Here is a 144,179-nt window from a genome sequence, read left to right on the forward strand (position 1 = left end):
AGTGTCTGCTAAATGACTAATTAATAATAATAATAATAATAATAATAATAATAATAATAATAATAATAATAATAATAATAATAATAATAATTACGTAATAGAACACACTTGCTAGAGTTACTTGTGACTTGGGTGGGCTGAAAAAACAAGAACTCTGTATGTGTGATAGATACACTGGCTGTAATTGTGAGTAAAACTAAATCTGTTACTTCTCACAATTCAAATTCAAATACATTCAAAATGTATCCAGAATTCTACAGCTAAGGCCAAAAGTTTTGCACCATCTAGAATTTTAGGATAGAGACATTGTGTAATCAAAGAAACTACAAAATGATATTGCAAGTCTAACGGAAGCTATAATAGTAGTACAGTATTTCATGTTAGATTTCGAAATGTCACATTTTTCAATTTTTGTCAGTTTTTCATTAAGTATATGGAAAACTACAAAGCGGTAGTTAATTCAGTATATTAACATAGCTTTATTCAGCAGGTTTAATTTGACTTTATGAGCAAAATTAGTTAATTCTATAGGGTGATGCTAAACCTTTGGCTATAGCTGTATATAGTTATGAAAATGAAATGAATAAGTAAACCACTTTCACAATACAATGTTAAGGTAAAGTAAGAATCTCCCAGTAAACCCCAGTACTGAAAATCACTGTGCTGAGCGTCTAAAAAATCCTCAATCGCCAATTCTAATTTCCATGCAGTTTCCGAGTTTGAATACAGGGTTAATTTCTTTAAACTGGATTTTTACTCTGTTATTTAAAGCATTCTGCACAATCATTTTACAGTTCTTTAAAAATAAAAAATAACAATGATTATAACAGTGCTGTGTTGGCCAATCACAGCAGCTTTCTACTGTATGTGGATGAAGGTTAAATAAAAAATACCTTTTCTTTATTGATAAGATGAAGGTGTTGGAAAGAAAATGCATTTAACTGTGACTAAGTAAGATCTCTATATTTGTGAATGGGGCACAGGATTTGATTATGGCAGATTTAGCGGGTTTAAAGTCTAAGACATGTCCACTTCTTTAAAACAACTTACTAGTGTAACTCACACCACAGTGCTGTGGAATTAACCTTGTGTTAAGATCTGTAGCCCCCCTAACAATTGCACGTCATACTTCTGCATTTATGACCGGAAAAGCAGCACAGCTCAATCTTTCCATCTTTTTTATTTTCACCAGTGAGTTCAAATTTATCATCAAATATTATAATGGACCTCTTATATACGAGATGTCTTCAAGACCTTCTGACGTTAACAATAAACGACATGCACAGGATTGCAAAAGCCTCATGCAAAGCTCCATCAAGCAAGTTAGAAAAGGGGTTCAAATTGTCTCCAGCTCCCTCTGTGACTATGAAGGGGAGTCATTACATTTTTGTTGACGGGGGTGCTGGAACTAGGGGTGCTGGGGGTGCGGCAGCACCCCTTGGCTTTGCATGGCTTCCATCATATACAGGGGTTACAGTTTTGTTCAATGGCTTTCAGCACCTCCACTTTAAAAAATGTTCCAGTGCCACTGTTTGTTGATGTATTTATTTTAATATTTTTTTTCTTTGAATTTTTTTTGTTTAATTCAACAATATCCAATAATCAAACAATAATCGTGACACTGCACTGCAGAAGTACAGTCCATGAAACCATATAATATTTCAGAAATAGCAAAACACAAAGAAAAACACAAAGAAAAACAGAATTACATATAGTTCACCTTTAACACAGCGCTATACATCCATTCTTTTTTTTCTTTTTAAATGCAGTTTTTCAATTTTGAAACGCCCCCCGAGTAAGCTCCTCGGAATGTTAGCTTACATTACGAAGCGCTCTTGGTGTGCCGGTCATTCAATAGAAAGTACCACGTAACACTCTGGAGTGCTCTGTCTATTGAACGCACCCCTGATTCCAGTCAAACAGAACTGGAACAGTGCCTTGAAGCAGCCTCAGAAGGCCTCCTGGTGTTGGTTCAGTCAGGTTCAATTAGGTCTTTCTTAACAAAATGCCGATTTGGTGTGTTTAGTGACTGTGAATTTCTCTCTTCAAATATTTGTAAGCCACATTTTTCTTCAGGCACGGGAAATGCATGAAAACTTACTGATGTATTGTATCGTGCTGAAGCGGAGCATAGGGGTACACGGCAGTGATCACTACCGTTTCCTTCTCATTGCTGATAATTAAAGGTTTTCACAGTTGTACCTGAGAAGTACAGCTCATCCTCTTTCTCTCAGGAAATGAAAATCAGGTGATACATCTGTGTAAATCATTCAATACAACAACAGACAAAATGTAAACAACAGGATTTCAGATACGCCGCTTAATCGCCGGAGTCTGAGATACTGGTATAGCTGAAACGTGACGTCATGAGAATACGCTTTCTGATGTAAAAATAATCGTGGGGGTGGGGATGGGTGTGTGTGTGTGTGAGCAGAAACAAGAGATCCATCAAAACAAGAACACTGACTACACTAACAAATATAACTGAACATGTAACACATTTACTGAGAACTGAGCATGGAGTAACTGTGATTACAGATACTGCAGTACTATAAATGTACAATTTGACAGGACGTATGATAACGTTTCAACAAGAATTGTATTCTTCAAACAACCAGGGGTTCTGCTCGTGTTGGCTGCTCCTACGTCATATGCTGGAATAATGAGATAATTGTAGCTTGTTTTAAGCCAAAAAAACATTTGGAACTTTTTATAATTTGTGATGGCAAGTCATATTGGAAATGGGTGCGTTCAGCTAGTGACACATTCTCCAGTGCAATTTTTTTTGTTCTACATTGTGAACTACATGTTATCCTTTACGTGTAATTCAGGGGGCGGGAGCTAGGGCTCTTCTAATTTTCACCTCCTGTCAGTCATCATATAATTCCTATTTAAAGTCTATTCACACCTATCTCCCTTGTCAAGTGTTTTGTTTTTCATACACCATGACCCTGTTCTCCGTTGAGCTAAACCTAGCCAGCATGAACAACCTGTCTGACTCAGACCAGGAAATCTCTATGCAGGATTCACCATTTGCTCAGATGAAATAGTAGGACCTTCTACAGTTCAAGCCAAACTCTACCCTGCAATTAGACCTCTTGCACAAGGAACACGGAACTCAAAGTGCCCCCACCAGCAGACCCAGCCCCCGGACCAGCAGTTTTTATAAAGATTGATCACTTGCCAAACTCCTGAAAATCTTGCATGAAAACAACATAAACATTCTGTCAGGAAGCGATCGTCTGACTCTTTTCATTATGTACTGTACTCACATTTCTGCTACACCAGTGCTCCCTCCTCCTCTCCATAGCCACCCCTCCTCCCCAACTCAGCTCACAGCCTCTGCTCTCGCAGCAGCAGCACAGCCATCGCCGTCAACAAACCCAATTTCAGCCATCAACACTCGGCTTGACGACATGGATAAGAGAGTCGCTTCTAATTCTGCTGCAATCGCTATTCCTCCTGGCCTCGCAACAGCGACTTTTGTCTCGGCAGCCACCCCTTCCGTTCCAGCACTTTCCCAGAGCCGATGTTCCCACCTACAACCTGGCATTTGCTGTTCTCAATAGTTCCTACGAAGCTCCAGTCATCAGAAATCATACTCTGGCTCCTCATCTCCAAATTATTGAAGGTAAAGACACTAATCTTGTTTCAATTTTAATTACCAACTCTGAATATCTTGATCACAGAACAGTAGACTGTGGGGATCTCACCATTAAATAATAACTTTAGCATAACAGAGACAAAAGTGTTAAAGGGACTAGGAGCTCTTAAAATAAACAAATCCCCTGGGCCAGATGAGATCCTCCCAATAGTACTCAAAGAAATGAAAGAAGTTATTTACAAACCACTAACCAAGATCATGCAACAGTCTCTTGACAAAGGGGTTGTACCGACAGACTGGAAAATTGCAAACGTAATACCGATCCACAAAAAGGGAGACAAAACCGAACCAGGTAACTACAGACCAATAAGCCTGACTTCTATTATATGTAAACTTATGGAAACTATAATAAGATCTAAAATGGAAAATTACCTATATGGTAACAATATCCTGGGAGACAGTCAGCATGGTTTTAGGAAAGGGAGATCATGTCTAACTAACCTACTTGACTTTTTTGAGGATGCAACATTGACAATGGATAATTGCAAAGCATATGACATGGTTTATTTAGATTTCCAGAAAGCTTTTGACAAAGTCCCGCATAAAAGATTAATTCTCAAACCGAACGCAGTAGGGATTCAAGGAAATGCATGCACATGGATTAGGGAGTGGTTAACATGTAGAAAACAGAAACTACTGATTAGAGGAGAAACCTCAAAATGGAGCGAGGTAACCAGTGGAGTACCACAGGGATCAGTATTATGTCCTCTGCTATTCCTAATCTACATTAATGATTTAGATTCTGGTATAGTAAGCAAATTTGTTAAATTTGCAGACAACACAAAAATAGGAGGAGTGGCAAACGCTGTTGCAGCAACAAAGGTCATTCAAAATGATCTAGACAGCATTCAGAACTGGGCAGACACATGGGAAATGACATTTAATAGAGAAAAGTGTAAAGTATTGCATGCAGGCAATACAAATGTGCATTATAAATATCATATGGGAGATACTGACATTGAAGAAGGGAACTATGAAAAAGACCTAGGAGTTTATGTTGACTCAGAAATGTCTTCATCTAGAAAATGTGGGGAAGCTATAAAAAAGGCCAACAAGATGCTTGGATATATTGTGAGAAGTGTTGAATTTAAATCAAGGGAAGTAATGTTAAAACTTTACAATGCATTAGTAAGACCTCACCTAGAATATTGTGTTCAGTTCTGGTCACCTTGTTACAAAAAGGATATTGCTGCTCTAGAAAGAGTGCAAAGAAGAGCAACCAGAATTATCCCAGGTATAAAAGGCATGTCATATGCAGACAGGCTAAAAGAATTGAATCTATTCAGTCTTGAACAAAGAAGACTACGCGGTGATCTGATTCAAACATTCAAAATCCTAAAAGGTATAGACAATGTCGACCCAGGGGACTTTTTTGACCTGAAAAAAGAAACAAGGACACAAATGGAGATTAGATAAAGGAGCATTCAGAACAGAAAATAGGAAGCACTTTTTTACACAGAGAATTGTGAGGGTCTGGAACCAACTCCCCAGTGATGTTGTTGAAGCTGACACCCTGGGGTCCGTCAAGAAGCTGCTTGATGAGATTCTGGGATCAATAAGCTACTAACAACCAAACGAGCAAGATGGGCTGAATGGCCTCCTCTCGTTTGTAAACTTTCTTATGTTCTTAAAATCCAGCAACCCCCATTTGTTAAGAAATCTCACCCTGGGAAAATTTGTGCTTGCATTTTCTGTTTATCGAGATATATTATACACAGTTTATCCACGTCGTCGCTTGGAATTGGATCATTATCTATTCCATGTCACAGAATTATCAGTCAGGTACGGAGGCACAATGTTCTATGAGTATCACAAAACCTTTGCAGCCAAACCAGCTTCAATTCTAGACAACATAGTAATCAACTGGGCTGCCTATAATCCTGATCTATTCATCAGGGTTTTTAGAGGGCTAAGAGCAAATGTCTGCACAGTGTGTGCTTCTACAGCTCACTCTACATCCTTGTGTCCAAAGACTGCCATAGCATCCGCCTCTAACAGAGCATCTGTTTCCACTCCACCTCGCTTCAGGTACAGATTATTGGCTCCATTTTCGGCTTGTTATTCATCCCACGCATCAGCTGCACCTTCTTCCTCTAGGAATACAGATAAATATGCCCACAACATCACATTTGCTGGATCCGCAACCACGGACCCTCAATCAGTCCGCACTCTTATTCAATCGGAGACGGACAAAGGGTTCTTGACAGGACCATTCTCAGCCCCCCCTTCCCGTCTTTCAGAATTAACCCCATTGGCATCGCCACCCGGAGTATATCAGGAAAATGCTGGAGTCGTTTTATCCTGGTTCAAGTCTTGTTTTTCTGATAAAAAAGATCTTTCTGGTCTCAATTTGTTTTAATTGGGAATGAAATATCTGCATTATCTGAATTAGTTTGTGGTGTTCCACAGGGCTCTATTTTAGGTCCTTTATTATTTTCCATTCAAAATCTATCTCCACATCTCAAGGCTGCAACACTGCTAGAGTTATACACTATCATAGCATCAGCCCACCTCTGGGGCCACCAATCCTATTTTTCAGCAATAATCTCCATGTGCTTAGAGCTCAATGTCTGAACTAACCTTTCTATTTGTTACCTCCTTTCAGATCCTTAAGGGAGACTTTCTGCTTCTAACTTATTCTGTCCCTTATTTCAGGTTAGCATCCGCTACCTATTCCACCCTTGAAGGATTCAGGTTTGCATCCACTATCTACTCCTTCTTGGAGGGACGCTGCGCCAAGCTCCTTTTCATTGAACAAGGCAACCCCTTTTATATGTCTTCTTTACTAACAATTATTCTCATAGCCCAGGCTCCTGCCCCGTGAAATGACTACATGTGTGTGCTGTAAAACACACAAATCCAAAATCAAACATAGGAGTGTCAAATCCAGCTATGTTGGTTTTGGTATGGTCTTAAATACTTTCTGTACTGCAATATGTTGAAAATGGAAACTTTACTTTATAAGCCAATTGCAATGTATGAAACCATTTTTATTATTATCGGCATCAGAACATATTAATAACAAAAAATAAAGAAAACGGCTGCGAAAAAATTGTAAACATTTTATTTCAAAAGTAGGTACAACACTAGAAAGTACGGGGTGTATACATGATGGGTTGGGTGGAGTGTTATTCAAAATACTTTTTTTACTGGAACAAGGAATATAACAAAACTCTTCTAGAAATTTAAAATGGTGTATAATACATCACGCTTTACCCATGTATTCAAAGGCATCTTTATACAAAAAATTACGTTTAATAAAAAGACATTGAAAGAACAAGAATTAAGTCCATATCCAACTGTCCCCATCCACGGAGGAAGGAGGAAGTTGATGCGATATTCCTTTATGCCATGGTTTCTTTCCTCAATACCCTTTTAGGGTGGCACATTAAAATGCTTGCAAATCCTGTAATTCTGGACCTTTTTTTATAGTTGCGTGACACTTAAGTGAGATGCCAAGCTCCTCCATTACAGCACTAAAAGAAATACACTGTCAAAAAGAACAGAATGGCGTAAATGAGTATAGATGTTAAGGAACGTGGTGCTTTAGTTTATATACTTTAGTGTGTGATTATATAAAAACACATTTATTAAACGATTTTGAGAATTTCATATCACCAGTAGATGCGTAGGTGCAATAATGAATTTTGTCATGTATGACTTATGAAAGCTTTCTCAATACTGAAATATATTAAGGAGTTGATGTACTAACATTTAGCCCCAAAAATAATGCAGTGTTGGAGCTAATCATGGGTTTTCAGTAGCAATGCTGAGATTGAAAGCAGAGATTTAAGTTAAAAATGTGTCTTTCCTAATGCAGAGTGCTGGCTTGGCTAGCTGGCCATGGAATGGATGCTACTAAAAGTTACTAAGATGTCTTTTGAATTTCCTTTACTTATTTACCTTTGAAACATTTTATTCAAATTACAATGCTTCTGTATATTGTGCACAATCAATTCAAATTGGCACACCGTGCTTAGGCTATGCCCCACACTATATAGTACACAAAGTCTAATCAAAATGATTACAATTTCCAAAACTAGTCAAGTGACAGAGTTCCCATCTGAAAATATCAGCTTCAAGCCCAAGTAAATTCATATGACGATGCACAGGGAAATTTGTGACAACTGTAAAAATGCCCAATTATGTAAATAAGACAACATTTTAATAAGTCTACTTTCAAATGTTAATGTTAACCTCCTAAAGAGGATTTGGTTTTGACCAGTGTCAATAATGTTAGCACATCAAACCCAAAGTGGCATCAATTATAGTACAATTCTTACCCTTAGCCAGATCAGTTTACCGCATTTGGTCTTTTGCGTGTATGACTGTAGCAAACTTCTTGACAACTGTAATTTTTAATAGCCTGTTGCTTTTCAAATGCATATAGTGCAATCCGTCAGTATGTAAGTGTTACCATTGAAGGGATACGGCTTCCTGCAGTTTGTCTTCCTTTGAGTGCAAGATGCATGCAATTAAAATACCTGCTTACTTGGAAGAGAGTTTAGACTATGATACCATTTAATCAATATGTAATTGTATGATATAGTCATATCACCACATATTTTTAAGTGTAAAAATGTTTTATTCTGTTTGTGAATGAGGATGATTAATAAGTACATTTTTTTTTAATCCTTTAACTGTTTCAAATGTTTACTTATTTTCATCTTTAAGTTTATTTTGTTGTGGAACACCAGAGAATTCATTTTTTTTGTAAATAGGGTTATTATATAATTATTTTGTGTCCTTTTTAAAACATATTTTCTTTGTGTTTCCTGTACCTTGTGGCTTGGCACCATAACATGTTGATGAATAATGACAGCTCATACTGTACAGTATCAATGTTCTTTGAGAATATGAACATTCTGAAACTGTTACAATGCAATAGGTTATATAGGTTATAGCTAAGGGTTGAAAAGGGTGGGAGCTATTTTATCTCCAGCAATACAAACATGAGCCACTGGTGTTGCTGGATTACAACAGAGCTTAGAGGGTTAATTTCTGTAGTGTAAGTTAGTATTGTATCTGGAATTTCAAACCTGGTTTCCACTCTGTTTATTCAAGTTTTTTAGTTGCATTTTCTCCTGCAATCAATTTCTTTATGCCTGCAAAATTAACGGCCTTGTAGTCTTAGTTTGAATCTTACACTGTTGCAAAAGGGGGTAAACCAACATCTAAATTGCTAGAAACCTGACTCAAAACAATATTACGAAAGTAGTGTCTCAGTAATATAGATATCCACCATCATGAACTGCAGTTGCATGAAAAAGAAGATCACCATGACCTACTTCCTCAGTAAATAAAATGTACAGTCAGGTGCTTCTAAGTCTGATACTTACAATAAGTTAAGTTTAAAATACATATCTAGTCCGTAGGGGACAATTATTGGTAGTCTCTTTTTCTTTATGGAAGATGATTGCCATACTGTTGTAGACTGTTGTAAAGACTAAAACTTTCCCAAAGACCTTTGTGAAGCAGCAGGGAAGTGCTTTTTATATTTTTGCATTATATATAATGTTTGCTGCACAAAATGCCTCTGTGAATATTGAAGTATATACATAAAGGCAAGTTAGCCGAGTAAGAAAAGACAGATCAACACACTGTTGAGAGTAACCCTTTAAATGAAGTATATTTTAAAAACACAGATGAATAAAAAATATAATGCAGTTCCCTTTCAATTCGAAGACGTCCAACAACGACACTATGTATGGGATATGCCTCAATGCAGGGTGACGGAAACACATCTCAAGCGGGCATATGCAGCGGAGGCGCAGGCAACTCGCCTGTCAAACACGGCGAGCGTGCTCATGGCTTATATGGATGGTTTATGTCTCCTGTCCAGCACGTTGCTGCAGATCTCCAGTCTCCAAGGGCAAGCTCTTGGCCGGAGCCTGACTAGCTTGATTGTGGCTCGTAGACAGCTGTGGCCAGTGGCGACATGTAGGGGGGGCACACCTGGTCATGCGCCCCACCACCCCCCCAGATTTCTGCCGGGCAGTAGCTTAGCCACTGTGTTGGGATCGTTCACACTGAAACATGTAAGAAATAAAGTATTTGAAATATTGTTATATTTTTTCGCTTCTCATTTTAGTCTATCTGTGTGTTCACAAAGGACGCGGCACGGGCGGCGCCAGTTTTTCTTTTTATTTGCCGCACTCACTCAAACCTACACAGATATGCATGTAACATATAGGCTATGATTACTTTATAGGCTATGTAACCTAGCTACTACACACACAGACGGGGTAGAATGCACTCGCCTCACGACATATCTTATTGCCAGCTGACCTCTCCAGCGGCCAGCCTACTAATAAGATTATATTTTTTCACGGATTGTGCAGCCAGCTTCATCAAAGGATGGTAACCAAGTCCATTCAGGTCTTGGAGATGGAGCGGTAAATGTACAAGCTATTATTAAATAAATAACTAAAGAAATAATCAGAATGAAAACAGGTTTTGCTGCCGAGAGAGAAACGGCAAAACTGTTTCAATTCCTGAGTTCGGTTACCTATTAGTTTTTCAATCAGCTCAACAAAGCCTGATAGGCTAGCGAATGTCAGTGCAGTGTGATACCATAAAAGTGAGTGGTTGGATTTGCTGTCAATCATCCTCCCTTTTTTGTTGGATCAGCTGTTTGTATATAAAAAAGGCGCTGTAGTTATACAATGTAGTTAATGCAACTGTGTGCATGACTTCCTCCTCCCCCGAACCTCCGATGCGGACTGTCACCAGGACAGTTCCAATTCCCACGGCTCTGCTGGGTGACCTAAGGCATCTCCTACAGGGCACACCAGCAGCAAACAACCGAGCCCACCTGGCAGACAGGGGGAACGCAGGACATGGCCAGTCCACACACCAGCATCCCAGGAGGCGTTTCCAGGTCCAACACCACAGACAGCCACCCCAAACTGCCCTGCCGCAACCTTAGCAGCCCGAGCAGGGCCCCTGAAGGCTGGCGGCCTCAGATCCCCCTTTTCGGCACAACAGCTGCAGTACTGGTGCGCTTGCACCTTGGACACCTGGGTGCTCGCCACCGTGCAAAACGGTTACACACTTCAGTTCTGCTTGGGACCTCCTCCCTTTCGAGGTGTCACAAATACTTCAGTACTTCAGAAGGAAGTGGCCGCCTTGCTGTCCACTCAGCGTAGACACCCTAGCGCACGAATGGCCCAAAGCATTTTTGTACGCTTTCCCGCTTATACTGCTCTTGAAAAAGGTCCGGTTAGATGAAGCGTCAATTCTCCTAGTGGCCCCCAGGTGGCCCAGGAGAATCTGGTTCTCGACCCTGTGCCAGTTACACGGCCAGCCCTGGGATTCCACTGCACATGGACCTCCTCAGTCAGACGAGAGGCACCCTTTGGCACCCGGAACTGGGCAGGTTCCGGCTATGGGTCTGGCGCCTGAAAGAGACCACTGGTTAGCCCTAGGGCTATCAGATGCCGTTGTGGGTACTTTGCAGAATGCTAGGGCAGACTCCACTAGGTCTTTTTACACCTACAAGTGGAGCTATTTCCAAACTTGGTGTCTGGCTGGAAGCCATGACCCAATCTCTTGCAATATGCCAGTTATCTTACAGTTTCTGCAAGAACTGCTTGATGCTGGTAGGTCATCTTCCACTTTGAAGGTGTATTTAAAAGCTATTTCTGCATGCCATGCCTCCATAGACTCTTTGTCTCCGGGTGCGCATTTCTTGGCTACCCGATTTTTTAAAGGCACTCGGCGATTACACCCTCCCAGGAGGACTGTTCTCCCCGAATGGAGCCTTAATATTGTACTGGAGGCTCTCTCGAAGGCCCCGTTTGAGCCCATACACTCCACAGAGTTGAAGTACCTGTCATAAGAACATAAGAAAGTTTACAAACGAGAGGAGGCCATTCGGCCCATCTTGCTCGTTTGGTTGTTACTAGCTTATTTATCCCAGAATCTCAGCAGCTTCTTGAAGGATCCCAGGGTGTCAGTTTCAACAACATTACTGGGGAGTTGTTGAAGCCTTCCTCGTGGTTATCACCTATGCTAAGCAGGTCAGTGAACTGCAGGTGCTGTCTGTGCACAGCTCCTGCATGCGTATTTTGGGAGGATGGCAGCAGGGTGTCTCTGCGCACCAACCCTTCTTTCCTCCCCAAGGCGATCACAGACTTCCACATTAATCAGTCTGTGGAACTGAAGTCCTTCCATCCACCCCAGTTTGCTTCAACGGAGGATGAGAGATTGAATTTCCTCTGCCCAGTCCAGGCATTGAGATGCTACATGGTTAGGATAAGAGCTCTGTGTCAGGCTGACCAGCTCTTTCTCTGTCACAGGACACGGTTCCTAGGACAGCCCCTCTCAAAGCAGCATCTGTCACATTGGACTGTGGACACAGTCTTGACTGCGTATGATGGTGCTGGCTTGCCCCCACCTTGGAGGGTAGCCGCACACCCCACTAGAGGGTTGGCTACATCTTGGGCCCTCTTCAGAGGGGCCTCAATGTCTGATATTTGTACTGCGGCTAGCTGGGCTACGCTGCCTACTTTCTCCAGGTTCTACTGCCTTAATATGGTAGATCCTGCTCTGCCTTCATTAGGCACGAGTGTCCTTGAGGGTGTAAGCTCACACCGTAACCCCTGGGTTATGCGGTTCTGATGCACCCCTCATATACTGCCGTTCCTTCTCCCTTGCGACGGCTCTGGTATACATTATCCGATACGTGTCGTTGGTGGTTGTCTTTGAATTGAAAGGGAACGTTAGGTTACTTACCGTAACCCTGGTTCCCTGAAAGAGAAGACGACCACCAACCACAAGGTCGCATCGGTCACCCTCACGGGTTCAATGGGAAAAAGAGAAATGGCTTCCTCAGGATGACTGTTTTAATCCCCTCGGTGGGCGGGACCGAGTGCATCATGCCAGGAAGGGGCCTATCGGCAGCTCTGGTATAGAAAGCTCAGCAATTAACTAACCCATGGGCGGGGATATCCCATACATAATGTCGTTGGTGGTCGTCTTCTCTTTCAGGGAACCAGGGTTATGGTAAGTAACCTAACCCTTTCACCAGTTAAGTAACCGATGTAATGTTACCTATATATTTGGAGCCATTAGCATTAGAACGGATTTAGAATATAATACAAATCAGCTTGATATACAAAATGGATTACATAGGGCAGCCTGACCACAGCCTAGCATCATTTGTAACATTAAGCCAGAATCAAAAAATATTGTAGTAGTGAATTTTGGTCCTAAGTGATGCTTGCATTTTTATTGTAATATCAACTACATATCATCTAATGTGCAGGTCCCTAACCCTTGTCTTGATATAATGTGTAACCAATCTGCAGGGTGTAGACAGACTTTTATGACTACATAGTGTGAATTGAGTGCTGTGTTCGCATCCTCAGTTCTTCCTGGATTAGCTTCCCACACTCTAACTCCGTGGATAAGGTGGTTCCAGAGGTGGAATTGGAGGGATGTGTTTGCTTGCATTGCAATCCATAAAAGAAACAAAAGGCCTTGCATGCAGAATAAACAACAGAAAAGGAGTCTCAGCAAAATAAAGAAAGAGAAACATGCATCATGTGTCACATATAAAAAGTAAACTAAAAGATTAACAGAAAAAAAATGCATTTCCAACATGGATATTCATGATATTACAAAGCAATAAGCTTACAAGCAAATGCCTTCAAAAAACATCAAGGTAAAAGCTTTGTTTTAACTCAAGTGTAGGCGCAAATGCAGCATTTTGAGCAATCAGCAAAAATAAGCAAGTTCAACCAAGGCTTGTTTAGAGTCACAGAACAAATGCCTAAAACCCTGTTTGTATTTCTGTTATTCCTAACAAAGTGTTCTTGAACTTTTTCCTAAGCCACTATATTAGGGGTGTGCTGAAAATGTTGATATGACTGTGAAACACAAAATAAGAATCCTCTCACAATATCTAAGCACCAGTTGGTGCCAAGTGCCAAATAAAAACTTTATAAGAAAAGGCAATCAATAGTTCTATAAAAAGACTGATTTTAGCCACTGTACACAGGTTTTCTGCACATCCTTAATATATATTACTCACCACTTTACTGTGTTGAATTTACAACACAGTTAAATGCACTGAAATGTACATTTCATTTTAAGAGCTTGGAAATGTGAAAAACAGCATGGCTCCCAAAGAAAACCGTGGTTTGTGGCACAATAGATATAAATCCAGAGAAGCATGAATCACAGAAATAGCTTTTATAGCTTTTAAACTACTTCAGGACTTAATATGTTTGTTTAGTTGGCCATTGCATTTCTGGTGATGCCATTTTTCACCTTTTTAAATAAATAAATATATTGTTATAAAACAATATGGGCAGGATTTTCAAAAAAACAGTGTTATTGTATCAGACTCAAGGTATAGTAACGACAGCTTTAGTAAAAAGTGATTTTCAAACTAAATTTGATAATAAAATGAATCCATTAATGCTTTGAAATTGAGTGGATAAGGTCGTTCTTGAACGCATTTCTCGTTAAAAAGCTTAATTGTCGCAGGTCATGTATATCACTTCCTGTCTCATCAACTAGATAAGGGGAACTTGTTAATCAAAATGCATGTTAACGAGATCAAAAAAATGAATGGAAGCAGAATTCACTGTTATGGAAGCTATTGGCGTACAGGGAAACAGCTCTCCCACCTGCGAGCAGCAGCCAAATGGAAATAAAAAATAATGGGAATAATTTGTAAACTTAATTTAAAATTGTGCATTTTGTCATCCAGAATATACATTTATTTAGAACACTACACATATAAAATGCTGTTTGTGGGTATAACTCAAATGGCATGGATTTAAAAATAAAAATAAAATTAATTCATAATGAAATCCCACTAGTCATTTACTCTCATTCAGAGGAAAGCGTATTATATATAACTCTTAACCCTTAGCTGTCCATTTATTCAGCACCTGTCAGGCGCATTCAGTCCAACTTATTTTCACAAGAACTATTTATTTTACAAGTACTGTTTTAAAAGTAATTTTATTCACAGTAGAACAGGTTTAAAAGCATATCAACAGGACATTCAGTACTGCATCTCCAGCCCTTCCCCACTCCTTGTTCACTGTATTTATTGCTTCATAGTAGTGCATACTGATAAATCATCTCCTGATCACTCGTTTTATCACCAAACTCCTCAATAATGCGATCCAAGTCATTATTTTATTACTATAACATCTCAAACAGCTTGGCAAATGACCATGATATTTCTGTGGTGAAGGGACTATATTTTGCTCAGATCCGGCCCCTGTGTCTCATTTATGTTATTTTGTATTTGTTTTGTTGTATTATTATTATTATTATTATTATTATTATTATTATTATTTATTTATAAATGTGACGATGAAAAGCTGTAGGTTTTGTGTGGCAGCTATGATGGGAAGTCCTATCCACAATTTAAAAACCTTGTGTAGAAGGTGGCCATCTCCCGAATTAATTAAGTGATTCATTTGTTGCCAAAGCGGGAGATGGTCACCTGCATATAGGCCTACATTTCTCCCTGCTCTGGGTGGGTTGTTCAGAGGAGAGAATGGAGCGAGAGACAGAGAGGAGAAAGAAACAAGAAAGAAACTATATAAAATGAAACAAAGTAAAGTAAAAATAACAGTGAAGGCGATTTTACCCTGACCTGCGAGGCAGCTGCACAAAGGGAACAGAATACCCTGGACTAAATGGCACGACAGTTTATTCCTAGGGTTAGGTGGAAGTCGGCCATCTAGAAAAGGGGCAAAGCTACGGCATGCGAAATCAGTGGCCTGGACGGGAAACAGCGTGGCATCCACAGATTGGAGGAGCAGATGCACTCGTTGACCAAGGGGTCATGGGTGACGTTATAAAAAGGGGACGTAGTGATGTGATCTGTTCCTTTGTGAATGGTTATGTTAAATGACCAGAAGGAGAATCTGTGCTGTGAAACGTGAGTGATTTGTTTGTCGTTAATACTATTTGTAATTATTTGAACGACTAACACGATCCGGAGCTGTCGCCAAAGGCCAGCACTAAACCCGGATCAACAACACTGCACTTTGTTTGCACTAAAGAACTGTATTCACCACGAGCACTAGAGCACGCACTGTATAATAGCAACCCCTCACTTCTAAATATAGCACTACACCCCTGCCTGCAGGTTTAGTGAATGGAACCCCTTCCTGTTCACATATGTAGGGCAGCAGTGTGGAGTAGTGGTTAGGGCACTGGACTCTTGACCGGAGGGTTGTGGGTTCAATCCCCAGTGGAGGACACTGCTGTTGTACCCTTGAGCAAGGTACTTTACCTAGATCGCTTCAGTAAAAACCCAACTGTATAAATGGGCAATTGTATGTAAAAATAATGTGATAACTGTATAATGTGAAATAATGTATAATGTGATATCTTGTAACAATTGTAAGTCGCCCTGGATAAGGGCGTCTGCTAAGAAATGAATAATAATAATAATAATAATAATAATAATAATAATAATAATAATAATTTGCATGGTGCTGCAGGGATTTGAGTTTAACATGTGTGCAATCGATGGCTCCCATCACTCTGGGAAATCCAGCAATATCATAAAATTATCTTTTAATATTTTGTAGCTGCTCCTGATTAAGTGGGATACTGATATAATCATTAATCCTCTTTATCAAGTCACCTGTGACCCTGTGAAATGACCCAGAGACATAGAAGGACAATGCTGCCAAGCCAACACCTTCATGTGCAGGGGTACGGCACGGCCCCTTTTCATAGGCAATTCAAGGTCCTCCCGCAGAGTCTGATAGGGGTCAACAAAATGCCCTATCCAGACACAATCGAGTTTTTAGATCATCATCTGGTAAATCTAAGGAATTAACCCCGGTCCTGTAAACCCTCTCTCTGTATCATTGGCGCCGCAGCCGGGGTCTGTCACTCAGGCTCGCACTCAAGCTCTAAAATTACATTTGCTGCTACTGCTGCTGCAACTGCTGCCATGCCCAGCAAATCCATACTGTAGTTTGTTCATTTTATTTTTTTAACACCAAAGAACTTAAATACTGTTTCAAGGAGATTTATATACTTTTTCGTTAATTGAAACCCTCCTTTTCCAAGTGCAAATTAACACGTGATAAATTATGACAATTAACAGATTTCCTTTTAAATTCCCTCGCAAGAAGCACTGCTAGTTAAGATATTAATATTATTTCACAAATCAACAATTCTGGAAAGCACATTAGCACGATTATTTAATAATGAAATAGGACCATTTGAGAATGTCAAAATCAATGCTACATACTGATGTATTGATTAACACTGGAGTTATCATTTACAACCTTTCGAAAATCCTGCCCTATGTGTTTAATGGATGCAATCAATCAGACACCAATTTTTGCATGACAAATGAAACTTCCATATAATGTATATTGTGTTGCTGGCCTGATGACATGGTCTTTCTTTTAACACATATCCACTGAAATTTGTCTGTACTGTTACATACAATATTGTATGCATATTGTGTAAATATTTTTACTGTTTTTATAGAAATAGGTTATTAATGTGATTTCATAAAGCCAGTGCAATTGCATTTTAGTATCTGTTGTGCCATGCACACTGGCCCACACTCACCTGTTCTATGTCATTATTTTTCCTGGATTTATATATAAACTCTCCAATGGCTACAAAGACAGAAAGCACAAGTCCTGCTGCAAGTACAATAAAAATCCCTCCAATGTTTTCCACTCCCAAAGCACTTGCTTCTTTGCTGTCTTCTTCAGGGCATCCATTACCACGCCACCATTTCTCCTTCATCATATGCAATTTGCCTTCCTCTTGTAACTTTAGGATTGCAATAGTGACTTTATCCCTGTAAGGGGAACCTTATGAAGAAAGAAGAAACACATTTGAGATATTTAGTACTCATGTTTTCATCTCAGGTCTTGCCACTCCACACCAACTTAAATTTGATTTAAAGTTTTTATTTATTTATTTTTTTTCTAAATATTCTTTAGAATTCTTGCCACTCCACACCAACTTAAATTTGATTTAAAGTTTTTATTTATTTATTTATTTATTTTCTAAATACATCTTTACAGAATTGTTGCCCCATTTTGTCCCTGGCCAAATCTTGTGTCACAGGATACAGGTTTTCAATGTCATTCTCTTTTTATATTCCCACACTGTCACATTTGTTAGGAAGAGTATTACCGAATATAAAAATAAATTTAGGTATCGCCTCACAGACCTAACTTCTACCAGAGTTTATCATTACAACAGGTCCATACAGTGCTATACAAAAAGACCCTCTCACAGAAGTACCCAAATGCTGTGCCTATCACTTGTCCAAACACAAGTAATTCTGAGGGTTAACCCATCACTTGGCCCGTCACATTGGACTCTGTCTTAATGGTGTTAATTAACCAGATGGTTTTAAACTACAGCATCCCCCTAACATCCCCACCAAAGATATAAATACAAAATTAGAGCTGTCAGTATTATAAACATGTAGATGTGTTTTCCTCCACAATATGTACAGTAACATGTAACTGTGACATGGACCAGTGCTAACTTATACCCACAGATTACGCTCAAACTAAATTCTAAGGTAAAACTAAGAAACTAAGTCAAGTAACTAAGTCAGTTTATTGTTGTGCTTCTCTAGTGTCATACAGTACATACAGTACATGCACCTCAGATATATCCTAGGCACCTGGGATATGCAAATGCTACTACATGTCAGTTACTTTTGTGATTGTAAAAACTACACAGGTTCTTACTGCTATTATTTACAGATTAGGATAAGATTCCTTACCAATGGGTGTCCCCACTCCATAACCCTTTGAGTCAATGAGCCCTCCAATCTGGGTAAGGTTGCAGTTTCTCTGAGTGACAAACTCGAGGCTGGTAGACTCCATCAGCAGCGCATAGTCAGTAGTCAGTACTCGCTGAATTCCTTCATCATTATTCTTTACCAAGGCCGTCTGTTGTCTGCTACTCATAAAGGCCCACATTTTTTCAAACGTAGAAATTTTCGATTTCTATAAGAAAAGAATAATGTTGGAACAATTTGGATGACTTTAAATGTCCAATCTGTGTAATAATGCCTAAAATGGATCTGCAATCAAGCACACATTGGGGAAAAGAGTGAAAAGTCAATGATTATATTTATGTATAGGCAGGGCCTGTACACTTAAGGTATGGGATTATCCTCCTATCAGTGAGATAGAAATTCAGTGGCACGACGGGCAGTCTCAGTGTCATTGACATGGTGTGTATGTATGTAGTGAAACAAGTAAGGAAACAGCTGCTTGGATTTGTGAAGAACAGCAATCCACACAAATCCAAAGCACTGTCACTTCAGTTATTTCACTTGGAATGGTAAATTAGGCCAATCAACACCAACGCTCACCTGTGGAGAGATCAGCACTTGCTGTTTGTGCACTATATTTTAAAACTTGAATTTTTAAAAAAACATTTTACATTCTAAAATGTAACATCTATTTTATTAAATAGCCACTGTAACTGCACTTTTGTCCATCTGAAACGACACACTTATACTTCACACACACACACACACAATTACTCCACACACAATTACTGATTGTAGGCCAGTGTGCATAGCACACTACATACTGAAACTATTTTAAGCAAATAACTTGCAATATTGCACAAAATAAGGTGTGTAACCATCCATCTGATATCGCACACTTCACAATCACATCACTTGAGGTTGACTGTCACTTTTGTATTCAACTAATCGGCTAGTTGACTATTTGATGCTTCCCCTGTTACCTAGTCTCCAACTGTAATTTGTTTTAAATGAAACTATAACAATAAAATAGACCATGCAAAGAGGGAACATTGATTAATGATTATTTAAAAAAAAAAAATTGGAATGGTAAATTGGCACAATCAACACGAATGACGCTCATCTGTGGAGAGATCAATCCGAATAATCGAATAGTCTAGTACATTTTCAGTATTAATGAAAATGTATAATTTGGTTGCTGTCAGATTTACTCTATAATGTATTGTACTGTTAGCAAGTATATCTTACTCTGAATACATAAATATGGTTTACTATTCTGTAACAAATAATTGATCACAGATTGACTTTGAACAATATTAGCATGAAACGCTAACAGCAGGATCTACAGCCTTATTTAACTTAAGCTACCAGTATAGCCTAATCATGAAGACAAAAAAGTCAAAAACTGATAAGAAAATTACAAAGGCTACAATAAAAAATAAAAGATTTAAAAATACTGTCGTATATGCATAAGTAAGTGCCTATTTAAATAATTAAGGTTTGTAGTTTGTTTAATAGTTCGATATTAAGACTAATCACCTAAAGTTTACAAACGAGAGGAGGCAATTCGGCCCATCTTTCTCGTTTGGTTGTTAGTAGCTTATTGATCCCAGAATCTCATCAAGCAGCTTCTTGAAGGATCCCAGGGTGTCATGAATAAACCATGTCGTATGCTTTGCAATTATCCATTGTCGATGTTGCATCCTCAAAAAAATCAAGCAGGTTAGTTAGACACGATCTCCCTTTCCTAAAACCATGCTGACTGTCTCCCAGGATACTGTTACCATATAGGTAATTTTCCATTTTGGATCTTATTATAGTTTCCATAAGTTTACATATAATAGAAGTCAGGCTTTTTGGTCTGTAGTTACGTGGTTCGGTTTTGTCTCCTTTTTTGTGGATCGGTATTACATTTGCAATTCTCCAGTATGTCAGTACAACCCCTGTGTCAAGAGACTGTTGCATGGTCTTTGAATTAAAGCTGCAACATGCTCAATTGTATACAAAACAATATTGCCATTCCAATTTGTGTTTCCCTGAGTGACAAGCTCAATAAATTACACTAAAGACATACAAGCGTCTTTTTAACACAGTCATTCAAATTAAATAAGTAAAATCAGGAGCTTATGAATATCATCTGCAAGCTGTGTTGTGAAAAGTTCATTGTGAATGTGACAGAAAAACAATGAGTTCTGGTGATAAATCTTCCTCCCGACCTGTGAGGGCGCTAAAGAACGGGAGGAGAAGTATCTGGAAGGGCTGGCCTGACAGTTTGTTTCCGGTACCGGGAAGTGGGTCAGCCTGGAAAGAAGCGAGACTCTGTTGTAAGACCGTATTGATTTGACAGGTAAACGAGGGGCAGCTGCAAGTAATAAGGCAGCTGCAACCGTTTACCTAGATATCATGCGGGATTACATATAGGGGCCAGGGTAACGCTGTTCTTTTCCTTCGTTTGGGTTAGCGTTTGGAGAGAGAAGGATCGAGAGAGGAGCTCTCGTTGTTAAAATAAGGAAAATAATTACGTGTTGTGTTTTGTTGTGTTTGTCTGTGTAATTGTCTGTGTTTTTCACCACCAGACAGTTAAAGCACTACTCCGGAGCTGTCGCCAAGGGTCAGCACGGTCCGGAGCACCAGTGCACACCGCACTATCTGTGTTTACACTAAACCACCATCACGACTGGACTCATCCAGGACTGGTGACCGTCTGTTTGTTTTGTTTGGGACTGTGCCCTGTTTATTGTTATCCCCATGTGTTACACATTGTTGTGTATCGCCGGGGATTTGTTTATTTTTCGGTCACCAGACCTGGAAAAGAAATAAAGCACTTTTTTCACTGGAATACCGTTGTCTGCCTGTCACTCCTGCACCGCATCATCGCTACACCTGTTCCCCTTACCAGCCACTTTGCCACAGTGAAGTAATAAAAAATTAAATAAAAAGGAGAATCTTTTTTCCACATGCCACTTGTTTTATATACACAAATTATCATGGGACATAACATTTCATTCAAAGACATGTAGTCACACTCTGCCAACTTGACCAACTCAGCGAGTCACACCTGGGTGGGATGGTATGCCTGTTGCTGTAAGACAATGGATCAATGAGAAACCTGAAGGACTTTGAAGTCATCAGCTGGGCGAGTGGGGGAAGGGGATTTGTAAACGTTTATGCTATATGTATTCTGTAAGTGATCAATGACCTTTTACCGACTTTCAAAAACCGACGTACGCATTAGCCAGGGCACTTCTATATATTATTTTGCATTAGCCTGTATTTATCAAACCTAGACACACCTACTGTGGTTTCACTAAAACATAAGCTTGATTGGTTTGTGTATTTTTTCTCAATATAGCAAATGTTGTAGACACATTATTTTATATCATATGCATTGTGTAAATAGGTGAATTCCACTTAAACTTTAATTGACAGTTAATATTAGCTTAAGTCAAGTCATGATGAAAGAGAATACAATGGACATTATACAAAGCTACATAGTGAACGTCTACTTGACATAATTCCATCAAAAATATCTCCTTCGCCAATAGTTTGAAACATAGCTGCACTTCAGTGGTTCAAACAATACTGCCACCAAAACATGTTTTGTAACAACTTTAAAATGCTGTTGTTTTGATTTGGACCCTGGTTTCCTTGAGAATTAGTTTAGTCAAGAAATGTCAGTTACAGATCTACCTGCATCTGACTTATTTAAAAAGACGGTTGCGTGTGTGTGTCTCGTTCCAGTGGTGTACTGTTGAAAGTGAAATGAATCTGCCTCGAAGCACAGTCTGTTGAAAATGAAAGTAAAGACCCGACAGGTAAAATAATCGCTGAATTAGTTGATTTAATATAATAAAAAACAGTAAATTGTATTGCTATTCATTTTTATAATATACTTGTGGTATAAGAATACTGAATGATCATGGTATACGGTTTTTATTCACCTTAGGAGGATGTCCTTACATAAACCTTTACTGGGACATCCTCCTGCAGCGAATAAAAACGTATACCATGAACGATCATTCAGTATCGTCCGTTTCCAATCTCTGTCACAGCAAAACTGCGCTGTTGCCAGAGATCAGAGAATTAGTTACACTTTGACAAACCTGAATACGCGTCACTTACTCCAACCCACATATCTTCCAAACCCTACCATGTAATTTTTGAGAGTTAAGAATTTGGTTTTATTTTCGAAATACCGGACCAAAAAATGTAAACATTTTTTTTTTCCTAATGTTTCGACTGTCAGAATAACACAAAACAAGGATTCAGAAAGATTAAAGGGTATTAAGCTTATTTTAAAGCAGTTTGTATGGGTAGTATAATTAAGTCAGTGCGGTTTTGTTGAAAATAGGTAAACCGCAACCAAAACTCTGGGTGCCACAGACATGGTGCCGTGGCTAAGTCTGGAAATTCAATGGCAGCTTGTCTTAAAAACAAACTTATACAACAAAATCCGCTTAGAAAAATATACATTTTATTTTGTGCTGAATGTAATCTAGGTGGATTGTACAATCCAAATAATGATATTTTGTGAGATGTATATAATATTTAGATAAATTATTATTACGATTAATCCTTTAGGACAGGGATTTTGTTAACACAATCATACTGAAGTGGGCTTCAGGGACACTATACAATTACAGTACAGGCTTGAAACACATCTCATTGGATAGAGGAGGGACTGGCGATCACTTCCTGTAGGTTTTTTTTCATGTGATGTCTCTGAGCGGGGCATTTAGTGTCTAAAGGATGGAGAAAGTTTTGGCAGCGCAGAGAGAAAATATATCACAGCCTGCTTCAGAGAAACTTGTAAAAGGTAAAAAAAGACACGGAAAAATGCTTTAAATCCGATGTATTTGACAGTCATATTGGAACGTTTATTCTGTATTGTGTGTTTTACAGTACGTATATATATATATATATATATATATATATATATATATATATATATATATATATATATATATATATATACACAGCTCTGGAAAAAATTAAGAGACCACTGCAAAATTATCAGTTTCTCTGGTTTTACTATTTATAGGTATGTGTTTGGGTAAAATGAACATTTTTGTTTTATTCTATAAACTACTGACAACATTTCTCCCAAATTCCAAATAAAAATATTGTCATTTAGAGCATTTATTTGCAGAAAATGACAACTGGTCAAAATAACAAAAAAGATGCAGTGTTGTCAGACCTCGAATAATGCAAAGAAAATAAGTTCATATTCATTTTTAAACAACACAATACTAATGTTGTAACTTAGGAAGAGTTCAGAAATCAATATTTGGTGGAATAACCCTGATTTTCAAGCACAGCTTTCATGCGTCTTGGCATGCTCTCCACCAGTCTTTCACATTGATGTTGGGTGACTTTATGCCACTCCTGGCGCAAAAATTCAAGCAGCTCGGCTTTGTTTGATGGCTTGTGACCATCCATCTTCCTCTTGATCACATTCCAGAGGTTTTCAATGGGGTTCAGGTCTGGAGGTTGGGCTGGCCATGACAGGGTCTTGATCTGGTGGTCCTCCATCCACACCTTGATTGACCTGGCTGTGTGGCATGGAGCATTGTCCTGCTGGAAAAACCAATCCTCAGAGTTGGGGAACATTGTCAGAGCAGAAGGAAGCAAGTTTTCTTCCAGGACAACCCTTGTCATGCACTTTCAATTTTTCATTCTTATGGAAAGACTCGGCTAAACTAAGCCACCGCTAACACGATGGCAGCATGGGATACTGCTGCTGATAAAGAGGCACAGTTGTTTGAGTAAGATTAAGTGGATATTATGGCATTTCCCCCTAGGATAACTTTCATTCAATTAATTAAAGTATATTTTATATTTTAGTTTTAATAGTTTATTGTATCTTATTGTAATATTGTTTTTGTCTTGATATTATGTTGTATTTCTGTATTGTTGTGATATTTTTTATATATTATCTATATTGCCTCCCCCATTTCCCTCTTCCCAAGGGAAAAAAGAAAGGAATTAATAAAAATTGTTCACAAAAAAAGGATAGGGGCGATGCCTTGCCCTGAGAGCTTGTACCCTACAAATTCGATCTCTGGAACCCCAAGCAGACATTTCTCTGTATTGAAAGTCACATGATGGGCAGATAGCTGACAGAAAACTTGTAGTAGACGCGAATCGTGTTGAGACTGCGTAGATCCATGCACCACAATGCAATCCAAGTAAATCGAAATGCCTGGTATGCCGGCCAGGGTAAGAAACATTCTTTTTTTAAAGCAGCTGGGGGCGAAGCTGAGGCCAAATGGCATGCGTTTGTATCTGAAAACCACCTTTTGTGTGACAAAGGCTGTGAGGTCTCTGCTAACAGGTGCCAGTGGCACTTGTAAATACCCATGTGTGACAGAAATACAATAATTCCTGATTATAAATCTTCCTCCTGACCTGTGAAGGCGCTAAGTAGCAAGAACAGAGTTCCGTGGACAGGCTGGCCTGAAGAAAAATGATGTGGCAGGCGCAGATTGGAGAGGCGGTTGCACTCGTTTACCAAGGGGTCATGTGTGACGCAATCTGTTCCTTCGTTTTGGTTTGTGTTTGAACCTAGAAGGACTGTGAGAGACCCCAGTGAAACTAACAGTATCGTGAGTGTTTTGTTTATTTGTCTGTTCATAATTTGTCTTGTTTGTGAATTGCTAGACGGCTAACACATTTCTGGAGCTGTCGTCGTGGGCCAGCACAAAGCCGGAACACTTTACCACTGTCGCAATATAAACTTGTATCATCCACCACAAGCACTACTGTATGCACCCAGGACTGGTGACCATGTATGTATTATTTGGGCCAGATATTATTGTTTACTATTTGGGACTGCAATCCCGTTGTTATTTACCCCGTGCAGTACACACTGCTGTGTATTGCCGGGGGGGTTTTGTTTGGTCGCCAAACCAAATTACAAATAAAAACCTTTGAAAACCTGATTACAATTATCTCTGTCTGCTTCATTCACGCACTGCATCACTCCTGCATCTGTATCCATTTTGTCATACCATGTCACAGATCCAGTTTGCTGAATACGGTGGAGCCATGGAAATGTGTGGTAAGTTCTTTAGCCATTGGCAAAGGATATTTATCTGGTACGATGACTTTGTTGACAGCATGAATGAATGGATTCAATGATGTCAGTGTCCAAAAGGCGCTGCAGTTCTGCAGAGACTTGGTCACGGAGAGAAAGAGGCACCGCCGCAAGGGCTGGATGACAGGTGGTGTAGCAGGGTCAACTGTTGGTTGGTGTACAAAGTCAATAATGTGAGCCAAGCCTTCAAACAATGCAGGTAACATATGGTGCCAAGTGGCTGTGACATGTAGGACATCAGTACCACAGGAATCAGACAGATTGATGAAGTTAAAGCTGTGAAATAAGTCCAGTCCCATCAGGTTGGCACCAGCAACGATGATGTAAAATATTGATGGGTCACTAGTGTGGGCTTTGTACTGTACTGGAAGGCAGACAGTGCCCAGAACTGTAATTTGGTTGTGACCGTAAGGGAGACTGATGTATATTGCAGGGGAATGTGTGAAAAACAATTGTTGTATGTTGACTTATTTAGGAGCGAGTCTACTATGAAACAAAAGGGGAAGGGTACTGCCTTGTAAATGTACAGCGCAGGCATGCTTTTAATGAACACCAGCCTTTCAGGGACCTGTGGAAATGCAATATGTGTGCGTTTTTTTTGTGAATTTATAGTAAATATCACACATACACTTGTACTACGGTGGAAAAGGCCCAGAAAAAAAAAGCTTTGTCTAAACAAGGATAAAGAACAATACTGTACCTTAAAAAATGTCATGGTTGATCCGTCTCTGACAGCCCCATATTCAATTTTAGTTTGTTTGGCTAGATCGTCTGCAGAATCAATTGGTGAATCCATTCTCTCAACAGTCAAGAAGGCAGCCAGGTTAGCAGTGTAGGATGATATGATTATTAAAGTAAAAAACCACCAGATTCCACCAACTATTCTGGTGGAAAGTGCTTTGGGCATCAGTTCCGATCCTGTTACAACAACAGCAGCAACAACAACCGGTTAGAGAATTACTGTACTGTGACATTTTTAACAAAAGGACAGTGGTGAAAATGTACATTAAAACACACTAGTCTAAGCCATGTATGTTCACAGAGTAAAAATGAAATATGTTTGACACATATTGTATGAAAGAATACAAAATGAATGCAGATGTAAATGACCAAATTTGGCTATAACACAATATTAGGTCTCAAATAATTGGTATTAAAAAAGCGACCTAAAATTGGACTGCAGTTTATTTATTTATTTTTTATTATTTTTTGGGAGTACTTTTATTACTTTAGCCGAGTTATTAGATCACATTCAATCAAAAAATTCTAAATATAAGTTAATAAAAACCTCCTTAGTCCAATAGGCAAGCATTTCAGCTTTCTGTCTTCATCAGTGTACTACAGTATTGGGCAGATAGCCTTTTAAAACATTTGTCTTCTGGAGAAAAAGTTTCTCTTCCTGAATCAAATTCATTGTAGAAATCCTTAAACACGATCTTCCGGATCAGAAGATTTCATACGAGACAAATCATCTTCTCTCAATAGGAAATCTTTTGAGCTGATTCGTGTTGTTTAGAGGAGTTCTTGTTATCAACATGCTAGATTGAAAACAGAGTCCTGCAGTACAGTTTAAAAAATGTACCTTCACAACTAGATCATAAAAAGTTTGATCCAGTATCGTTATAAAAGTAAACCAAATGTAAGTTTTGGATGAGACCAATCCTACAAAATTTGCTGCTGTTTATATAATATGAGAATAATGGCTTTGGTGTGTTCAGAGAATGTATCTCGATTATTTTAATATAACAGTATGTTTTTTCAATGATATAATAGTACATCAAACTTTTTAAAGTTAATCTTTAGTCTCCTTGTGAAGTTTTACAGAATGGTATTGTTATGATGGTTAGGTATGATTTTGATATATATATATTGGAGATAGATCATGTACAGGATATTAAATACAACTATATTAATAACCCCTACATGTTATTTTAATGTTCATTTTCACAGCTGTTATTCTTATAATTATTTACAAATCAGGAAATGTAAGCTGTGGCTGTATTGAATGAGCATTAGTATTGTCTAATAGGGATGTGCAGAGGATCCATTAATAACTGGAGACGTCATACTAGTAAGGGTACTCAGATCATACTTGAAGTGGGCTGAACTAAAACCAAAAGTGATGAGATATTGTTTTAGCGGCTATTTAACAAGGTTTTTGTTCATGAAGACCTAATGTGCATTTTATTTTCATCTTTATTGTGGTCTATCTATTAAGTATTAGTCCATCCTCCTCCTTGTATGAATTCAGTCAACAATCCCCAGTTGTGATCTAAAGTTGATTTAACACATTTGTGACAAATAAATTGTGGTCCATTAAAGGCTTTATACTTCTGAAAAATTCCCATAATCGTAATATCTACCAGTATTATCCAAGTACTCGGCACACCCCTAATGTTAAATGGCTCTGGATTTAAATAATCATCTTTAATATTTGGTTTAACAGTTACAGCAGAATTTCTTGATTTAAAAAGCTCACAACATAAAAATGATAAAATATGGTATGTATGTATTCCTGTAATAGTAATACTGAAATGAAGCACGAAATGAGAGCTCCTACTGTTTTTGCTTCTTTTTAAAACTTGCTGATCTTAATTTTGTCACACTTTAGATAAAGTGTGAAGAATGGTACATACTGAAAAAGACTAAATCAGAGACAATACTGATGCCAACGATGTTATAAACCCCAAATATAGCATTCAGTACAACAATGTATAACTAGACAAAATCTGGGTCAGAGACAGTACTTGCTGACGTCTCATTAGTCTCACAGCTACAGTTGAATGGGTTAACATTAATTAGCTAATCCTTTCCTAAATTAGTTTCTAAAGAGATAAAACAGTGCACTTATGTTCACAAATACCGTGACTTTGTACAAATAAACATTTGTCTGCTCACAAATGTGTATTGTGCTGTGCAAAGACAAGCAGAATCTGGTTGGGGCTGACTGTCATGTACCCAAGGTAGTGGTAACTAGCAGACACTGCATCCCGCAGCTTGCTGTGGATGGCGGTAAACTCCAGTCGGCAGGACATTTACCAGGAGCTATGGTCACAATCAGCTCTCGGAGCATTCACACATGAGTCAGCCACACAAACACACACCTGGCTGATACTGTAAAACCTGATACAGCTGAATAGACTGACTACGACTGGATTTTAGTGGGTGCTTGTTTATAATGCGAACTACAGCACACATTATAACAATGCAATTAATGTGATAACTTGCAACAGTGGTGATTTCCTTTGCATATGCACATACAAGTACGTTTAATAACATTCTTTGACAGAAATCAGTGAACTCTTGCAGGAGCGGAGATTGGCAATATTGGCTACAACTGTTCTTAGAGTCTCTACACATTTTGGAAGACAATAATTGCTGAGGATTACAAGTAATTGGAAACACATGGTATACCAAGTCATGCTTTTTCACTTCTAAAATGCCAACCTGGCTACAAAAAAAAAAACAAAAAAAAACATAGCTGCAGTTCACATACTGTACTTGTGTTCCTGTGGATGTAATAACCATTGTTACACTGTTCCATGTAACTCACGATTAGGAGCTTTCAGCTACATGTACATTTTGTGTTGACAGCACGCAACTAATGGTCTAAAGGAAAGAAGCTTCATATATTTGTGTATTCACCTTATCAACCCTTCTAAATCAAAATGTGATTTAAGTGATAAATGGAATAAAACATTAAATGGCAATATTATAATTGTGCAAATACATTAATTAATTCAAATTTGGGTCTCAAAACACACTGGTCGAATTACCACATGCTGATACAGTTAATTTACAAAGGAAGCACTGGTCAGGTTTGACAGTATATTTAGTGAAGATGGAGTTTACCAGCACAGAAGATCTCAGCAGACTGTGGGATGTGTGCAATATTGACATGTGACCTGTGTACCTTGCTGCATGAGAGCTCCAACTCCAAACCAGAAACTATTTAGTAAAGTAAAATTGCTTTCCACCACGTCCGAGTCAGGGTTGCATGGGTGGGGGTTATACCACTCATAAGGTGTAAACCTGTGATAATTAACAAAAACAAAACTGTAAACATCATGTTAAAGCACAGTGAAAGTAGGAGTACAATGCAACAAAATAGGTCTATAGGTATACTGAATATGCTTTTCAAATCTTTTATTCCTTAGCTGTGCTAAAATCAGGGTTTATTTTTAGACAGCTGACTAACAGATAGATAACAGATACTTGGCCATATAAATCAGTCTTTCAGTTAATGTTTCAACCAAACCAGAAACTACATTTACTTATGTCAGGCACAATACTTTAATAGGCAAGTTTAACCATTTAATTATATCTACATTTTAAATTTGCAATACCATTTCAAGTTCCATTAATGGTAGGTATTAATGTAATGCTTTTTATAGTATAAATGTTCCAGGTCTCATAAGTGACTGAACTTAACCCAATGTAGTAGCGGAGACAGACCCTATAACTAAATCCTCCATTCCTGATACGTTTAAAGCTTTGTGGCTCTACTGTAGCTATATTAGGTTAGACATAATTTGTAGAACACAGAAGGGCAATGCTTCCCTGTGAACACCTGAGTTAGTAAACAGTTGCCACTTTTTACATTTATAAAACTTTTGAATTCCCAGGCACTGATATTAATTACAGTCAGATTAAACTTTATGGTGTCGTTACAGGGATGGTGTGTGGGGACTTCAGGCCAGCACCAGGAACAAAAACAAAGACAAGTACTGCAGTGCAAAAAATGCGTGGTGTGCGCCATTTATTTCAATAACAAAAATCAATAAGAGGTTTAAAACACAAAACACAAAACACAATGCTCACAGAGCAAAATAAATATTTAAATAAAACAAATGTCGCACACAAATAATAACTATCTTTCAGGTCAGACTGGGCATCTCACCTTCACTGTTCCTACATTTCAAATAAGTTTCTCTCTCTGCTCTCGTTCTCGCTCCTAACACCCACACCAAACTGGGAGTGCTGGAGGTTTTTATACAGGTGACCATCTCCCGATTAGCAACAATTTAAGCAATTAACTAACTCAGGAGATGGCCACCTTCTGCACACGGTTTTTAATTACTCATGGCAGAGGATGAGTGCTAATCTCCCCTCTGCCAGAACACGTTTTTAAATAAAACAAACAAAACACATGGCTTCGTCGTCACACATAAATACAATAACACGGCATTCCGCCATCATCTATATACATAAATAAATCATAAAACACAAATACAATAATAATAATAATAATAATAATAATAATAATAATAATAATAATAATAATAATAAAATACCAAATAATACATTTCACAGGGGCGGAGGGGTACCCCGTTCTACAAATAAATAAATGTACAGGGCTTTCTACCACCCTGCTATATATCCCACCCCCGCCCCCCCTTGTGCAACCTCCCCCCTCAGTCTCAAAGTGCCGGAAGAGGGGGAAGCAAGGTGTTTCTGCGGGCGGCCATGGTGGAATGTACCACTCCCCACTTCTTCGTAGCTAGCAGCTCCCTCTTCCGGGTCGCCGGCCACTGTTTCTCCTGCCGCGAAAGTGCGGCTGGGGGAGCTGGTCTCCTGACCTCCCCCCCCTTCTTCGTGGCCGGCAGCTCCCCTCCATGGTTCTCTGGCCACAGTGTTTCCTGCCATGAAAGTGTGGCTGGGGGAGCTGATCTCCTGACCTCCTCCCCCCCCTTCTTCATGGACGGCAGCTCCCCTTTGCGGGGCTCCAGCCACAGTACTTCCTGCTGCATGGCAGGATTGGCAGCGACCCCAGGCGAAGCAGAGCCGGCAGCGACCCCAGGCGAAGCAGAGCCGGCAGCGACCCCAGGCGAAGCAGAGCCAGCAGCGACCCCAGGCGAAGCAGGACCCTCAGCGACCCCAGGAGAAGCAGGACCCTCAGCGACCCCAGGCGAAGAAGGACCCTCAGCGACCCCAGGCGAAGAAGGACCCTCAGCGACCCCAGGCGAAGCATGGTAGGTGGCAACCCAGGAGAAGCAGAAGACTCAGCAACCCCAGGCGAAGCGGGACCTTCAGCAACCCCAGCTGACGCAAAGCAGCAGGCATCCCCAGGCGAGGCGGAGCAGCAGCCATCCCCAGGCGAGGCAGAGCAGCAGCCATCCCCAGGCGAGGCAGAGCAGCAGCCATCCCCAGGCGAGGCAGAGCAGCAGCCATCCCCAGGCGAGGCAGAGCAGCAGCCATCCCCAGGCGAGGCAGAGCAGCAGCCATCCCCAGGCGAGGCAGAGCAGCAGCCATCCCCAGGCGAGGCAGAGCAGCAGCCATCCCCAGGCAATCCAGACATGGCATCCCTGCGCGGAGTGTGCGTGGCATCCCTGGGCGGAGTGTGCGTGGCATCCCCGGGCAGTGCGAGGCAGGCATCCCTGGGCGATGGACGACAGGGCAGCAGCGGACCCTCGGGAGGCGACGACGGCAGTGGACCCTCGGGAGGCGACGACGGCAGTGGACCCTCGGGAGGCGACGGCGGCAGCGCCCCCTCGGGAGGCGACGGCGGCAGCGCCCCCTCGGGAGGCGACGACGGGAGGGGAGCCAGGACCAGTGGCGGTGCTGGGGTTGGCCCTCTTCTCAGCTGCTACGACACAGTGGTTTTCCCCCTTGCTCTGCTCAGCAGCCTATGCAAGGGCGAACTGGGAGCGCTGCAGGTTTTTATACAGGGGACCATCTCCTGATTAACAATTTAAACAATTAATTAACTCGGGAGATGGCCATTTTCTGCACAAGGTTTTTAATTACTCCTGGCAGAGGATGAGTGCTAATCTCGCCTCTGCCAGAACATGTTTTAAATAAAACACAATACAATAACACAGCGTTTCGCCGTCATCTATATACATAAATAAATCATAATACACAAATACAATAATAACAATAATAATAATAATAATAATAATAATAATAATAATAATACAAAACAAATACCGCCCTGCTACAGTGTCATATCAGTGTCTAAATATTACTTAAAAAACAAATTGAATATAGCTGGCAACAGCAATAACTAAATCACCTTTCATGTGAAGCTTTGATACCACCAGTAGATTATAATAGAGTATATATGCAGTCAACCTTTACACTGTCATCCCGGCTGCTATTTTGTTTTCATTTGAAAACTTTGTGATTTAAGCAGCCACAATAGATATGTATACAATATTTCTGGAATAACCATTTTGTATGAATTGAGTGATGAACATCTAAATATAATATAGTGATGTACACACAATATTTTTAAATAGTATAGAGTTTCTGGACCACGTTCCACACACCACAATACATATACAGTCTTTAAAGTCTTGTTGTATCTAGAGTAGCATACATGCCCACACACCAGTCACTGAGATTTTTAACAAATGTTCAATTTCTGCCACCCAGTTGTATTTAGCTACAGTTATTGCTATATGAAATTATATACAGTACTGTGCAAAAGTTTTAGGCAGGTGTGAAAAAATGCTGTAAAGTAAGAAAGCTTTCAAAAATAGACATGTTAATAGTTTATATTTATCAATTAACAAAATGCAAAGTGAGTGAACAGAAGAAAAATCTACATCAAATCAATATTTGGTGTGACCACCCTTTGCCTTCAAAACAGCATCAATTCTTCTAGGTACACTTGCACACAGTTTTTGAAGGAACTCGGCAGGTAGGTTGGCCCAAACATCTTGGAGAACTAACCACAATTCTTCTGTGGATTTAGGCAGCCTCATTTGCTTCTCTCTCTTCATGTAATCCCAGACAGACTCGATGATATTGAGATCAGGGCTCTGTGGGGGCCATACCATCACTTCCAGGACTCCTTGTTCTTCTTTATGCTGAAGATATTTCTTAATGACTTTCGCTGTATGTTTGGGGTCGTTGTCATGCTGCAGAATAAATTTGGGGCCAATCAGATGCCTCCCTGATGGTATTGCATGATGGATAAGTATATGCCTGTACTTCTCAGCATTGAGGAGACCATTAATTCTGACCAAATCCCCAACTCCATTTGTAGAAATGCAGCCCCAAACTTGCAAGGAACCTCCACCATGCTTCACTGTTGCCTGCAGACACTCATTCGTGTACCGCTCTCCAGCCCTTCCGTGAACAAACTGCCTTCTGCTACAGCCAAATATTTCAAATTTTGACTCATCAGTCCAGAGCACCTGCTGCCATTTTTCTGCACCCCAGTTCCTGTGTTTTCATGCATAGTTGAGTCGCTTGGCCTTGTTTCCACGTCGGAGGTATGGCTTTTTGGCCGCAAGTCTTCCATGAAGGCCACTTCTGACCAGACTTCTCCGGACAGTAGATGGGTGTACCAGGGTCCCACTGTTTTCTGCCAATTCTGGACATCTTCCGATTGCGAAGGGAAGTAAGCATGATGTGTCTTTCATCTGCTGCAGTAAGTTTCCTTGGCCGACCACTGCGTCTACGGTCCTCAGCGATGCCTGTTTCTTTGTGCTTCTTCAAAAGAGCTTGGACAGCACATCTGGAAACCCCTGTCTGCCTTGAAATTTCTGCCTGGGAGAGACCTTGCTGATGCAGTATAACTACCTTGTGTCTTGTTGCTGTGCTCAGTCTTGCCATGGTGTATGACTTTTGACAGTAAACTGTCTTCAGCAACCTCACCTTGTTAGCCGAGTTTGGCTGTTCCTCACCCAGTTTTATTCCTCCTACACAGCTGTTTCTGTTTCAGTTAATGATTGTGTTTCAACCTACATATTGAATTGATGATCATTAGCACCTGTTTGGTATAATTGTTTAATCATACACCTGACTATATGCCTACAAAATCCCTGACTATGTGCAAGTGTACCTAGAAGAACTGATGCTGTTTTGAAGGCAAAGGGTGGTCACACCAAATATGGATTTGATTTAGATTTTTCTAAGTCTAAGTCTGCAAAATAAATAAAATAAAATATATATATATATATATATATATATATATATATATATATATATATATATATATAATTAAGCCAAAAGCTAATAATCAGTTAAACATATCTTTATTACTTCTCTTTATTCATGTTCTGTCTTTAAAATCATACTTTTTTTTTTAACATTTCCATCTAAATAAATGTTTCAAGGGCCTAATTTGCTAATCATCAGCGGCAGAGCAAGTGGTGCTCTGGGCCACGTTCCCTCCCTCATGAGCTGGCTGAACTGTGTAATGATTATGACAGCTATTGTCAGCGGCAGCTTGATTAGCCACAGTTTATAGGTAACAAGCTCAGGTGTGTCTTACTAAACTCATAATAAAACCAGGAATGGATCAAACAGCTATGCAATGGGAGTCTTATTTCCATCCCTGCAATCCACCAAAAGTCATCTGTTTGAAAAATATTAATAGTATAATTATATATTTAGTATTAATAATATATATATATATATATATATATATATATATATATATATATATATATATATAGGATATTTCAATAGTAAAGAATTATAACTCACTCATATTCCGATTGCAAAACTTAAAATGCCTGGCAATGCAATAGTCATAGGCCACTGTAGTTTACTTATGTTTATAGTACAATGGAAACTTGTCAAAAAGTGTAATAGCAAGCATACTCTTTCCTACAGCACTTTAATAGTGCCTTACCTTGCTATGACAAACAGCACACAGCTGACACCAAGGCAGGCCAGTAGAACATACATCCAGATATCAGGAGAGAGGGGATTTAAGAAGGAGAATACACCAGGGTTTGTGCCATTTGGTTTGCGGTACAAAATACTGATCCCCAGGGTCAAGAAAGGCTTGGAAAAGTCAATCATCTTCTCCCTCACATAGGTGATGGTTAAAGGAGCCACAGCCAGGTCAGCTTTCTGTTAATTTAAGAGAATAAATTACTTATAAATCCAAAATACTTCTTTACCTCTGAACTGTAAATATTTCAAATCAGAAAATGTTATACTTTTCAATGTTAATATATCCTTATATCCTCATTTTCTGTTATTATTGTTATTATTCCCTGTTATTTAAAGACTTTCCTACAGTACAAAAACAACCTTTGGTATGAGACTACAGTTAAATAGCTCCCCTTTGAAATCAGAATCCATATTTACCTGTCCATAACATGCAAAATGGAGGACAACAACAACAACAACATATTAGTGAAAGTAACGATTTCCATTACACGAGAGTAGATGTTAAAACTTCATGCTGATTTGAACTCGGCTCTCACCAAGATAAGCACCAACAAAGACGTAGCTTTACAGTAAACTAATGTGATCCATCTGTGTCTCTATCCATTTGCGTTTCCTTCCATATGATGATGTAGATATCTTTCTGCCTGGTGTTGATGGCTGAAGTGTAATGCTGGCTCCAGGGATCATCTTATTTTGCCTCCCTAGCGCATCAGCACACACAATGGCTGCGATGCTGGCTCCGGGGATCAACCACAGTGCTGTCTCCCCAGCGCATCAGCATGACAACCATCTGGATTGAGCTAAGTAGGGTACATCTCTGGGGTCTTCAAGTGGGCACCTTCCATCCTCGGTGTTTTGTCGACTAGCCCACGACACCTCAAGAGGGCTCGACGGTAATTCTGGCATCCCAGCATCACCCCCCTCCGGCCCCCACTCAACTCAGCCCAGCTTACTTACCCGTAAATCAGCGTTTTTCTTTCTTTCTATTGTGTTCCCCAACCAGAGTTCCACAACCAGAATCTTTCCGTCTCAACCACAGCCAGTTTCTGCTCCTCTCTGCTGCTTCACTGTGGACGCAACTCTTGGCCACTGAATCCAACGTCTCTGAGAAACCGGGTTGTAGAGTGTGTCATAAAACCTCGACAACCCACAACCTGGGTAAACCCGGATTCTCCATCCTCGCTGTTCTTCTTTAGTGGCTAGTTGAGCATACTGCAGTTTCTTCCTCTCATATGCCTCATCTACAGCATCCTCCCATGGCACTGTTAACTCTACCAGGTGAACAAGGCGTGCTGATCCAGACGAAAATCTGGTCGAAAGTCTATTACACTGCACACGAGGGAAATAGCTTCATTTTTATTTAGAAATAACTAGGGGTGTGCCAATAGTTATATTTTCCAAAATATTCCCTTTAAGAAAGTTTAAGTTGTTGGGTATTAATTTAATTCAATAAAACATGTTAATTACTTTACACAAAACCAAATATTTCCTGGATTGCTCTTGTTTACACAATCATTGAGTACCAATCAATAACAATTTGGCAGTGTGATTTATTATAAACCCTGTTGTGACTAAGCTGAAATAAAAACTAAAGCCACTTATAATTTGTGACTATTTGTCTTACTATTTTCCTTTATCCTTTTGATATGAAATCAATGACACAAATGTTTTCTTAGAAATGCGTGTCATATCTGCAGTTAACTGATGTAATCTTTGATTAAAGTCTAAGGAAAGGTCACATGTACTGTATGTGACGAATCAGTTGCATTTGCTAGTTTTTAAACATTTTCATTGTCAGTTTACAACATCAGTATGGCAGTAAATGTGTCTGTGCCCCAGGTGAAAGAAACATTTTCTTTCAAATCGTCTTTTAAATAACAGAAGATAATTGCCATTAATTGGTACTCAATTGTAAACATTAGGGAAAGGCAGATTTCAATGTTTCCTTCATTCATTTGTTTAAATTCTTAATTGCTTAAATTCTTTCAAGGCTTATGATTTATGCCTGTTTTTGAGGTACTGCAGTGACTGTTTGGCCTGTCCTGTTCTAGTATACGATAACCACGGCTACTGCTGTTTGGAGAGATTACTGCTAAGTTATTCTGTCTATTTGAATAACGAAAGGGTTTCTCTGAGTTACTTAGCCAAACATGTACAATGTCCATTTACACTTCATGGGCAATATACTATTTCTTCAGTAGACCACCCCCCCCCCCCCCATAGTAGTTGTATGATTTTAGCAGTACACTGTTGGACAGAGAAATACAGTGGGATGCCCCACCAGTATATATCATCATTATAAAACACATATATACAATGAGTAGGGAGCTTACTTACATGATCTATAAGTTCTCTGACCATTCCATTCCATTCACCCTTGTCATTCTGGGCTCCATATTTACCATCTGATACAAGTTTCACCTCATAAGTAAAACCAAGAATGTTTGACAGTTCCTTCAGCAAATCCAGACAGTATCCCTCAAATCGGTCATTTCCATACAATGGTTTGTCTGATTTCTTATACATTACATATGGGTCTTCCTGTAAACACATTATAATAGATTATATGAACAACAAGTTAACAATCAAAAAAGCACATTTTATTAATACTTCTTATAGTAAATATTACATTTTCTGCCACACTTACCAGAATAGTAGTTACAATAAGTGTTCTATTTGCCATTGAGTCTGTAATATTAGTTGTTTTCTCTTTGTTGCTATCAGTCAGGTTAAGGCCACCATTTGAATTCCAAATTCCAATCTAAAAGAAAATACAATTTTATATTAAAAAAGGAATTTAAAACTAATACAAAGAAAATGCTCTCAATAAAAAGTGATACAGGGTTCTATTTTGCTCAAGTCTATTAATTACTTTTTTCTAATTTTACTAAAAGCAAACAATTACATGCAGTGTCATTCTCTTCAGCACAAAATGTGTTTACTGATGTTACCGGTGCCTCCACTTTAGCCCCCTGGAAATAATAACACTAGCAATGAAAAGGGATGCACTTTTGCAATTTATTTTCTCTGAATGGCATATAAACATAATTATTTAATCTTTTGAGTATAAGAGACAAGGCAATTTCTCTTTATTCTTTCATGTTTTATTTGTGTCATTCATTACCTGCTGCTAAGGTTCTCTCTTTATGAAGATACCTTTAATAAAATCACCACCAGGTGGTTTCAAACAAGGACTCGCACTCATGCACAACTGTACGTTAACAGGGACTCACAATCGCTTTAATTGAGTCTGATCCCCTGGTAAATGAGTCCCTGGCGAGCATGTTTCAAAGGAGACCTTTGGGAAATGTAAGTAACAAAAGTCTGCTTTCCGACAAAGAATAGTGCACAGAAGGTAAAATGAACGGATGTTATATGGAAAGTTATACGTGTATGTAATCAGGAGTCATTGTTGTTTTAGAAATAACATTTAAGAGCAAGATCTTCTCAAGATAGCCACAGTGCCTTGGAGTGAAACCGACAAGACATTTTGTACATACAAAAGATGATGTTCTTGTACACTAAGTACAAAGAAAGATGTATGCAAGAAACAGTAACATTGTACAACACATTTAGAGAGACAACAACTGTCAGTGGTCTTTTAGGGTAGTACATGTAAGAGGAACACTGAGGGATAAGATGCCTTACTAACATAGGACTGACACTGATGAAAACACAAAACACAACAGGGTTTGGCGACCGATTTTGTTGTGCTACAAACCTTTTTCCATACTTTTAGACGGTGAGTGGGATTACCAGCAAGCTTGTGAAACAGAAATAAAATACATATAAATAGAACAAAAGGACGAAAAGAAGCACGTGTATGAAGCACACGTTTTAAAAAATCTTATTGTGTAATGCTGTCACTTTCTACTATTATAGTAAATTCCCGAAGTACATCACCATAACAAACCTTTTATTCATGTATTATTAAGTTGCAGGCGGAATACCACCCCCCAAAATCCCTTTGCAAATGAGATATGACATCTCGAGCATATCCTGCTGAACAGAAAATACAATTAAGCATTGAATTCGTGTTCACCTTTTTCATCCCTTCCTCATTAAGACTGATTATATCCAAATCAAAATCTTTCCTCAGACCATCCGATTTATTAATTGTGATATGTCCTGTCAATCCATGCCACTGTGCCTGAGAGAGAAAAATAAAAAAATGTATCTAAGACAGTAGTAAGATAATAAACATGCTATGACAGAACAATAATATAAATCTTAAATGCAACAGCTGACAATCAGAATTATGCATTTTCCTACAGATCATATGCTGTACATGTACAATTATTGTAGGGGCTTGAAAGTGCTTGAAGTTGTTCCCTTTTAGTTTTCAAATTGTAATTGTTTTGCATTATTTGTTGTAAATTGATTTAAGTAATTGTTTAACTGCTGGTGAGCTCCGCCGGGGACGATTGACTGTCTGTGTGGAGCAGCAGCTGAAAGCAATGAGCTGTTCCAGCAGGCAGGTGGGCGTGTCTCGGCAGAGCGTTAGTATAAAAACATAGAGATCACTGTGATCGGGGCTGCTGCAAGGCCAGCTGTTTTCACGGCACCTTTGATTTATAGTTTGTTGTATTGTGTTTTATTTTGAGTGTTTGTACAGTCATGTATCGTCCTCTGTGCGCTACCATCGCTGGTAGCGTCACATGACATTATTGTTTACTTTTTGTTTATGTTTATTGATTAAATCCTGTGCGCCTGTGTCGGTGTATCAACGTCAATCTCTCTACCTCAGTCTCTTGTGTGTTCTCCTCGGCCGCCTGAGGCAAGTATACCAGGACTCTATCACATGCATTTAATTGGTTCAATTGATTACCATACTAAATTGTAATAGCTGTTAACTGTGCTTTAACACTTAAAATATTTTATTAAAAGGGAAATAAATGAATGCACAAAAAAAGTAAGATTTACAGCAATTTCTTACTTAATTTGTTGTACTTTTGTAACTGCAGTTTCCAAGTTACAGTTGTTCTTATAGTCACTAAGGAGGGTTGAATAAAACAATTTTAATAGAGAGCTGGTTAAAACAATGAAAGATCCTGAGAGAGCAACACGTTCAAATGCATAATCTATACGCTATGCTGTATGAACCCAAAATAAATCCTGCTTTCCTACTGACTTCTATTTTTGCTTGAATAAATGTTTGAACTTCAATACATCACTTGTCTCTTTAAACATGTTCATGAATCTTGGTTTGAAATGCCAAATGTTAAAAGGACTTGTTAATGACAGGTATGAAAATATTTTCAAACCCTTTTTTATTAAATCGGCAATAGGAGATGTTTTTTTGGGGGGAGCTACACCAAAGTAGTGCCCTTTTTCCACTATTTGCCTATTCTCACGTACATCTCTCTTTTATTAGGTGTTTTTCAATAACCACATCAAACTTTGTGCAGAGGAGTATGGGATACAAAGAGAACCCTGGTGCTATTTTATTTATTTATATTAGAGTTGTTTTGGTTTATGTTTATTTTCTCTCTATTGAAAACGTATGTAAAGTCTGTTTCACATTATATCTCAATTGTGGGTGCTTGTGACGGGGTACACCCCGCTCCTGTGTTTATATGTATTATTTTGTATTTGTGTTAAGTGTTGTTATTATTTAAAATGTATGTATTTGGGCACTGTTTTAGGTCGGCAGAGAAGGGTTAATTACCGTCCTTGACAAATCACTTTACTTGCAGAATGTCCCTGGGCTCAATTGAATTATTACAAGCAAGTTGAGCCCCGGCACAGCTGTATAAAAGAGCGGATCATCAGGGGCTGGGTGTTCAGAGGAGGAACGCAAGAGAGAGATCTATAAAAAGTAAGAATACAAACAAATCCTAACTTGTGCTGGCTATAAAACCAGCATGTTACTTGTTTAAATTTACTGTCTGTTTATTTTGGCCAATGTGCCGTTTTTGTTTTGTGAAAGTGTTTTTTTTTTTTTTTTGTTTAATTATTTTATTTAATAAATCCACGCCCAAGCGCTTCACCCACAGTCTTGTTGTCATTCTCTTCCTGGTCTGACGTCACCACAAGCCATCCAGGTCACAGTGTTCCAAAGCCAATTTTACCTTTGCAACTGATGTTGCAAACAATAGACAGCTGAATGGAGTTTCTCCTGGGCAAAACATTTCATCTCGCTGGCTAGTATTCATTTGTTATTCTAATCAATAGTCATTTTGATGGCGCCAGCATCAGCAAAGCAGTTGCAATGGATTTCTTATCAGGCTATCTAATACAGTGCTCACCCTTTATAATGCTATAGTGGGGAGCCATAGTTACAAGACTGTGCTATTTGTGTTCCGCCTTATAACTAATATAAAAGGGCTACTGTAATGGCATTATGCAACAAATGGTAGCCTTGACCCTACCGTGTTATAACCGATTCTGCACTATAATGAGGCGTGTTATAACAGGTTAGCACTGTATTTATATGTGACACAGTCAAATGCACAATGTTATGTTTTATGAACCCAAAATAAATCCTATTTTCCTATTGACTTCTATTTTTGCTTGAATAAATGTTTGAGCTTCACAAAAATACATTACTTGCCTCTTTAAATAGGTTCATGAATCTTGGTCCGAAGCGCCAAGGTTTGTGTCTATGACACTGTAAAGAGCTGACTGTCATTTGGGAGGAACGCTGTGAAGCCACAGCTACCATGTACACAGCGTCATACATTAGGGCAGCTTCTGTCTGAAAAGCAAAGTGGACAAAATACAAATTCAAATGAAACCCATAGCTCTTATAACTACTCAAAGTTTGTATATGGGTAACTATGAAAAAAGGTTAGCAAGAATTTTCCAAGTTTTGGGTGTTTAAAAACTTTCAATCACCACACAATAATTGGTTCAAACAGGACAAACAACTAAAGTTCAACGATTTAAATCAGCAGTACGTTTTTAGATTCCATTATATAATACTTCATCATAAAACAATCATACACTATATGAACACAGCCACTGGTACCCACTGTGGTTCAATGGCTTGGCAGAGGGGAGAGGCCAAGGTCTCATACCATCAAATTATAATAGATCTAGCACTCTGATCTTCACTTATTTGGACTCAGAGATTAGTATTTCTTGTGTCAAGTAAATTCTTGAAATTGTAAATAGGTGCCTTTTTTCCCTATGATATTTTGCCAATTCTTACTGTCATAATCCCATCTAATAAGCCAGTTTCAGGTTTGGGAGGTGCCTGGAGACGTTCCATCGACCATTTCTCTACAACTGAAGCCACATGCGCATTGTCGATGTTGAGGAGTCGAAATCCAGTAATGTTTACTCCACTGTAACGGTAGGGCTCAAGATCCAAAGCAAACAGGTCCTGTATAATAAAAACACAGTATAAATAAACATGGTCTAAATGCCTGTTTGCAATACAATCTTACTGTAGAACAAAAAACTAATGACGCAAAATTGTAAACTATTGTGAAAGCTATTTGACGTGTTTCTTGACAGTGGCTTTTTAAAAGCTAAATTCCTTGTGCTCCAATTACTTTCTAAAGAACTCATTTGAAAGGGGTTATGCAACAGTGCATGCCATTTCAGTTTTTTTTTTTTCACATTGACCACAATGCTATAGCAACTCTTCTGTACAATAGAGTCAACAAACTATCATAAATTCATTACAAAAAGGTGTTAAATTTTATGGTTTAAGCTTAGCCACAAAATCCAGGAAATGCCATAAAAACATGACAATTAAATTAACTTCAATGGTGCAGCCTGAAGTCACAAAAATCAAGAAATGCTATACCATCCATTACTCAGCTGCATCCAGGTTAGGCTTTCAGCATAGATACTGAGATGTGATGGGCAGTGAAAATGGCAGGAGGTATAGAAACTTTTTAAAAAACCTGAGAAACAATACCTTTGACAAGGAAAAGGGCCATTAAACAATGATAAGGGGAGCACTGAAAATCTATATTCAATTACATTTTCACTTTGGCAACAGGGAAACACAGGGATTGCTGTATGTTTGTTTTAACTACAGTATACCTTGAGAATCGCTCATTCAGCTGTAATGAAACTTGGTATGGGCATTTATTAGAACAAGAGCTTGGGGCTATCCAAAGCTTTGTCATTGGGACTTACTTTTGCATGAGTTTTGGCCTCCGATTAGCTGGGTTAATTAAGGCTTCAGAACCATTTGCCCAAATTTGAAAATAGCTTTGAAATAGACTTTAAAGTTATAAGTGTAAAAAGTTGTCAGGATGTTAATGAAAAGAAAAAAAAATACAGGTACATTATTTAAACAGTTGTAGCAAATGTGGGGGTGTATAACACTATATTTTTAAAAACCCTGCTAATTATTCTTTAATTTTAGTTCAAATTAATAACACGGAACAACATTGTCTTTGTTAAATAACCCATTACATGGTGGTTTGCACTTACTAAAAACGTGGTGATTACTAAAATAACATATTTTGAAGTATTTCTAAGCTGTAAAAAAACTGTAAACACTGCAATTAACAAAATATTAAAGTGGTGGCTCTTAACACAGGGTGTTGTGTGGCAGAAACTACAGGTAGTGGACAAAAAAATGGAAACACCAATTTAAAGTCACTTAATAGGGCATTGGGCCACTATGGCATCCCACTCTGTGGAGTTCTCGACGGACCGTTTTTGATGAAACGGTCTGCTTGTGCCCCAGGTTGAAATTTGCAGTCAATTGATCTGCAGTTGCTTGCCTGTTTTGCCTTGCAATTCGAATTAATGCACGGATATCATGATCCTGGAGTATGTTCTTCCGCCCACTGTTGCCCTTTGCTGATGATGTCTTTCCCTCGGAGTTCCATGCCGACATCACCTAAGACACCGTTGCTCGTGAAACATCAGCAAGTTGAGCTGTCTTGGTCACTGAAGCTCCTGCCAAACGCGTCCCAACAATCACCCCTCTTTCGAAGTCACTGAGGTCTCCTCTTGCAGCCATGCTAGCCATAATTATAGGCAACCAGACCTGTCTACAATTTTTTTTTCCTACATGCTCAACACCGGTAAATAATGAGCTATACACAGGTTTAGTTTCAAAATAACCCTTGTTTGCAACATTTTGTTTTTCAAAATTTAAAAAGTAATAATTAACAGGAGTGTAAAATCAAGTTATACATCCCACATCACATCTGTATTAACCTACCGCTATTTTATTTTGGCTTATCAAGTACCCAAACAAGTTCAAAAACATATCTTCTTTGCTTTCCTGAACATTTCATTACAAAACCATACTGAGACGATAGTTCCCGCTGCATTGGCTTTTAATTTTTTGTATTAATTTGTTGTACTAATAAGTATGAAACAGTGCTGCTTGCATCAATTAAAGCAAAAAAAACAATAAACTAAACAGTGCACCATTTAATAACTATTAAATAAAACATTTTAGTGTTGCATACGGTGCAGTACAATTGCATCACATTTCCAGCTGTACAAATATATTCATTTTGTTTTGTTAATCAGAACCATACACATACTTTACAAGTGTACCACTGCGTTGCTCGTTTTTCTTTTGCCATTCTAAGTTTGTCTTCGTTTCGTCTCCAGTCACGTACTGTTTTTTCGGCATTGCGATTAACAAATTCAACAACGTGCAATTTCAAGAATCAAACCTGTTTGTAGCATTTTCTTTTTTTTCTCAAATTCACCTGATTATTATAGCATTGCAGTTACAACGAATGGAAGACTTGAAAAGTTTACTACTCGGCTTTCTAAGTAACAGCTGTTTGGTACGGATTCCAGGGGCGGGTTCAGTTTGAATGTTGACAAATCAATGGCTTGGGAGGATGAGAATAAGGAAATTCATAGAGACTTGACAGCTATTGTGTTGTGAAGCAGTATAGCTGTGACGTTTGAGAGGTCAGTCAAGAGTCTGAAAGCTTGTGTTTAAAGTTCAAAATGACTAAGGGTATTGAGAGTAACAAATAAAAACATTTAATTAGAACAGTGGTTTTGTGTTTCTACCTAGCAACATGACCTGAATGCTGTAGATACTGAAAAAATAAATTGGGATGTCAAAAGTTAAGTTTGTGCGAGCCATAACTGTGACTGTAGTAACCCCATTGTGGCGCTGGTACAGTAGTTTAATATTAGATACACCGGCACATACGTCACACCGGTGTATTAGTCGTTCCCCCCCATTTAAGGGCCTCGCAAAAATGTTTCTGTGGTTGTCTTCAAAGATGTCGAAGCAGCAGGTGACAGTGAGCCTATGTGTAAAAATGACTACAGGGTGTGGCAGGCAGAGAGAGAGAGAGAGAGAGAGAGAGAGAGAGAGAGAGAGAGAGAGAGAGACTTGACTTTTAAGATCCTTTATTAATTAAAACCCATTAAAATACTATAAGGTAAAACACAACAAAATTAAGATTCTTGGGGGAGTTACGTGGCCTGCGGGAATGGTGGCAGCTTAGGACCTTCTCTTTGACTCCCCTCGTCTATTTCAATATTAATAGCTACTTGCCCGAATTTCTCTTGTGCTGATCGTTGGTGTACTCCAGCATGCTGACCAACCCAAAAGAGAGATAATCCACTGCACTCTTCCTCGCTGTCCAAAGGGGAAAAGAACAAGACGGACTCAGACCCATCCGCCATCATAGAGGCCTGAAGGACTCGGACTCGGCAGTACTTCGAGCACCTATTTTCACGCATTGAAACTGCTGCCAAAATTACCACCATGCAGAATGAATTCCTAACTTTCACCCAGGGAAAATGGGGGCCCTCAAGACGGACCTGATGGCTCTCCGCTCCTCTGTAAACCACAATAAGAAAACGATTATATCTTGTGAAGCTAGGACTGATCGTTTCGAATCTAAAGATGACGGACCTCGAAGACAGAAGACAGATGGAACAACCTTCTCCTGGTTGGACTGAAGGAGGTAGAAGAGGGTTCTGATCCCATTGAGTTTCTGATAAAATCTCTGCCACTGTGGTTCCCGTCCTTATCTGGCAGGGTTATTGAGATAATGCGTGTGCATCGCATTTACTCTGATCAAGCTAAAACAAGAGATAAGCCCTGCACGTTTATCTTCAATCTCTTAAAGTACTCTGATCATCAGGCCATATTGCAAGCTGCCAGGAAGGACTGCTCTTGCTCTGTAGCCGGTAATATCAGGTTCTTTCCTGACTTCAGCAACTTCACTGCACAGCGTTGCAAGGCTTTTTCCCACCATTGGTTGTTCCTGAGGTCTGCAGACGTTCCTTCTTTACCCAGCGGTTCTCAAGATCCACCACAGCTCTGCAAATCACCTCTTTCACTCTTCTGAAGAAGATGCCCAGGCCTTTCTGGACTCCCTCGGTTTCGCTGATCCACTTCAGGACTGGAATCTATCCCCTGCTCCTGCTATCGAGTTACACCCTGTTGATACAAGGAGTGGCTCTGCTGCACGGCGTCTCAGGCTGGGCTGATTTTTGTACTGCAATGCAGTCCTCTTGATTCTGCGTTCGTCTGTTCTTGACAACGGGCATCACCGGCTGCGAGTGGCTATGCTATTCCCTCGGACTTGGTTGGTTGCTATTCTACTACGTGGACATCTCGACTCGTCCACTGCCTGCTTTCAACAATGGGGATCTCCGATTGCTTCCGTAGTTTTTCCTGTTTTGCTTCCTGTTGCACTTTTTTGATTTTATTTTTACTTATTTTTTTGTGTGGACCTAAAGCTGCTGCAAAATGTCTGAGGTAGAATGTTGCTTCTTTGAGAAACCTGTTACACTTATATTGGCTATTTGTATTATGATGTTTATATAGCATTTTTGAACCAGCTACAATATGACTGAGGTAGTTTTTCTGCAGGAGCTCCTGTAAGAGATGGAAGAGTGGTCCTAGCCTTACACATTCACTGTACACGTGGAACACTGTCTCCTTCACGAAGCAGAAACAGCTCTCTAAGCTAAAGCTAGAATCAACTTTGTGGAGAATCCTGCTGGTGGACACAATGCAGAGCAGGATCCTTCACTGCAGGTCCCCCGCTCTCTTTGTGAGGGGCAATTTATACAGCACACTCCACACTGGCCTCTGCCCCTCCTCTACCTCCAGACATGCCTTCCACCTTGAATCCACCAACCTCCTCAACTGGTTAAAATGTGATTCCATCACACACAGCTGATAGACTTTCTTAACCTCTGCTGTGTTAAGAGTTAGGTCTTTAAATGCATTTATGGTTAGCAGCGTTCCCTCATTCCCTCCACCCTCTCTCCTGCATATAGGGCTCCATTCCGAAGAACACCCCCAGCACTTTAATGCCTGGTCTGTCCTGTCCCATCTCAGCGCCTTGGGCAGGACGGGGGTACGGGGGGTGTCATGCCAACTGACCGACAGGAAGGTGCCACACTTTGCCTAGTTAACTCGTGGAACATGTGCAGGCTCTGCCGTAGCACCTTGATGTCACTGCACACAAACATGTTCACTGCGACAGGGAGAGTGAGGGCAGCACTTCCCAGTCAATCAGCAGGTGCAGCAGGGGCTCTATGGCCAGCAAATAAAGCATGTCAGACAGGGAGCAGCCCCGCCTAATAACCCTGCACACTGGGAAGAACTGACTCAGCCCATCGTTGATCTTTAAAATGCTAAAAAAATGAAGTATAAAAGCTGGATGTAAGAAATATAAGCAGGGTCAAACCTGAAGGCTTTCAGGGTTTTAAATAGGTATGTGTGGCCAACCCTGTGAAAAGCTTTCTCCTGATCTAGAGAGACTATCCCAATATTCAAATCACAAATTATCAAAAACGGAACGTCCTGGTATACAGTAAGTTTGATCAATGTGAATTACAGCTCCTATACATATTCTGAGTCTATTGGCAAAACATTTTAAAATGATTTTAAAATCAGAACATAAAAGCAAAACAGGTCTCCAATTTTTTTAGTATACGCAGGTCTCCCTTCTTGGGCACAGCGTGATCACTGCCCTCCTGCAGCTGAGGGCAGTTCTTTGTCTCGGAGGCTCTCTCCCAGCACCTGCAGAAAGTCCTCTCCAATCACAGTCAAGAATTATTATTATTATTATTTTTTTAATTCAGCGGGCAGTCCATCAATGCCTGGAACTTTTCCATTCGAAAGCTGTGTAACCTCAGTGTTCAGCTCCTGATATGTCAGTGGCTTGTCTAGTTGATGCTGTTCTTTGCTCAGGTTGGGCACACCCTAGAGCAGTTGGTCCTGTAGCATCTAAGGGGGTCATAATATCATTCTGTGTATGAAAATAACAGAATTGAAATACAGAGGGGAATCTTAAACCATTTTCTGTGTCTTCTTGGTTTTTGGTCACAAACTCCCCCACTGACAAAGAATCCTTTTAAAAAAGAGTCATAAACTAACTGCTGAATAAATGGCTTATCTTCATGATCGCTGAATGACTCTTTCGGTGCCGCAACTCAGACAGTTCTGGGTGCTTTGACACCTAAGACAAAAAATAGTCCATCTCAAATACAGTCGACAGGGGGCAGAATAGTGGACCAATGGAGAACAAGGGGTTGCATCCGAATGAGAACAACCAATGAAAAACACTCCACGTGGACTCAGGCACCGCCCAAAATAACCAAACTATCCAATCACAAGGGTAAAGAGAACATTACAAAAGTATGAGCGCGTCACTCAAACAGCGCTCCCGACACGAAATCCAAGGTTCTAATACACAAACCAGTCTTTGAACTGTGACAAACTGGAGATCCAGCCTGCGAGCAGCTGGAACAGAGATACCGTTTTCGGACTTTATCATTCTGCGTTTAAGGCTAGAATCATTTAGCTGTCTTGGTAATAGATAATTATTGATAAGTTATCTGGACGCAAAGAGCGTCTTTATCTCGCAAGGGTGAGAATTGCCTTCTGAACAAAAAATGTATATATATATATATATATATATATATATATATATATATATATATATATATGAGACTTTATTTTGTTTTATTTCTAATAAAACTGTTCCTTTATATTCACTAGAAACGTGAATCTAGTGTCTAGATTATTTTGATAAAGGTCGGCTTCTACAGGACTTGAATTCAAAACAATGTATTTTATTATTAAAATTTAAAACTAGTCCAAATACAAACATACCTTGCACGCTACAGTCCCTATCCTGCTGGTGAAATGGCTCTTTGTTATACAATTGTGGCGGCTCCTTTGGGTAAGCAAGGGAGGCACTGCCACCTCAAAGATTTAAGCAAAAAATAAATACAAAATCACATACTGAGTGATCACATACATTTACTTTTATTTGCATAAATATTACTTATTTTGCACGCAAGATGCTCCACGAATGCTGTTAAGAGCAATATCTGTTGATGGAAAATCTGGCTTCTCTGTGCTGTACTGCTTCCCAGACAGTCGCTGGAGGAGAGGAGGACAAAGGAGATTTTGCCTGAAGAGTGATAGCCAATCATATTCCTCCTACTTTCATCTCGCAAAGTCACACACATTAAAAAACACAGCAAAAAGGAGGCAGGAGGCGGGTCTCCTTCCGCTGTGTCTGCCAATCATTGGTCTCACTCTAGCGTGCGTTGATTTGTGTGGAAGGCGGCAGTAGAGAGAATGAGAAGTGAATGACGTCACCAGTAACTCTTATTTTCATATGTATGTTTGGTTATGTTCAAAAAAACATAACCAAACAAACAAACGTAAAGTGCTTCATTTCAAATGTGCAACTCTTGGTTTTCCGCCATAATTTAAAGTCTGATAGATAATGTCAAGCTTGTAGGTTGGCAGCATTTGTATTGAATAGCATCTTTTCAAATGTAATAGTGACAAAGTCGGACCCGCTGCCTAATATTTTATGCCTCCCCAATTTTTGGGGCCACCAGCTGCTATTGCAATTCAGTATAGAACTGTACTACCTCCCTGCTGATCACCTCCCGGCTGTACAGCTCCTTCCCGCTAGGTGTCCAGATGCGGTGCATCTGCCGGCTGTCCGCTCTCCTCCTCTCCAAGCCAAAAAAGAAGCTGGCGGGGGTGTCCATATCTCTGAGCTCCATGAAGCGGGAGCACACCAGCGCCCCCTCACTCTCTCATTCAGCAGGATGCCCAGCAAGTGTCTCTGCTTCCTCAAGGTTTGTAGAGTCTGCTCCTGGTGGTTTGTGTTCAGGCTGCTCTCTAACTGGATAATTTTAACTCTCTCACTGCTGCGTTCAGTGACCCGGTTGAGTTGAGTGTGTACTGCTGGCAAAAGTTTTTAATCTGCGTTTTGCTGTTGTCCTACCACTGCCTCATATTTTTATAGTGTGGTTTTTCTTATTCTTATTTATTTATTCAGATGAGTGTATGATGTGTAGAAGCGGCCTAACCTTACTCTATATACATATTTGTTGTGAGCGACAATGAGACCAGGTGTATTGTCTTGCATTAGGGTGCAGACACCTCCAGACATCAACCATTATTCCTATCCATGTTAAAATCAACGGTGCAGTTAAAATCTCCCCCCACTACAACCACATCATCATTATCAATACTTAAAATAGCTTGCTTTAGTTTGGTAAAAATTAAGATTCATTCCCTCCCCTTATTTGGTGCACAAATAATAATAAAAGCATACACAGTGTCACTCAACCTCGCCCTCACCTTTTAATAACCTCCCCTTTTCAATCTCTTCAATGTCTAAAATCGTTGCTCCTAGGCTGGGCTTAAATAATATTGCCACTCCTGCACTGCCCCTCCACTCTGCCAGCCACGCCGCCTCATTCTCCCTGTCTGAGTACGTCTCCTGTAGTAATGCTATCCCTGCTCACTTCTGCTCTAAAAACTACCAATTTCATTTAAAAAAAGGTTATATATTTATAGTCTACTGGTTATTTAAAGTTTGCAACAACTATAGTACTACGACTAATAATAATAATAATAATAATAATAATAATAATAATAATAATAATAATAATAATAATAATAATAATAATAAGCTTGTTATCTGAATGTTTGGCAGCGAGTCATATCCCACAAACGTTGTTTAATTTACTTCAAAACAAATGTAATGTTTGTTTTGTAAAATAAACTAAAAATAATTACCATATACAGAATTTACATTGATAAAGAATGTATTGATAAAGAATATTAAAAACAGCCGTCTACAAAGTATTTTATAGCCTACCTAAAGGCTAGCTATTTTTTAAATTACAGTTATATTTACTGCTTCTGACACAAATTACATGAAATGGTAACACATTTCAACCGTTACAAGATAAATATAGAAATATTTGCTATCACACCCTAAAGGCTGCTACCCACCAGACGCCATGCGGCAAGCGGAACTGTGAAGCGATGCGTCAAAATGAATAAAGCCAATACTTTTGATAAGTATCTTTCACACCACAGGCAACGCAACAGGAGATGTGGGAGCAGCACCAGGGCGGCGCGAATAAATAGGATTGAATCCTATTTTTTGCGATTTGACACAGGGCAAATAGGGCATTGAGTAATCAGAGAACAGCTTCAATGCATGTGGTCCAGCAGGATGAAGCAGTATCCAAAATGATAGAGGAAACAATAACACTTATCATTGAAAAAATACCCAGCGCTTTATGACAAAGATCATCACAATTATAAAGATACAGATTTGAAAAATAATATATGGGAGTCCATTTCAAAGGAACTGAATAAGCCTGGTGTGTATGATTTATTGCCATATGTGTTGACATACCGTCAGAGAAGACACTCGTAATTTCCACATTTATGTTGACGAATATGTACAACTCTTGATCATAGTTTCGTCAATATCAATTCTGAACAGTTGTATAGATCTGGTAGTTTTCAAGCCTGTTGCATCGCCTCTGTGTCACTTCTGGTGTGTGGTCATGTCGCTGCGAAAGTGTCTCATTGGCAAATACAAAATCGCATCACTTCTGGTGTGTGGAGACCTGAAGTCGGCTTCTCTGCGCTCATTCTTTGTTGTCTTTTTTCTAGCATTCGCGGTGTTAGTTCTGTCTTTATGTATGCTTATCAAAGCCTCTGCATTTAAAGTTGTCAGTGTTTTGCTTTGCTATGGAGAGGGGCTCCTGCAGAAATAATGTAACATGTTGCCTTGTTTTATTTTATTTTTTGGTGGCGGTGAAATAATTATTTTTGCTGCCTCAGCCACAATATTATCGCTTTTATTTTTCCATTCTTTAATTATCGAAGTTATCTGTATATGTCTCATTTTAAAATTAGTCAGTTTCTCGTGCTGTAAAAAACGTTATCGCACAGCAAAAGTAAAGGCTCTGCACACTGAAAGCATGCCTGTCTGCCCACCATTGAACCGGGTGACGAACCCCTCTCCCAAAAATGAAACCGTGCTGATCACAGTGGCCGTTAAGTTGCTGTTCACGACTTCCCTGTGACAGGCTCAAAGAAAACTAAAGCAAAACTTAAATATCAATTACAAATAAATATTGTAGATTTTCTAACATTTACAAATCAAAGAAAGCATCAACTGTAATTACATTACTGCTTGGGCAACACACATTGAAAAGGACACTTTTTCTAAACCTATTTTAAATAAGAACTTTTATAACAATAAACAATTTGTTTGTATAACTTTATTTACAAGGTGGACATAAAAAAGAAACTATTCTACAATGTACTGCTTTTCATGTAAGCATTTAAATATTTAAGCACATTTGTTGTATAATAATTTTGAATGTGACAGAGCTATTTTATCTGCTTTAATAAACATGTTTAATCCTAAAATAGTTATTTTTAGACCATCAATTGTTGTGAAATAAATTTTACCCTGAAAAATACAGCCCTGATGTAACGATTCAAAAGGACCTTTTTTCAAATCAGTAACACAATGCCTTACCAGTGTGGTGAAAAAGTAGTGATAGTATTCAGTCATCATCCCCATGGAAAGGATCTACAAACAGACAATAGGCAATGAATACAAAATCTCCACAATACCACACGACAACAGAACAGTACAGACCTGGGCCTGGTCTCCCTGTACGTACAGAATGATCCAGTGCATCCAGCCTACTATTATTAGTAGTAGTCACAGTAGTAGTACATATTTTATTATACTTTTATTTGCATAAACTATTCTTTCATAGAAATTATACTTAATATAATATTTTATGTGCGATTGAAGCAAAATAGCCACTGAACTTCAAAAGTACTAATTCGCTGTTGTAATTGAACTTCGTTAAAAAAGCACACAATGTAATTACAATAATTGGAGTAAAGTTATAGATCGGGGGGCATTGCAAAATCCAATAATAGACAGTTAAGTACTATTTTTTTATTGGTTCAGTACTATTGAATGTTTATACGTTATCTCTATTTGGTTTAATAGTACTAAACAGCTCAGTCTAAAACTGTCCTGGTTTTGTCATCTCACCGTGCACCTTCATCACTGATATTCACCTTCACTCTTTGAGATCATCAAACCTTAGCATCTCTGAATATACAGAACTAGAAATGTCTCAATTCAGATTCTGAAGACCCCAAGAATAATGTGTCCGAAGAAGAGTTACCACTTAAGGCAAGTTTGAACACACACACACACACACACACACACACACACTAAATCTGAGACCTAAAAGGCCTGCAATAAATCCCTCAGGTGAAGAAGTCTTCAATTTAATTTACAAAAGAATGGGCTTGTGTGGCAGGGCAGAAGCCCTGCTGCTGTAAATAGTGTAAGGGTGGCAGAGATGAGGTTAAATCTGCCCCTGCCAGCAATCACATGTGTGGCCATTCCCCAATTAAGTAATTGGCGAGTGGCCACATGTATAAAAAGATTCAGAAATCTTTTGTTTATTGGAGGCGTTTGGGGGGGGATGTTTGTGCTGTGATTTTTGTGCTGGTGGGCAACTTAGTAGTGAAGTCTAATGCCCAGCCTACACATGTGTTGTTCTTTTGTTTAAACCTTTTATTAAACAAAAAACAAACAAAACACAGGAAAAGGGCCAAAATAAATGAACAGCACACTTGTAGGCGTTGCTGTGTGCTGTGCTCTACCTCTGAATTGTAAGCATGCCTAATTCTAAACGTGATCCATCTACCTAATGCTAATAATGCCTGTAATTTCACTCCTGCCCGAGTCAATGCCCCCCACACACTTTTGCCTCAATGACAACTTTACGCCCCCTGGGCGTTGACTCGGCAGAATTAGGTACTATGGATAGTGTTTGATTGAAGGGCTTTGATTTACTGCGGCATTGTATTGAGCTATTTTTTTGTCAAGAAAATGTAAATGTATACTGTAGTTATTTACCATCATCTTTTGGAATATAACTGTGGCAATGCGCCCCGCCCCTGTGTGTATTTGTGTGTTATGTGTTGTATGTTGCGTGTGTTAATGTTGGTGTATAGTCATTGGTACACGGGATATAAACGGGTCTGTGTTTCATGTGTATTTAAAAAGTGTAGATTTGTATTTAGGCACGAGGAGAGCACAAATCACTTCACGTGCTGGTTAAATGTAATATGTGAGCACGGGGTTGCACAGAATTAATTCACGTGCTGGGATTCAAGTGGATAATTAATTAGTAATTGAATCCCAGCACAACAGTATATATAGAGACACGTAGCATTCACTCAGGGTTGGGTGTTCGAGAGTGGAGAACGGGTGAGAGAGAGAGAGAGAGAGAGAGAGAGAGAGAGAAGGAGAAACGTAAAAACGTAAAAACGTAAAATAAGATCGTAAATATAAGTGTTTGTACTCACCGTGTTTGTTCGTCTCCGTTTCACCTGTGTGTTAGTGTCTAGTCGTTTTGTTTGTCTCTTTATTTTGGCGTGAAGTGCCGTGTCCTGTTTTTGTGTTGTTTCAAACCTTTTATTTTCTGTTCTGTTTATTAAATGCTGAGCGCGATCACGCGCTCAGCCTCACCAAAACCCCAAGTCTCTGTCTGTTTATTTCCTGGCTTCTGGTCTGACACCACCCACTCCGGCCGTCTTTGTGACAATAACACATATTGTTCCAAGCTATCTATTATTCTACATAAAGGCTTGAGTCTCAAACTATTCTTTAAGTTCCTAATTGGAATATGTAACAAGCAGTGTTTCACATTTCATTTACCAGGAATTCTCAAACTTATTTATACATTTGTATTAATTCCAATGTAAGTCAATGTAACATATACATATCTTTGCAAAGCCCCTCTATTCTTATTTTGGGTCCCTTACACAGCTTCCAGCACTGCTCTGATCTTTAGCGCCATAATATCTTAATACGTTATAAAAAAGGCTGCTCCCCTTTATGTCTTTTCTAAATTGAGCTATACAATAACAAATTCATCTACCAGAAAAAAAAGATTCCTATGAGAAATGCATGCAAGTAAAGACTCATACCAAATTGACAAAAACAGTTACTGCCACTCACCTGTTTAAGAATCTCTGCTGTTGTTTGGTGTGTGCAGTCGAATATTACAAAGAACTCTTTGCCCTTCTTCATTTCTTTCAATAGAGGTCTGGCATCCTTACTCATCGTGGGGAGTTGCCGGATTCTAATTCTGATATTGTATCTGGATGGTGCTTTGATAAGCTCCTGCAGGCGAATTAACCCTAAAAGACAAAATCCAAACAAGGCCTCTTGTCTTTTCAGATTACATATAATTGAGAAACCTTTAAGTTATTTTCTAAATGTGTTTTTTTTTAATAAATGCTGATGTTCCTGAATGATGTTGTTTATTGAATTGAATTGTTTTAAACAAGCATGTGAACATTTCATGAATCAAACTTTATCAAATATGTATTCATAGCAACTCGTAACATTATTTAAAAAGTTAAATCTTTGTGAACAGAGCCCAGTTAGAGTCCTGCATTGGGTCGGGTACCCGTGGGTGACCCACAAAAGCGGATTGGGCTCAGGTCGGAATGTCTGAATCACCAAAAACGTGTAATGCAAAAATTAAGCTGACAAATGGTTTTTGATTCAAAAACACTTTATATACAAGAAAGGAATACCTCCAATACAATCATATAAGCACGAGATTTAAACTGACTTTGGACAAGGCCTTAGTACAGCTCAGTGCATATGTTTGTATCAGAAAGCACGGATATCCATGGAGTCAATTCGAAAGAGATGAAAAGACTGACAAAACTTTACAATGTTTGATATTTATACCTTTGTAAACAATTGTTGTTGACTCCACTCCCATTTGTCTTACTCCCATTTGTCTTACTTCTGTCCAATGATAGGGGTTTCCACCTAGAAGGGTGCTTCCATCTTGTCTTTCAGTTCCCCTCCCCCATCTCACACTATCTCTGCTAATCTGCCTTTTGGCTTTTAGCTCAGACACCTATCTGTGACTTTGAGTCGTGTTAGGCTATGCAAAACTGCACTTAGCCGGTTTTGCCGATGGGAAATGAAAGAACTCGAAACTTACACAATACTGTATAGAAACTTAATATAAAAGCATATTAAAACAACTTAACTATAAAAGACACACATAATGTAAAACTTATAATTAATAACATAATTAATACCTCAAAAAGCCATCACTACAAACGTTTTTTGTCCTTTCAGCGTACTCATCTGTAACCCTTTCCCAAATTAGAAGGTAAATGTTACGGTATTTTCTGCACTAAAGCAGGAGGTGATTAGGGAGGAGTCCGCTGACTAAGCAGTGTTCTCGGTTTGTATTGCAGCTTGTTTGATACGTCGTCAGATACTTTTATCACATCTGCTTGGTGATATAAAAATGTCTGTGGACGAGGTTAATAATATTATTATGTAGCGGATAATACTTTGAGAGGTAAATCAGAATTCTTTTGGAATCGCAGTGAAAGAAAATAATGTACATGTGTGGATTCGTTGCTCATTATGTGTTTGTGAACGACAGCCACAAAACGGGTACACATCTCTGCAAAAGCACAGGTGTGGCTCCCGTTCAACTGGTGGCACGAAAGGATGAGACAGGTATTTTATAGTAAAGTAAGTAGATAGTTAATGTTACAATGTTAAAATATATCCAGACCACTAGAGCGAGCTACCACGCTGTATAGTCAATTCCTGGGGTAGGCAATCCTGGTACTGGAGTGTCACAGACACTTCTGGTATTTGTTTTACCCAAGCCCTAATCGATTCAATTGGTCAGAATTACCATGTGTTCCAGATATTTAGCAATTGATGATTAAGAGATACCTACAAAACCTGCAGGATTGTGGCAATCCAGGACCAGGGTTGCCTACCCCTGGCCTATTCTATAAACTCAATCTGTGAAGAATGGTAGATATATCTGTGTGTGAATGTGAGAGCGTGAGCGTGAGAGAATCAGTCGACGCAGATAAGGGACAAACACTTGCAGGTTCGGGTCGGGTTGCAGGTCATATTAAAGCGGGTCAATCGGGTCAGGTTGTGGGTAAGATGGTGCTGCAGCGGGTTGCGGGTTCGGCTTGGGTTTTGAATCTGACCTTCACAGGACTCTAAGCCCAGTCTTTCTCAATAACAATGATCAACATTCCTGTAAAGAACGTAAATGTTAGGTTACTTTGTCTTATAATTATACTATGTAACCTAGATTTAATAGCATGCCCTTGTTTACATTTATAGGACTGCTATAGACATGTATTCTGGATATTAATACTAGCTAGCCTTTTAAAATGAAATGTTCTACCTTTTATAGTGTTGGTACCTCTTGCATCCCAAGATATGGGGGTGTGCATTACCAAAATGCATGTATACACAGGTAAATGGATATACAGTATGATATCAAAAGAGTAACTTGCACTGTGCCAGTTTGCATTATTATACAGAAACCACCAGTAAAATTAAATAGGGGCTCTGGTCAGATATTCCATTTTAAAAATAAAAAAGTTTTAATTTGTACCCAGAAATATACAATTGCAATACATAATGAAACTTAAATATAAATTCCCTCTGAGGAAACTGCTAACATTCGATGTAGGTGCCACTAATCAAAACAATAACCTATAAACATATTCTTAATGCCAGTTTAACTGCAGCCACTTAACTGTAGAACATGTACACCAAGGACAAAGACGTATCACTAATAATGAATGGGCTGGAAAGTATGGGTGGAGCAGTCCTGTAAAGCATTAGTCCAATTACAGCAAGTAAAATAATATATATGACCATTCAAATGTAAAACTATCACTCGAAATGTCTAGTGTGCCCATAGAAAAGCAGAGGCAGTTATATTCATTAATTTCAACCTCAATGGTTGATTTCAAGGGCATGGTATTTTTTTAGGGTTTTGCAGAGCAGGGTCAACTCGAAGTAGACATGGTACCACTGAAAGTGGGAGTGACCAAAAATGGCAGATGTTTTACAGATCTTCTGGTTTCACATATGAACATTTCCAGTTTGAAGCTGCCGATTTCCAAATCTATTTCTTTTTTTTAAAAAAAATTTTAGTCGTCGCCAATTATTTTACCCCGGTTTTCACCCCAGTTTAGCATGCCCAATTAGTATCTGTATCCCCGGCTCACCGCTCGCAACCCCCCCCGCCGACTCGGGAAACGGAGGCTGGAACACGCGTCCTCCGAAACGTGCTCCTTCCAAGCCGTCATTTTTCGCACTGCAGATCCACAGCAATGCCACCAGACCTATAGTGCCGGAGGACAACACAGATCTGGCGGCTCTGCTGCAGAGCCACAGGCGCCCTATCGGCCACAGGGGTCGCTGATGCGCGGTGAGCCGTGGATTCCCCTGCCGACCTAAGCCCTCCCTACCCGGGCAGCGCTCAGCCAATTGTGCGCCGCCCCCTAGGAACTCTCGGTCACGGTCAGCTGTGACATAGCCTGGACTCGAACCTGCGATCTCCAGGCTATAGGGCACATCCTGCGAGGAGTGCCTTTACTGGCTGCGCCACTCGGGAGCCCGATTTCCAAATCTAAATTTAAAACCTTCACACCCATAATGCTTGCATCTGATAAGATAACCACATTGAATTTATAAGTATATAACAAATATTGCCTGTAAACATTGTATATAAAAATTGACAACATACACTTAATGCACAACATTATTGTTATTTATTATGATTTATTTATTAGCATTACAAAATGATACATTATTCCATTGCCACAGCTAGCTTTAATAAAAATCAGCCTTATAAATGTGCTGAAGAGAAAATAAGTAGCATCCCTCAAACATTGCAATGTACACTATTTGAATTTCTTCAATGAAAATAGTGAAGAACATTTTAGTTGACAGGGTGTTTAACTTAGTCAGCAATGTAAGGTTCTATAGAAATTCCAATATAAAGTTGCTATTGCTACAGCAAAACCTGTGGTCCCATCCGTGCCAGCTCTTTTTCTAACTTCGGTATGAATATATATATTTTTTTTGAAGTCTACAGTATATGCCCAATTCACAAAGCTGTATATTTGTTTCATTCTTACCTTATTAACACAAGACATTTTTCTGAAAGGCATATCTTCCCGTTCAATATTGGGTCCCATATTGAATTATGTTAAAGTTCAGATTTAACTCAGTGCTGGGACAAATAATCAAATAATAAACACTGCATGAAATAGAATAGTTGGCAAAAATATTCGTTCATATAGCAGAATTTATAAATTACTGCTTAAAGATATCATGCATAAGAAACCAATGCATAAATTAAGCCTGAAATAAATAACAATCATTCAACTGTACAGATGAGTGTTTCTCTTCTTTCTTTAATAGGTAATTACTCCTTATTTATTATTGTAATAGGGTAGAAAATACTTTTTAGGCAATTCAGAATATTTTAATAATTTACATAATAATTTGCTTGTTTGGTTGTGTGACAGAGAGAGAAAGAATTCGAACTGTAATCTCCCTCCCGACCTAGATGGACTACCTTGACGGTAGGCGGAAACCGGAAGGTGACCGTATTAGGGGGTGCGTGTAGTTGCAAGTACCTGGAAGGATTCCATTGCAAAGCTGCAGGGCGGCCCCCTATTGAAGAAACCATGGCAACGGGTTGATTGTAAGGAAGAGGTTCTGGGTACAAAGGGGAAGCAGCTACATCAGTACAGCGCCTTGCGCTGATGACGACACCCAGCCGGAGTCTGTGTGTTTGTTATTTGTTTGTGTTTTTGTCTTCAGCAGAGGAGGAGTGAGTCGGGAGCTGCAGCCGCGGAGCTAGAACTAAGACCCGGAGTACGTACCTCACAGCACAACACAGCACAGCACCAGTACTCACCACGACCCCGGAGAAAGAGCAGAGTTTCGTGCACGGAGGATTGTGGTTACAGGAGTGTTATTGTTATTTTTGTCAGGACTGTAAACCTGCCGTGTTCCCCGCCGACACCATTGCTGGTAGAGGAGTGGTTAATTATTATTATTTGTGGTTTTTGCCAAATAAACACAGACTTTTGGGAGAGAACTCTGGTCTGGACCTTCACTTGTATTTACACCACTCACATCCTGTTCACAGGTTGTTAGTATCTTATTGATCCCAGAATCTCATCAAGCTGCTTCTTGAAGGATCCCAGGGTGTCAGCTTCAACAACATTACTGGGGAGTTGGTTCCAGACCCTCACAAATTCTCTGTGTAAAAAAGTGCTTCCTATTTTCTGTTCTGAATGCCCCTTTATCTAATCTCCATTTGTGACCCCTGGTCCTTGTTTCTTTTTTCAGGTCGAAAAAGTCCCCTGGGTCAACATTGTCTATACCTTTTAGAATTCTGAATGCTTGAAACAGATCACCACGTAGTCTTGTTTGTTCAAGACTGAATAGATTCAATTATTTTAGCCTGTCTGCATACGACATGTCTTTTAAACCAGAGATAATTCTGGTCGCTCTTCTTTGCACTCTTTCTAGAGTAGCAATCTCCTTTTTGTAACGAGGTGACCAGAACTGAACATAATATTCTAGATGAGGTCTTATTAAGGCATTGTAAAGTTTTAACATTACTTCCCTTGATTTCAATTCAACACTTCTCACAATATATCCGAGCATCTTGTTGGCCTTTTTTTTATAGCTTCCCCACATTGTCTAGATGAAGACATTTCTGAGTCAACAAACTCCTAGGTCTATTAAACCATTTTGGCCATTTTGTTTTAGATTTAGATTTGTCTACTTTTGGGATGTAATTGTTTTGCGCCTCTAGTACTACATTTTTAAAAAAAACAGCCATCCTTTTTCTGTGGATGTTTTCTCTATTTTACTCCAATCTACTACTGTTAGTCTCTGTTCCATACCTTCATAGTTTGCTTTTCTAAAATTGTAAACCTTAGCTTTGGTCATTACTTTTGGGGTTTTAAAAAACACTTCAAATGAGACCATGTTGTGGTCTGAGTTTGCCAGTGGCTCTCTGACCTCTGTTTTATTTATTCTGTCTTTGTTATAAATCACTAAATCAAGGCATGCCTCCCCTCTAGTCGGTTCCTTGACAGATTGCGATAGGAAGCAGTCATTTGTCATTTCCACCATTTCAATTTCGTCCGTCGTGCTCCCCACCGGATTTTCCCATTTTATATAGGGGATGTTGAAATCCCCCATTAGTACGGCTTCTACTTTGCTACACGCATTTCTAATGTCATTGTATAACAGATTATTTTGCTCAGCTTCTGAATTTGGCGGTCTATAGCATGCTGCTATTATTATACCCTTTGAATTTTTGTCCATTATTTTGACCCATACGGATTCGGCGTTGTTTTCTTCGTCCAGATTGAATATCTGGGCTTCAAGACTATTTCTTATGTATAGCACTACCCCTCCGCCTCATCTGTCCTGCATGTCTTCCTATGCAGTGTATACCCACTAATATTATATTCGTCTCCATCACTCTGACAACCAAGTTTCTGTAACACATATCTGTGGAGGACTGTCCCACCCCTTTGTTTATTATTTATTTTATATTATGATTTATGCTTATATTACGGCAAAGCACCACTTATTTGTTAGTTTTTTTAAAAAAAAACATTGTGAGGATGCGTGACTGATCAACTGGTGATTTATTTAACTAGCTGACAGTCACGCATCCTTATTAGCTCATGCAGACGGTGACCATCTCCCGAGTTAATTCATTGATTAACTGTTGCTAATCGGGAGATGGTCACTGTATATAAACCTGCAGCTCTCTACCCTCGCGGAGAGTGTCTGAGGCGAGACGGGTTTTGAGAGAGAGAGGAGAGTAAGCGTATAAAAACAACTGCTAAGCGTGTTGGTTTTTACACCAGCACGATACTTATTTGTTTATTTGTTTGGCCAACGTGCTCTTTTGTTTCTGTCTTGTTTGTTTAAATCTTTTGGTTTATTTATTTAATAAAACGCTGAGCATCGTTGCGTTCAGCTTCACCATTTCTGTTACTTCCTGGTCCGTGACGTCACATCACATGCCACTCAACAGCGCTCGGCCACACTATCACATCGTCATTACTTGTTAGTGCAGTAGCTTCAAGTTCTAACATTTTGTTTCTGAGACGTCTAGCACTTGGATAAATACATTTAATGGCTGTCTTACCTGAGTTGTTGCCCTTGTTTTGATGTGGTCTCCCTTCTGTTTTGTTGTTTTCTCCCCTTCCTTTCGTGTTTAAATGCTTCTGAACCTCCTCAAGGATCCTTTCTCCGAGTAGATTGGTTCCCTTTTTGTTTAAGTTGTAGAATGTGCTCCAATGTTCAAGAAAGGTGAAGCCTTCCTGTGTGCACCACGATTTCAGCCATGCATTTTGATTTTGTATTTCCAGCTGTCCGTATGGTTCTTTGCAAGGTGCTGGCAGTATCCCAGAAAATACCACAGTTTTGGTCTTGTCTTCTAATTTCCTTCCTAGCTCTCTGAATTTGTTTTGCAGGGATCTTGGCCTGTCTCTTCCAATGTTGTTTGTACCGATGTGGACGACTACTACCGGGTTGTCTCCTGAGCCTGTCCACATTCTCAGTGATGTGCGTGACAGAGGCTCCTGGAAGTCAGCACACTGTTGTTGTAAGGGGGTCCAAACTGCAAACTGAACTTGCTGTGTTTCTCAATATGGAGTCAACAATAATAATGACCTCCCATCTTTTTGCTGTTTATAGGGTCCTGGAATTTGTTCCTTTTGTTCTCTTGATTTTGGTTTTGATCATCTAAATTTTGAAGTGGCTCGAATTTGTTGGATGTTTTGATTTCTGGTGGTTGTATTTGATGAAGTTTCTTTTTTTCTCTGCTTCTGCCTACCTGAACCCAGCTGTTTTGATCCTCTTCCAGCTCCCTGGTGGCTTCCAGTCTGCTAGGGGTGCTGACTTCCGTGAATTGCATGAATTGTGGGTGTGCCAGCTCCTTGAAGACCATGTTAATTTTTTTTTCTTTTTCATTTTTTTGGAAGTTTAGTTTAGCTTCTGCAGCTGTCAACCTGCTTTCAAACTGCTTCTAACTGCTCTGTACTTTTCCACGACTGTACTTCTCCCACGCTGTCGCTGGGAAGACTGCCTGGCTTTTGTTTGTATCTGTGTTGTGCTGCTGGCTCTGCCCCTCCCCCACGTCTCAGAATGGCGGCAAATTTCAATCAGCTGCTCTGAGCTTCAGCTTATCAGAAAAAGACACGCAGCTGTTATACTTTAAGCTGCATTGTTTTCTGATTAAAGCAATTCAAGATGTAATTTCTCCTTACTGCTTCTAACTGCTCTGTACTTTTCCACGACTACTTCTCAGCGACGGCGTGTGGAAGCGACAGCGTGGGAGAAGACTCAAATTATGACTTGCACTATTGTAGATTTACAGCCAGTATTTAAAAATATACTGTAATAAACATTGTGATTGGATCATTTTTATATCATTAACCTAAAGTGTTGGTATTTTAGCTCTGTTCGTAGACTAAGGATAAGAATTGTGTATAATTTACATGTATAACAGGTTTATAATAATTGGTGAGCAATTTTTTCAATGGGCTCATCCAGCTGAATCACACGCACCAGCACGAGCTGTCAAACTAAAAGGAATTCCAACCGCACCTCACATAGCATAGTCTTCTCTTGCTCGCCAGAGATTTTAAAAAATACTGCATGGGGTAGTGTGTGTTCAACGCTGATGAAGCCTACAGGCGAAACATGTTCGTGACCTAGAACTGCACATTTAAGAAAAATGTTTTTAATTTAAATAAAGGAAATAATTTCAAATTTTTGAGTGCAGACCTTTTTTGGTTTTCTTTTTCAGGTGTAGTCTTAAAATATAATAGTGTGTCATCTGCATATGAGTGAAGACTCACACCATGACGACGTATGATCTGTCCAAGTGGCAGCATATAGATATTAAAAATTAAGGGTCCTAAAATAGATCCCTGTGGTAGATACCGGGCTAGGGTCAGATGTATAGCCACCCATAGAAACACACTGCCTACGATCTGACAAGTAGGATCGGAACCACTGTAAGACAATCCCAGTAATACCCACACAACATTCCAAGCGGTTAATTAGAAATGCATGGTTTACGGTATCAAATGCAGCACTAAGGTCAAATAGAACCTAAATGGTCAGTGCACTCGAGTCAGCGGCCATGGACAGATCATTAACAACCTAAACAAGGGCTGTTTCAGTGCTGTGTCTTGATCTAAAACCTGACTGCATTCATAAATATCACATTCTGATAGATGACTGTAGCTGCTGAGCCACTACGCGTTCTAGGGTTTTAGACAGAAAGGGCCGAGTAGAGATGGGCCTATAATTACAAAGAATATCTGCGTCAAGGTTTGGTGTATGTAAATGCTGGTGGAACTACTCCAGAACTCAGTGACTCATTTGATATCAGTCACCACAAGTCTCTATGTTTAGCAAATAATACAAGTATAGTACACAACGCTTTCTTATGGATTTTTTTTTGTCTCCCACTTCCAGCCAATTCACTTTGAACAATCTTTGGCAGTGAATCTTGGATTGTTATTAACCTTCCTCACAATTCTTCTACTTTTTCTTGGTAAAAGAACCTTCTTTCTTCCAGATCGAGGGAGCGTTGTGACAGTACCATGAGTGAGTCTTGTAGGTCTTTATAATAGAAACAATAGTTGAAATCTTCTTGTATCCTTCTTCAGCTTTATGACAATAGTTTTCTGCCAAAGGGCTTCAGACAGCTCTTTACTTTTTCCCATATTGACTTATTGGTAATGACTGTAATCACCCTATTCCTAACCCTTTTATACGATCTAAGAATGTTCACCTGCAATCCAGCATTTTCTAGATTTATCATATTGAACATTCTTGCACCTTGTAGACAACACTATCATAGCATCATAGGGTATGAATACTTTTGAATTATCATTCTTGGAGTTTTGCAAAAAAGTTGCTGAAACCAAAATAATTGTAAACATCTATTTCTTGTAACTTTTTTTCCTTATCCACAAAAGCAAAACTTTTGCTACAAATTATTATTTTTTTTAAATATTTTTAATTTGTTTATTTGAGAGAGAGAGAGAGACAGACACACACACACACACACACACACACACACACACACACACACACACACAGAGTCACCTCCAAAATTATTGGCACCCTTGATAAAGATGAGCAAAAAAGAACAGAATTAGTTCACATGCTGGGATTCAAGTGAATAATTAACTGGTAATTGAATCCCGGCACAACAGTATTGTGACGAGCCACAGTTATCACAGCGTCTTCCCCTTTAAGAAGATTGAGTTGTAATAAATGATGCGCACCACTGGGCACTAATAAGGCGCGTGGCTCTTCCTACAGGAGAGCGGTTCTTTTCGTGGACTGGGTTTGCCCTGTGGTTTTTGGTTATTTTTCTTTACCTTGGTTTAGTTTTCTTTAATTCTTAATTTTGTTATACTTTTGGTGAGAAGTACTACGAAGCTACGTCCCGGTAGGACTCTTCAATCCCTAGTAGGAGTGGGTTTGGACTGTTAATTAAATCCACAGAGTGAACGGTGTGTATTGACAAACACTGAACCAGATAGTAGGTCAGTCGGTACTTTCTATATATTCCCTGGAAAATATATTTAGGAATTTCTATTTTTATTATATTGTATTTTTTCTCTCTTTTCCTTTAATAGATGCACAAAGCACTCACTCAGGGTTGTGTGTTCGGTGAGTGGAGAACGGGTGTGGAGAAGGAGGAAAAGTAAACTAAAATAATAATTGTTAGTGTTTAGACTCACCGTGTTTGTTTGTCTGTTCATCCACTGTTTGTTTAGTGTTAATCCATGTTGTTTGTCTATTTATTGTGGCCTCAAGGGCTGTGTCCTGTTTTCTGTTTAAACCTTTTATTTTACAATAAAACACTGAGCACCGCAGCGTCTCAGTTTCAAACCGAGTACTGCCTGTCTGTGTGATTCTTTCTGACCTGACATCATCGCTGCAGGTAGCCTGTCACAGTGGTATATTTAGTTTTTTAGCTATTGTTTTGTACCCACTGCCTGATTTATGAATGTCAACAACCATTTGACTCTTTTCATTTGTGAGTTCTTCGCCTTTCCCCATGGTGATGGATGACAAATTGATTTTATATGCGTGTTACCTCATTTTTATACCTCAGTGAAACAGGAAGCCATGGAAGACCACAGTACAGTTCCTTAAGACTGAGATGAACTTGAAGTAGAATGTTAATCCAGATTTAATTTTGTTTGATTTTATTTAGAAGAATCTTTAGGGGTGCCAATAATTCTGACACCAATCTTTTTGAGAACATTTTTTATTACTTGTTAATAAAAAACGGTTTTCTCTGAGTAATTGTATTAGAATAAAAGAATATGGTTTTCCCATATATGAGCATAAAATATAGCTCATTACCTGTGGTGTTTATTTTATACAGCCTTTTGTGCTCATCTTTATCAAGGGTGCCAATAATTTTGGAGGTGACTGTATAATTATATATAAAGCAGAACAGAACAAAACAAAACTTTAGCCCAGTGTAGAGTCACTTTGAACACAAACTTTTTTTTTTTGCCATCAAAGATTCTAATTAAACCAATGAGGCATACAATAGTAAAAATGTAATTTCTAAGAAATGCTATGATGCATGCATCTTTATTATGTGATTAATTTTACGCTGCTACCATATATGAACTGGAAATTCCCCAGGGTACTCGGGTACTTCAACCTTTTTTAGATTGCATACCCTTTCACGATTCATTTACATTCATTTCAAAACTTAATTTAATTCACTGCTCACTCAAGAATCACTGGGTATGAAGGACATTGAAAAACAGGATAAACAGTGAGGGTTGTGATAGCCTCGACCCAATAATAATTGAAAATCATAACCCTCCTAAACCTTCATTGTAAGTGCTACTGTAGGAGCCAATGAATAGCAGAATTCCCCTGTCTTCCCCATGTCTGATGTCACTGTCCATTTGCCACATGTCTCTATGTAATGCCCAAATTCTTGGCTAGCAGCTAGCATAATCTCCATGCTACCAAATTATACTGCACAGACAAAAACAATAAAATAGTGTGCCTGTGTTTGTTTCTTGTAAGGGAGATTTTTAACCCAAATGAAATTTAAAAAAAATGGTAACATACCTGTGCTATCTTCATACACCACTGTAACTGTTTTCCATTTGTAATATTGCACTATGTCCAAAATAGCTCTGCTGATGGAAACATAATCTGGGTAGAGATTGATGTAAAATGTGTCTTTGTTATCCACTGCAGGATGTTTCCACCGGGTCTGGATATGAGGAACTTCTAATGCATTACAGATAGACTGCACTGCACTTACAGATGAACTGTGAGATGGACCAAACACAGCAGCTACACCCAGGGCAAGCTGGTCACAAGCTTAAGAAAAAGGGGGAGAAAGTATTAAAAGCATTAAAATCTATATTATATAATACATCCGTTTCCAGTCATGGATTACATTATCAAGCATGTTCCTGTAAAGCAAAATTAATTGAAAGTAAACTCAAAACCTTCAATTGTAATGTTTATTGAATTTCCATTGGAAAACATATTCTTGTTATAAAACAAATATACGATTTAAATAACTAGGGTGATGCTGATAGCAATTCCCTTTAAGAAGTTGGCAGGTATTTATTAAATGGAATAATTAATAATTATTTTTTTAATTAATAATTAATAAAGCAAATTAACTGCTCTCTCTGTTGCCCCTTGTTACACAATTGAGTACCAATCAATAACAATCCTACAGTGTGGTTTAATATATAACCTGTCGTGATCAAATTAAAAGTACTCATATTTTAACCTTTTATCCTCTTGATATGCTTGTTTCATCTGTGCAGAGAACTGTAGGATTGTAGTCCTGGGCAAGAGGTAACCTCTGCTTACACCTGACTAAGAAATACACCTCCCAGTGTGCACAGAGGCAGCTCCTAAGTTAGGTCTATGGAAAAGCCACCTGTATGTGATGATTCAGTTCCATTTGCTAGTTTTGCAACATATTGTCAGTTTATGGCCTGAGTGTAGTGAATTAAGAATGATGGTACGACAATGTGCTCTAACAGCGACGAGGGGCATTATGAGACACGAGTACTTCTAACCCCCATTGTGTTATTTCAACACATCACAACATCCCGGAGAAATTGATTATAAAACATAATTGCTAATTACAAACATACCAATTTGGCATTTATATTTTGATAATGATTTTCAGTGGTGTGTCCTTCCAAGTGTTCAGATGAGCAGCGCTGTGTGTTTGTGTGAGAGAGAGAGCAAGAGTCAACTGAAGTACTTGGCAAGAAAAGAACAAAACTAAATATATATTTATTATTGTACAAATAGTTATAACTATTCATTTCATGTTTATTTTTTAATAGCTACACATTACTAGAGAACATTGGATACTGACTTTGAATATTACCATTCATGCATGTTGCTAAAAATACTGTCCATTACTTGGATGTTACTGAAAAAGAATGGTGCAAATGTTAGTGTAGATGGAAGAGTTAGCTGCTGCTGCTGAGTTAGCTGTTGTTGAGTTAGCTGCTGCTGCTGTTGAGTTAGCTGCTGCTGCTGTTGAGTTAGCTGCTGCTGCTGTTGAGTTAGCTGCCGTTGTTGTTGAGTTAGCTGCCCCTACCAGTAGGGATGTAGGACCGTGCATTTCTTTCTTTGTGACTTGCTTGCTTCTGATAGATGCCTCATTTCTGTGACCCATTATGGGTATTATTTTGCATGATTCAAGCCAAGCATTGATGAGAATATGAACAGCACTAGACCTTGATATTAGTACTGCCAGTTCTCAGGTTCAACATCATTGAACCAGCGTCATTTATAGCCATTGGCACCAGTGAGTATCACGCATGAGAGATTTCTAGGTGATGTTGTACGATAAACAGCGGATGTAAATAAGAGCAGGGGAGTTTTTAGGCATTTACGATCTGTATTTGTGTAGTGAAAGTACAGGACAGAGGGGATTATTAAATTCCACATACCTCATTCCAGGTTTTTTTTTGCTTATTTGTTTCCTTTTTTTTCCATTGAATGTTAGTGTTGCATATCTTTTTCCTGACTCGTCTCTTTTTATTGCAAAGTCGTGTGTTGTACTGTACATGCTTGCTTTATTGTAATGGGAGGGGTGGACAGAGACAAATTTCCCAATCTCCTTGTTTTAGTTTTCTAACTGCAGGGGGTATGGTATTGAGGGGCAAACTGTAATACTATAATTAAAATCATTTTAAGTACAGGAATAAAAACAGTAAAAGAAAAAAAAAAAACACACGAGTGGTGGTGCTCCTCATATCGTAACGCATGCAATTGGTGCACCACTCTTCTTCCTCCCACACCTTACTTCCTCTCTGCCTCCTTCTCCTCACCTTCCTCTCTCTTGGCCTGTGGAGGTGATGGGGTCTGCTGCGCCAGTAGCCAAAACCATCCGGACGCACAGGACACCGTCCCCACCGAGTAGGCCTCACAGAAGCAGGGGTCTTCATAGGGGCAGTCCTCCCAGTCATGCACATCACACACAGGAGGGTCCCTTCAGCCTTCCACTGCTCCTGTTCGGCCTCCCAGTATGGGGGTCCCATGACCACCATCTCCTCTTGCTGCTGCAGCTTCCTTCCCATCGTCCTCTTCACACAGAAAAAAAGTAATTTAAAAAAAAAATAAGCACCTGCAGTACCTGTTCCGGCCTGAGTCCAGGAGGCGCTGATGATCCCACCTGACACCATGTGTGACAGGGAAGCCGAGATGGTGATGTCAGGCCAGATGCAGGAACAAAAACACTGACACTGCAGGTACGGTGCAAAGGCACTTTTGTTATTCACAAATAACAAAAATAAAATAAAACCTTTAAAACAACAAACACACTTGCTCACAGAGCGAAACAAAAAAATGTAAACAAAAACAAAACTCACTAAACACCAAAAACACACAGATCAGGCTAGGCAGATTGCTTTCACTGATCCTATGTTTTTACTTTTTAAACTCACTCTGTTCACTCTTGTTCTCTCCTCCGAATAACTCACCCAGAGCAGGGAGAATTGCAGGCTTTTATATTAGTGACCGAGCTGCCAACCTCACCCCTGCCAGAACACGTTCAACAATAACAAAACAAAAATGCACTGCTATGCTGTCATATATAAAAATACATGAATTATAATAAAACAAAACAGATACAAAATAACACACACTAAACACAGGGGCGGAGGGATACCCCGTTCTAACATAAATAAACAATACATTTTTAAACCATAATACAAAACAAATACATTTTACAGCCTTTTCATGTGCAGGGCTCCTAGCCCTGTCACACACTCCTTGATATGTGTTTTTTTCCCCCCCATGTGACGTCACTGAGATGGGCATTTAAATTTTAAAAGGACGGAGAAAGTTTCAGCAATTTTTTTAAAAACTTATTGTAGAACATCCAAGTATTTTTTATAGTTCCTGAAGTATTGTATAATATTCTCTAGAGTGTCCTGAACCAAACAAATAATAACACCGTGTAACAATTATTATTATTTTTTTTTGTTCCTGGGTAGTAAGTGTTATTTCCTAATTGCTTATGCCTCAAAAGTATAGAAAATGGCTATTCCCCACAAACTTTGCTTTTGTGACCAGAACAGTGATATTTTGAAATTTACCTATTTTCCAGAACATTCCAGATAGATTCAGTGCTGAGTAAACTTGGAGTAACTTCTAGAACTTTCTAGAACTTTCCAGTAATATAAATAGTAGTATAAATACAGGGGCCTTAAGCCCACCAGTTCAGTTTAGTTCCAGCTGCCTAAGTGGATACATATCTGCATTTTTCTGAGATGGCATCAAGAGGCTGCAAGCATCCGGCAGACGCATTTTGCTATGTCTGCGGCCAATTTATCAAGACAAGAGCGAAAAAGTACTCCGTGGAAGCATCTGCTAAGATGTGTGAGGCCTACAAGGCATATTTCGGCATGCCTGTCGGGGATCAAGACAAACCCTGGGCACCTCATTTCACCTGCGAGCACTGCAAAAAAACTCTGGAAGGTAAGATGGACAATTGTTGCTCGGAATTTTGTGTTATAAAATGTGTTAATTTTTAAAATTGTAAAAGTTTTTAATTTTAAAATGTTTTACAATTTTCAATGTTATTGAAAAAATATATCACATATGAAAAATGTTGCGAGAATCTCTTACACATTAGTCATGGGTGAAATAAATGTATTTTTGTAGGATGGTACAGAGGGGAAAAGAGAGCCATGAAGTTCGCTATCCCAAGAATTTGGTGGGAACCCACTGACCACTCAAGCAACTGCTACTTCTGCATGGTGGACCCTTCCAAACGTCGGACTGGCAAGAATGCACCTGCCATCACGTATCCTGACCTTCCTTCATCCATCGCCCCGGTGCCACACTGCCATGAGCTCCCCGTACCCACTCCTCCGGAGAGAGAGCAGCCATCTTTAGAAGAGAGCAACAAGTCAGAGAGCGAGGAAGATGTTGTAGATCCAGATGACAATTTCAGAGGTGGAGCTGAGGAGAGAAACCCATACTACCCCAACCAAAAAGACCACAACGACTTGATTAGAGATCTTGGTCTCACCAAGTCCAATGCCGAGCATTTGACGTCTAGGCTCAAGCAGTGGAACTTGTTGGATGAAAGTGTGCAAGTCGCAGATCAGAGGAAGCGTCACCAACCTTTTTCCAGCTTCTTCACCCGTCAAGATGGGCTCTGCTTCTGCCACAATGTGACCAGTCTGTTCGAGGCAATCGGAATCGCCTGTAACCAGAATGAGTGGCGCCTCTTCATTGACAGCTCATCCAGGAGCCTCAAAGCCGTGCTGCTCCATAATGGTAACAAGTACCCGTCTCTTCCTCTGGCTCACTTGGTGCACCTCAAAGAGGATTACAACAGCATCAAGACCTTGCTGGACGCCTTGAAGTATGATGAGTACGGCTGGGAGGTCATAGGAGACTTCAAAATGGTGGCATTCCTGATGGGTCTCCAAGGCGGTTTTACCAAGTTTCCCTGCTATCTTTGCCTTTGGGACAGCAGGGACACCAAGGCGCACTACCACAGGCAGGACTGGCCACAGCGGACCGAGTTCTCTGTGGGGAGGAACAACGTCAAGTGGGAGCCACTGGTGGACCCCCAGAAGGTGCTGATGCCACCACTGCACATCAAATTGGGCCTTATGAAACAATTTGTCAGAGCTCTAGATAAGGAGTCGGCAGCCTTCAAGTACCTTCAAGACTTCTTCCCTAAGCTGTCTGAGGCAAAGGTCAAAGCAGGTGTCTTCGTCGGACCACAGATAAAGAAGATCCTGGAGTGCAATGAATTCCCCAAGCAGCTCACTAGTAAGGAGAAAGCGGCTTGGAACAGCTTTGTGGCAGTGGTTCGGGGCTTCCTGGGCAATCACAAGGCCGAAAACTATGTGGAGCTGGTTGAGACTCTGGTGAAGAACTACGGCACAATGTGCTGTAGGATGTCCCTCAAAGTCCATTTCCTTGATGCTCATCTTGATAAATTCAAGGAGAACATGGGAGCGTACTCGGAGGAGCAAGGCGAGCGCTTCCACCAGGATATACTGGACTTTGAACGCCGCTACCAAGGACAGTATAACGAGAACATGATGGGAGACTACATTTGGGGGCTGATTCGTGAAAGTGATTTACAGTCTAATCGTAAATCTCGAAAAACTACTCGCTTCTAAATCTTTTGTAGTCATTTTTGTATTACTTTAGTATAAATACATGTTATTTTGGATTCATATGTTGTTTTTTTCTGACTTTATGTGAACGAAAAGACACAAATTTGCCCGTTTTCTCATTGGAAATAGGTAAATTTCAAAATATCACTGTCCTGGTCACAAAAGCAAAGTTTGTGGGGAATAATAGACATTTTCTATACTTTTGAGGCATAAGCAATTAGGAAATAACACTTACTACCCAGGAACAAAAATTGTGTTACATAGTGATTGAGTTCTCTACTACTAAAAATAGATTTTGTTTTATTAATTTCAAATGATAGAAAGTCAGTCAGCTAAAAAAAAATGACTAAATAAAAAATCACTCGGGTAAAACAATGTCTTGTAATTTGCACAACAAAACTTTCAGGGAATATTGTTAGGTCCCTCAAGTCATAGAATAACATGTTTCTATACATATATCTCTTTGAAAATAATAAGAAGAATACATAATACAAAAATATCTAACGTTTAAAAAAATAATAAATAAATAAATAATAAAAAAGAGAGTCGTTTTCTGAAGTTTATAATTTTCTCCAGAGTGTTATGAAAAAAAAACTGTAAAAATAGATTTTTTGTAAATTTTTATAGGAAAAATCTCAGTGTCTCTCATTCCTGTCGGTAACAACTTGGGCCGTGACGCTATCCTGTCACAGATGTCTTTTTTGGAAATCATGTTTTTTTTCTGTTAGATTTCGAAATGTCACATTTTCTATTTGTAAGTTTTTCGTTAAATATATGGAAAACTACAAAGCGGTATGTAATTTAAGATGTTAACGTAACATTATTCAACAGGTTTCATTCGACTTTTTGAATCTAAATTTGATTATTCTAGGGTGATGCAAAACTTTTGGCCATAACTGTACAACGTTAGGAGGCTGTTCCTATTGCACTTGACTGTTTCTGGGGTTACTGTAGCCCAGTGGTTGGCAAGTAATTTAAATAGCGGGCCAATTGATCCCCTGGCAGTAACGGCCTAACTAAAACTATTGAAACTGAAAATTACCTTCTCTGTCTGATCTGCCATCCCAGCATACACTGGGGACGCACCAGCAAAACAGATGCACGAAACAGGCTGACCCAAGAATCTTTGGAGGGCTGCCTACGTATCGCCATCACATCTGTCACACCTGGGGCCGGTTGTACTAACGAGATCAAAAAACAGGATCGGATCCGTGCTCACTGGAGCCGGAACTTGAAAAGGCATTGTACTAAGCGGATCAGGATCAAGCTTCACTGATCCGAAATCTTGATCCGATCCTGGAGCTGCGCAGCCGTTACTAGGGAAACTGACCAATGAGAAGCGAATATGCGTGGCGCAGAGACCGAAGATTCTGAATGTCAGAAAATGAAATGCATTTAATTTAAACGACAGAAATCAGAAGCAACTACTGTACATGTATAATTTAAAACTTCAGCGATTCTATAAAAAGAGATCGAGTATATTAATACCGATATCTGGATTTGTTTTGTGTTTTTAACTTCTAAAAATGTTTTAATAAATGTTACTGTAATCACGGCCGTGTGTATTTTCTGACGGACACACAGATATTTTACAGCGGTATAGCCACCATACACCCAAACAGCTAGTGGCAGCGTCGGTTCAGAGCAAATTATCAACACATTTTGAGCAAATGTAATCAAGTGCTGACAGACAGCTGCAACTGGAAAATGTCGCAGACAGGGGGAGATTGAGACTGTGAAAAGGTAAGCTTAAGTTATTGAAAAAAAATAAATTGGGGGGGAAAAAAAATGATATGCATAAAAAAAAACTGCAACATTAAATCTAATTAAAGCAGTGATTTAATTGTAATCTATACCATGAGAACGCCAGTATGACTTCGTCAACACAGAAAACGTAGAAATATTTATGAAACCTCATTACGCAGTCAGGTCTATTTTTTTCTGTATCTATACGGCAAAAACAGAAATGTCAGATATAGCTAAACAGAAACTAATTTTGTACAAAGTTTTTCTAATTGATATTATCTTAATACAGTACTGTTACAGCTACTTTTAAATGCGTTGTTGCTTAATGTTTTCTAAAACGTTAAATGATCTCCGTTTCAATCTGAAAGAAATATTTTTGGATATCCCTGAAAGCATGTTTTAAAGTTTATTAAGTTATCGTTACAATTTTCCAAATTCAGTATAGTGCTTATTTAAATATTATTTTAGCAATTTTAAAAAGGTTTCAGTTATGTATTTTGATGATGCATGGTCCAATTTAAAAACGTTCGATCAAGCTCTGATCCGATTCTAATCTTGGTCTAAATTAAAAAACATGCTTGATCTGATAGTTGGGTCGTATTCTTACTTCTTCCTCGCCGAAATCCTCAAGAGGGTTTTGCCTATCTTTAAAAACCCGACCTATACGTGTCTGACGGTTTCGAATAAAACGAATTGCATTTAGTTCCTCAATTTTTCAAAAGTGTGATCAAGTTCTGAATGTTCTAAAACTTTGTAATATTATTATTATTATTATCCCTGCCAAGGAGGCTTTTGCGGGCCAGACATTTGGCCCGCAGGCCGCCAGTTGCCGACCATTACTGTAGCCTTTGACCTTTTAACTGGAGAATACACATCCTTGACACAACTGAGGAAATATGCAATATTTACAATGTATGATTTACTTTAGTACTGTATGAAGAAACTGAAGTATTTGATCTTTGCAGACGCTAAAACAATAATTGAAGTGGATTGTGTATGGGATTAGTAATGGTAAGTGTTCGGTAAAAACTTTTTTTCAGTGCCGTTAAGCACAAGAAACTGAGGACTATTATCTTACTGATAATTTATACTTTGTTCGATAACAAGACTTAATTGAGTGTTCATGTGGTAATTGAATTTGGTTTTCGCTACTTAAAATGTTTGTCTCTCACATTGCGGGGATGTTTTCATGAGTTCCTCAGAGTTTGAGTTTGAAATCCCAAGAAAGAGTTTGAATCTAACATCTGTGTAATTTGTGGAGATTTACAAAGTGATGAGGAATGTGATATTGTTCCTGAACCTACCCAGAAGATATGTGAAATACACATTAGAAGAGGGTGTTTATGTGGAAATTAATTGTGGTAGAATATGGGGTCAAACTGTAGAAGGGAGATGCATAGGACCCGAATAGTTTGCAGTCTTTTACCATGGAGAGTAAGGTAGGCATTAAAAAAATATAGGTGAAAATAAAAAAGAATTGTAGTTCTTGCTGTTTAAACAAAAAAAATGACATCTCCCAGAATGCCATAGCCATCCAAGAACACAGATTGACTGGCAATCAGTTAAACTTTAAGACCTGTTCGTAATAATACAAGCCAGATGGCTATAAAAAGGACAGGTTTCAAAGACAGTAGCTGTATGTGTAAAGATAAGGAACTGTGTATATACCTGAATATGGTGTATGTTAAATCTGTGATTTGTGAATAATATATTTAAGGTCAGTAAGCCGGATTAGCATCTGACTGAAAATTAGGGATCCTGTTAAGTTTAGTTAGCGCGCCAAAGCAGGAGCTAGGATTTATTTCTGTTGTGTATTGTTTGTTAAAAGAAGCCGTGTTTCCAGTAGAAAAGGAACACAAATAAACAAAAGGTACCGTCCTGTTTAAACCCATCCTTTGTTGTTCAGAGTTCTTTATCCACCAAAGAAAACCCAGAAATGTGTTCAGAGTTATACTGTAAATAAAAGATTGTGTGACATCACATAAATGTTCTAAGTTTGGAAGACACGTCATCATGGGATGTTAACTAGCAGCACACCTGGAGCACAGCAAATGTAGCTTAACAGTAGGGTTATATTTATATTGTTTAATATTGCATTATTATAAAACAAATTGAAAATTGTGGATGGTTGGCAGTTTTTGTGGATGGTGTTGTATTTCTCAGATTCCGCATTTAAATTGGAGATAAGGCTCCAGCCGCGGTGATATTGTTACATTTTTCAATGGGTGGAACAAGATTGACCAATCAGAGAGCATAATCTCTGTCTGTCGTTTTATAATTGCCTTTGATTGATACTCAATTGTAAAGGTGAAAAAAACTGCCTTTCTTGTGAAAATAATTTAGGCTTGTTTGGTTTCATTTAATACCTGCCAATAAAAAACTTGTTAAAGGAAATTCTTCAGAAGATAGAAGTATCTGCACATCACGAGAAATCACACCAATTACTGTGTAATTTAGAAAGGAATAATTATGTAAATGATTTCCCTGCACGTGTAAAACAAATGCCCTCACCATACAGACACAGGACCAAAGCAAATTTTACAAAATTCTTACCTCTTCTGGAGGCTTCAAAACTATCAAATAGGTTAATTCTCTGGATGTCGTAGGTTAATGTGGTGTTTGGCATTAATGTCCTGTTTCTGTTTATATTAGTGACAGCAAATTTGAAGGCCAATTCTTCAAGACTTATAGGTTCATTCTCCAAGGTTTCAAAAATGCCTCCTGTAAAAAACAGAAATGAGTAAACGTAAAACAATCAAGTACATGGATAGGTATACTGTTGATAAAAATAATAGCATGTTGCCTCAGTCACTGTAAAGCTCATAAGGTTGAGGTTTGGGAACAAACTTTGATCGTCAAGATTATTTAAGTTTTTAATTATAGTTTGAAATTCATTTATTTTTCAGAATTTCCCTATGTTGAGTTGTAAATGTTATAACTTTAGTATTGCCCAATTAGGTAGCTCAAACTCACCAGCCTAAGAGGCACATTTAATGAACTGTTTGCCTTTGAACATCAAGGGTGGTCAGGCATTTATATGTAGCCGTGGATGCCTATTCCTGATGATTGAAGCAATTAAAAATCCTCTGTCTACACCCTTTATTATCTCTATGATCAATGCGGACTCCAGGGACCACCATATAAAGTAGTTACAGGTAGACTTCATGATGCCTGTGACAGGGTGGCGCAAGGGATGAGGCCCAGAGACAGACTGCAGTTCAAACAAAATACTTTTATTAAATAAAAGACACAAAATAAACAGGCACGAGGGCCAAACAAAAAGGTTCTTAAAACACAAACAATAAACACAAAGTAAAACTTACAAAAATAAAGCTTCCAGGCTGAACTACGCCTTCACTGGAATGCAAAAATTCAAAAAAACAGCACACAAAGAAAAACACAGTAAGCAACACAAAATACCAGCTTGATACCTCTCTCTAATGAGGAGCTGAAACCTCCTTTTATGGAAAAGTTGGCTGGGTGCTGATTGATTGTTAAATACTCCCACCTGACACAATAAACCTGGGCAGGGAGGGGAATTTAACCCCAGCCTTGCTCTGCCACACACCTCCCCCCACGTATTATTATTATTATTATTATTATTATTTATTTCTTAGCAGATGCCCTTATCCAGGGCGACTTACAATTGTTACAAGATATCACATTATACATTATATCACATTATACAGATATCACATTATTTTACATACAATTACCCATTTATACAGTTGGGTTTTTACTGGAGCAATCTAGGTAAAGTACCTTGCTCAAGGGTACAACAGCAGTGTCCCCCACTGGGGATTGAACCCACAACCCTCCGGTCAAGAGTCCAGAGCCCTAACCACTACTCCACACTGCTGCCCCAATACAATACAATACGTACAATCGGCCAAACTATTCCCCCCCCCCCCCCTTATGTCCCTCGGGTGGGCTATTTCGGCAGACAGTGATGGGCGGGGTTGATGTCGGAACAGCCATGCTTTCTTCATTGGCGGGGGCCCCGGACCTTCAAAGCACACGGATGCTGGCAGGGAACCTGGACCTCCAGCAGGAGCAGCGCTGGTGGCACCTCTGGTGGTGGAGGCGGGAACGGCGGCCCGTCTCCCTCTGGTGGCGGAGGCGGGAATGGCGGCCCGTCTCCCTCTGGTGGCGGAGGCAGGAACGGTGGCCCGTCTCCCTCTGGTGGCAGATATAATAAATAATAATGGACGGCTTTTGTCTGTCTGCACACAAATACAATATAATACAAATGAAAACATTATCATACATAAAATAAATACACAAGGGTTGGGCACCCCGTCACACATGCACATTAAGTAGTGAGCCAAGCGTGCACCATAAATCAAAATTTACTGTCCCATTTACTAACAGAGAACAAATTAATTTAGGTGCACACAATGAACAAGACTTAACTGTGACCACCATGATATAAAAAGCTCCAGCAGTCCAGGTGTATCTTTTGGTCAGTGGCTTATTGTGAAGGTGGAGGTGGCTTACATTGACCGAAAATGAGTGAACAACAGACACAGCCCTCCGCAGGGGACAGGCAGAGGCAACGCAAACTAAAACTACATGCAGAAGAGTTAATTCTGGTGGAGGTGGTTGTTTTAAAATTATAATACCTTGTTTGGTCCAGTGTTTTATTTAAAATCACTATTTGTATCAATGTAATGAACTATAAAATAAAATCTAATTATAAAACATTACAGGTGATTTTCATTGCTCTATATGAAAACTTTAATGCAAGTAATGCCTCCATCACACCAGATAGATTTCAGCCCAGAAAAATAGGTTTAATATAGTGTACCTATCAGTGCTTAAAGCCTAGTTTCCAAACAAACTAATTATCGCTCACTTTAAGGTGCACACTATGATTATCGCCCGTTAGTAAATATGGTGTGAATGAAGCTCATCTCATTATTCAGAGCGGGGTGCCTGTTTTTAAATACATAATCATGAATTACCATACAAATCACAAATCCATTCTGATTACCATAGTGTGGCACAATAATGTCAGTATGCGCCATAATATGCCCACCATTTCGTGCGATAATGAATACAATTGCAATAGCAAATACGGAAATCATGAACGTGCACACCAGTTGCAATTATGGTGCACCATAATGTTTAGTACCCTTTCATAAATGAGGCCCAATGGAAATTATTCAATTGATCTAAACCAGAGGTTCTCCGAGTTTGTTTATTTGGGACCTCCTTTTGTCAGGTGCGACCCCACCTATTAAATTCTTTTTTTTACTAATGTATTATAGAATTACAATGCAGTTATGGGTCAACCAGATTTCCTCTACATAGAAGGGTGGGAGTTGTGCTCTGTGCTGCTCATGAACTTTGCTGTTTTCAAGTCATCATATTATTGAATACTAAATCAGTGAATCACAATCATTCTGCACTTTTTAGCAGTATAAATGCTCCAGTAAGCATACAAAATAATCATAATACTCATACTTTGATGGTTTTTTATTTAAATTCAATTTAAAGCCCACAATTTTAGAAATTAACATCTTAAGCATTTAGAAACTGGTAAAAACTAGGGCTGTCCCTTGATTGAAAATTTTGATCAGTTAATTTATGGGCATTAGTTGATTAATTCATGCACATTTTTAATAAAGGCAATACTCTTATAGCGGCTGTCCTGCATAGAAATACTTAAAAAAATAAATAATCAAAAAATAAATAAATAAAAATAAGCCGAATGGGAATTTGGACTTTTTAAAACCACTTTTATTTTATTAAAATTTACAAATGTTACCTTTCCATCCCATTACCCTATGTAACAGAGCAGGGAGGGAGTTTAAATCCTCCATACCAAAACACACGTGCAAATGTGTATGGTTAATTTGTTAATTGTTTTGGCAGTTGGCCTCATCATTGTAAATTAGAGCCAGCTACCTAAACTTGTTTCTCTGGGGCATATAAACCCCAGAGTTTGTTCATTCGGGGGGGGGGGGGGGGGGGGGGGGGCACCAGCTCAGCTGTTCCATTCCACCTTTAATGCAAATATATCCCACTAGTTGTTTTTCAAGTGATGGCAGACCTGAGAAGCCTCTTTGTCGTCGTCAAGGGTAAGCTCTTTGATACACCTGTAATCCTTGCTAATGTATATGCACCCAGGTGCGATGACGGTCCATTTTTTAATAGTTTCCTATCTTCTCTCCCAGATTTGCATTCCCACCACTTAATTCGTGGGGGGGGGCTTTAATTGTACCTTGAACCCCAGTCTAGACCACTCTTCCACAAGGCAAAATCCGCTCTAGCCATTCATAACTTCCTCAATACATATAAATCCTTGAATGTTTGGTGCTTTTTGTTCCCTACTGGTAGGCAGTACTCATTCTTTCCACATGTTCATATTCACGTATTGACTATTTATTGCTAGACAATGCATTGCTTCCTCCTGACCATTCATGTTCCTATCAGAGTATTGTGATATCTGATCATCCAGCCACCCTATGGAAAGCACTCAAAGCATATGAGAGGCCAAATAATATCATACTTTGATCATTGCAATAAACGCCACAATAACAGAATTACTGAAGTAACTGACCAAATTTTCCAAATAGGCTAGCAATATGCCAGCTCCTCCACTCTTCATCTTTATAAACAGTGTCTAATGTTACAAAGTGAATTTGACCTTCTCTAAGACAGGCTCAACAGCTATTTGTTATTTCTCATCATGTAGTGTATGAATTTGAAGACAAAGCCAGCAAGCTACTAGCACATCAACTCCATTAATCAGCAGCCTCTCATTTTATTACGCAAATTAACACCAAAACAGGAGCCCCCACAGTAGATCAATAACCAGTTTAAAACATTCTATTCCTCTCTATAGACACCTCTATAGCGTTCCTCATTGTATGTCCCGCGGGCCAAAAGTGGCCCTCAGGGTCCCAAGGAGTGGCCCGCCAGCTGCCTCTGTATAATTCCGCTGCGTTTTGTACATCTTTATTATATTACAGTACTCCACTACCGCTTTAACCCGCCTACTTCTTTTTTTAGGTTAGCAACAGGGAAAGAAGACTGTGGGCCGTGATGCAAGTACTGTACTCACTGTTACATTTTGTGACTGAAGGTTTATTGCTGGTTTGTAAATACTGTAGTGGCTGTTTTGTGAGTGAGCTTTTACTGTTATGCAAGTACTGTGTGTTATGCAACATTGTTAGCTGCAACTCTTCACTTGTAATGAAACACAGTGTAAAATAGTTCAAATTGTGATAAAGAGGGAGTCTTAAGAACTTATGTTCTGGTTATCTATTTGTACGTTTCTTTTTTATTGTTTAACAAATGAACAAAAATCCATCATGAAAGCAAGTATATATATGTGCAAACTGTTTATATTTATGAAACCGCAACCTTAATACACAGTGGCCACAACTTGATAAAAAAAAAAAAAAAAAAAAAACACCACACACCCCACAATTTTCTTACAGCCATATATATATATATATATATATATATATATATATATATATATATATATATATATATATATATATAAATATATATATACACACACAGACGTGCTCAAATTTGTTGGTACCCCTCCACAAAAAACGAAGAATGCACAATTTTCTCTGAAATAACTTGAAACTGACAAAAGTAATTGGCATCCACCATTGTTTATTCCATATTTAATAGAAATCAGACTTTGCTTTTGATTTTTTATTCAACATAATATTGTAAATAAGAAAACAAATGAAAATGGCATGGACAAAAATGATGGGACCGCTAACCTAATATTTTGTTGCACAACCTTTAGAGGCAATCACTGCAATCAAACGTTTTCTGTAGCTCTCAATGAGACTTCTGCACCTGTTAACAGGTAGTTTGGCCCACTCTTCCTGAGCAAACTGCTCCAGCTGTCTCAGGTTTGATGGGTGCCTTCTCCAGACTGCAAGTTTCAGCTCTTTCCATAGATGTTCGATAGGATTCAGATCAGGACTCATAGAAGGCCACTTCAGAATAGTCCAATGTTTTGTTCTTATCCATTCTTGGGTGCTTTTAGCTGTGTGTTTTGGGTCATTATCCTGTTGGAGGACCCATGACCTGAGACTGAGACAGAGCTTTCTGACACTGGGCAGTACGTTTCGCTCCAGAATGCCTTGATAGTTTTGAGATTTCATTGTGCCCTGCACAGATTCAAGGCACCCTGTGCCAGGCGCAGCAAAGCAGCCCCAAAACATAACTGAGCCTCCTCCATGTTTCACTGTAGGTATGGTGTTCTTTTCTTTGAAAGCTTCATTTTTTCGTCTGTGAACATAGAGCTGATGTGACTTGCCAAAAAGCTCCAGTTTTGACATATCTGTCCAAAGGACATTCTCCCAGAAGGATTGTGGCTTGTCAATATGCATTTTAGCAAATTCCAGTCTGGCTTTTTTATGTTTTTCTTTCAAAAGTGGAGTCCTCCTGGGTCTTCTTCCATGGAGCCCACTTTCGCTCAAAAAGCGACGGATGGTGCGATCAGAAACTGACGTACCTTCACCTTGGAGTTCAGCTTGTTTCTCTTTGGCAGTTATCCTTGGTTCTTTTTCTACCATTCGCACTATCCTTCTGTTCAATCTGGGGTTGATTTTCCTCTTGCGGCCGCGCCCAGGGAGGTTGGCTACAGTTCCATGGACCTTAAACTTCTTCATAATATTTGCAACTGTTGTCACAGGAACATCAAGCTGCTTGGAGATGGTCTTGTAGCCTTTACCTTTACCATGCTTGTCTATTATTTCCTTTCTGATCTCCTCAGACAACTCTCTCCTTTGCTTTCTCTGGTCCATGTTCAATGTGGTGCACACAATGATACCAAACAGCACAGTGACTACTTTTCTCCATTAAATAGGCTGAATGACTGATTACAAGATTGGAGACATGTGTGATATTAATTAAAGAAACTAATTAGTTTGAAATATCACTATAATCCAATTATCTATTATCTTTTCTAAGGGGTACCAACAAATGTGTCCAGGCCATTTTAGAATATCTTTGTAGAATCAGCAATAATTCATGTCTTTTCACAGCTTCTTTGCTTTATTCTATGACATACCAAAGGCATGCAAGTATACATGATAAAAATAGCTTTTAATTTCATCACTTTTCAGGAGGAATGAAGCATTATTTCAATGAGCTGTAAGGGTACCAACAAATTTGAGCACGTCTGTATATATATATATTATATATATATATATATATATATATATATATATATATATATATATATATATATATATATATATATATATAGTGTGAAGGATGGTCAGTCTATAGTAAGAGGAGGGAGTACCAGGGACGTGGGGAAACTGGTATTTCGCTCTCATATAGAAGAAAACAACAAAACTTCAGTTCCCAAAAGCCCAAGCGCAGTAGGAGATCAGGTGACCTGGTAGCAGGGGAAATGGACGATAAAAAGGACCCCCGGAGTGTACAAGTGTGGGTGTAGGAGCGTGTAGCAAGGACGCAACTGGGTTGCTGTAAAACTTGTGAAAGGTAGAAGTGAATAAGGTATTTCAAGCAAGTAATACCGGTTTATTATTTTGTGAGACCTTCGTTTGGTTAAAAGAAACAACGTGTTAAAGAATTGTGGGTGACGTGAAAAGGAATACGAGGAGCAATACAAACAGCTGTGAAGCAGAGGGTTACGAGGAGTAATAGAAAAAACGCCGTGAGTACTACAGCCTGGATAGCCATACCCGAGAGGTAAAATAACATTTAAACTACTCTGTTTTCGCTGAAGTGAAAAGAAATTTTGCACTGCTGAGTGAAACCTGCTTACTCAATTTACTGTTGTGAGTATATCGGTACAGCCGAGTGAAGTTATAAGCTGCACTGTCCACTGTGACATAAATGAAACATAAATGAAACACATAAATGAAACACAAGGTGTAATTTAAAATAACCTGTGGTCTTAAAAACCAAAAATACGGGACACGGGTAGGAATTACTGATGATAATACCAAGCAGGTGAAGACGCGCTGTGTATTTACAGAGGAAGATAGTACCCGGGACTCTGAATATTTACATAATCCTGTGCGTATGCCTAGCCAGGGTTTTTACATAGAGAGCGAGTGCTGCGTGAAACGGATACCTGGAAATTACCGTGTTAAGGATCGTGTTATTATCTCTGGAACAAAACACACAGAAGCTAAAGTGTTTAAGGACTGTTTTATTATTTGGTTTGGAACAAACACTTAGAAACGGAAGCATTATTGTTTGGTTTTGAAGAAACCGACACGTTTTAGTTTGTGGTGTAATTTGGGAACAGTGCCACCTGCTGGCCCATGTGAGTTTCACCGAAGTATAGTGAAGAAATATACTGTCTACTGCACTCGGTGGTCTGAACACTAAGTGATTGTTTTTACCTGTTAGAAGGCTAGATTCTGCAGGGCTAGATAGGGAAAAGGAAAACAGTTCAGTTAGTGCCCAGAGGGCAGGTTTTCTTTTGTTTATTTTCGTTTTTTCTTTATTCATGTTCAAATATAAATAAACTTACCAGTTTATTATATTGCTTTCGTCCTGTGTGCTCTCTCCGACTGTCAATTTGGCTTCCACACCAAACAAATAGTTCACAATAAATTATATATATATATTAGTGACAGTGGGGGTGCCTCACCACAATTCGGGACCTTTAAACGGTCTTCTTGTGTGTAAAAGAAGCAGAGCACACAGCTTTCTTCCTCCACCTCGGCAGCCCTGAATTAAACTGCAAGGCTTATAAGCCCCACAGTAACAAATGTGGGCAGCTGGCTGTAATTTACAAATGTCATGCCAACTGCCAAAACAATTAACAAATCATGCAATTAAATTAACCAATTACACCATTTTCATTAACATGGCTGCCTTTTGCAGATACCCTCACCAAGATGGAGTAGATGTTCCCTAAACCCCCAGGGTCCTAAAACCTCAAAATTAAGGTCAGAACCACCTACTCTATTACACATCCTCCCCCCATGTGCACAGCACATTTGGCCATTCCAAGGCCACCTCCTCCCGGACCTCCTGGACCAGCTCCAGGAACTCAGGTTCCTCTGTCTCTAGGAACTTTTCACTGTCTTCTTGTGTGTAAAAGAAACATTTACTGGACCACAAATGTTATTTAAAACAGGACAGGGCCTGTATATTTATTCATTAAACAAACAAAAGCCTAAATCCTCAAAAGGAGTACTAACTAAACAGAGTACCATCCCTGACTGACCAAAGCGGGCAGCTAAGCTGCTTACCGATACGAAACTAAAACATATAGTTGTTACAGAGAAACACAGTACGTACTTTACATGACTGTTTGGAAGCAGAGCACACAGCTTTCTGCTTCCTCCAACTTGGCAGGCCTGAATTAAACTGTGAGGCTGGCTCCAATTTACAAATGTCATGCTAACTGCCAAAACAATTAACATATCATACAATTAAATTAACCAATGACACAATTTTCATTAACATGGCTGCCTTTTGCAGATACCCTCACCAAGATAGAGTAGATCAAGTCGGGACCACCTACTCTTACTAATTTTTTATTTATATATATATATATATTACACACAAACACACACACACAGTGCCTATAGAAAGTCTACACCCCCTTTAAAAATGTTCACCTTTTGTTGCCTTATAGCCTGGAATTAAAATGCAAAGAGATTTTTTTTTTTCATTGATCTACACATCCTACCCCACAACTTCCAAGTGAAAAATATTATAGAAATTTGTAGAAAATTAATTACAAACTGAAATAGCTTGGTTGGATAAGTGTCCACCCCCCTTGTAATAGAAATCCTAAATTAGCTCAGGTATAATCAAATCGCCTTCAAAGTCACAAGTTAAGTGGCCTCCACCTGTGTTAAACTGTAGTAATTCTCATGACTTCAGAATAAATTCAGCAGTTCCTGTAGGTTCCCTCTGCTGGGTAGTGCATTTCAATGCAAAGACCCAACCATGAGCACTAAGGCGCTTTCAAAAGAACTCCTGGACAAAGTTGTTGAAAGGCACAGATCAGGGGATGGGTATAAAAAAATATATATATATCAAAAGGCCTTGAATATCCCTTGGAGCATGGTCAAGATAATAATTAAGAAGTGGAAGGTGTATGGCACCACCAAGACCCTGCCTAGATCAGGCCGTCCCTCCAAATTGGATGACCGAGCAAGAAGGAGACTAATCAGAGAGGCTATCAAGAGGCCAATGGCAACTTTGCAAGAGCTACAGGCTTTTATGGCGAAGATTGGTCAAAGTGTGCATGCGATAACAATATCCCAAGCATTCCACAAATCTGGCCTGTATGGTAGGGTGGCAAGAAGGAAGCCATTACTCAAGAAAGCCCACCCCATTTGAAGTATGCAAAAACACACTCTGGAGATTCTGTAGCCATGTGGCAAAAAGTTTTGTGGTGTGACGAAACTAAAATGGAACTTTTTGGCCTAAATGCAAAGCGTTATGTTTGGCTTAAACCCAACACAGTGCATCACCCAAAGAACACCATCCCTACTGTGAAGCATGGTGGTGGCAGCATCATGTTATGGGGCTCTTTCTCATCGGCAGGGACTGGGGCACTTCTCAGGATAGAAAGGAAAATCAATGGAGCACAGTACAGAGAAGTCCTTGAGAAAAACCTGCTGCCCTCTGCAAGAAAGCTGAAACTGGGACGGAAGTTCACCTTTCAGCACGACAACGACCCAAAGCACACAGCCAAAGCTACACTGGAGTGGCTAAGGAACAAAAAGGTAAATGTCCTTGAGTGGCCCAGTCAGAGCCCCAACCTAAATCCAATCGCAGATGTGTGGCAGGACTTGAAGATTGCTGTCCATCAACGCTTCCCAAGGAACTTGACAGAGCTTAAACAGTTTTGTAAAGAAGAATGGTCAAATATTTCCAAATCTAGGTGTGCAAAGCTGGTAGAGACCTATCCCAACAGACTCACAGCTGTAATTGCTGCCAAAGGTGCTTCCACCAATTATTAACTCGGGGGGGGGGGGCACTCTGAGGCACTAACACAACAAAATGTGAAAAAAGTTCAAGGGGGTGTAGACTTTCTCCCCTGCCCTCCCCGACACACCTCACCCAGACTACCCCGTCCCACCGACACACCTCACCCAGACTCCCCCGCCCCCCCGACACAACTCAACCACTTGCCCCCCAGACACACCTCAACCAGACTTATCCCCCGCCCCCCTTGAAACACCTCACCCAAACTCCCCCGCCCCCCGACACACCTCAACGAGAATCATCCCTCCGACACACCTCAACCAGACTCACCCCCAGCCCCCCCGACACACCTCAACCAGACTCACCCCCAGCCCCCCCGACACACCTCAACCAGACTCACCCCCAGCCCCCCCCGACACACCTCAACCAGACTCACCCCCAGCCCCCCCCGACACACCTCAACCAGACTCACCCCCAGCCCCCCCGACACACCTCAACCAGACTCACCCCCAGCCCCCCCCCCGACACACCTCAACCAGACTCACCCCCAGCCCCCCCGACACACCTCAACCAGACTCACCCCCAGCCCCCCCGACACACCTCAACCAGACTCACCCCCAGCCCCCCGACACACCTCAACCAGACTCATCCCCCACCCCCCTGACACACCTCACCCACTCAGCCCCCGCCCCCCCCCCCCCGACACACCTCAACCAGACTCATCCCCCGTCCCCCCGTACACACCTCACCCAGACTCAGCGATTGTAAAAGCTCCATGGGAAATGGCAGACTTAGTGGGTCTCCAGGATGATTGACTATCAACTATCCAGGCAGGGATCAGGTTTAATCTGACCAACCCCCAATCCACAGAGCTTGTGTCGTTTCAGACCTACTGTTGCTCAGCGCCTTTCAATCGCCCAGTCCTCCTTCATTTGAATGTAGAAAATGAGCAAACGAGAGTGCAACATTTTATTAAACAAATCTAATAAAATCTTTAATAAAGTTATAATAAAGATAAGATGGACAAACGTTACAATTCGTAATTGCATTAACATTTAAAGGCTACTCACAGGTATACTGTAATAACAATACTGTAATAGTAAAATTGGTTTCATTTACAGGGTTTTGCTGTGAATTAAATGGGCTTTTAAATCCTCCAATGTCCTTACTTTCTCAAGTGGAATGAAGAACAAGAAAACGAAAGTGCAACATTTAAGTGACTAGTTCTTTGTATTGGTTTTAATACAATTCCGAATTGTGATTGTAATAAGGTGTATCCATCTTAAATATATACCGGTAGTATCATTTTATTTTACTGTTTATTAGAAGTGGGGGGTAGGGAAGGAAGGAAAAAAAAGACAACTTGCAAGATTTGCACTTACGGGCTTTCCTTTCACGGCAATACTATGAGGTTCTTATCAGAGTCACAAAGCAAGTTGTTTTTTCTTTTTAACAATGTATTCTATGGTACCACTTTATATTAAGGTGCTGCTTATTCATATTTTATAAATATAGTATATGCTTAATAACTATGTTGGAGTGTTAATACAGCATTGTAGATGGTTTATAACCATGCAATAACCATTGACAGAATTACGTTTAAACATCCCAAAGTACAATAGGTGGCTAAAAACTGTCCCCTTTATAAAACTGTCATTCCATCTATGGCTATTTCCTGGTTACAAACCATATACAATGTGTTATTAACACTTTAACATAGTTATTAAGTATATATTATATATTTATAAAACATTAATAAGCAGCACCTTAACCCTTTGCGGTTCTGTCGGACCAGGTCCGACACTACAATTTTCCCTTTCCGGTCCGATGTCGGACCCTGTCCAACATCAAAAAGACATAAAACACAGGTCTCTAATCATTTTTTCTCCGGAAAAAGCAGAGAAAACTATTCAATGGCCGAGTGAAACCGATAGGAGCTGAGAGAAGCAGAAAAAAGTGGCGTATCTGAGAAATACACATACAGTGCCTTGCAAAAGTATTCACCCCCCTTGAACTTTTCCACATTTTTGTAGTGTTACAACCTGGAATTAAAATGGATTTAAATTAGGATTTTTTTGTCACTGATCTCACAAAATAGTCCATTATGTCGAAGTGGGGGAAAAAAATCTACATATTTTTCAAAATTATTTACAAATAAAAAACTGAAAAGTCTTGATTGCATAAGTATTCACCCCCTTTGCGGTGACACCCCTAAATAAGCTCTGGTGCAACCAATTGCCTTCAGAAGTCACATAATTAGTTGAATGGAGTCCACTTGTGTGCAATTAAAGTGTCACATGATCTCAGATTTAAATACACCTGTTTCTGGAAGGCCCCAGAGTTTGTTAGAGAGCATATCTAAACAAACAGCATCATGAAGACCAAGGAGCTATCAAAACAAGTCCGGGATAAAGTTCTAGAGAAGCACCAATCAGGGTTGGGTTATAAAAAAATATCCCAAACTTTGAACATCCCCCGGAGCACCATTAAATCCATTATTAAAAAATGGAAAGAATATGGCACAACCGCGACTCTGCCTAGAGAAGGCCGTCCACCAAAACTCAGTGACCAGGTAAGGAGGGCATTAGTCAGAGAAGCAACCAAGAGGCCAATAGTAACTCTGAAGGAGCTGAAGAGATCCACAGCTGAAATGGGAGAAACTGTCCATGGGACAACTATAACCCGGACGCTCCACAAAGCTAGGCTTTATGGAAGAGTGGCGAGAAGAAAGCCATTGCTAAAAAAAACCCATATCAAATCCAGTTTGGATTTTGCCAAAAGGCATGTGGGAGACACAGCAAACATGTGGAAAAAGGTTCTGTGGTCTGATGAAACCAAAATTGAACTTTTTGGCCTTAGCGCAAAATGCTATGTGTGGCACAAAGCCAACACTGCTCATCACCCTGAGAACACCATCCCCACGGTGAAACATGGTGGTGGCAGCATCATGTTATAGGGATGCTTTTCATCGGCAGGGACTGGGAAACTGGTCAGGATTGAGGGCAAGATGGATGGAGCCAAATACAGGGAAATTCTAGAGGAAAACCTGTTTCAGTCTGCAAGAGACCTGGGACTGGGGCAGAGGTTCACCTTCCAGCAGGACAATGACCCTAAACACACAGCCAAAGCTACACTGGAGTGGTTTAACAAGAACCTGAATGTCTTACAATGGCCCAGTCCTAAATCCGATTTAGAATCTGTTGCAAGACTTGAAAATTGCTGTTCACCAACGGTCCCCATCCAACTTGACAAAGCTTGAGCAATTTTGCCAAGAATGGGCAAAAATTGCAAGATCCAGATGTGCAAAGCTGGTAGAGACTTACCCAAAAAGACTCACAGCTGTAATTGCTGCCGATGGTGCTTCTACCAAGTATTGACTCACAATAAAAGATATTTTGCACCTTCAAAGTGTTAGGTATGTTGTGTAAATCAAATGTTAAAAATCCTAATTAAATCCATTTTAATTCCAAGTTGTAACACTACAAAACGTGGAAAAGTCCAAGGGGGTGAATACTTATGCAAGACACTGTAGCCCCGGCACCACAGAGAGAACACGGCCCTTATGATATTCCAGAATAAAGCCAGATCTCAGGGAAACAGGTACCGCTTCACTCTGGGACACCCCCTTAGCACATAGCACCAGTTACAACTACCTGGGTCTGAAAATCAGTGAGTCAGGGAGTTTTAACCTGGCTATGAATGCATTAAAAAGACAAGGCACACAGGGCTTTGTATGCCATAAAAAAAACAAATCACCTTTACAAAATTAAAACACCAATAAATTTGGCTTTTTTTTTTTTTTACAACATAATTTAGCCAATTCTTCTGTATGGTAGTGAAGTATGGGGTCCCCCTTGATTATAACAAACGGTATCAAAGCCAAACAGAACATTTCCAATTCTACAAAAACCTCTTGCAAGTTCACAGGAGTGCAGCCAATAGCATCTGCAGGGCAGAATTGAGCCAGTTCCCCTTACTCCACTCCATACAGAAATGAGCACTGAATTACTGGGTCCATCTACAGTAGGCTGATCCACAGTCCTACCACCAAACAGCACTGCAGAGCTCCACACTGTCCCCAGAAGAGAATCCTCTGAGCAAACTGGTACTGAAGCTCAGCCAATTGAGCCAAATTAACACCAGAGAGTTTCAGAACAACAAAAAACATAAAATGGAAAAATACAGTACAAGTACACTCAGTGACCACAGCCTGGCCATTGATACAGGCCAGCACAAAAAATCCTGGATAGCCAAAGAAAAGAGGCTGTGCTGTCACTGTGATCTGGGAGAGGTTGAGACAGAGATGCACTTCCTCTTACACTGACCCAATACAAACAAACCATGGACACATTCTTCCCCAAATTGGCCAATCAGGCCACAGAATTCCCTTTACTCTGACACTGCCCAGTATGTAGCTGTCTGCCACAAAACTCCTAAGGGGAATAAAAACATACCACGGACGATTCAGTATTCTGTTTATACCACAAGTACATATTAAATAAATAAATAAATTAAATATGTACATTTTTTATATTAAATCAATTAATTCAGGGATTATTTTACCTGCCGGATCTTTACTTTCATTGTCAACAGACTATGCTTGAACGCAGATTAATTTCGAACCCTGTTTATGGCCTCTTCGCAAACATCTTTAGATAGAACATGGCGCTCAGTCTGTCAATTTGCATCCTCTGTTGTTTTCTATCTTTACCGGTTTTCATGAAGGGGCTACAGGCTGATCAGATAAGTCAGATCAGTAACTAGCATTCCTTTTTGTTTTTATTATGTTTTTAATTTAGAGTGACCAATTATTATTTTTTTTATCTCCCCCCCCCCCCCCCCCAAATTTGGAATGTCCAATTCTGTTTTGTTTTTTCTCCTCACCGCAGCGGGTCACCACACAACAGATTTTCTGGGATTCACTGTTGCGCGATGAGAAGGAGTCCCTAACGGTTTCCCATCCCCCACCCCAGGAGCATCAGTGCCAATGTGACAAACCCTTTCGGAGTCCCCAGCAAAGTTCAGCCTCTTTGCACAGGCCGGACGCGAACTGGCACCGTCCAAGCTGTATGACTCATCCTGCAGTAACTGGCATTTCTTGCCATTCTCAAAGAAATCGGAGTTCAAATCAAAATATAATTTTTTAAAAATTATTTCAGACAGTTTAAAAGTTGTTATAAAACATATAGGTGGCAGTATTGTTTGAACTACTATGCTAGATTTTGTTTTAACAGGTCAATCAAATCATATAAAATTAATGCAATACCTAAACTAAAGCACATTACTAATGTATTAAAGTTAAATACAAAAAGTACTTTCACTTTGCTGTTCCAATCACATGCTGCAGAATGCCCAGCTAAATAACAAAGTATAATGATTCTATATAAATTATATGTAAAACTGTAAATACTTCGTCGTAATCTCTCAAACGTAATTCTCTCATTTGAACTTGCTTACTACAGACTTTATAATATTCTGTAACTGCTATTATCTGTAATGTAATACTTTGCAACAACTGTAAGTCACCCTGGATAAGGCTGTTGTAAACCCTTGTCAAAATAAAAAAGGACAGGGTCAATTGATTTTTAAGGAATAATAGCGTGCAACCTCTATTTTCGTTGCAACCATAGCCGTGTTTCCTTATGTAGAAATATTAAAGATTAAGTAACTGGGTTCTGAAAAATATAATCCCTTTTCAGCAAAGCCATGTACCCACAGTACTGTTCCTGGCCTGCGCAGTGAAGGTGCCGTTTCCCACTTCTTAACACCACATGTTACAGATAGGCTCTGTGGTGACGTCAGACCAGGAAGTATAGGACACAGTTTGGTGAATGCGCTGTTGCGCCAGTTTATTATAAAACAAAAAATTAAAACAAAACAAAAGGCAAGATGGCCAAAACAAAAAGACAAAACAGAACACGGAACCAAACATGTATCATGCTGGTGCATGTGTAGCAATTGTTATTGATATTTTCCCCTCTTTCTCTCTCTTTACCTCCTGACTCTCGTTCTGCCTCTGAACACACCAATCCGTGTGCATGAAAAACTGACTCTTATGCAGCTGTGCAAGGACTCGCTTGCTAATCAGTTCATGTGAATCCCGGAACAGTCTGCACGTGAACTAATTGTGCACTCCCTGTGCCTAAATACAAATATACATTTTAAATCCCCCGTGCTACAGAATCCACACTGTGCACATACAAACAATAACATCCCACATAAAACATAAAATACGCACAGGGGCGGGGCACCGCGCCACACTGTTTCAAAGCTTTTTTCAAAAGGTCTGCACTAGTGCCCGGATAGTGTAAGGATTATTGCCCACATTGTCAAACAGGTAACACAGCAATAATGATCCTTGATGTGGTACACAACAGAAAAGCCAGAACACTTGTCGTGATTTTTTTTTTTTTAATAGCTCTTCCTTTAAAAGAGCTATAACTTTGTTAGTTTTAGTGGTACCATTCAGTAGAGTTAATTGTAAATCGCTACTTTAGCTGAAACCTCCAGACAGAAGGGGTACGGTTTCAAAAAAGGTTGAAAACCATCATATGCTTCAACAACTTGGTCACAACTAGACTGTGTTTGTTTCTGCACCATCCTTTATCCCTGTAAACTACAATAAACAACTGATTTATCACATTACTCTCGCCTATCTTCTTACAAGTTTGTTTTTTCATTAAAATGCATTACAGAAATTAGATCTTCAATCACTGATAGCATCTAGCACTCCGAATACAGGGAAAAACCAAACATTTTTTTAAAGAGTAGGTCTAATGAGGGATAGTTTTAGACCAAAAATGACAAAGTACAGACTTCAAGCACTTTATTATTATTATTATTAATTATTATTATTATTATTATTATTATTATTATTTACTTCTTAGCAGATGCCCTTATCCAGGACGACTTACAGTTGTTACAAAATATATCCCAGTACAAAATCACATTACAGATAAGAGCAGTTATAAAATTATTGTATTTAACTAAACCTATGGATAAAAAGTAGGTGCATTTTTCTTCTTCAGCAGTGGCCATTGCTTCAGGTAGAAAGTGGTTCTGAGACCAATTCAAAGAATGTGCCCTTGTCTATTTACACCTAATCTGCAGCATTTTAGTTTAAATGGCTGGGATTCATTTAAAAAAACAACAACAAAAAAACACACCACACACATTTTCAAGGGAATTACTGAGTATCTGCACACCCCTATAAATATGCTTTAAATATCAATATTTTTCTTAGGGGAGAAGTGCTGCCAGTGGCTGTGCAAAGTAGTTCACGTCTTTGAGCTGATAATATAAACTGTGCTGTTGTCAACGTGCAGACTACATGATTTATCAAGATTATTGGGATTATATGAACTGCCTGCATTAGGTTACGTTTAGATCCTGAATATGGATCTGCACTCGGTTCATTAGTTTTCAGAGTCCAAGCTCCACTGTCCTCATGATTCATGAATCCTTATTATCTGTTTTATTACTGTTAAGTGAAACTGCAGCTGCAAAGCCCACCCATAAATCATCTATTGCATTCTTTCAACCATTGCATATTAATTCACGCGAACTGTTAAGATTAGGATCAAGTTGTCATATAATTAATTTTTTGATGTCCACACGCAGGGCGTATCTGTTGTACTCATTTATTTATGAAAGTGTTTCAGTGTATACTTAGTCACACATATTGGTTTAGTTGTTTCCTGTAATTGATACACCTATTCGCATGGAATGATTCCAGAGAGATTTCTCTTTTGTTCAGAAAACCTGTCGACACACTTGAGCTCTGACCAGACCTACTTGTTTAATTTACTTCTTTTCTTGCAATTTGTTTTTTGTTTTGTTTATGCTACAACTATGCAGGGATCCAATGCTTTTCAATCAGCTATTGTACAGCACCATATGGGGCAAGCCAGTATTTTCACATCTCACAGCTTCCCTTCTAGTTTAGCACCAGTCTCAAATTCAGCTGGTTTCAATCATCTGTGATATTATCAGGGCAAAAATAACACAGTGTAACAATTTTTTTTTTTATTTATTTTTTTGTTCCTGGGTTGTAAGTGTTATTTCCTAATTGCTTATGCCGCAAAAGTATAGAAAATGGCTATTATTCCCCACAAACTTTGCTTTTGTGACCAGGACAGTGATATTTTGAAATTTACCTATTTTCCAGAACATTCCAGATAGATTCAGTGCTGAGTAAACTTGGAGTAACTTCTAGAACTTTCCAGTAATATAAATAGTAGTATAAATACAGGGGCCTTAAGCCCACCAGTTCAGTTTAGTTCCAGCTGCCTAAGTGGATACATATCTGCATTTTTCTGAGATGGCATCAAGGTCATAGGAGACTTCAAAATGATGGCATTCCTGATGGGTCTCCAAGGCGGTTTTACCAAGTTTCCCTGCTATCTTTGCCTTTGGGACAGCAGGGACACCAAGGCGCACTACCACAGGCGGGACTGGCCACAGCAGACCGAGTTCTCTGTGGGGAGGAACAACGTCAAGTGGGAGCCACTGGTGGACCCCCGGAAGGTGCTGATGCCACCACTGCACATCAAATTGGGCCTTATGAAACAATTTGTCAGAGCTCTAGATAAGGAGTCGGCAGCCTTCAAGTACCTTCAAGACTTTTTCCCTAAGCTGTCTGAGGCAAAGGTCAAAGCCGGTGTCTTCGTCGGACCACAGATAAAGAAGATCCTGAAGTGCAATGAATTCCCCAAGAAGCTCACTAGTAAGGAAAAAGCAGCTTGGAACAGCTTTGGTGCAGTGGTTTGGGGCTTCCTGGGCAATCACAAGGCCGAAAACTATGTGGAGCTGGTTGAGACTCTGGTGAAGAACTACGGCACAATGGGCTGTAGGATGTCCCTCAAAGTCCATATCCTTGATGCTCATCTTGATAAATTCAAGGAGAACATGGGAGCGTACTCGGAGGAGCAAGGCGAGCGCTTCCACCAGGATATACTGGACTTTGAACGCCGCTACCAAGGACAGTATAACGAGATCATGATGGGAGACTACATTTGGGGGCTGATTCGTGAAAGTGATTTAGAGTATAATCGTAAATCTCGAAAAACTACTCACTTCTAAATCTTTTGTAGTCATTTTTGTATTACTTTAGTATAAATACATGTTAATTTGGATTCATATGTTGTTTTTTTCTGACTTTATGTGAACGAAAAGACACAAATTCACCCGTGTTCTCATTGGAAATAGGGAAATTTCAAAATATCACTGTCCTGGTCACAAAAGCAAAGTTTGTGGGGAATAATAGCCATTTTCTATACTTTTGAGGCATAAGCAATTAGTAAATAACACTTATTACCCAGGAACAAAAATTGTGTTACATAGTGTAATCTAATTTGTTTCAAGAATATGCCCTTACAGTACACTTTCAGGATCTTTGACAATAACTGTTTGTGAGTTTCTAGTTTCTACCTGCACAACAAGCAGCACTGGTTGAGAGTTACAGTATTGATGTACTCTTCCATCTCGTTGTGGAAGTAGTTGATCTACCTGTATCAGAATGGGTAACCAAGCTGAATATTATACTTCTCTAATGTGCTCCAATCTTGAGGGCTGTCCAAACCACATGATTTTCTTCATAAGATGTACCAGTGTTCTCCAAAATTCAATTTAGTAACAGTTCCATCTGAAAGTACACTGCCTGATAAAGAATTATAAGCTTTCTGCATAATAATGGCTATAATGTATGTTTAAAAGAGAACAGTCATATACTGTATCTTAACGAGCAACCAATGTAATTATTATGCCATAAGTTCAACTTTGCTCAAGCGCCATTCTAAGCAAATGTTAATGGTAAAGGCCATCAATTGTCTATCATTATAGAGTGTGACCTTCAGAATGCATCCTTGTGCATTTGTATTTTGAAACACACCATCTGGTACTGCACTAGGTCACAGAAAATCCTCAGGTTGTTTGTCTTGCCTTCCAGGGAATCTGTTACACTTATATGTCTCAGTCATTTTACCTCAGTAGTGTCTTCATGGTCAAGCATCTTAATGGCTGCAAAGCATGCAAACAGTTGTTTGATTACTGACAGGAAAAAAGGCACTGAAGGAAAGGACTCTGGTTGTTTTGGGGCTGTGGTTACAGGTGGCACAGGGTGGTGTTTTGTTTCAAATGCAAGTGTATTTGAAATATTTATAATTCTTCATTTGCTTTTATAATGTCTGCTATGTCTTTCCATCTGTCATTTCTCTATCTTTTTCTATTTTTTTCAATTTAAGACTAATTTATATGTTATATTTTGTTTAATTTCTGTAAGTCGCTTTGGATAAAAGTGTCTGCTAAATAACTAAATAATAATAATAATAATAATAATAAATAATAAATAATAATGTGAAATGAAAGCAAGAACATACAAAAGCAAGGCCTGCAGACAAATTTCTTAAATTGTATTTGCTAAAACATAGATTTCATTAAAAACGATACATTTGAGATCTACACAGTGAATGGATGTGCATAGCATATAAAATATATGGAGCTATTTCGTTCGCTACAAATCACTAATAAAAGAATTGTCATTAACACTGAGCTTTTACTCTGGAGCCTTTACATGATATGGGGTGGTTCTGAGCTTACAGAATCACAGGTGACACTTGACAGCACCAATGATTTCAGATATTTTTTAAAGACGATGAAAAAGAAATGGCTGTTTAAATGAATGCAATGTATATAGAGGCAAGTTAATGTTTTATGAGTATGTTCCAAACTATACAACAAGAAATATAAATATATACAAGTCAAACAGCAGCAAACAAATAACAAATAGAAACTGATTTAATAAAGTAATTAAATAGATAGTGACACTTGCTGGTAATAATGATTGAGCAAACTCATTTATTTGTGTTCCTATCACCTCTATGGGGTCTGTTCAATTGATATAAACGGGGCCGCCTCAAAACAGCACCACTGAGATATTTATAAATTAGAGAACCAAGGTTATGAAAAATAAACATTTAACAGCGCATGCAAGTCTCTAGTGTTTTTTTTTCTGTAAAAGTGTGTAAAATGCCAGAAAGCATCCTATTTAATAATTATAGAGACTGATGTATTTGTAATTGTATTAACTGAACTGACCCCTGTCTAACAGCGAAGTGTAGTAAACCACATCAAAAGCAAAGTGAAAGCACAGACAAGCAGGTTGTATCACATGTTAAACCTGTAGAAAACATGGTTCAAGCACAGTAAATGTGCATAGTATACGCAGATTGAAATGACCATGCTAAATAGCGGTGCAAGCAAAATCAATGACCCTGGAATTTCTATCTTTAAACACGGATCAGACAAACACAGAAATCAACTGGCAAATGGTCACTTTTTTCTGTTCTTAATAAACAAACCAAGAGTAACTTCTCTACAGTATATATACATGCAAGAATGATATCAGATTTTCCTTAACTAATGTCTTCTTTAGATTTACTTTGTACTTTTTAAAACTCAAATGTAAAGCTCCACTGTAGCCTCAATATACTGTAGCCCTCAGAATCATGTCTGTCTAAGTACATTTGGTACAACAGAGTGTAACCATTGTCCTATTGCATTGCTACACCCTACTTCAAGCAGACAGGAGAAGTTCCACAGTTTGTTCTGCAGTATGTGGTATTTCTTATATCCAGTGTGAACAGAGTGTTGCATGTGGACAGGTTAATGGTGTAACCAAATGCACTTCGGAGGTAACCCTTAGTTACAAGATCATTTTGCAGTTCTCATGATTATACTGTTAGTTTACCATAATGTACCATGGTTTGCCATGTTTTACCATACCTCTGGTTTGCTGTGCTTTCCTATACCTCTCTGCTTACCATGTTTTCAACAGGCTATATTTAGGCTTCTGATTCTCTCTTCCCCCCCCCCCCTCCCCCATACAAAAAAATGAAATCGGTTATATCCAATAAAACACTGGAAATGGTTACTCAATGGTTACATGTGAAAAAATAACTAAAATAAATAACTTGCAAAAAACTTTGTGCAGTGCAGTTGGGCAATGTCTCGCCTTCCTGATTTGTATCTTGCATTGATTCATTCTGAATACTTAAACCCACCCCAACTACTGAGTGGCAGCAAATTCCTACATTTAACATGCTTGCGAGACTTTAAAACAAGGATTACAAGAAACTGAGGATTGTTCTTGCTCGCGAGATTTAAAAGCTATATTCCAGTTCAATAGCGACTATTTACACACTCATGGAATTTAAAACAGAATTGCAAATTGTGGCGAAATGTAAAAAAAAATGCCTAAACACAGAATATGCCCGTGACCATAAGGATTTCGTTGTGGAAGACAAAGGAAATAAGGTACAACTGAAAAAGTGTGCAAGCACTGTCAAGTTACTATACATAGTGACAGAAAAAACAAGAAAGTAACAGAAAACAATATTTTCATACAGTACATAAAAAGCAAAAGCAATATATATATACCGAGCATCAAAAGAAACTTCACTATTATAACATCCATCCTTGACCATGACACGCTTGAGTGACTATGACTGAAGCATATGCACTTAATCACCTAATTAGTGAGACAGTTGATTGGACACTGGCTATGGAGTGATTTCAGCTGTTGAATTGCAAGCTTGAATAAAAGCAATAAAGAAATCACAGAAAAAAACATGCCACGTCTGTCAAGAGAGCAGTGCCTTTGTGCAATCGGCGTGTTGGAGGCTGCACTAGGGCAGCGAATGGTGCCCTAGTGCAGTTACAATAAAAAGTCACTGCACCTGCTCAAACAGTTTGTCATTTTTCAATTACATCTAGTGAATTTTATCCAAATATATAAGTGATATGTTTCTTTTGATGCTCAGTATATATAACTGGGAAAATAGCTAAAAATAAGCACCGAAAAATGAAATTAATAAAAACCTAGCTATATTTTACTATGGAGAAAATTTATAAGGGAACACAAGAGTGATAGCTATATTGAAGTGTGGCAGTGTCCCACCCCTCTGTTTATTATTTATTTATATTATGATTTATGTTTATGACGGCGAAAGCCGATATTTGTAATTCTTTTAAATATATATATATATATATATATATATATATATATATATATATTTTAAAAAACCTCGTGAGGATGCGTGACTGATAAGCTACTGATTTATTTAACTAGCTGACAGTCACACAGACTTATTAAACTGTTGCAGACTATGGCCGAGGGGTAATAGGATAATTAATAGCTAGTTAACCCCTCAGCCAGAATATAAAAGCCTGCAGCTGTCTGCGCTCGGTGGAGAGAGTCGGAGGAGAGACGCAAATCTGTGGAGAATAGAAATAAACAATTGCTACGTAAGCTGCATACTACTTGTTTTAATGTTTGTTAGTTTGGCCCTTGTGCCCTTTTTGTTGGTGTTTTGTTTAAATCTTTTGTTTTTGTTGTTATTTAATAAACAGGCTGAGCGCCGTTGTGCTTCAGTTTCACCCGCCATTCATTGTTTTGGTTTGTGTTCCTGGTCCATGACATCAACACACCTGCGCACGGCAACCACTCTGTCACAGGCTTTTTTTTTTTTTTTTTTTTTTTTTTTTTAAAAAGATACCTCTGATATTTCATATACATACCAAGTTTCACTTTAAAGTATTAGTTTAAATGCTGGATCACAACACTTTGTATTTGATTGCCAAAAACAAAAGTAATGCTGTTGCAGTTTAGTCCCAGTTTCCAGCAAAGATTCATGCATGAACAACAAAATGTTGAAAACCTGCCAAGGACAGCCTAGGTGAGACTTAGCATTTCTTTCCAATCCCACACAAAACATTGTGGGAACTGCATCCTTCTTTCAATAACACTATGGAGTGGCATTTCACTCATGCTAAATGGACAATTCTGCCACCCATGCAGAAACGCAATGAGCTGATGCAGATGAATTAAAGAAGCCTGCAAGTACCTCAACTACCATGGGACAGTGCTTGATTTCAATACCATTCACTGTCGGATATGAATTATTTATTAACTTTGCTAATTTGTTCTGCTGTGCCTGCACAGATAGAATTATTTCAGGGTCTTCACAATTTTAAATAAAAAAAAGTATAACAGTACGCTAAATTAGAGGAAACTCACAAAAATATAACTAGTATAGGATGTCTGTTATACCAAAAAGTATATTCTGGTTGCGGATTGTGTCAAGAAACTTCCCAAAGAAACTTTACATGCAGATGGAGGCAAATGGTTTTGCACATCTTAAATGTGACTTGGAGAAAATACAAATCGAGCACTTGGCTTCAGAATCTCACATCAAATGAAAGGCTACTGCAGAGGTTGCTAAACAGAAAGTAAAACAAACAGCTTTCAGAAAACAGCGTGGATTGGTCGAGTCATCTATGTACAGTAGCGGCTGTGTTGCAATCCTTGCGGGAGGTCGGGCTCACTGCTAACCTGAAGTGTGCAATTGGGAACAGCGAGTCAGAGTGTTTGGGTTACCAATTGGGGGAAGGACAAATCAGACTGCTGATTGTAAAGGTCCAGGCCTGGGCCGATTGTCCAGTCTCTAAGACTAAAACCCTTCTTGGGCTTGGCTGGCTATTACTAGAAGTTTTGCCTCGATAGCCACCCCCTTGACGGACCTCACCCGGAAGGGTGCCCCAAATACAGTCCAGTGGATGGAGTCATGCCAGAGGGCCTGTCTAACCTTGAAGGGAAGGCTTACTGTCATCTTGGGAATGTAGCTTGGCTCAGGAACTACTTGAACACTTCAGCACAATCTTATACCCGACTGCCCCCTTCTGCCGCTGGATTGTTGTGTATTTCAAGCAAGAAACAAATGCTGTAGAGTAAAATAGGGGCACTTTCCATGAGAAATAGGGTAGAGCTGGACAGAGCAGGGCTGACAGGGTTATGGATTGCGGAGGTGTGGCTTGGACCCTTGGACTTTTTACTTGTCAGCAATTGACTGGGGGGTTTGTTTTGTTTAGTCCCAGGCCCTTAAATAGCTGACCATCACTTCCGCGTCCACATTGTTTAATGAGCACCGCTCCTTTTGTCTTTATAGCCACACAAATCACAACTAACAAATGCACTGGACTGGGTAATCATTTTAAATAAACCAATATTCTAAAAAATAAATCAGGTCAGAGAATTACATTTGTGCCGGCTAGTTCTGAAATTTAATTGGATCAGTGGAAGGACCATCTTCAATAGGGATTTTTTAAATTTGGGACAAACATGGGATTTTCACATTCAGAAATTCACTCAACTTAAATATTCGTGTGGATATTTGTTCGTTTTCAAAAAGTAATAAAAGCCATTATAATTTGCTGAACGCAGGCAGAGACAGCATAGCAGCAGGGGGGCGTGACCCCCGTGTGCCTTTATTTTACAGCAAGACCTTAACTACAAAACAAAGGATGCCAAATAACAGTTCAAGTTAAGCATTGCTTTGTTTATTCCCAAAATAAATACACAAAATTGACACAGCATTTTTTTTTTTTTTTTCATTCCTTGCCATTGCTGTTTCTTCACAGTAAACATTGGCCAGACACATTTTCAGAAAGCAAGAACATGAGGTTTACTTGTGCCTTTTTGGTAGTTGAACAAGCAAACAAAAACTGAAATTTAAACTTTACACACTTCAAATAAAACAAATATGGAAACGGTGCTGTAAAATGAAGAGAAAAAAACTCATTTTGGTTCTCGTTTATTACATTTCACATAAAGTCGCAACAAAATACACAATCTATACAAAAATCACTACACAACATTTCCAGTGAGTTGCGCACTGTTTAAGCGAGACCTTTCAGAATGATGTGCTTGCCTTTCTGTCCCATGAGATTCTGACTCGCTCTAAATAAAGCAGCCCAACGCTTTGACCCAGACGGCCTTCCATAGATCACTATGCATGTGTGCACGCACATAATCTGGTTTGTTTACTTTACAAGGTATTTGTTATGTTTCGCAAATATGAACCTAACATCTGATTTTTGTATCTGAAAACATAAAAAAAAAAAATGTTTGAATATTTGGATATTTGTCCCAGCACTAAGGATTCTGGAATCTGTCTATTTTTAGTAAGTTAATATGCTAACTGGTTTGGTAAAACAACCTGGACATATCTCTAATCAATAAATAACTAGCATACTTTGCTAACAACGGTGGAGTATCCCTGTGTGTTCTATTTTTTTCCTTGAGACATTGCTTGAGCCAAATGAAATATGACCCTATACATTTAGGTTTTATTTTCAGCCATAAACCTGATCCTCTAGCTGTTTTCCCAAACGTGCACGCGCACTTCATGTGTAAATAACCACACATGGAAACTCCCCCTTTAATGCACTCAATGACTGGTCAAAGGGGGGGGGGCTCATTTGGACTCTCAAATTATGACTAGAAACAAAACTTGTCTTGTATTTTAGCTTATTCAGTATTTCAAATCAGTTCTTACAACAACTATACATGTTCTTACATGTTATATATTGCTATGGCATTATTTTATCAGTTTAAGTATGTGCTCCAAGATCAAATGCAAGAGTCCACAATTTTGCTTTCCCACCACTGCATAAAAGTTTATTTATTTATTTATTTTAGATTTTCTACCATCTCACTCTCGTTCCTCCTCTTTGAACACCCACCCAAACGCACGTGGCCGACATTTTAAATAAACATAAAAACTCATTTTAAATAAACATAAAATACATTTTAAATCATAACAATAGCCCATTCTTTTTTAAATCAACCCACAATAACACATTTGTTTTCAAAACAATATATATTTTTTAAATCATAATACATTGTCACACGTTCTTAATAAACAAACAATACAACATTTATCAGCAGGGCTTTGCCCGGCCCCCTATTTACATGCAGGGCTTTCTTCTGCCCTGCCACAGGGTGTCTGTTCAATGCCAGGCAGTGAGAATTCTTCAGCTCAAACCAAGCAAGACAGATGCAGCGAAAGTATATAATACAAATTACATTGGAAGCTACCTATTTAAGCTGATCAGGCCCCGAGTATACTTTTTTTTTTTTTTTTTTTTTTTAAACTACTGTCTACTGCCACACCTGCTTTAGCCAAACAAGGTTATAAAAATAAAAAAGATGATAAACAGACCACACAAATGATGATATGATCATAAAAAGGTGCACTGTGAAATGTTTAATGAAATTGGGGTAAACAGCTTGCAGATAACGTCTTGGAGCTTAAGGTAATAAGGCAATACGAGTAAAACAACAGTTCTGTTTACTGGTAAACAACTACAGTCTAATTCATAATCAAGGGACACCCAGCTTTATTTTTTATAGTAAAAAGATTATTACAAAAAATGTCCTTATTAAAAGCTATTACATGGCCGAGTGGAGAAGTGGTCTTATAGCATATAAATGTCTAGTATGCATTGAACTTAAAACCTTTGAAGGAAGCTCTACATGATCTGTCTGTGCCTCAGGTGCCAAAGACTTATGATTTACTAGATATATAACAAATAGCTGTTAGAAGACAGATTTTCCAACAGAGTTGAATATTGAAAACCAATAAACTGCCTTGCCAAAGACATCTGAATAATTTTAGCTTGAAATAAATGTTGGCAGTTGCAAAAAACAAGCCACTGTCATTACATTTTGCATTCAAATGTGTATAGTTTAAAATAAAATTAACAGTCTGGTAAATTATATGATAACCTACTTGATTTAATGTTTAATTTATGACTAAGGAAAGCCATTTCAATACGTTACAAATACTGTCACAAAAAGCACCACACAGTGTTTAGGGAGAAGACAGCCACCTCAAATTGAAGTCATTATTCACCTGTCTTGGAATATGTACCTCTAGGGTTGGCACCTGTCTGGGTTTGACCCGGTTCCTACTCTGCACCCCTGGTGAGCGTGCACACTTTGACGTGATTTGACCAGGTTTTTTTTTTTTCCTTTTAAGAAAACTTACTTGCATGTTACCAATTAAGACAATGTGCATTTTCAATCGTTTGTTTCAAAATACAGTACTAATAAGAATTATATACAGTACGTATGTATACAAATGTTTAACATATTTCGTTAAACTAGTAATTAAAACAATGGATGACATTTAGTAGAGAAGAGTATCATGTATGGGGATAAAAAAAAAAAAACATCAGTAACTGGAATCTGTAGATTTTTTGTTCCTGTAAAATCAACTTCAGCGAGTGACAGCTAACCGGTTAATCTAAGTGACTGTACTAAAGGACTATGCTGTGCAAAAAAGTGCACAGCATTAAAAATGTGTAAGGTACGTCTAAAGATTTATGTTCAGTTTTCATGCAGACTAAAATTATAGGTAGATGAATGCAGTTTTCATTGTTGTGCATTTAAATATTGCATAAACTGATGGTTCAGCGATTTCATATTGAAGTTCAGTAAACTAATTAATGTAGCATAGTGCATTCTGTTAACGGTAAAGTAATATTTTATGCAAGGACTGGGAATCACCAACCCGCTTAAGTGTAATCTCCATTTAAGTGTGTAAATATATCTGAAATCGGTTATTTTTATTGTTGTGTAACACGCTTAATTGATAACCGATTGTTCATGAAATATTTATACAAAATCACAGAACCATCAGTTTAACATCTTTAAATGCACAATAATGAAAACTGCATTCATCTACATGTAATTTTAGGCTACTTGAAAACAGAACCGAATTCAATATCAAGTTCAACTACTAGAAATCTCAAGAGCACAATACTGCATATACTGCACGATTATTGATCTGTACCGTAATCTGGTGGAATTGTGTTAAACTGTATTACAATATACTGCAGTTTTGATAGACCAAGGCTGACCGAGAAATATGTCCGGGTTTAGTCTGTGAAGAAGGTGGCAACCCTATGTACCTCAGCACCAACTGAATAGTTTTGTGGTGGGATAACTATACAACAGAACAGAAACTAGCAGTCTAAATAACCAGACTATCAGTGCATGGATGGGATTTCTGCATTACCACAATCTGGGGAGGCAGTCAAATAAAGCCTTTCTGGGTAAAGAAGATTAGTTGCTGTTTAATAAACTGCTTGGTGGAAAATATTTACCATTATTACCAGCTCAGATCATGAAGGATATAGTCTAATCAAAATCAGTGACAGGAATGTCCTCAATGAGCAAATGGAAAATGTTAATTGAAGCCCAGGCCATATGCAGCAGTTTAGATTCTGCAGTGGGTGATCTATGTGTAACAGAGTAAGGGGCACTGAATGGCAATAGAACATTTGGAAAGATTAAGAAATAAGACAAAGCTATAGGAGGTGGAAAGGGGACAAGAATAATCAGTGCTGTACTGACGAAAGTGATTCGAGTGACTGCACAGTGACTTTGCATTCTGTGATCGTTCAAATGCTTTGCTTGTTTCAAATAGTTGTTTAACGATCTCCTTGCGAACACACTGCTAAGAAAATTAAATTGTCTTTCTTCGAAAAGGTACTGTTCTGTCAGACCCTTGGACGATACAAATTATTGGCAACAGTGGTTTAAGTGTTCAATAAAATCCAATCTGAATACTATTTAAGTAACAATAATTTACTAAAGTTTCATTGCAAGGTACAATAGTATCCTGTGTTAAATACAAAAAAAAAAAAAACTGTTTTTGTGTGTAATGTGTATTAATACATACTATTTGTTATAAGTTTATTAACTGTGGTTCAGAAGAATTTCTTAAATACCAAATGATTTAGAACCTATATAAAACCAAAATATCAATTTATATTAAGACAGCAGTGGCAGAGGCTCCTCTTAGCCATGCTTGTGAAAAGCAACAGTATAGTTAGTGTGATAAAACCACCTAACAAACGTATGGATTGTAAACATTTACAGTAACTAACTTTCTATCAATTTTCTATAGCTAGACAGAACAGTATTGGCAAAACTAGGCTACATGGTGTATTTAATATAATAATTATCTAATGTTCACACGTATGGGATGTAGTAAAACAAAAAAAGGTATGCCTATAGAAAACAACTGACAAAAAAGAATGACAGCATACATCTTTAAAACTGATCATAAAGCCCCTACTTCCAGTAATAGTAGGAAGTCTAATAAATAACCTAAAAGTGCAATGACATGAAAGGACAGCCCTGGAATACCGAAAATGCAGTTACCAAGTACGAATAAGTTTTGACAGCTTGTAACGGTAAAACCCCTGTAACTAATCTTAATTCCCTGGCTTTACACACAATAGTAGGCCGCGTACCACACAAACTAAAAATGGAATGTCAGGGTATGACAGCAGTTTTCTATGGACAGCCTTGGAATACCGAAAATACACCAAAACCAATGAACCATATGGTCATTCCGTTGTTTTCTATCGGCATTCCTTTTTTGTCATCAGTTTTAATACATCCCCACACATATATTAAATAAAAAAAAAACAACTATACAACTATATTGTATATTTAATCCGTATCCACAACTAGAAATCTCAGAATTGCTTCTGTCTTCCTTTTTGGTTGTTATCAGACAAACCCTCCCAGCCACACTAATTAAAGTGATCTTGAAAGCAAATTCACACTCAATTTATTTAAAATAATTTTTGGATTACGGACCGAAAGACAGATTCCTGGGATGGTAAAGTACGATAGCGCCATAGCAACCCAAACATCTCTCATACCAAAACTTTTGACTGTGGAACCAGTCAAAAGTTTACTTTTTTTGCTTTACTGTTTTTTTTTTTGTTGTCGTTTTGTTTTTTTAATACAAGCCCTAATCCACCAATTCCTTTTAGACAGAAATACAGATTCCTAATGTATAGTCGTTTGAAACACGACGGTAGCCTGTTTTTTACTTTTTAATTAACATATTCTTAATTGCCAGTATATTAAATTGCAGATGTTGTACCTATTGTATTACTTACCAACAAAAACATGTTCTGCTATTGCACACTTTGTATACAGCCCTGTTTATGAATGCATAAAGGCTTATTGTTGAGGGGTCGTGAGGAAGATATGTTTGTGTTTCTTTCAAACAAGAGATGGAATTGGCAATGCAAAAATCAATTATAAACCGTATCCGAAGCTCTTGTAACGTTACCGTTTAGCAAACAAATCATTGAGATTTACAAAAATAAGAAAGACAATAAAAATGTGTAATAGTACATTTAAACTGCAAACAATCTGCAACTCAGAGTACGAGACTTACCGATTCTAAGGACTTGCTGTGAACTCAGACAAAACTCTGAAATAAAGTAAAAGACGGAAAATAACAGTCCAGTCCTAGTATCCATGGTAAACACTCTTGAGTCGAAATTAACACAGATCTCCATTTTCCCTTTAATTCATGCTGATAAGTTGCCAGTCCTCGTTGTTTTTGAACTGCTTTCAAATGTGGATGTACCCCCCCCCCCCATTTACTTGGACATTCTGCTTAGCAAATTATTTTTTTCTCACAACAGACCAGCTCAGAGTGAACTTTTGTCTTCATCCTTTACCCCATCATCGCTTACACAGAACTATTTATCTCTTTAAATTGTCTTACAAGTCGTTTACTTATTCAGGGTTAAAGTAGATCTAAGCAAAACTGAGATAATTTGCCCCTGTTGCAAGAACTGTGACGAGAATTAAAATAGAAGCTGCTGATTTTTACTGCAGGGTCTGATCTCCAGCAGCTTAACCTCAAATCTGGCAGCATTCACCTGCTAAAACCTCAACACGGGTACACCAGGGAATGATTAAATCTTTGATTGAGTCCTGATGAAAAAGCAGATGTAATCCCCATAATAATCAGCGACGCTCCAGGGTGAGTAAAGTAGACAGATCCCGCAGCAAACCGTTACCTTTTTGACAATTTAGACTTCTATTTGCGAGTCTGGATTATTTAAAAAATAATTTTATGAGGTCAAACAGAAGGTGGCATCCAGTTAATTGTATGTAGACAAAAGAGAAGTGTTGAGCATACAGTTTAAGTATCCCGTTTTAAAATATGTGTATTTTGTATATCTTTAACATTATTATAAAATTACTGAGACATCATTTATAAAGCATCAACATGAAAAATAGTATGCAGATTGTTTTAAGGCTTAATAAATTACCCAACTGACTCATAACGACTGGTTGGAGGCTGTACGTGACTTTCAATGCGCAAAGGAATCTTGAGTAAAATGTGTATGTATAAAGCAAAAATATTTGACCAGTAATGACCCTTAAAATGTTTTACTGTTGTATGCTGTAAAAGCACCCGATAGTAGGAAAGTTCAGTAAAATCCTCCCCCCCCCCCCCCTCCAAAGACAGTATACAATTTAGAGTATGTAACGTTGACATTTGTGTAGTCTCCACACTGATAGAAGGGGGTGGGGGGGGAGCACTATCCAAAATGTTTAAGATGCGCTTTATTTATTTATTTATTTTAACGAATATTGTAAAATAGTGCCTTAAATGTTGTAATATTTTATTTAGTTATAATGTGTAATATATTTGTATTTTCTTCATATTTGGTGTTGATTGTATCCCCCCCCCCCCCGGGCTCTAAATGTATGTGACCTTTTTTGTTGATTGGTTTGCGTTTCTCCCGCCATTGTAAAGGGCTAGTCACACTACAGCGTTTATTAGAAAAACTCTGGGGGAAAAAATCGAAACAGGTTCGATTTCTGGACGAGAAACGCTGCGATTTCCACAGAGTCCTTCTACATTTGGAGGCTATATGAATCGGGTGCAGGCTGCCGCATTGTTTTTCCGATGAAGGAGAGAAAATAGGGGATGAATGCGGGTTCACTATAGTAAAATACCACTGACCTGCTTTAAAAATACCGGTATGTAAAATAATAAATAATAAAATTAAAGCAGAGGTAGCCAATTTGGTCTAATTTCATTAAACCACAATACTTCACACTGCAGTTTATGTCGTTTCTGAGCTACTGAAAGAGGATGGATTTACTTCAGTTCAACCCATTGGTGGTAATTCTGCTGATAGAAAACGCAATATACAAGTAGGTGTTTTGTTTCAACAGTAAAACGTTATATATATATATATATATATATATAGAGAGAGAGAGAGAGAGAGAGAGATAGATATGTGTGACAAAATGCTGCGTGATCCATAGTCCCATGTTATGACACCACGTGTGGCAAAGTGGTTAATAGCATGCGGGTGCAGGTGTTTATATTAGAAAATCAGTAATAATGAACAATCATGAATCTGGAGGACTTAACTTTCTTGATTTTTCTACCTTAAACAATACCTTTAAAATAAATTGGATTAAACAGTTTATTAAAAATCCATCTTCAACTTGGAACTTTATTACTGCATATATTTTTAATAATCTTGGTGGTCTAAGCTTTCTATTAATGTGTAATTACAATATTGAAAAAATTCCCATCAAGTTATCAAATTTTCATAAACAAATGCTTCTTTCTTGGTCTTTAATTTATAAACATAACTTTTCTCCACACAAATATTTCATTTGGAATAATAAGGATATTTGCTATAAGCATAAGTCCTTATTTTTCCCCAATTGGTTTAATAATGGCATCATATTAGTTACTCAATTGTTTAAATGTAATGGTAATCTTCTTAACTATACAGAATTCTTGTCCACCTTTAAATTACCTATTACAGCAAAGGAGTTTGCCATTATTTTTGATGCTCTCCCTAGAGGAGTGATCACTTTACTGAAAAATGATTTGAAAGCATTATCTTGCCCTCCACCTTCCATAGACCCTTGTGAAACTTTTATTGGAAAATATTGTTTAATAGATCATTCTAAAAATAATAAGCGTATAAGATCTCTTTTCCAAAATGATCTAGTATCCATCCCTTACGTTATTTCATATTGGGACGGGTTTATTGAAGGTATTGACTGGAAAAAAGTTTGGATTTTATCCAACAAGTACTTATTAACTAACAAAGTTAAAGAAGTTTCTTATAAAATAATACATAAATGTTATCCTGTTAAAAACTATTTAAAGAAACTGAAACATGGTATCGACCTGAGCTGCTCATTCTGTAAGGACTCCACTGAAACAATGTTGCATTTATTTTGGAATTGCAGATACTCCAGATTTTTTTGGAAAGATGTAATTACTTTCACCAACAATAATATTAAAAAAGAAAAAAACCTTAAATTTCATATTGGTAATGTACTGTTTGGTTTCACTAACTATAAGACCAGTGAAAATAATGAGTATTACATTATAAATTTGATTATTCTAATGGCCAAATTTCATATTCACAAGTGTAAATTCTCTAATCAGAAACCTTTCTTTTTTCTTTTTGTAAAAGAAATGGAACAGTACATTAAGGTTATTAAGATGTCCAATAATAAAAAAGCTTTGAAGACACTTCATGTATGTAACCTATTTAATATTTTTTTGTAATTTTATTAAGCCCACCCCCTGGCTTCCATTATAATATGTTCACTATTCTGTTTTTTTTTGGTTTTTTTTTCTACTTTCTGTACATTCTTTGTTTATTTCAATAAAAATGCATTAAAAAAAAATAAAAAAAAAAAAATGCGGGTGCAGGTGATTAAAGAACAGGCAGACAATTGTAATCCAGGTGCAAAGTTTTGTTTTTATTTGTTTTTGTCCAGTTCCTGACGGCGAAACAAACAGTAAATAATAATGCTGGTAATACAGCGCCGTGTATTACTTACATTTATAATCCCCACGCTGGTCCCGAAATAATAGACCCGTTATTGTATCCCAACATTAAACACAAAACACATACACAAGTCCCTTTAGTGCATGAATTAGTGATTTTGGTACAATACAAGTTACTGTGAGACAAGTGAAGTGCTGTTCAGGGTTTGTGCTGGCCTCTGGTAACAGCTCCAGAACATGTTAGCTTTTTAGTGTTACAAGTACCAAATAGACAGTACAAAACAAAACACTCAGCACAGGTCCTTCAGGGTCACTTTACAATAACCAAAATGTTCCAATGGACATTTGATGAAGAGAAAAATGCTCGGGTGTGAATACAAAAATCGCTGTGAATCGGCTGCCGTAAAGAACGCAGCGAATAAATGCTTTAGTGTGTTTAGCCCTTAAAGGCTGCCCACACTGCAGACACGATGTGATTTTTTTAATTGACGAGGAGGTACTTTCGCAGCGACATACACACCAGAAGCAACACAGAGGTGATACTACAGGTTTGAAAACTGCCAGATCTGTACACTGTTAAAAATTGACAAAACTGTGATCAAGACTGGTACATGTTCGTCAACATGATGTGGAAATTAGAGTGTCTTCTCTGATGGTATTTCAACATGTATGGCAATAAATCATACATACCAGGCTTATCCAGTTTCTTCGTATGGACTCCCATATATTGTCTTTCAAATCTGTATCTTTATAATTGTGATGATCTTTGTCATAAAGTGCTGGGTATTTTTTCAACAGCAAGTATTATTGTTTCCTCCATCATTTTGGGTACTGCTTCACCCTGCCGGACCACGTGCATTGAAGCTGTACTCTGATTGCTCAATGCCCTCGCTGACGTGCGACAAATCATAAAAAATAGGAGTCAATCCTATTTATTTCACGTCCCTCCAGTGCCACTCCCGCTACGCCTGTGGTGTGAAAGATACTTATCAAAAGTATAGGTTCTATTCATTTTGACGCATCACTGCACAGTTTTGTCTGGTGGGTAGCAGTCTTAACACAAATGCATCCAACTGTACTGTACAATTAACGTGTAGTGAAAACTTTTAAATATTAAATATTGTAAATATTGTAAAAGTAAAACAGCAGAAGATTACAACTGTGAATTCCACGACTTTTTAGCAGAAGAAATTTCGGGATCCAAGTTGCTGGTGTGCAAATATTGCAGAGATACAATCCACATTATAAAGGTAAGACAGCCACACACATCATGGAACACATGAACTAAAAAACGCACTTAAAATTGAAGAATCCACCACCAAAGCCAGCTGGTGCTCCAAGCCAGCTGTCTCTTGTAGAAACAATTACTCGTTTTAAAAGAAAACGTGAAGATGGAAATTATATTTCCCATGAATTTGTCAGGGCAATGGCCCAGTCCGCAGTTAGTCTCAACCAAGCTAATGGGCCAACAAGACAGTTGTTTCAAAATCGGACACCGGCAGCCAAGACAATGCCCAAATCATCACAGATGTACAGTAAATACTTACCTGAAGGGTTTGAGACTGATGCTGAATACATACGCAAGCTAGTTGCAAATGGTGTTAAGATAGCTGTGACAATCGACAAGAGTCCTGAGCTGCATGGAGACCCTGCTGTTGCAGTACTGTTTATCTTTTATGACCAAAGAGGATTGCCGCTGTACTGTAATGGCAGAGTTAGAGGTTGTTGAAGCCTGCAATGCCGTATCAATTGCAACCTTAATGCAGAAAGTTCTTGGTAAGTTCAATTCGTGGTCCAATGTGGTTTGCATATGCAGTGATTCTGCAAGTTATATTAAAAAGCTGTGCCAAGACCTCAAGAAAGCTATTCTAGAATTCAGTGCATTTTCTCTTCGTGTTCCATGCCACCTTCTTGATGGGGCAATTAGAGCTGCACTTGTATCGTCGGATACATTTAATTAATTGGTTTATTTTGTAATGCACTCGTGAGCTATTTTTAAATATGCACAAGAGTTGAAGAGAAATTACTTTTCTGTGTCCCGTGCAAGGAGAATGGAGCCACAGAGATCCCCAGTGTAACACACAGAAGATGGTATTCTGTCATTGAAGCGGTTTCTACTTTAATTAAAATGTGCATTGTGGCAGAGTGCCCCGCCCATGTGTGTGTGATGTGTCAATGTTGGTATATAGATGTTGGTGCACAGGATATAAATGGGTCTGTGTAACACAATTTAAAATATATAGTTGTATTTAGGCACATGGATGGCACAATCTCTTTACGTGCAGATAAAATATGTAACAGTTTGTGAGCATGGGATTGCACAAATTAGTTCACGTGCCAAGATTCAAGCGAATGATTAATTAGTAATTGAATCTCGGCACAGCTGTATATATAGAGGCACGAAGCACTCACTTGGGGTTGTGTTCGAGAGTGGAGAACAGGAGAGAAAGAGAAGGAGAAAATAATTAAAAGCAAAAGAAATGCTACTTGTGCGAGAGGACTCACACAATACTTATTTAGTGTTGTCCACTGTCTGTTTTGTTTGTCTTTATTTTGGCCTTGAGTGATGTGTTCTGTTTTGTTCAAACCTTTTATTTTCTGTGTGTGTAATAAAACACTGAGCACCGCAGCGTCTCAGTTTCACTCACCAGTACTGCCTGTCTGTGTGTTTCTTTCTGGCCTGATGTCACCCCTACAGCCAGCCTGTTCACAGGCGTCCATTTGTTAATTTTCTTATAAAGGGAAAGAAATGTGACATAGGAGCCATGTGAACACCCAAGAAAATAAAACTACTGTAAACTGTTTTGCCTGTTGCAATTTGTGCTTGAAAATGTGATGCCAATTGTTGAAATTATGAAGCACTTGGAAGCAGAAAAACATTCGTCCACCAAGAATTTAACATTGTTGGCATACAAGTTAAGGCTTTGTTTGAAAGCAAGGCAGAAAAGGTATTCAATGATTACCAGGTTGAAGTTAGTTACTGTGAGTAACTAACTGTAAGTCGCTGAGTGGGAACAGGTGCAGAAGTGATGCAGTGCAGTAATTAATCAGACAGCCTTGTAATCCAGTTTGGAAAGTGCGCTTTATTTTTATCCAGGTCTGGGGACCAATAAACAATAATCCCCCGACAATACACAGGAAGGTGTACTGCACAGGGTAGACAATAATGGACTTCTAGACCCTAAACAATAAACAATACGTATCTTCCCCACAATAATACCGACACGGTCACCAGTCCTGGGTGCGTACAGTCGTGCTCGTTGTGGGTGATACAGTTTATTTTGTGACAGTAGTGCAGTGTTGTTCCGGCTAGTGCTGGCTCTCTGCGACAGCTCCGGAATCGTGTTAGCCATCTAGTGATTTACAAACGAATTACATAAAGACAAACAAACAAAACACTCACAATACTGAAACAGTGGTTACGGGGTCTCTCACAGTCCTTCTCGGTTCACAAACACAAACCAAAACAAAGGAACAGATTGCGATTCCAGATTCCAATCTGCAGCTGCCACGTCGTTTCCCTTCCGTGTCAATGCGTTATTGCAACGGAGTCTCGCCTTTATCCAGACTGGTCGACTTCCCGACCCTGGGAAAGAATTGTCAGACCAGCCCGTCCAAAGAACTCTGTTCTCGCTGTTTGGCGCCCTCACAAGTTGGGAGGGAGATTTACAACCAAGAAGTTCGTTGACCCGAGGCATACAGTACGCATCGAACTTGGCTATAGCGTTTACCTTCCAGAAATCTACACAGAAGCGGTTGGTGCGTCTTTCTTGGCCACTATGACAATAGGGCTGCACCACTAGCTTCTGGAAGGTTCAATCACACCAAGTTCAAGCATGTCCCATACCTCTTTGCGAACGCCACATTGTCGACTTTCTGGGATCCAGTAAGGTCTCTCATACTGTGACACCTGGTGGAGCGATAATGTCATATTCAACTAAGTTAGTTTTGCCGGACAAGTCAGAAAAAACATCGCTGAATTCCTCAATAAGCTTATGCAGCTCCCATTGCTGATCTGGAACCAATTGTTCCCCCATCGAAATGGTTTTAGTGCTAGGAGTCTCTGGACAGGGACCTAAATCATCCTCTACATTGGCTGGGGCTATAAATAAGACCTCCCTTGCCTGCCAGGGCTTTAATAAATTTACATGATAAATTTCATGTTCATTATGGCGATCGTGCTATCTAATTTCATATTCACTTTTCCTGTAGCCCGAATCACTTCATATGGCCCCTGCCATTTAGCACATAATTTCGATTCTGAGGAGGGAAGCAGCAGCATTACCTTGTCTCCTGGTCAAAAGGTTCGAATTAATGCATTTTTATTGTAATGTTGCTGTTGCCAGTGCTGAGCCGATTTGAGGTTGTCCTGGGCCAAACGACTGACCAAATCCAGGCGATCTCTCAGTAGGAGCACATGCTTCACTACGTTTTTTGGATGAGCCTGTTTGCTCCTACCACCCCTCTCTCAACAGTTCGAGGATGCCACGAGGCTGTCGGCCGTACAAGAGCTCGAATGGGGAGAAGCCTGTTGAGCTCTGCGGCATCTCTCTCGCTGCAAAAAGGAGGTAGGGAAGAAGCGATGCCCAATGTTTTTGCTCTTGTGTTACAAAACATCTCAGCATCTGCTTCAAGGTCTGATTAAATCGTTCCACCAAACCGTCCGTCTGTGGATGTTAAACAGATGTCCTGATGGGACGTATTTTTAATATTTTATATACCTGCTGTAACGTGTTAGACAAGAAGTTGGTCCCATTATCAGTCAAAATCTCCTTGGGGATCCCTACTCTAGCCATAATCTAGACTAACTCTGTGGCTATTAAAGCGGCACTAGTGGACCTCAGTGGAACTGCCTCTGGGTATCGTGTTGCATTATCTACCACTACTAATATATGCGTATACCCGGAGTCAGAAGGTAGCAAAGGGCCCACTATGTCCATTGCAATGCGTTCAAAAGGAATGGAAATAATCGGCAGTGGAACCAAAGGGGCAGGGCTCACTCGACTCAGCGCTACTCGCTGGCAGTCTGGGCATGTGGCGACATATTACGACACATCAGTATGAAGACCTACCCAATAGAATCAAGCCAATATCTGCTCCCTTGTCTTGTCAACTCTGAGGTGCCCCGCAAAAGGGATATCATGCGCCAGCATCATGACCTCGGTCCGACAAGACGGGGGAACCAATAATTGTGTTACAGACTGTCCTGTGTCCGCAGCTAGGTTTACCCTGTATTGCCCCTTGATACTGAAGTGTGGATATACTAGCGCCCCAGCGCCATCAACATCCTTACCTTCAATAGACCGAACCTGCCCCCAAGCGTGCACCAGTGTCAGGTCATTATGTTGGCCCCACACTATGTCCGCGTCATTGCCAATGGGCATGATCTGGCCTGGTGCCCCTGTTGGTTGCATCTAAAACAGATAGGGGAGAAGGAGAGAACATTGGTTAAATTCATGTCTCGTTGCTGGTATGGCAACAAGGCCGGGGTAGCAGCTATACCCCCGCCGAGGGTTAACCTTGTTCTCCATGGAGAGGAGGCAAGGTTGCCCATGAGGGCTGGAGATTTAGGAGGTCTTGGTCCCGGTGTTGTAGGTGTAGCAGAGAGATGAGGTGGTGTGCCGCTGCTCCAGTGGACAGGAGCTGTGGCCAGGTTGGTGTGGGCTGAGACCAGGGAGCCCTCAAAGTCCTCCGCCAGTTTTATTGCTGCCTCCAGGGTGACGGGGTTGTGGCACCGTATCCATACCTGGGTTACGGCGCCGACCACATGGCAGAATTGCTCCACTGCTATGGCTTCAGACCCGTTTTCTGAGTGGGGCTTAGCCAGTGCACCATGTGGTCATACAACTGCTGCGCAACCACCCTGGGGCGTGTACCTGGGGATCTTCGGTACTCCCAGAATCATATCTTGTGCTTTTCCCCTGTGATGTTTAGCCGGTGTAGGATGGCTCGCTTTACCAGGTCGTAGTCGGCGGCTTCAGTGTCCTTCATGGCCTGATACACTGCCTGAGCCTCCCCGATCAGGCAGGATACCAGCTGGCTCACCCACTACATTCTGGGCCATGACGCGGTGGTAGCCAGCCACTCAAAAGCAACCAGGTAAGCCTCGGGGTCATCCTCCGCCATCATTCAGTGCCCTCGCCTTTGCAGCCATCATCACGGGAGTACAATGCGAATAAAATATTATTTTAAATTGAAATTAAGTGATTTGACATTTTTTATTTATTTATTTTAATTATTACTATTTTTAACTTATCTAGACAATAAACACACAATAGATTACGGTCCCTGTAACAGGGAGAGACCTGGACTGGCCGTCTGACGCATGCGCGATGCTGCAGGAAGGGGGCGGCAGTCCCGTTGGGTCTGCCTGCCAGTCATGGCGGTGACACGGAGAGGTGGGGAAGAGGGTGTGTGTGCTTTTCCCCTCTCTGAGTGGCTGGGAGGCGGACTTTAATGGGATTGCTAACCTATAAAGTAACACTCTGTTGTTTCCTCAGATCTGCCCCTTTAAACTGGAACAGCGAGCAAGGCGGTCTCGCTTTGACTACCAAAAGACGGGAGGATAACAAACGCCCGGAAAGAAAAATCAAAGAAAATTATTTTAAAGAAAGAAAGGGAAAAGTGGGGGATCGTTGGGCAGCCCCAGTATTGTTGTACAGTGAGACAGCAGAGTGTAGGACGGAGTCCCGGGTCGTACGGGTAGCGGCGACTGGGGAGATTCACGCTGCGAAGTGCAGCACATTTATTTTGTAGTTTTTCCTTACTGTGTTTTATTTTCCCTGTTTCTTTTTGCCTTTTTCGTTTTTATAATTTGTGAGCACCTGCGAGTGCCGGACTGTAGCTGAGTACCCTGCCGTGGTATTCCCCGTTGGTTCTGGATACCATAGCTGGTAGCCAGACCACGGACCACAAGCGCCCTCTACGGGCTCAAAGAAATCAGTACACCTCACCAGAGTACAAAAAGAAAATAATAAAACCGAGCACCTGTGTGGTGTTGTCAACTACCATTTCTGTCTCCCATGTCAGTGAATACCCGCACCCTCCCACAGTCCCATACAGATGCTCAGAATGAGCTGGAGGGGTTAGTGGCACATGTGTGCCGTCTAGCTCCCAACGTGCTGGGAAAAAGTTGTTTTCAAGGCTAGTAAGTACACCCTGACTTTAGTGAAAATTAGGTACTTGGGTGTTTGTCTCAAAAATGCATTGAGTACAACTGGGAAATGCCAACAACAATTGCAACTGTTTAAAACATGCTTTCTCGAGTCCAGGCTATTCCACAGCTGACCATGGGCGGGAGCTCCCAGGGGGCGGCGCCCAATTGGCCGAGCGTCGCCCGGGGGGAGGGAGGGTTAGGTCAGCCAGGGTGTCCTCGGCTCACCGCGCCCCAGCGACCCCTGTAGTCTGGCCGGGCGCCTGCGGGCTTGCCTGTAAGCTGCCCAGAGCTGCGTTGTCCGTTGTGCTGCACGGTGAGTCTGCAGAGTGTAAAGAAGCGGGCGGCTGACGGCACACGCTTCGGAGGACAGCGTGTGTTCGTCTTCGCCCCTCCCGAGTTAGCGCAGGGGTGGTATCGGTGAGCTGAGCCTAAAAATAATTGGGCATTTCAAATTGGGGAGAAAATAATAAAAACTAATTCGCAACGACTAAATTTTTTTTAAAAAAAACATGCTTTCAAACGTTATTAACAAATTGATGCAATTGTAAGTGTCACAATTGCCCACAGCTTTAGTATAATATATTTTATCCCTCATTTGCACCCTGTTTTTGTGAATTTCTGCAGGAACGCCCAGAATTACATATTAATTTACGGCTAAAGCGCAAATAAGAACTGAGACTGCAAAGCATTCATTAAAATGATGCAGTGAACAGTGTTGCATTTCACGCTAGAGTCTTGCATCGGGTCGGGTACCTGCGGTGTCCATGGGTGACTGTGGCAAAGTGCCCCCCTGTGTATGTGTATGTTACGTGTTGTGTGTAAATGTTGGTGTATAGGCATTGGTACACGGGATATAAGCGGTCTGTGTTTCACGTGTGTGTAAATTGTATATTTGTATTTAGGCACGGGGATGGCACATCACATCACGTGCAAGTAAAAAGTAATATGTGAGCACGGGGAATTGCACTTTAATTAATTCACGTGCAGTTGTACCGAGATTCCAATTGAATGATTGACTAGCAATCGAATCTCGGTACAACTGCATAAAAGCTGCATGTTTTCACTCACTGGTGGTTGGTGTTCGGTGAGTGGAGAACGGGTTAGGAGACGGAGGGTATTATAAAGTAAAATAATAGTAAAAGAAGCTCACCGTGTTTGTCTGTGTAGTTCGTTTTGTCTGTCTGTTTATTTTGGCGTGTAGTGCCGTGTCCTGTTTTGTGTTCTGTTTGGTAAACCTTTTTATTTTGTTAATAAACGCTGAGTGCAGCCATTGCACTCAGCTCAGCATCACCACCGTCTCTGTCTGTGTGTTTCTCTCTCTGGTCTGAGTTCCTCCCTGCAGCCGTCTTTGTCACACGTGGTGTCAGAACCGGGACAACAGCGCCTCCAGGGCTCAGGCCAGAGCGGGAACCGCAGTTTTTTTTTTGGGAAAAAAAAAAAAAAAAAAAACCCAAAGGAGAAGAAATGGGGAGAAGAGGCTGGAGAAGAGCACAGGAGGGCAAAGGGAGAAAGGTGGAAGCAGGGCTGTGGTGTTTCGACTGTGGCCAAACTAGCCACACCACCATACCCTGCTCCGTCCACAGGACCCTACAGGCAATGGCCCAAAGACTGGGATGGGGGGAGTGGTGCCCTGGCTGTGGGGCATATGGGCACACGTTGGCCCTATGCCCCATGCAGGATGAAGAAGAGGAGCCCTTGCTGCCACGTCCTATGCCTGAGCGGGAGGAGCCCGAACGTCCACAGCCCGAGTGGGAGGAGCCCGAACGTCCACAGCCCGAGTGGGAGGAGCCCGTACGTCCACAGCCCGAGTGGGAGGAGCCCGAACGTCCACAGCCCGAGTGGGAGGAGCCCGAACGTCCACAGCCCGAGTGGGAGGAGTCGGTGCGTCCACGGCCCGAGAGGGAGGAGTCGGTGCGTCCACGGCCCGAGAGGGAGGAGCCCGAACGTCCACAGCCCGAGTGGGAGGAGCCCGAACGTCCACAGCCCGAGTGGGAGGAGCCCGAACGTCCACAGCCCGAGAGGGAGGAGTCGGTGCGTCCACGGCCCGAGAGGGAGGAGTCGGTGCGTCCACGGCCCGAGAGGGAGGAGTCGGTGCGTCCACGGCCCGAGAGGGAGGAGTCGGTGCGTCCACGGCCCGAGAGGGAGGAGTCGGTGCGTCCACGGCCCGGAGGGGAGGAGCCAGTGCGTCCTGTGTCCGGAGGGGAGGAGCTGAAGGCCCAAACCCCTATTTTTTTTTGGGAGGGACGAGGGTGTGAAGCTCAGGCTCCACAGCAGCCGCTGTTTTTGCTGCTGAAGGGAGCCCAGCGGAGACGCCCGCCACCAGCCCTACCCCCGCTGTCGGAGGAGCCGGCAGCGCCACCAGCCCTACCCCCGCTGTCGGAGGAGCCGGCAGCGCCACCACCACCACCCGAGGGAGAGGAGCAGGAGCTGCCTCTGCCTCCACCACCTGAGGGAGAGGAGCAGGAGCTGCCTCTGCCTCCACCACCACCCGAGGGAGAGGAGCAGGAGCTGCCTCTGCCTCCACCACCACCCGAGGGAGAGGAGCAGGAGCTGCCTCTGCCTCCACCACCACCCGAGGGAGAGGAGCAGGAGCTGCCTCTGCCTCCACCACCCGAGGGAGAGGATCAGGAGCTGCCTCTGCCTCCACCACCCGAGGGAGAGGAGCAGGAGCTGCCTCTGCCTCCACCACCCGAGGGAGAGGAGCAGGAGCTGCCTCTGCCTCCACCACCTGAGGGAGAGGAGCAGGAGCTGCCTCTGCCTCCACCACCACCACCCGAGGGAGAGGAGCAGGAGCTGCCTCTGCCTCCACCACCACCCGAGGGAGAGGAGCAGGAGCTGCCTCTGCCTCCACCACCACCACCCGAGGGAGAGGAGCAGGAGCTGCCTCTGCCTCCACCACCCGAGGGAGAGGAGCAGGAGCTGCCTCTGCCTCCATCACCACTACCACCCGAGGGAGAGGAGCAGGAGCTGCCTCTGCCTCCACCTCCCGAGAGTCCGCTGCTGGGGTCGCCAGGGATCCTGCTTCACCTGGGGTCGCCAGGGATCCTGCTTCGCCTGAGGTCATCGAGGGTCCTGCTTCGCCTGGGGTCGCCGGGGCCTCTGCTTTGCCTCGGGTCGCTACACTGTGGCCGGAGCTCCATGAAGGGGAGCTGCCGGCCATAAAGAAAGAGGGGGAGGTCAGGAGACCAGCTCCCCCAGCTGCACTTTCGCGGCAGCAGATAGTGTGGCTGAAGCACCGGAAGAGGGAGCTGCCTGCCAGACATTCCACCATGGCCACCCCCAGAAACAACTTGCTTCCCCCTCTTCCGGGACTTTGGGACTGAGGGGGGAGGTGGCCATTGAGGCCATGTGTGCGTTGCACAAGGGGGGGTATATGTGGCAAAGTGCCCCCCTGTGTATGTGTATGTTACGTGTTGTGTGTAAATGTTGGTGTATAGGCATTGGTACACGGGATATAAGCGGTCTGTGTTTCACGTGTGTGTAAATTGTATATTTGTATTTAGGCACGGGGATGGCACATCACATCACGTGCAAGTAAAAAGTAATATGTGAGCACGGGGAATTGCACTTTAATTAATTCACGTGCAGTTGTACCGAGATTCCAATTGAATGATTGACTAGCAATCGAATCTCGGTACAACTGCATAAAAGCTGCATGTTTTCACTCACTGGTGGTTGGTGTTCGGTGAGTGGAGAACGGGTTAGGAGACGGAGGGTATTATAAAGTAAAATAATAGTAAAAGAAGCTCACCGTGTTTGTCTGTGTAGTTCGTTTTGTCTGTCTGTTTATTTTGGCGTGTAGTGCCGTGTCCTGTTTTGTGTTCTGTTTGGTAAACCTTTTTATTTTGTTAATAAACGCTGAGTGCAGCCATTGCACTCAGCTCAGCATCACCACCGTCTCTGTCTGTGTGTTTCTCTCTCTGGTCTGAGTTCCTCCCTGCAGCCATCTTTGTCACAGTGACCCACAAAAGCGGGTGGGGTTGGGGTCGGAATGTGAACTTTTCGCGGTTTGTGGTTCGGGTGCGGGTCAAAAAACAAAATGTAGGGTCTGAATTTGAATCACCAAAAATGTTTTCTGTCCTTTCAGCATAGTCGTCTGTAACCCTTTCCCAAATAATGTATTAGAAGGTAAATGTACCAGTATTTCCTGCACTAAAGCAGGAGGCAATTAGGAAGTCAGCTGACTAAGCAGTGTTGTTCTCGCTTGTTTGATACGTTGCAAGATCTTTTTATCACATCTGCTTGGTGATATAAAAAATGTTTGTGAACAAGGTGAAACAAAAGATAGGGCAGGGTTTATATCATGTAGATAATAGTTCGAGAGGTAAATCAGAAGAGTGGAATTATTTTGGAATCATAGCGAACGAAAATAACGAACATGTGACTGGATTTGTTGCTTAAAAACCATACTGTTGCTTGTAAAGTCATTATGTGTTTGTGAACAACAGCCACAAAACTGGTACATCATCTCTGCGAAAGCACAGATGTAGCTCCCTTTCAACTGGTGGCATGAAAGGAAGAGACAGGGCAGCAGTGTGGAGTTGTGGTTAGGGCTCTGGACTCTTGACCAGAGGGTTGTGGGTTCAATCCCAGGTGGGGGACACTGCTGCTGTACCCTTGAGCAAGGTACTTTACCTAGATTGCTCCAGTAAAAACCCAACTGTATAAATGGGTAATTGTATGTAAAAAAAAAATAATGTGTAAAAAATAATGAAATTGTATGTAAAAAATAATGTAACAATTGTAAGTCACCCTGGATAAGGGTGTCTGCTAAGAAATAAATAATAATAATAATAATAATAATAATATTTTATAGTAAAGTAAGCAATAGTTAATATGTCATAATGTTAAAATATATGCAGACCACTAGAGAAAGCTACCACACTGTATAGCCTATTAAACTCAATCCGTGGAGAATGGAAGAGATATCTGTGTGTGAATTTGAGAGTCAGTTGACGCAGGCAGTAGGTAAAGGATAAACACTTGCGGGTTTGGGCCGGGTTGCAGGTCTTATTAAAGCGGGTCGGGTTGCGGGTAAGAAGACAGTGTTGCAGCGGGTTGCGTGTTCGTGTTTAGCCCTTTAAATTGGACTTTATCCATGTCTTCCTGAAATTTAAATATGAGAACATGAAAATACAGCCATTGTCTTGTGTTTATTTTCTTTAAAAGACCGACAAAAATCATTGCTCTAATATCATTTTTAACATGACTTGCACCCTAACACCGGTATCGCTGTTATACTACATGTAGTGTATTTACAAAAAAATTAAACTACTTATTTTTATAATTGCTTTATAATTTATTTTTTCCTTGGTATCCAAACTCAATGACCCAGACGGTAAACGGCGTGGCATCCGAGGATTGGAGGAGTGGATGCACTCGTTAACCTAGGAGTCATGAGTGAGGATATAAATAGGGGACATAGCGTAAGTGATCTGTTCCTTTAGTCTGTTAGTCTGTCTTGTAAATGTTGTTTGTTTGTTTTGTCTGTTGTCAAGATTACTAGCACGATCCTGAGCTGCAGCCACAGACCAGCATTAAACCCAGACACCAGCACTTCACTTTCTACAACAAGCACTTAATTCATGCACCGTAGGAACTGTGTCTGTGTCTTTGTGTTTTGTGTGGGTGATAAAACTGGACTTTTTGGTTGCAGGTCAAACCCATGGGATTTTACAAACCGAAGTGATACACACTGCTGTAATCACTTCCATCATTATCCATCATATTAGGTGTTTGCCATAAGGCTCTGGACATTGTAGTAAACACCCTTGCACCTGTTCGTAATTGTCCATGTGATTTGTACCTGCACTGCACTCACCTCTATCCATTCACCACTTTGCCACAGTATTGTTTGTTTGATAATTGTTTTATTATTAATTATCCCCTGAACCTGGCGATCATTGTAAATTAGAGCCAGGTGCAGGGTATTTAAAGAAAGCAGCCAGTCTGTTCAAGGCTGCTGTGTGAAGAGCCCGACTGTGTGTCGCAATCCTTAAAGGTACTGTGTGAAAGTCATTTGTGAATAGTGTTTTTGTAAAAAAAGAAAGAAAAAAAACTGTGTGTTTTTGTTTGGTTTGGTTTGGTTTGGTTTGTTTTAACAGGTAAACAGCTTATCTGTCCTTTAGTTAGTTAGATAAGAGTTGTCTTAGTGGATAGTTACAATGTACTGCAAAGTAAACATGCATTTGATTTTTAAAACTTTGTTTTCTCATTATAAGGTCTTATAGATGTTTTTAAGGAACTTCAGCAAAACCCAAAACTAATTTTTTGCCTCATTTCCGTCTCACAATAGATAATAAATGTACTCCCGTCCAGTTATTGTAGATTTTATATTTGTTTTTATATAATATAAAAGTAAGGACCTACTTTGCCTGAAACATTAATGCTTTTTGATCAATTTTAAATCAACTAATAAAATAGTGATTAACTGTGTTTAGACTCACATTACAGTGTGTTGTATTGTTTTTTTTTTCAACACAATTATATAACCATCTGTAAATAACTTTGTGTTTACAGGTTTTAGACATGTTGTGACAGACGGCGAATGAATCCTAGTCAACAATCTCCCTCCTGATCTGCGAGGGCACTGTATAACAGGAACAGTGTGCCTCATACTGGATGGTTCGGCAGTTCATTCCAGGGTCAGTCGGAAGCCGGCCATCTAGGAAGGGGGTGGAGTCACAATATCAGATGTCATCGCCCTAGTATGGTAAGCGATGTGTCAGTCATGGATTGGAGGAGACGTGATTGAACTAGCTATCGGAGGGGGCATGACTAAGGGTATTTTAGGGGATGTGACAATGCAATCTGTTCCTTTGTTATGGTTTTACAAAAGGACCAGGAAGGAGTAAAAACGCATTTGTTTTGTTAATCACTGTTTATTTGTATTTAGTAGACGGCTAACAACCAGGAACTGTCATTGTTCCAGCCAGCAATAAACCCGGATTCCAAATACTGCACTACTCGCCAATAATTGTGTATTCACCACCAGTACTGGAGCACCACGAGAAAGGACACAGAGCCGTGCTTGGACTATTGTATTATTATTTTGGGACTAAAACCCTGTTTTGCATTGCTGTGTAGTTGCCAGCATTATTATTTTTACGACTGTTTATGTTTACGACTGTAAGTCGCCCTGGATAAGGGCGTCTGCTAAGAAATAAATAATAATAATAATAATTTGACGGTACCAAACCATGACAACAATTAAAAGAACTGTTTGCACCGTGATTTCTGTCTATGTTATTAGAGCACTGCATCACCTCTACACCTGCGCACTACTAACCACTTTGCCACACGTGGTGTCATAACACGAATATGGACATCACTGCACTATCCGCGCTGTTGCAAGCGCTGGATGATAGATGGGAGGTTGCGGAGAAAAAGAGAGAAGCGATACATGGATCTAATTGGGAGGGTCGGTATCAGCGCCAGCGGGACCTGTGATGACCGTACCCAAGGCACAGGTGCAGAACATGACAGTGGAGGATGACCCGGAGGCTTATCTGGTAGCGTTCAAGTGCCTGGCTACCGCCGCGTCATGGTCTCAGGAGTACTGGGCTAGCCAACTGGGCTCCAGGCTAAACGAGGAGGCCCAAGTAGCCTATCAGGCCATTACCAATGTCCACCAGTACAGGCTGGTGAAGCAGGCCATCCTCCGATGTCTGAACATCACGGGAGAAAACAGTACAACTGGGGAAAGCCATTGTGATGGACCAGTTCTGTCATGTGGTCGGCGCTGAGACCCAGGCATGGATTCGGCACCACAATCCGGACACCCTAGAAGCGTCCATCAAGCTGGCGGAGGACTACGAGAACTCCCTGACCTCATCCAGAGCCGGACTACTCACCTTTCCAGTACCACAAAGCAACCAGGGGCTGGATTCACACTCCACATCACCACAACCCACTACACCACCCACACCAGGACCCGGACACAGACCTCCCAGATCACCGACCCCAATGGGCATCCCGACCTCCCTACCATGGAGGTGACAGCTGGCCCCCAGCTGGGGAAGATTCAATGCTCCAGTGCCTTCTGCCTCTCCTATCTATTCCAGGTGCCATCCCACAGGACATACCGCCCGGCTGTGCTCCCCAACAATAAGGTGCAACGTGGTGGCATGTTATTTGGCATCGGAAGCAAGTAAAAGACAGGGAAATGGTTGGGAGGGTCATTGTATTGTTGATGTGGTTGTCGATAATGTGAGTACCCATGCATTAGTGGACTCAGGTTGTGAGCAGACCTTAATTCGGACAGCTCTCTTGGGCGGTGTGTCTTGGCAGCCACAAGGTCAGGTGGCGATCTCCTGTATCCATGGAGACACGGTGACATACCCCACACTAAAAGCATATATATTGGTAGGACCGATGCAGCGTCACGTCAAGGGGGTGGCGGGTGGCGGGTGGCGGGTGGCGGGTGGCGGGGGGGGGGAGATGCTACCACATCCAGTAATTCAGTCACGACCGCACATGTAAACATGGCAGGCAAACGAGGGGAAACGATTGGTGAGATTTTACCCTTACAAGCTGACTTGTTTTCTTCACTTTTTCGTCCTAGGCGCTAGTATATCCGCACTTCGTTATCAAGGGGCAATTACTTTATAGAAGAAACTCTGCCACGGGCACAGGACAGTCTGTAACACAATTGATGGTTCCCCTGTCTTGTCGGACCAAGGTCATGAGGCTGGCACATGATATCCCTTTTGCGGGGCACCTCAGAGATAAAACAAGTAAATGCATATTGGCTCAATTTTATTGGGTAGGGCTTCATAATGAATTGTCGAAATATGTAGCCACATGCCCAGACTGCCAGCGAGTAGCGCCCCACCCCTTTGGTCCCACTGCCAATAATTTCCACTCCATTTGAGCGCATTGCAATAGACATAGTGGGCTCTTTGCTACCTTCTGATTCCGGTATACGCATATATAAATGGTGGTAGATTATGCAACGCGATACCCGGAGGCAGTTCCATTGAGGTCCACTAGTGCAGCTGCAATAGCCAAAGAACTAGTGCAGATTATGTCGAGAGTAGGGCTCCCCAAAGAGATACTGACTGATTATGGAACTAACTTCTTGTCTCAAACGTTACAGCAGGTGTATAAAATATTAAAAATACATCCCATCCGGACATCTGTTTGTCATCCACAGACGGACGGTTTGGTGGAACGTTTTTAATCAGACATTAAAGCAGATGCTGAGACGGTTTGTGAACCAAGAGCAGAAACATTGGGCAGAAACATTCTCCCCTACCTCCTTTTTTGCAGTGAGAGAGGTGCAGCAGAGTTCAACAGGGTTCTCTCCCTTTGAGCTCTTGTACGGCCGACAGCCTCGCGGCATCCTCGATCTGTTGAGAGAGGGGTGGGAAGAGCACAAAGGCTCATCCAAAAATGTAGTGCAGCATGTGCTCCTACTCCGTGATCGCCTAAATATGCTCAGTCGTTTGGCCCAGGACAATCTAAAATTGGCTCAGCACCAGCAACAGCAGCATTACAACCAAAATGCACAAATTCTGACCTTTCAACCAGGAGACTTCTTCCCACATCAGAATCGAAATTGTGTGCTAAATGGCAGGGGCCATATGAGGTGATTCGGGCTATAGGAAAGGTAAATTGTGAAATTAAGCAGCCCTATCGCCGTAAATGAATGGGAAATGTACCATGTTAATTTGTTGAATCCCTGGCAGGCAAGGGAGGCCTTATTTATAGCCCCAGACGAAGTAAAGGATGATTTAGGCCCCTGTCTAGAGACTCCTAGCACTAAAATCATTTTGATGGGGGAACAGTTACTTCCAGATCAGTAAAGAGAGCTGCGTAAGTTAATTGAGGAGTTCAATGATGTTTTTTCTCACTTGCCTGGTAGAACTAATCTTGTTGAATATGCTATTATCACTCCTTCAGGTGTCACAGTGCGAGAGAGACCTTACCAGGTGGCGTTAGCAAAGAGGTACGGGCGATGCTCAAACTTGGGGTGACTGAACCTTCCAGGAGCGAGTGGTGCAGTCCGATTGTGATAGTCGCCAAAAAGGCTTCTGCATTGATTTCCGTAAGGTAAACACTATTGCCAAGTTCGATGCCTACCCCATGCCTCGGGTCGACGAGCTTCTCGACAGACTGGGAACGGCTAGCTTCATCTCCACTTTGGCCCTGACGAAGGGATACTGGCAACTGCTGATGGTCTGTTCCACTTCATAACCATGCCGCTTGGGCTACATGGTGTGCCGGTGCCTTTCAGAGACTGATGGACTAGGTCTTACACCTACATTGTGAGTATGCGGCAGCATATATTGACAATGTGGTTATTTACAGCTCCACCTGGCGAGAGCATCTGGCTAGGATTACGGCCGTCCTTCGTCCCTAAGGGTAGCCTGGCTGACAGTCAACTTGAGAAAATGTGTGTTTGCTAAAGCAGAAATTCAATATTTGGGATTTAATATGGGAAATGGACAGATATAACCCGTTATCACCAAAGTCCAGGCTTTAATGAACGCGGCAATCCCCTAAACCAAGTCCCAGGTGAGGTCACTCTTGGGGTTGGCCGGTTATTACCAAAGATTCATCCCCGAGTATGCCACAGTGGTCAATCCCTTAGTAGACCTCACTAGAAAGAGTGCTCCAAATTTAATTAAATGGTCAGGAAAACGTCAGTTGACTTTGCCAGGCCCCCACCCTCATCACACCAGATTTTAACAAGAGATTCATCCTCCACATCGACGCTTCGGATGTTGGTCTGGGGGAGGGTTTTGTCCCAAAAGGTAGACGGAGTAGAACACCCCATCATGTACCTCAGTAAAAAGATGCTCCCCCAGGAGCGCAATTACTCCGTAGTCGAAAAGGAGTGTTTGGCCATTAAATGAGCTACTCGTTCTTTACGATACTACCTGCTGGGACATTCATTCAATCTTGTCACAGACCACGCCCCACTCAAGTGGTTAAGCACAATGAAGGACAGCAATGCCCGGATAACTCGGTGGTATCTGCCATTGCATGTATCATATGATTCACCTTGCAGGGAAAGACCACCAAAATGCGTATTATTTTTCCCCGAGAGTGGGGAGTAATGGGAAAAGTAGATTTAGCCGAATGTTCCTTCGGCTCCACTCTGAGCGGTGGGATATGTGACGGAGAAAGAATGAATATTGATTATAAATCTCCCTCCCCCACCTGTGAGGGCACTGTGTAAAGGGAACAGAGTGCCCCGGACTGGATGGACAATTCATTCCAGAGAAAGGTGGAAAATCTAGAAAGGGGGCAGAGCTACAGTACATCAAGTCATTGCCCCAGAAGGGAAGCTATGTGGCAACCGTGGATTGGAGGAGAAATGGTTGCACTCGCTAACCAATGGGGCGTGACTGACGGTACAAAAGGGGACGTGACTAAGCAATCTGTTCCTTTTTTATGGTTGCGAGCGAACCCATGAAGGAGAATAATAAAGTAACCACGAGTGTTTAGTGTTTGTTTGTTTTGTCATGTCTAATTGTACTAGTTTGTTCTTATTGGATGGCTAATATGTACCCGGAGCTGTCAGCCAGCACCAACCCGGACAACACTTCACCATTTGCACATTAGCACTCACTCTGGACTTGTGATCATGTGTATGTCTTTGTGTGTGTTTATAGTGTGTTTATTATTTCGGGACTGTAACCCATTGTTTGGAACAGTGCAATACACATTGCTGTGTATTGCCTGGGATTTTTCTTTGCAGACGACAGACAGGGATTACAAAATAAACGTTTGTTTGGATCGTGAACTTTGTTGTCTGTCTTCCGTTTTGTAATCACATCACCTCTACACCTGTGCACTGCAAACCACTTTGCCACAATGATACAGAAGTCTTGCTGCTTAGTGAATTTTATGAAGTTTGTGTAGCAGTAGAAACAAATGTAGAAGTGAATACACACATAGTTAAGATATAAGAGGAAGGTCATAACAGCCCTATTGTCTATTCAGCAGTTGAAGTTCAAAACAAAAATAGACAGACAGCATGTTATGTGCAAATTAAAGAGGATAATGAATCACAGGATGCTATGTTTGGTCAGATTAAATACTTTCTGTCACAGGGTGGTATGTAAATACTTTCTATCACAGGGTGCTATGTAAATACTTTCTATCACAGGGTGCTATGTAAATACTTTCTATCACAGGGTGCTATGTTTGGTCAGATTAAATACTTTCTGTCACAGGGTGGTATGTAAATACTTTCTATCACAGGGTGCTATGTAAATACTTACTATCACAGGGTGCTATGTAAATACTTACTATCACAGGGTGCTATGTAAATACTTTCTATCACAGGGTGCTATGTTTGGTCAGATTAAATACTTTCTGTCACAGGGTGGTATGTAAATACTTACTATCACAGGGTGCTATGTAAATACTTACTATCACAGGGTGCTATGTAAATACTTTCTATCACAGGGTGCTATGTTTGGTCAGATTAAATACTTTGTCACAGGGTGGTATGTAAATACTTTCTATCACAGGGTGCTATGTAAATACTTTCTATCACAGGGTGCTATGTAAATACTTTCTATCACAGGGTGCTATGTTTGGTCAGATTAAATACTTTCTCTCACATACACACACAGGTAAAGAACATTGTTTGCTGCCCTGACCCTCTACACACCACCTGACATTGATCCAGAAATGTTGCTATGCAGTGTTAGAAACACTGAATCAGACACAGTTACATTGGTTCTGCTTGATTTGCATTTTATTTCCAAACCTCTGTTTGTAGCAATCCAAAGTGACAATATGTATTTTTTGAGTGCCAGGTATTATGGGGAACCAGAGTGGTTAAACACATTGCTATGAAAACTCCTATATTATAGGGAAAGTTACAGCTTCTTTCCCCCTGCCCTTGTGTGTATTTTGCTTATTTTGTATTGTTTAATGATTTAAATGTATGTATGTATTGGTGCACGGGGTGTGGTTTTATTAGTGTTTAAAATGTATGTATTTGTGCACGAGTGCTTTAGGTCGGCAGGGAAGGATCGATTGCATTCCCTGCCAAAGCAGTTCACATGCAGACTGTGCTGGAGCCCAACTGAATGATTAACAAGCAATCGAGCCCAGGCACAGCTTCATAAAAGGAGGTGAAAATCTCTCTCGGGATTCGGTGTACAGAGGTGGAACGTCTCTTTTTTTGTGTGTGTGTTTTCAGTAAGTAAAAAATATAACCAGGTATTACATAAACAATTGACTAGAAAATCAATATTATATTGAAATCACAATCATAAAAGACTTTTTAAAATGGGATTACTAATTAAGTTTAGATGTTATTTTTCTGGGGTAAATTAATAAATTAGATTTGTTTTATTTTAAAGGAATTTAATCTTATAACACTTTGGTGTGTGGGAATATAGCACACTTTTGCGTGCAAATAAATTCTAAATGTGGTTACCATTTTTTAAGGTGTAAATAAAACCCATGGTGGTTTCTTTTTGAGTTTCATAGTTGAGACTAAAATATTTTAAGTACATAGCTACACATCACACCTTATTCCTGTTTCAGTGTTACTCCATTGTCCAAAAATGTAGATGAAAGTAGGCTGCCCCAAATTCTTATTGAGTTATGCAATTTCTGAAACTAGAAACTAGAAAAATCCACCCTGCGTTAATTCGTTTTTTGCTGGCAGCCCTTCATTTTTGTTGATCACAAATATTCTATGTTTTGACTTGATTGGCTTTTTAAAGGAATTTTTACGAAAGGACATTTTTTGTTAAAGTAAATGACACGTCAAATGAGTTCCCTTTAACTTGAAAAGTGAGGACTTTAATTATAACCTTATTCTAAATTAAGGTGATCATGTAGTCTGTAGAGGCAAATTTTAAGTAGTCCTTAATTTAAATGCAGGGATATTTTTTTTATTTTCAGGGGCAAATTAATGAATAAATAAGGACATTTGAATGGATTGTCGTTTCATAGTGACAGCTACAGCCCCAGGCAGTGTGCAGATACCTGTTGGACCAGTTTTACAGAGGGCGGGGCAGAGCGATCGGCTCCAGGCTCACAGCAGGAGACAGATAAACAGATGGCGAGATAAAGAAGACAATGACGCTCTGTCACAAAGACGGCCGGAGTGGGTGGCGTCAGACCAGAAGCAGGAAATAAACAGAGACTTGGGGTTTTGATGAAGCTGAGCGCGTGATCGCGCTCAGCATTTAATAATTAAGCAGAACAGAAAATAAAAGGTTTTAAACACAAAACAGGACACGGCACTTGAGCCAAAATAAACAGACAAATAAAACGAACTAACACTTAACAAACGGTGCACGGAGACAAAAAAACATGGTGAGTACAAAACACTTATTATTATTATTATTATTATTATTATTTTCCTTCACTTTCTCCTTCTCTCTCACCCGTTCTCCACTCTCGAACACCCAACCCCGAGTGAAAGAAATGTGCATCTATATATACTGTTGTGCTGGGATTCAATTACTAATTAATTATTCACTTGAATCCCAGCACGTGAATTAATTCTGTGCAACCCCGTGCTCACATACTATACTTTAAATCAGGGGTGGGCAATCCTGGTCCTGGAGGGCCGGTGTCCCTCCTGGCTTTTGTTCCAACTGTGCTCTAAATTACTTAATTGTACTGATTATTACCAATTATTGGTCTAATTAAGTAATTTAGAGCACAGTTGGAACAAAAGCCAGGAGGGACACCGGCCCTCCAGGACCAGGATTGCCCACCCCTGCTTTAAATGCACGTGCAGTGATGTGCAATCCCGTGCCTAAATACAAATATACAATTTAAATCGCACGTGAAACACAGACCCGTTTATATCCCGTGTACCAATCTCTATACACCAACATTAACACATGCAACATACAACACATAACACACAAATGCACACAGGGGCGGGGCACATTGCCACATATACCCCCCTTTGTGCGCAGCACACATGGCCTCAACGGCCACCTCCCCCCTTAAAAACCCAGCAGTCCAGGACAAAGTCTCGGGCTGGGAAGGGAGGCTTCAGTGGGCCCATGGCTGGCCATGCTGTCAGCACCCCTGCCGGTAGTGGCACGGCTGACAGCATGCTGGTCCACTCCTGCAGCGAAATTGCTGCGGGGGATGCTGGTCTCCTGACCTCTCCCCCTTTCTTCGTAGCTGGTAGCTCCCCTTGGTGGGGCTCCGACCACAGTATTTCCGGCAGCGAAGAAGCTGCAGTGGGAGCAGGTCTCCAGACCTCTCCCACGATCTCCGGCAGCGAAACTGCTGCAGTGGGAGCAGGTCTCCGGACCTCCCCCACGATCTCCGGCAGCAAAACTGCTGCGGTGGGAGCAGGTCTCCTGACCTCCCCCACCTTCTTCGTGGCTGGCAGCTCCCCTTGGTGGGGTTCCGGCCACAGTACTTCCTGCTGCGATGCAGAGCAACAGGCAGCCCCAGGCGATGCGGAGCGGCTGGCAACCCCAGGCGATGCGGAGCGGCTGGCAACCCCAGGCCATTGCGGAGCGGCTGGCAACCCCAGGCGATGCCAGACAGGCATCCTTGGGCGAAGCGTGGCAAGCATCCTTGGGCGAAGCGAGGCCGGCATCCTTAGGCGAAGCGAGGCAGGGAGTCAGGACAAGCCGGGGTGCGGGTGTTGGCCCTCTTCTCGGCCTCTGCGGCTGGGCGGTTCTTCCCCATGCTTCCCTCAGCAGCCTATGCAAGGGCTGCTGAGGACCGCCAGCTTCACGTCCTGGTCCTTCTGGTGAAGGGAGAGGCAGCTCCTGCTCCTCTCCCCCTGATGGTGATGGAGGCAGAGGCAGCTCCTGCTGCTCTGCTCCTGGCGGTGGAGGTGGCGGAGGTAGAGGCAGCTCCTGCTGCTCTGCTCCTGTCGGTGAAGGTGGGAGCAGCGTGTAGTCTCCTGGCGACGAAGGTGGAAGCAGCGTGTAGTCTCCCCCTTTTGCAGGGGACTGGTGCTGCTCTGCCTCTCTTGCAGGGGACTGGTGCGGCTCTGCCTTTCTTGCAGGGGACTGGTGCGGCTTTGCCTCGGAAGGGGAAACTAGCAGGCATTCTTCCTCTGCTGGTGGAGATGGGGACAGCAGGCATTTTCCCTCTGCTGGTGGAGATGGGGACAGCAGGCATTCTCCCTCTGCTGGTGGAGGTGGGACCAGCAGGCATTCTCCCTCTGCTGGCAGCTTGGGTCCTAGGGCTATGGAAGCCCCGACTTCCCTCTCTTTGGGCTGTGGACGCACCGACTCCTCCCTTTTGGGCTGTGGACGCACCGACTCCTCCCTTTTGGGCTGTGGACGCACCGACTCCCCCCTCTTGGGCTGTGGACGTTCGGGCTCCCCCCACTCAGGCGTAGGACGTTCAGACTCCTCCCACTCAGGCGTAGGACGTTCGGGCTCCTCCCGTTTGGGCTGTGGACGCTCAGGCTCCTCCCGCTTGGGCTGTGGACGCTCGGGCTCCTCCCGCTTGGGCTGTGGACGCTCAGGCTCCTCCCGCTTGGGCTGTGGACACTCAGGCTCCTCCCGCTTGGGCTGTGGACGCTCAGGCTCCTCCCGCTCAGGTACTGGCGAGCTGGCATAGGGGCATCCCGACCAGTCGTGTCCCCCTTCCTCACATCGCCCGCACCAGCTCGGTGGCACCTCGGAGCAGTCCCTCCAGCGGTGATCCACCTTTCCGCACCAGGTGCACCAGGGGAACAGGTTCTCTGGCTCCTCTGGCCGCTGTTGCAGTTGTGGTTGGGGCGGTGGGAGCAGCAGTCTACCTTCCCCTGCTGGTGGTGGAAACTGAGGCGACCCCTGCTCCTCCCTCTCCTGATGGACAGGGCAGCGGGCCACGAAGTGCTCACCTCTGCAGATGGAACATAGTTGGGGTAGCTGTCCGAGGGGGTACCAGGGGCAGTTGGTGCTGGAATGCCCAGGCTCAGCGCAGCAGTAACACCCGGGCTGTTGTTCCTCCGGCTGGTGTTGTGGTTGCTGTTGCAGCTTTCCTTTCCCCCTTCTCTTCTTACTTCTCCGCCCTACCTTCCTCTCCTGGCCCGGTTCCTCCTCCTCCTCACCTTGGAAGGGGCAGAACGCCACCGTGTGTCCGTAGACCCCACAGGCCATGCACCAGCCTTGGTCCTCGAGGCCCCCGAGGAGGTTCTCCAGGTCCCGGCAGCCGTCTCTCCAGCCTTCCATTTTCCCTTTTTTTTTTTTTTTTTTTTTTTGAAAACAGTCCTGTGTTTTTTTTTGTTTTTTTTTTAAACACAAAAACCCCTCTCCTGGTCTGACGCTTGGAGGCGCTGTTATCCCACGAGGACACCACGTGTCACAAAGACGGCCGGAGTGGGTGGCGTCAGACCAGAAGCAGGAAATAAACTTGGGGTTTTGATGAAGCTGAGCGTGATCGCGCTCAGCATTTAATAATTAAGCAGAACAGAAAATAAAAGGTTTTAAACACAAAACAGGACACGGCACTTGAGCCAAAATAAACAGACAAACAAAACGAACTAACACTTAACAAACGGTGCACGGAGACAAACAAACACGGTGAGTACAAAACACTTATTATTATTATTATTATTTTCCTTCACTTTACTTTCTCCTTCTCTCTCACCCGTTCTCCACTCACCGAACACCCAACCCCGAGTGAAAGAAATGTGCATCTATATATACTGTTGTGCTGGGATTCAATTACTAATTAATTATTCACTTGAATCCCAGCACGTGAATTAATTCTGTGCAACCCCGTGCTCACATACTATACTTTAAATGCACGTGCAGTGATGTGCAATCCCGTGCCTAAATACAAATATACAATTTAAATCACACGTGAAACACAGACCCGTTTATATCCCGTGTACCAATCTCTATACACCAACATTAACACATGCAACATACAACACATAACACACAAATGCACACAGGGGCGGGGCACATTGCCACACGCTCCCACTAAGCTAAGGATCATATCCTGTCGCACTCCAGGTCCAAGCTGGATGCAATGAGGACCTACAACAAATAGTGTGTTTACCTTCTACAAAACAAATATGTATATAGTTATTTCTTTCTTATATATAGTTATTTTGTTTTGTTCTAAAAGGCACTTTTTTGGTAAAAATCTGAAAAAAACTAACAATGTTTGCACACTCGTATTTTGGTTGTTTTTTGTTCTAGTGGACTGAAATTCTGTATGCAACTTCCCAACATATTGAACTTTCATTTCAAATTGTCAGGAACCATTGTTATATATGTTTTCATAGTTTATAACCCATAAAGACTTATTTTTGGAAATGCTTTTTTATTTTTTTCCTCCTTTTCTCATCTGTGAGAATCTAAAGCATTTTTATTCCAGATAACTTCATAATATGAAAGGAAACTTTGTTATTTTGATTTTATACAACAATCATGCCTCTGGGACATAAAAAATATGATTTTTAAAGGGGAAATGCAATTAGTGTTAAGGGTTAAGGGTGAATCACACTACAGCGAATTGATGTTATTCAGACTATAACATCAATTCAAATGCTATAAAAGTTTTTCACAGCCCTCTCCTTCATTCCCATTTTTGCAGGCCAAATATCACAGGCAAGATGGGATGACTGATTAGCAGTGCAGCAATATCCTGTTCTTTATGATAAGCAGCAGAAAAATATCTCGATAAAGAATACAAACAGAAATGATTGGAAAATATAATTGAGGAATTCCAGCTGAGCTGCCCTGTGACATATGACCAGTCATACCATCTATGTCACTACTGTCACGCGTCTGCTTGCAAGTAGAAAAGAGCCTTTTAAATGTATCTTGCGTATTCTTAGTAGAGTTTCTACATACACTAATCATTTATATATGTGTATGTAGCACATTTGAAATACTGTTCATGCTGCACATTTCTAATATCGAGACTGAAGTTACGATTTAAGATGTATAAACTGCAAGAGTTACATATCGTTCTGTTTCGTTACTACTTCTGGCAGATGTATAGATCTCATGCATCACCCCATTTGTTAATAATGACACATCAGATTTTGCACAAAAAGGAATGCTGCTTCCTCTTAACACTGTTTGGTGCCTTCTAATACTCAGCAGCAGCAGCACTTGTTGGTGTTATTGTCTCAAGAGGGAGGAAACTTCGACTGGACGCCTGTAAAAACTTAATCCAACCCAAAAATCTTACAAAACCACACCTGATAGGATAATAATTGGAATTTGGTTTCGTTTTCGAAATACCGGCCCAAAATATTAAAACTTTTTTTTTTTATGTTCTGAATACTGTGAAAACTGAGATTATGTTAAAAAAAAACTAAACTAAAATACAGCGAGCAATTTCCTGAAGATGAAATGTATTTATAATAAAAATTAAACGTAAATATACATTGATAAATGTCACCTTTAAAAAATAAAATACTGTCTGCAATACACTAAATAAGATGACAACATATTTAAACAAAAATTACTGTCTGCAATGCAATACTTGTTTTCGTTTCTCAAAAAAATACAAATGGCGTCCTGTAATTTTCAATGACTCTCCACAGAGAACCTTGCCTTTAAATGCTAAGATTCGTGCATGCGTAGAAAGGCTAAAAAAGGCAAATTCTAGCTTATTTCCTGCTAAAGGAAGTGCCGGTGTCATATCATATACATATACATATTACCCCTAGCTATTAACTTAAGTTATTTTTTGTAATATTATTGAAAACCCCGAACTCCGAAATCTGAACAGATTGCTACATACACACAAAAGACAGTGCCTTTGTTTTGTTGTTTTAACATATATTAATAACATTTGTTAATATTGTAGCATGCACAGAGGAAGGCAGCAGGAGGGGCGGTACGTGATGTAATCACACACAAAGACATAGGCTCGATATACGCTCCTTGCAAAGAAGACGGCTCTTTTGTACAGCGGCATTGGCGCTGTGCTTTAGTGTGCGAGGTCTCGTGTTCGCACCCACCCACCGCCTGTGTGTGGATTGCCTCACCCTGTGTGATGCGCCTGCCTGCGTTAACCGAGATCGCCACAATATACTTTTATAGGGGTAACGAAATTTGAGTAGCTGCAGCAATGAGAGAGCCCTGTGCCGAATGGCTTGTGTGCTCGCAGCGATGCTGAATGGCTTGCGTGCTCTTGGCGATGCTGAATGGCTTGCGTGCTCGCGGCGATGCTGAATGGCTGGTGTGCTCGCCGCGATGCTGAATGGCTTGCGTGCTCTTGGCGATGCTGAATGGCTTGCGTGCTCTTGGCGATGCTGAATGGCTTGCGCGCTCTCAGCGATGCTGAATGGCTTGCGTGCTCGCGGCGATGCTGAATGGCTTGCGTGCTCTCGGCGATGCTGAATGGCTTGCGTGCTCGCGGCGATGCTGAATGGCTTGCGTGCTCTCGGCGATGCTGAATGGCTTGCGTGCTCGCGGCGATGCTGAATGGCTTGCGCGCTCTCGGCGATGCTGAATGGCTTGCGTGCTCGCGGCGATGCTGAATGGCTTGCGTGCTCTCGGCGATGCTGAATGGCTTGCGTGCTCTCGGCGATGCTGAATGGCTTGCGTGCTCGCCGCGATGGTGAATGGCTTGCGTGCTCGCGGCGATGCTGAATGGCTTGCGTGCTTGCGGCGATGCTGAATGGCTTGCGTGCTCGCGGCGATGCTGAATGGCTTGCGTGCTCGCGGCGATGCTGAATGGCTTGTGTGCTCGTGGCGATGCTGAATGGCTTGCGTGCTCTCGGCGATGCTGAATGGCTTGCGTGCTCGCCGCGATGGTGAATGGCTTGCGTGCTCGCGGCGATGCTGAATGGCTTGCGTGCTCGCGGCGATGCTGAATGGCTGGTGTGCTCGTGGCGATGGTGAATGGCTTGCGTGCTCGCGGCGATGCTGAATGGCTTGCGTGCTCGCGGCGATGCTGAATGGCTGGTGTGCTCGCCGCGATGCTGAATGGCTTGCGTGCTCACCGCGATGCTGAATGGCTTGCGTGCTCGCGGCGATGCTGAATGGCTTGTGTGCTCGTGGCGATGCTGAATGGCTTGCGCGCTCTCGGCGATGCTGAATGGCTTGCGTGCTCGCGGCGATGCTGAATGGCTTGCGTGCTCGCGGCGATGCTGAATGGCTGGTGTGCTCGCAGCGATGCTGACTGGCTTGTGTGCTCGTGGCGATGCTGAATGACTTGCGCGCTCTCGGCGATGCTGAATGGCTTGCGTGCTCGCCGCGATGCTGAATGGCAAGCTCCATATTTGCATCTTCTTCTTTTCTCATGGAAGATTGGCCAGTGATCGAGTTTGTCTTTCCTGCAATCTTCATTGGCTACAGATGTCTGTCTACTCCTTTTGTTGGGTACTTCAAGCTCAGCACTTGGTCTCCCCCTCTTTTTCATTTTGCCCTTCCAGCACAAGGATTGGGCAATGTCAGTCTTGAAGGTGAAAAGAGATATCTGTTGCTTTCAGCTGACACTGCAGTCATCAGTCGCACGGCGGTACATCAGCCATGCCACCACAGAGCACAAGTCCATCATGTGGAAAAATATCTGCATATAGTACTTCTTGGAACGTACTTTAGTGCAGTACAGGGCAAGAAGGGAATCCAGCAAGTCCACCCCTCCCATGAACTTGTTGTAGATCCTAACAACAGATGAACATTTCACTTCCACCTGCTGGTTTGTCTTCTTGTCCCACCTTTTGATATTGGTGCTGGGATGTGCCCCTACAAAGTTGCTGAGCAGGTGGACAGACCTGTTGTCCTGCCATTTCACCAGCTTGAGTTCACACTGACCTGCAGCCGCAGTCTGCTCGATGAATGATCCCCACCCCATCCTCTTCATTTTCAAATCTGTGGGCATTCTATTGTTTGGGACATCATTCTACAGGGGTGCTAACACTAGCTTTATGAGGGTGTTGGCCTCTTAACTCTGGTGTTGAATGTGCATGTTTTTTGTTTTCCACAAAAGTTGGCTACTGTAATTTTTCTGTCTTGCATTGTGATCTGTGTCTCTGTGTCTGTTTCCTGGGTCATGTGACTGAGAGGTGTCTTCACTTTCACTGCCATCAGAAGAACTGTCTGCACTAACATTAGATCCTGTAAAAATATCAATTAATAAGTCATGGCAACCACTAATACAGTGCCTATAGAAAGTCTACACTCCCTTGAACTTTTTTCATTTTTTGTTGTGTCAGTGCCTCAGAGTTTCATGCATTTGAATGAGGATTTTTTTTCCACTTATCTACACACCATACTCCACACTGTTAAGGGGAAAAAAAGTTTTTATTGAGAAAAAAATTATATATTAAAAATACAAAACTGAAAGGTCATAATTTGATAAGTTCCCACACCCCTGAGTTAATACTTGGTGGAAGCACCTTTGACAGCAATTACAGCTTTGAGTCTGTTGGGATAGGTCTCTACCAACTTTGCACACCTAGATTTGGCAATATTTGACCATTCTTCTTTACAAAACTGTTCAATTATTATTATTTGTTCCAGGGCAACTTACAATTGTTACAAGATATCACATTATTTTTACATGCAGTTGCATTATTTATTTTACACATTATTTTTACATTACCCATTTATACAGTTGGGTTTTTACTGGAGCAATCTAGGTAAAGTACCTTGCTCAAGGGTACAGCAGCAGTGTCCCCCACCTGGGATTGAACCCACATCCCTCCAGTCAAGAGTCCAGAGCCCTAACCACTACTCCACACTGCTGTCAAGTTCCTTGGGGAGCGTTGATGGACAGCAATCTTCAAGTCATGCCACAAATGTTCGATTGGACTAAGGTCAGGGCTCTGACTGGGCCACTCAAGGACATTTACCTTTTTGTTCCTTAGCCACTCCAGTGTAGCTTTGGCTGTGTGCTGTGGGTCGTTATCATGCTGAAAGGTGAACTTCTGTCCCAGTTTCAGCTTTCTTGCAGAGGGCAGCAGGTTTTCCTCAAGGACTTCTCTGTACTTTGCTCCATTCATTTTCCCTTCTATCCTGACAAGTACCTGTGACAGAAATATAATGAGTTCTGGTTGTAAATCTCCCTCCCAACCTGTGAGGGCGCTAAGCAGCGAGGACAGAGTTCTTTTGACAGGCTGGACTGACAGTTCTTTCCCGGGTCGGGGAGTTGGCCAGTCTGGAAGAAGGCGAATCTCTGTTGCAAGAACGTATTGACCCGGAAGGTAAACAATGTAGCAGCCGCTGATTGTAAGGCAGCTGCATTAGTTTACCAAGGGGTTATGCATGACAGCATAAAAAGGAGATGGAGACTTGTAATCAATTGCTTCGCTTGGGTTCAGAGACGCACGGAACTGGAAGGACCGGGAGAGTTCCCAAAAATAAACGATAAATATTTGTGAGTGTTTTGTTTGTTTGTAGCACTGTTAGTAATCGTCTTTTGTTTGTAAATTCACTAGACGGCTAACACGTCTCCGGAGCTGTCGCCTTGGGCCAGCACTACCCGGAACAACAACACCACAGTCACTGTTATTTGTTATCACCCACCTTGAGCACTACTGCACGCACCCAGACTTGTGATTTGTGTTAGTAGTATTGTGGGAGCAGATAACGTGTTATTATTTGTTTTGTTTACAAATCATTATTATTATTTTCCTGCCGAGCTTTACACCAGGGGTGTATTGCTGGAGGATTATTGTTTGGTCGCCAGACCAGGATTTGTGTAAAAATAAAAATAACATTTCCAAATTGGATTACAGTTTTCACGTGTGATTGTTTCTGCACTGCATCACCTCTGCATCCGGTCTTAATCAGCAGCCACTTTGCCACAGTGCCCCAGTCCCTGCCGATGAGAAACATCCCTATAACATGATGCTGCCACCACCATGCTTCACAGTAGGGATGGTGTTCTTTGGGTGATGCACTGTGTTGGGTTTGCACCAAACATAGCGCTTTGCATTTAGGCCAAAAAGTTTCATTTTAGTTTCGTCAGACCACAAAACTTTTTTCCACATGGCGTGTTTTTTTGCATACTTCAAACAGGATTCAAGGTGGGCTTTCTTGAGTAATGGATTCCTTCTTGCCACCCTACCATACAGGCCAGATTTGTGAAATGCTTGGGATATTGTTGTCACATGCACACTTTGACCAGTCTTGGCCATAAAAGCCTGTAGCTCTTGCAAAGTTGCCATTGGCCTCTTGGTAGCCTCTCTGATCAGTCTCCTTCTTGCTCGGACATCCAGTTTGGAAGGACGGCCTGATCTAGGCAGGGTCTTGGTGGTGCCATACACCTTACACTTCTTAATAATCGTCTTGACCGTGCTCCAAGGGATATTCAAGGCCTTTGGTATTTTTTTATACCCATCCCCTGATCTGTGCCTTTCAACAACTTTGTCCCGGAGTTCTTTTGAAAGCGCCTTGGTGCTCATGGTTGAGTCTTTGCTTTAAAATGCACTACCCAGCAGAGGGAACATACAGGAACTGCTGAATTTATCTTGAAATCATGTGAATCACTACAATTTAACACAGGTGGAGGCCACTTAACGGTGTGTGATTTTGAAGGCGATTGGTTACACCTGAGCTAATTTAGGATTGCTATTACAAGGGGGGTGGACTCTTATCCAACCAAGCTATTTAAGTTTTTATTTTTAAATAATGTTCTACAGATTTCTAGAATATTTTTTTCACTTGGAAGTTGTCGGGTAGGATGTGTAGATAAATGAAAAAAATACTATTTTAATGCATTTTAATTCCAGGCTGTAAGGTAACAAAAGGTGAACATTTTGAAAGGGGGTGTAGAGCCTAATATACACCCTCCCCGAATTCCAGCAATGTATCGAATGGGTGGTGTACTAAAGTAAAGATAGATTGTGTGTGTAAAATATCTGTGTGAAAAGATATTGCTATTATATATATATATGTAGTAGTATAATAGACACTTAATATTTGCAATTTTCTTTCACCTCAATACTAAAATGACAACACTGCTACCTCACCTGACTTCTCTCTAAGCT

At 40.5% G+C, this 144,179-nt stretch overlaps 2 protein-coding genes across 2 annotated transcripts; both read right to left on the reverse strand.

Moving 5' to 3' along the window:
* Positions 1–6,714: 6,714 nt before the first annotated feature.
* LOC117407445 (glutamate receptor ionotropic, kainate 1-like) lies at positions 6,715–109,299 on the reverse strand. Its single transcript, XM_059028698.1, is given in 18 exon segments — positions 6,715–7,106; positions 7,109–7,154; positions 17,237–17,487; positions 18,420–18,645; positions 26,213–26,430; positions 29,426–29,544; positions 35,102–35,325; positions 37,486–37,689; positions 37,796–37,909; positions 38,870–38,911; positions 39,191–39,298; positions 41,702–41,845; positions 42,302–42,475; positions 52,893–52,946; positions 55,413–55,594; positions 67,437–67,694; positions 77,300–77,467; positions 108,766–109,299. Coding segments are annotated over 18 exon segments (2,754 nt in total). The 5' UTR covers positions 108,890–109,299; the 3' UTR covers positions 6,715–7,008.
* A 30,213-nt stretch (positions 109,300–139,512) lies between these two features.
* Positions 139,513–140,532, reverse strand: LOC131737852 (zinc finger protein 497-like). Its single transcript, XM_059029636.1, has one exon. The coding sequence runs from the start codon at positions 140,530–140,532 to the stop codon at positions 139,513–139,515; it is 1,020 nt and encodes a 339-aa protein (XP_058885619.1).
* Positions 140,533–144,179: the final 3,647 nt, after the last annotated feature.

Source organism: Acipenser ruthenus, chromosome 8, assembly GCF_902713425.1.
Source record: "Acipenser ruthenus chromosome 8, fAciRut3.2 maternal haplotype, whole genome shotgun sequence".
Taxonomy (NCBI): Eukaryota; Metazoa; Chordata; class Actinopteri; order Acipenseriformes; family Acipenseridae; genus Acipenser; species Acipenser ruthenus.

Excerpts from the sequence above, each read along its gene's own strand:
- LOC131737852 (XM_059029636.1), bottom strand. The coding sequence starts at position 140,532 with ATGAAGATTGCAGGAAAGACAAACTCGATCACTGGCCAATCTTCCATG.